The 125,211-nt window shown below is 42.1% G+C and overlaps 9 protein-coding genes and 1 pseudogene across 16 annotated transcripts in view; 6 read left to right on the top strand and 4 right to left on the bottom strand.

Annotated features, from left to right (window-relative positions):
• Nucleotides 1-7,801, bottom strand: part of LOC111964115 (prosaposin) — a 16,477-nt gene extending 8,676 nt beyond the window's left edge. Inside the window, exons 1-6 of one of the 2 annotated variants that reach the window (XM_023987841.2) lie at nt 7,701-7,801; nt 7,408-7,463; nt 1,520-1,594; nt 771-896; nt 555-674; nt 325-405 (exon numbers count right to left, since the gene is read on the bottom strand). In XM_023987841.2, the coding sequence (XP_023843609.1) occupies nt 325-405; nt 555-674; nt 771-896; nt 1,520-1,594; nt 7,408-7,463; nt 7,701-7,755 (513 nt within the window). In that variant the 5' untranslated portion in view covers nt 7,756-7,801. The remainder of the gene's footprint in view (nt 1-324; nt 406-554; nt 675-770; nt 897-1,519; nt 1,595-7,407; nt 7,464-7,700) is intronic. The other variant, XM_023987842.2, reaches the window with a different exon arrangement.
• Nucleotides 7,802-34,343: 26,542 nt separating this feature from the next.
• On the top strand, nt 34,344-39,305 carry LOC111964113 (eosinophil peroxidase). The gene is made up of 13 exons (XM_023987839.2): nt 34,344-34,405; nt 34,666-34,825; nt 35,042-35,226; nt 35,373-35,505; nt 35,721-35,850; nt 35,977-36,183; nt 36,563-36,926; nt 37,127-37,287; nt 37,492-37,750; nt 37,894-38,064; nt 38,269-38,506; nt 38,600-38,888; nt 39,016-39,305. The coding sequence occupies exons 2-13, from the start codon at nt 34,668-34,670 to the stop codon at nt 39,022-39,024; spliced, it is 2,304 nt and encodes a 767-aa protein (XP_023843607.1). The 5' UTR covers nt 34,344-34,405; nt 34,666-34,667; the 3' UTR covers nt 39,025-39,305.
• A 12,418-nt stretch (nt 39,306-51,723) lies between these two features.
• LOC111964111 (protein-lysine 6-oxidase) lies at nt 51,724-58,165 on the top strand. Its single transcript, XM_023987837.2, has 7 exons — nt 51,724-52,553; nt 52,776-52,884; nt 53,298-53,429; nt 56,356-56,509; nt 57,021-57,116; nt 57,270-57,385; nt 57,656-58,165. Exons 1-7 carry the CDS (start codon nt 51,917-51,919, stop codon nt 57,660-57,662), a joined length of 1,251 nt encoding a protein of 416 aa, XP_023843605.1. The 5' UTR covers nt 51,724-51,916; the 3' UTR covers nt 57,663-58,165.
• Nucleotides 58,166-58,951: 786 nt separating this feature from the next.
• On the top strand, nt 58,952-61,633 carry LOC111964112 (sorting nexin-24). Its single transcript, XM_023987838.2, has 7 exons — nt 58,952-59,157; nt 59,602-59,685; nt 59,961-60,065; nt 60,208-60,302; nt 60,435-60,464; nt 60,641-60,705; nt 61,009-61,633. The coding sequence occupies exons 1-7, from the start codon at nt 59,089-59,091 to the stop codon at nt 61,077-61,079; spliced, it is 519 nt and encodes a 172-aa protein (XP_023843606.1). The 5' UTR covers nt 58,952-59,088; the 3' UTR covers nt 61,080-61,633.
• A 2,419-nt stretch (nt 61,634-64,052) lies between these two features.
• Nucleotides 64,053-77,848, bottom strand: ggcx (gamma-glutamyl carboxylase). Its single transcript, XM_023987836.2, has 15 exons — nt 77,590-77,848; nt 76,104-76,331; nt 75,747-75,905; nt 75,227-75,392; nt 75,001-75,079; nt 74,759-74,865; nt 71,773-71,936; nt 67,821-68,122; nt 66,759-66,890; nt 66,068-66,219; nt 65,798-65,967; nt 65,548-65,678; nt 65,218-65,365; nt 64,917-65,118; nt 64,053-64,739 (listed from the first exon to the last, which is right to left on the bottom strand). The coding sequence occupies exons 1-15, from the start codon at nt 77,621-77,623 to the stop codon at nt 64,586-64,588; spliced, it is 2,328 nt and encodes a 775-aa protein (XP_023843604.1). The 5' UTR covers nt 77,624-77,848; the 3' UTR covers nt 64,053-64,585.
• A 909-nt stretch (nt 77,849-78,757) lies between these two features.
• Nucleotides 78,758-86,971, top strand: LOC111964109 (germ cell-less protein-like 1). The gene is given in 16 exon segments (XM_023987835.2): nt 78,758-78,932; nt 79,365-79,554; nt 81,397-81,520; nt 81,666-81,762; nt 81,901-81,999; nt 82,157-82,192; nt 82,195-82,261; nt 82,368-82,433; nt 82,556-82,640; nt 82,762-82,852; nt 82,982-83,122; nt 83,221-83,290; nt 83,402-83,477; nt 83,581-83,726; nt 83,933-84,020; nt 86,437-86,971. Coding segments are annotated over 15 exon segments (1,503 nt in total). The 5' UTR covers nt 78,758-78,932; nt 79,365-79,378; the 3' UTR covers nt 86,578-86,971.
• A 3,403-nt stretch (nt 86,972-90,374) lies between these two features.
• On the bottom strand, nt 90,375-93,518 carry LOC111964108 (protein FAM136A). Of its 2 annotated transcripts, XM_070443632.1 has the most exons (4): nt 93,209-93,518; nt 92,867-93,007; nt 92,546-92,771; nt 90,375-90,907 (listed from the first exon to the last, which is right to left on the bottom strand). In XM_070443632.1, the coding sequence occupies exons 1-3, from the start codon at nt 93,293-93,295 to the stop codon at nt 92,583-92,585; spliced, it is 417 nt and encodes a 138-aa protein (XP_070299733.1). In that variant the 5' UTR covers nt 93,296-93,518; the 3' UTR covers nt 90,375-90,907; nt 92,546-92,582. The 2 variants fall into 2 exon arrangements, with proteins under 2 accessions (XP_070299733.1, XP_023843602.1); XM_023987834.2 differs by lacking the exon at nt 90,375-90,907 and having other exon boundaries at nt 91,394-92,771.
• Nucleotides 93,519-93,720: 202 nt separating this feature from the next.
• On the top strand, nt 93,721-97,463 carry LOC111963694 (prenylcysteine oxidase 1-like; annotated as a pseudogene).
• A 3,701-nt stretch (nt 97,464-101,164) lies between these two features.
• Nucleotides 101,165-106,336, top strand: LOC139027761 (tripartite motif-containing protein 44-like). 6 transcript variants are annotated; one of them, XM_070443628.1, is made up of 12 exons: nt 101,166-101,292; nt 101,699-101,743; nt 102,025-102,060; nt 102,244-102,276; nt 102,402-102,440; nt 102,577-102,600; nt 102,701-102,733; nt 102,854-102,889; nt 103,083-103,109; nt 103,213-103,230; nt 103,416-103,463; nt 106,193-106,336. In XM_070443628.1, exons 1-12 carry the CDS (start codon nt 101,238-101,240, stop codon nt 106,204-106,206), a joined length of 408 nt encoding a protein of 135 aa, XP_070299729.1. In that variant the 5' UTR covers nt 101,166-101,237; the 3' UTR covers nt 106,207-106,336. The 6 variants fall into 6 exon arrangements, with proteins under 6 accessions (XP_070299732.1, XP_070299731.1, XP_070299729.1 ...); XM_070443627.1 differs by having other exon boundaries at nt 101,699-101,752; nt 102,857-102,889; XM_070443626.1 differs by having other exon boundaries at nt 101,699-101,752.
• Nucleotides 106,337-107,976: 1,640 nt separating this feature from the next.
• LOC111964107 (sodium-dependent phosphate transporter 1-B) lies at nt 107,977-123,187 on the bottom strand. The gene is made up of 11 exons (XM_023987833.2): nt 122,909-123,187; nt 120,855-121,569; nt 120,587-120,727; nt 119,456-119,541; nt 119,072-119,168; nt 113,208-113,327; nt 110,161-110,430; nt 109,482-110,007; nt 109,146-109,331; nt 108,899-108,983; nt 107,977-108,620 (listed from the first exon to the last, which is right to left on the bottom strand). The coding sequence occupies exons 2-11, from the start codon at nt 121,213-121,215 to the stop codon at nt 108,465-108,467; spliced, it is 2,028 nt and encodes a 675-aa protein (XP_023843601.1). The 5' UTR covers nt 121,216-121,569; nt 122,909-123,187; the 3' UTR covers nt 107,977-108,464.
• Nucleotides 123,188-125,211: the final 2,024 nt, after the last annotated feature.

Raw genomic sequence — 125,211 nt, 5'->3', positions numbered from 1 at the left:
TGAATGACTCAGGGGTGAACCCTAACCCTAACCCTAACCTCTATGAATACACAGTCAAATGTTCTGAACATAAGATAGGGGCATTACAAGTGTTATCAGTTTAGAGTTTTGTTCTAAGAGTTTTGAAAATATACAACTTACATCTGAAAAATGTGCCAAAGTGATTGAAAAAAGAAAGAACACTAACACAGGCAACACCTCGATTGAATAACAGTATTATAAAGATATGAACAACAGCTGGGGTGTGTGTGTTCCTGTGTGCATGCCTTGGCTGAATCTAGTTGATGATCCCTGCACTAATTATATTTCTATGGCATGCCTTACCTCAGTCCTTATTTTCGGCAGCATACTCTCCAGTGACTTGATAAGATAAATGCAGAAGGTACATTCTGGCGAGAACTGCACCTGGTAGACAAAACAGAAAGAAAACAGAGGGAGAAAGAGAACAAGATAAAGACAGACAAACAGTCAGGTACAGACAAACAAAAACAGTCAGCGGGACACAGAGTAGAGGTCAGAGAGAGAGTGCATTAGTCCTGTTCTTTTTGTCTCACCTTTGTCATTRTCATGGCTGACTTCAGACCCTCTTGAATGTGATCGGTCAGCAGGCTCTGCTGCTGGCTGTCTGACTGGGAGCCACAAAGTCCCAACACGGTACACACCTCAGTGGGTTTCTGTGGGAGAGGAGAGAGGCTCAATTCAGGCTCATTCAGTCAGAATGATATAAAAAATTACAAACCAGGATCTCTCAACCTCCCACCAGCACTTACGAAGAAGCTGGTCAAGAAGGTGATGACCAGGGGGAGGTTCTTATCCACTTGCTCCCGGCACAGTTTGGGGGACGCAGGGCCTGGCATGAGGTCACATAGTTTCTCCAATTCGCCCCTGATCTCAGTCTGGGGATGGAGGAGTGGGAGGCATCAGTTGAAATCATTTTGAGGCACATTAAGTAAATGATGTGTTTTACAATCATTAAGACATTAGAATATGTATTAAAAGCTACAGTAAAGTACATTTATTTTTGCATACCACTGGTTTGTTGGGCCACTGATTGTGTTTAAGAAGAATTAACTATTCCGGGGTGAGATTACACAGACCGAAGTGCCTGACCAGCCTCAGAGGAAAGGGGAACTTAGAAGTCAGAAATACACTGTGAACTGCTTTTATAGTTACTTTTACATAGAAAAGAGGAAGTGGCTTTCTAACTCTCCAAAACAGCATCGCAGAACAGAAACACAAACTGTACCACTTGTGTTGAGTGAGGGTTTGTGGGAAAAAACAGGTGAAAACCATTTCAGGAACTGAAAGTGTCTGTTGTTTTTCATTGTTTGCGGAAAAGAAACCTGAATGCTCTATCTGCAGCCATAAATAGGAAGAAAAACTGACCCAGGTGAATGAGCATCATTTGCACATACAAGTAGTACTGATGTGATGGTTATATGTTTCTGGGTGTTATTATGAATGATTCAAATGTATGGTATGTATGGTTCAGGGGTGCATGTTCTGTCGATGCATTCACCTGTATGTCCGGGTTGGAGATAAGGTCTTTAAGGAGTTCAATTATTTGGGTACAGTCCTGGCAGCTGTCCCCTTTCTGAGAGGAGGAGAGGAAAAGAGAAGAATGCCAACTCAAAGCTGTGGCGGGATACTGAGGCAAAAACATCCATTTATTCTACTTAGTATATAAGTGGAAGTTGACATTATTCCTGAAGGTACTCCCTGAAAAGCAGTGCTAGATTTCTATGAAATGTTATTTTGTGTTGCAAAACATGTCTCCTCTCTTTTATACCTGCTTCTATAGTCTATAGACTGAAAATCTGTTTTAAAGAAAAAATTGGCTCGGTTCTTATTAAGACACTAAATATTATGACCCCATCACTGAAAGATAACATTCTCAAGAACATGTACAGTGGGGCAAAAAAGTATTTAGTCAGCCACCAATTGTGCAAGTTCTCCCACTTAAAAAGATGAGAGGCCTGTATTTTTCATCATGGGTGCACTTCAACTATGACAGACAAAATGAGAAGAAAAAAATCCAGAAAATCACATTGTAGGATTTTAAATGAATTTATTTGCAAATTATGGTGGAAAATAAGTATTTGGTCAATAACAAAAGTTTCTCAATACTTTGTTATATACCCTTTGTTGGCCATGACAGAGGTCAAACGTTTTCTGTAAGTCTTCACAAGGTTTTCACACACTGTTGCTGGTATTTTGGCCCATTCCTCCATGCAGATCTCCTCTAGAGCAGTGATGTTTTGGGGCTGTTGCTGGGCAACACGGACTTTCAACTCCCTCCAAAGATTTATGGGGTTGAGATCTGGAGCCTGGCTAGGCCACTCCAGACCCAGCCACGTTTCATCTTCAATACCCTTGCTGATGGAAGGAGGTTTTCATTCAAAATCCCACGATACATGGCCCCATTCATTCTTTCCTTTACACGGATCAGTCGTCCTGGTCCCTTTGCAGAAAAACAGCCCCCAAAGCATGATGTTTCCACCCCCATGCTTCACAGTAGGTATGGTGTTCTTTGGATGCAACTCAGCATTCTTTGTCCTCCAAACACGACGAGTTGAGTTTTTACCAAAAAGTTMTATTTTGGTTTCATCTGACCATATGACATTCTCCCAATCTTCTTCTGGATCATCCAAATGCTCTCTAGCGAACTTCAGATGGGCCTGGACATGTACTGGCTTAAGCAGGGGGACACGTCTGGCACTGCAGGATTTGAGTCCCTGGCGGCGTAGTGTGTTACTGATGGTAGGCTTTGTTACTTTGGTCCCAGCTCTCTGCAGGTCATTCACTAGGTCCCCCCTGTGGGCTTCTGGATTTTTGCTCACCGTTCTTGTGATCATTTTGACACTACGGGGTGAGATCTTGCGTGGAGCCCCAGATCGAGGGAGATTATCAGTAGTCTTGTATGTCTTCCATTTCCTAATAATTGCTCCCACAGTTGATTTCTTCAAACCAAGCTGCTTACCTATTGCAGATTCAGTCTTCCCAGCCTGGTGCAGGTCTACAATTTTGTTCTGGTGTCCTTTGACAGCTCTTTGGTCTTGGCCATAGTGGAGTTTGGAGTGTGACTGTTTGAGGTTGTGGACAGGTGTCTTTTATACTGATAACAAGTTCAAACAGGTGCCATTAATACAGGTAACGAGTGGAGGACAGAGGAGCCTCTTAAAGAAGAAGTTACAGGTCTGTGAGAGCCAGAAATCTTGCTTGTTTGTAGGTGACCAAATACTTATTTTCCACCATAATTTGCAAATAAATTCATAAAAAATCCTACAATGTGATTTTCTGGATTTTTTTTCTCATTTTGTCTGTCATAGTTGAAGTGTACCTGTCAAGTTGACCTCTTTCTCGTGCAATTCCCCACTTGAAAAGGACAGTCCCTCCACATGAAGATTTTAACTGGATTTCACTCAATAAACACGCCATGGAATCAGTTGTTTGTCTTTTATTTACCATTCTTTGGTTGGCAGTAAACAGGTGAAAAACCTCAAAAAAGAGATGACAAATACTATTTGAGTTGACAGCCCAATGAAATACAAACTTATCCACATTCACCCCAGAAAACACATTTCTGCTACCATAAAACACAAGGTTTCCACTTTTAAGCAAATGTTTCCCAAAATAGAAACCCACCATTTTTAATCAAATGAGCAGAATCTGTATATTTATCTAAATTTGCATTTTAGCCAAATACATTCAAAATATTTTTAGTAGTAAAAAATTACATTTATTTTCTAATCAGTAGTTTTAAACAGACAAATCTTTCATTTTTTAGGCAAAGATTTTAGACTATACATTTGTTACTGAATTAAGAACTTGGTTTACTAAGATTTCTACAAAGTTTAAATTACTTTTAACCATTTCAAACAAGTTCTTTGTCAACAATGAATTTGGCTCTTCTTACTTTTCCTTTATACCCCACAAACAACATTTGAAGTTATAAATACCACTGCAAAAGTCCTATCAAAGTTAAGAGTTAAGAGTCTGTGTTTTCCAGAGTATCATAGCAGTGCACTGCTTAAGTCAGTATAGTCAAGCATGGCCAATATGGGGCTTACCGGCTGTCTTTCACAGTTTTGTGGAGGGCTTGGACTTGCACAGTCACCTTGATCACAAAAGATGAAGTTTCCTTGGTCTTTGTGGGTTTATAAAATGCTCCTTTCACTGCGGTCTAAAGACAACAGCAGAGCCAGGTGCTGGCACACCCTGATTGCCTGGAAGATTTGTTCCACCTGGTTCACCACTGATTGAAGGAGGAGGAGTTTCACCACTGAGGAGCTCCCAGGCAGTTTGTCAGCACAGTACCTATGATGAAAATTACAGGCCTCTCTCATCTTTTTAAGTGTGAGAACTTGCACAATTGGTGGCTGACTAAATACTTTTTTGCCCCACTGTATGTGTCTTCTGTTTCCCTATACAATGCCCACAAGCTTCATTAGAACAGAGTCAGCGGAGGTTCCTCATAGGAGGAAGGGGAGGACCATCCTCCTCAGTGAATTTCATACAAATACAAATAATGAAGCATTTAAAAAGTTATCCTTTTTAGATAAAACGATTCTAAATATATTCACGTCAGCAAATAATTGATTAAAACACAATGTTTTGTAATGAAGGTCTACAGTAGCCACAGCAGCACTCTATAGGGTAGCACCATGGTGTAGCCAGAGGACAGCTGGCTTCTGTCCTCCTCTGGGTTCATTGACTTTAATAAAAAACCTAGGAGGCTCTTGGTTCTCACCCCCTTCCACAGACGTACACAGTAATTATGACAACTTCCGGAGGACGTCCTGGAGTGGTGTAAAGCTCACCGCCATTGGACTCTGGAGCAGTGGAAACTCGTTCTCTGGAGTGATGAATCACACTTCACCATCTGGCAGTCCAACGGACAAATCTGGGTTTGGTGAATGCCAAGAGAACGCTACCTGCCCCAATGCATAGTGCCAACTGTAAAGTTAGGTGGAGGAGGAGTAATTGTCTGGGGCTGTTTTTTAAGGTTTGGTCTAAGCCCCTTAGTTCCAGGGAAGGGAAATCTTAACGCTACAGCAAACAATGACATTCTAGACGATTCTGTGCTACCAACTTTGTGGCAACAGTTTGGGGAAGGCCCTTTCCTGTTTCAGCATGACATTGTCCACAAGCACAAAGCGAGGTCCATACAGAAATGGTTTGTAGAGATCGGTGTGGAAGAACTTGACTGCACAGATTCCAACCTCATTGCCCGACCTCACTAATGTTCTGTGGCTGAATGGAAGCAAGTCCCTGCAGCAATTTTCCAACATCTCATGGAAAGCCTTCGCAGAAGTGTGGAGGCTGTTATAGCAGCAAAGGGGGACCAACTTCATATTAATGCCCATGATTTTGGAAAGAGATGCTTGACGAGCAGGTGTCCACATACCTTTGGTCATGTTGTGTATGTTGACTATGAGGTGACAATGATGGTTAACAGTCATGATATGAAGGTTTGACTTGGGAAGGTTTTTTTTCCTGGTCACAGATAGCTGATGTGTTGTGCACTGAAGTCTACAAGCGAAGGAAAAAAGTGAGAGGAGGAGAGCGCGTAGAGAGTTGCGAGAAGGAATTATATATACAAGGAGCAAAGTGATCATGCTGTTTTAATATGGTTGCTATGAAAGTCAACTGTGAATGCGTGTGATCAGGTGTGTATTCATTCCACCAATTCTGTTGAAAACGTTTCTTAAATGGAAGCAAACGAAACGGGGATAAACGGGGATAAATTTACCTGAATTATTCCAATAGAAACTCTCATTTGCAACTGTTGGACTAATGATTACATCCTAGATCAGCTAGATGCAAGCAAGAGTGTGCAAAACGGTATTGAATGTTTCTGTCACCTTAATTCTGTCACCTTGATTACTCAGTAATCTCGACCTGTGCAACTACATTATAAACTTGCATTCATAGGCTAGGTTGTAGCAACCTCATGATGGGAACAGGGACATTTTGAGTATCATGTAGTAGCATAAACCTACCGATGTTACACTGAGCTGGGTGAGTGGAATATGAATGACAGTCATCCAATATGCTGTGATAGAAATAAGGCCATGCTCATAAAACATACAATTATCCTCCCTCATTTTAAACGGCACCTACCCCCACTGAACAGAGAAGACAAGACCAGGCACTAAATCAGACTGGGAGAAAAGTTTCCATCTACTGTTTTTATGCAAGTAAAGTCATACTGTATGAGAAAAAAATCAAGATAGCTGTGATGGAAATAGGACGTTTCGGTACAATTTTATAAATGCCAACAGATCATTTGTTAGTTGACATGGTGGGATTTTTTCTGTCGGTAAAATGAATTATTCAAGAAAAGGCGTTGGAAACGAGTTTATGTGCAAATATTGATATAATAACCATCATATCGAAGTAAACTTGGAATCACGCGATGACATGTTGTGTGGTCCTCCCACTACTAGGCCTACTCGGAAAACCATGCAGTCTTTAAACTACATAGTGTAACGACCCTGGGTTTATAAACGCGGAAATCGACTCTGGCGCACGAGCATGCTTTTGCGGTACAGTCGATAGCGCGCCGGACCTCGGGCTAGAAGGTCGAGGGTTTGAGACCTGAGATTAGGGTGGTGAAAGTGCACGGCGGTGAGTTTAATGCTCCTTTCCAATAAATATTTAGGGTCTTAATTTGGTGACATAATGATCGATGCTTGACTGCCGTTTGACAAATACAAATATTCTGGCTGTTATCCATAATAATCTCATAATGTGACTAGCCTACCCGCACAGTCTACCCGCTCTGTATTTGCGTGTTGTTGGCTAGAGCGCACGTGCCAAGCACAGAGTAGGCACATTTGCTATTCTACGCAATAATCTTTGTGACAAAAATCAGTAGAGTTGAACATGCGATTGAAACACACTGAAATCTAGATTTGTATTCGATACATGAAAACTTGAGCGAAAAAACATACTTCATTCAACTTGAAATACTGTCAAAAGTATTGTCAGACTGATTTGTAGTAGACTGCCATAGCCACAATTAAAATATTAAATAAACATTGGCCGTTGATTACATCACCTTTGGTGAGAACACAAAAAATGTATTCATTAATCAAAATGGGATCATGGGCCAAAAAAGTTTGGGAACCCCTGGGAACTAATCTGATTGATAATACTATTGATAATTATACTTTATTTGATTCATATACTGTAGTAATGATATTGATTATGGAGCACATTATCTGGTCATTTTCTCTTAGTAAAACACAATAATATTTCTATATTTTTTCTCTATATTTTTTTGCTTTTTGAATCCTGCCAGGGGGTTGTTAGTATGCAGCACAATGTTGCATACACTGGTAGTCCTATATTTTGTGGGTTAAAGGGGGGAATCATTGTTTTCAAAATAAAAATAGTTCTTACTTTCAGCTTGTCCCAGGCGTGTTGTGTTCCCTCCCCACCGACAACCCTTGCCAAAGCTGTGGAAAGATACAAATATGAAGAAAAATAAAATCTGTTATATAAATGTGTCTCCATAAACACTTTTTTCCATTTGTGGTTCTAAATGTCTCATGAACAAGATTATATATTTTAATTACATGTTTAATTAAAACATGAATGTATATGTCAATAATGTACATTGAATTAAATATACTATAACATCATATTAATATGTTATAGTATTAACCGAAACTGTGTGCAATTGTATAGCATACCTGTGGTCTGGTAAGAAATTAAGACAACGAGTGCAAGCTTGAAAGAGGCCATCATAAGTCAGTCTCTTTCAAAGACTACTTGGAAAATGAATAACCGCTCAATGTAGGACTGGGGTATAGACAGGGGCCAGCTGCCACAGAAAGCCCTGCCAATCAGAGCTTGACAGAAAACCACAGGTTGAAGTGTGATAAGCTATTTGTATTCTCTTTGGTATTGCGGAACTGAGTTGTACAAAAGTAATGAGGGTCCCAATTCAATATAAGCTGTAACTTTTGTTTCAGTATCTGGATGCTATAACAAAACCCACGTTTTATTTATGTATTTAATTTCACCATTATTTAACCAGGTAGGCTAGTTGAGAACAAGTTCTCATTTACAACTGCGACCTGGCCAAGATAAAGCAAAGCAGTGCGACACAAACAACAACACAGAGTTACACATGGAATAAACAAACATACAGTCAATAATACAATAGAGAAAGTCTATTTACAGTGTGGGCAAATGAGGTAGGATAAGGGGGGTGGGGCAATAAATAGGCCATAGTGGCGAAATTAATACAGTCTGGCAAATTAAAAGTTTGGGGTGATTGATGTGCAGAAGATGAGTGCAAGTAGCGGTACTGTGGTGCAAAGGAGCAAAATAAATAAAATAAATAACAATATGGTGAGGTAGTTGGATGGGCTATTTACAGATTGGCTATGTACAGGTGCAGTGATCTGTGAGCTGCTCTGACTGCTGGTGCTTAAAGCTAGTGAGGGAGATATGAGTCTCCAGCTTCAGTGATTTTTGCAGTTCGTTCCAGCCATTGGCAGCAGAGAACTGGAAGGAAAGGCGGCCAAACAGGGAATTGGCTTTGGGGGTGACCAGTGAAATATACCTGCTGGAGCGCGTGCTACGGGTGGGTGCTGCTATGGTGACCAGTGAGCTGAGATAAGGCGGGGCTTTACCTAGCAAAGACTTATAGATGACCTGGAGCCAGTGGGTTTGGTGATGAATATGAAGCGAGGGCCAGCCAACGAGAGCATACAAGTCGCAGTGGTGGTGCCACGACTTCCACCGAAGGTGGCTCCTCTCCCTGTTCGGGCGGTGCTCGGCGGTCGTCGTCTCCGGCCTACTAGATGCCACCGATCCATTTTTCCTTTTYGTTTGTGTCTGTCTGTCTTGTGTCCTATTAGTTGATTTTGGTGGGTTTATTAACAGGTGGGTAGTATATGGGGCTTTGGTGACAAAACAGATGGCACTGTGATAGACTGCATCCAATTTGCTGAGTAGAGTGTTGGAGGCTATTTTGTAATAGCCTCCATAAACTGCATGCTTTCCCGACGATTAGTAGTGGGAGGACCACACATCACGTGACTCCAAATTTACTTGATATGTGTAACGGCTGATTTCCTCCTCTTCCTCTGAAGAGGAGGTGTAGCAGGGATCGGACCAAAATGCAGAGTGGTAAGTGTCCATGTTTTATTATAGAAAACTGAACACTACACAAAACAACAAAGAGAATTTAACCGAAAAACAGTCCCGTGCGGCACAAACACTGACACGGAAGACAAACACCCACAACAAACCAACAGTGAAAACAGGCAACCTAAATATGGTTCCCAATCAGAGACAATGCAAAACACCTGCCTCTGATTGAGAACCATATCAGGCCAATTGACAACCCTAAACATAGAAACACATAACATAGACTGCCCACCCCAACTCACGCCCTGACCATACTAGCTAAAGACAAAACAAAGGAAAATAAAGGTCAGAACGTGACAATATGATGGTAATATTTGCACATAAAAGGGTTTCCACTGACATTTCGCACATAATTCATTTACCAACACAAAAAGATCTCACCTTGTCTAGGTATTTTGTTTTGTGGACATTTGGAAAGTTGACATTTCTCATCCAACATGTACTTTATTGCATAAAAAGGTTGGCTGGAAACATGGTTTGAATCATGGAAAGAGCAGGTGTGCCTAATGTTTTGTACACTCAGTGTATATACTGTGTTATAAACCGGGTGGTTCAAGCGCTGAATAATTGGATGAAAGCCGTGGTATAGCCTGTACTGTATACTTTGTGTATGACAAAACATTTATTTTTACTGTTCTTGTGTTTGCAAGAAAGGCATTTCCCTGCACTTGTGCATGTGACATTAAAATGTGAAACTTCTAATTACGTTGGTAACCAGTTTATAATAGCAATAAGGAACCTCAGGGGTTTGTGGTATATGGCCAATATACCACGGCTAAGGGATGTATCCAGACACTCCTCATTACGTCAAGCGTAAGAATAGCCCTTAGCCCTGGTATATTGGCCATATACTACACCTTATCGGGTCTTATTGCTTAATTCTAGTCAAGGTTGATCCTATAAACTACTGCTGTATACACCTTTTCTGTTCAATAAAATAAAATAAAATTGTATATGTCACATACGCCGAATACAACTGGTGTAGACATTACAGTGAAATGCTTGCTTACGAGCCCTTCCCAACAAAGCATATTTTAAAAATACAAATAAAATACAAATATATTGAACAAAAATAGAAACATAACATGCAAAAAAATTTAAGATTTTACTGAGTTACAGTTCATATAAGGAAATTGAAATAAATTCATTAGGCCCTAATCTGAGAATTTCACGACTGGGAAGAGAGATATGCATCTGTTGGTCACAGATACCCACTTCTCTTCAATGGCTGTGTGAAGTTGCTGGATATTGGCGGGAACTGGAAGACACTGTCGTACACATCGACCCAGAACAGTGCAAACATGCTCAATGGGTGACATGTCTGGTGAGTACGCAGGCCATAGAAAACTGGGACATTTAAAACTTCCAAGGGCCGTGCTTTATCATGCTGAAACATAGGGTGATAGTGGTGAACTAATGGTACGACAATGAACCTCAGGATCTCGTCACGGTATTTCTGTGCATTCAAATTGCCATCGATAAAATGCAATTGTGTTCGTTGTACGTAGCTTATGCCTGCCCATACCAAAAATCCACTGCCACCATGGGGCAGTCTGTTCACAACGTTGACATCAGCAAACCGCTAACCCACATGACGCCATACACGTGGTCTGCGGTTGTGAGGCCGGTTGGACATACTGCCAAATTCTCTAGAATGACGTTGGATGTGGAGATGGTGGTAGAGAAATGAACATTCAATTCCCTTGCAACAGCTCTCGTGGACATTCCTGCAGTCAGCATGCCAATTGCATATGCCCTCACAACTTAAGACATCTGTGGCACATTTTCGAGGGGCTTTTTATTGTCCCCAGCACAAGGTGCACCTGTGTAATGATAATGCTGTTTAATGAGCTTCTTGATATGCCACACCTGTCAGGTGGATGGATTAACATGGCAAAGTGGAAATGCTCACAAAATTTGAGCGAGAAAGAAGCTTTTTGTGCGTATGGAACATATCTGGGATCTTTTATTTTAGCTCATGAAACATGGGACCAACATGTTACATGTTGTGTTTATTCAGTGTAAAATAGTAACAAAAGAGGAATAAAATAAAATACACAAGAATGGAGCTATATACAGTGAGTACCAGTACCAGATCAATGTGCAGAGATACAAGATATTTGAGGTAGATAAGTACATGACGGCAGGGTAAAGTGACTAGGCATCAGGATGGATAATATTATGAGTAAAATAAAGAAGAAAGTAGCAGCAGCAAATGGTGAAAGTGTAAGTGTGTGTGTGTGTGTGTGTGTGTGTAATGTGTATGTATGTGTGTTTATGTTGTGCCGGTATGCGTGTGTATGTAGTGTATGTGAATGGGTGTGGGTTTTGTGTGGGAGAGTCAATGTAGTGTGTTTGAGTGAGTGAGTGAGTGAGTGAGTGAGTGAGTGAGTGAGTGAGTGTGTATAAGGTGTGTATACAATGCCTTCTGAAAGTATTCAGACCCCTTGACCTTTCTGACATTTTGTTACGTTACAGCCTTATTCTAAAATGGATTAAATAAAATCCTCAGCAATCTACACACAATACCCTATAATGACAAAGCGAAAAGAGGTTATTAGAATTTCTTGTATGTATAAAATGTAAAACAGAAATACCTTATTTACGTAAGTATTCAGACCCTTTGCTATGAGAATCGAAATTGAACACAGGTGCATCCTGTTTCCATTGATCATCCTTGAGATGTTTCTACAACTTGATTGGAGTCCACCTATCGTAAATTCAATTGATTGTACAAGATTTGGAAAGACACACACCTGTCTCTATAAAAGGTCCCACAGTTGACAGAGCATGTCAGAGCAAAAACCAAGCTATGAGGTCAAAGGTATTGTCCGTAGAGCTCCGAGACAGGATTGTGTCAATGCACAGATCTCGGGTAGGGTACCAAAAACATTCTGCAGCATTGAAGGTTCCCKAGAACACAGACAAGGGCCTTGGTCAGAGAGGTGACCAAGAATCAAATCAAAGTTTATTTGTCACGTGCGCCGAATACAACAGGTGTAGACCTTACAGTGAAATGCTTACTTACAGGCTCTAACCAATAGTGCAAAAAAGGTGTTAGGTGAACAATAGGTAAGTAAAGAAATAAAACAACAGTAAAAAGACAGGCTATATACAGTAGCAAGGCTATAAGAGTAGCGAGGCTACATACAGACACCGGGTAGTCAGGCTGATTGAGGTAGTATGTACACGTAGATATGGTTAAAGTGACTATGCATATATGATGAACAGAGAGTAGTAGTAGCGTAAAAGAGGGGTTGGCGGGTGGCGGGACACAATGCAGATAGCCCGGTTAGCCAATGTGCGGGAGCACTGGTTGGTCGGCCCAATTGAGTTAGAATGTACATGAATGTATAGTTAAAGTGACTATGCATATATGATAAACAGAGAGTAGCAGTAGCGTAACCAGAAGGTCAACCATTTCTGCAGCACTCCACCAATTAGGTCTTCATGGTAGAGTGGCCAGACCGAAGCCACTCCTCTATAAAAGGCACATGACAGCCCGCTTGGAGTTTGCCAAAAGGCAACTAAAGACTCTTAGACCATGAGAAAAAAGATTCTCTGGTCTGATGAAACCAATATTGAACTCTTTGGCCTGAATGCCAAGCGTCACATCTGGAGGAAACCTGGCACCATCCCTACGGTGAAGCATGGTGGTGGCAGAATCAAACTGTGGGGATGTTTTTTTAGAGATGAAAAAGAGATGAATGGAGCAAAGTACAGATGAATGGAGCAAAGTACAGAGAGATCCTTGATGAAAACCTGCTCCAGAGCTCTCAGGACCTCAGACTGAGGTGAAGGTTCACCTTCCAACAGGACAACGACCCTAAGCACACAGCCAAGACAATGCAGGAGTAGCTTCGGGACAAGTCTCAATGTCCTTGAGTGACCCAGCCATAGCACGGACTTAAACCTGATCGAACATCTCTGGTGAGACATAAAAATAGTTCTGCAGCAACGCTCCCCATCCAACCTGACTTGAGAGGATCTGCAGATAAGAATGGGAGAAACTCCCCAAATACAGGTGTGCCAAGCTTGTAGCGTCATACCCAAGAAGATTCTAGGCTGTAATCGCTGCCAAAGGTACTTCAAGAAAATACTGAGTAAAGGGTCTGAATACTTCTGTAAATATGACATTTCAGTTTTTTCATTATGGGGTATTGTGTGTAGAATGATGAGGAAAGAAACAGGAAAATACATTTTAGAATAATGCTGTAACCTAACAAAATGTGGGAAAAGTCAAGGGGTCTGAATACTTTCCGAAGGCACTGTATATAGTCTGGTGAGTGTGCATAGCGTCAGTTCAAGATAGAGTCAGTGCAGATAGTACGGGTACCAGTAATTGACTACTTAGCAATCTGTCTGTTTACCAGTCTTATGGCTTGGGGGGTAGAAGCTGTCTTGGAGCCTGTTGGTCCAAAAGCCTGTAATCCATGGCTTCTGGTTGGGGTATGTACGTACAGTCACTGTGGGGACGACGTCCTCAATGCACTTATTGATAAAGCCAGTGACTGATGTGGTGTACTCCTCAATGCCATCGGAAGAATCCCGGAACATATTCCAGTCTGTGCTACGTAAACTGTCCTGTAGTTTAGCATCTGCTTCATCTGACCACTTTTTTATAGACCAAGTCACTGGTGCTTCCTGCTTTAATTTTTGCTGGTAAGCAGGAATCAGGAGGATAGAATTATGGTCAGATTTGCCAAATGCAGGGCGAGGGAGAGCTTTGTATGCGTCTCTGTGTGTAACGCTCGTCRTGGGTGGAAGAAGAGGAGGACCAATGCGCAGCGTGGTAAGTGTCCATTTTGTTTTAATAGGAATACTGAACACTGAACAAAAACAATAAAACGAACAGTTCTGTACGGTGAAGCAAAAACACAGAACAGAAAATAATCACCCACAAAACACAATAGAAAACAGGCTACCTAAATATGGCTCCCAATCAGAGACAACGACTGACACCTGCCTCTGATTGAGAACCATACTAGGCCAAACACATAGAAATAGAACAATAGAACAAAAACATAGAAAAACAACATAGAATGCCCACCCCAACTCACGCCCTGACCAAACTAAAATAAAGACATAACAAAGGAACTAAGGTCAGAACGTGACACTGTGTGTGGAGTAAAGGTGGTCTAGAATTGTTTTCCCTCTGGTTGCACATTTAACATGCTGATAGAAATGAGGTAAAACTGATTTAAGTTTCCCTGCATTAAAGTCCCCGGCCACTAGGAGCGCCGCCTCTGGATGAGCGTTTTCCTGTTTGCTTATGGGGGTATACAGCTCATTGAGTGCGGTTTTAGTGCCAGCATCGTTCTGTGGTGGTATGTAGACAACTACAAAAAAATACAGATGAAAACTCTCTAGGTAGATGGTGGGGTCTACAGTTTATCATGAGATACTCTACCTCAGGCGAGCAAAACCTTGAGACTTCCTTAGATATCGTGCACCAGCTGTTGTTTACCTAGATGCATAGGCCCCCGCCCTGTGTCTTACCAGAGGCTTCTGTTCTATCCTGCCGATAGAGTGTATAACCCGCCAGCTGTGTGTTCTTAAATTAATGTTGTTGTTCAGCCACGACTCGGTGAAACATAAGATATTACAGTTTTTAATGTCCCGTTGGTAGGAAATACGTGCTTTCAGTTMGTCCCATTTATTTTCCAGTGATTGAACGTTAGCTAGCAGGACRGAAGGCAAAGGCAGATTAGCCATTTGTCACCTGATCCTCACAAGGCATCCTGATCTTCTTCTACGAAATCTCAGTTTCCTTCTCCAGCGAATGACGGGGATCTGGGCCTGGTCGGGTGTCTGTAGTATTTCCCTCCCATCCGACTCATTGAAGAAAAACTCTTTGTCTAATCTAAGGTGAGTAATGACAGTTCTGATGTCCAGAAGCTCTTTTCGATCATAAGAGACGATAGCAGCAACATTATGTACAAAACAAGTTACGAAAAATGTGAAAAAAACAAACAAAATAGCGTGGTTGGTTAAAAGCCGATAAGACGGCAGACATCCCCTCCAGCACCATTCTGACAACAGCCTTAAAGTGTCCGACATCTTCATCAATGAGGAACTAATACCAGCTATGAAGGCTGCAAGAGAACGAGGTGACATAGCATACCTGAGGTATGACAAACTGATTGTTCACCCTCCCTCCCAAGGAGTTAGGAAGAGCAACCGACACGTTAATTCCAGTATCTCTCTCTCAGATTCTGCTGATTCATGGTTGGACATATAAATACTTGTGGTAAACCGTGGGGTGTTGGGTTGAGCGTGCAGAGATTAACACAGAGACAGGAAGGTTCTAGTCAGAAAACACGACTTTTACTGGGCAACAAAATAAACATAACAACAAAATAACTTAGGTTTGGCYYAGTCCTTCTCAGATTCTGCTCCGTGTCTGTCTCTACATCTGTCCTTGCGGTGTGCTACGGTGCTCCCTTTATAGGCTGCTGAGTGGCGCAGTATTCTAAGGCACTGCATCTCAGTGCTAGAGGCGTCACTACAGACCCTGGTTAGATTCCAGGCTGTATCACAACCGGCCGTGATTGGGAGTCCCATAGGGTGGCGCACAATTGGCCCAGCGTCGCCTGGGTTAGGGTTTGGCCGGTGTAAGCCGTCATTTTAAATAAGAATTTGTTCTTAACTGACTGGCCATGTTAAATAAAGGTTAAATAAAAATAAAAATAAAAAGTGGCCTGCATGGCTGGTTGGCACTCTCCCCTAATTACCTCTACTTGGGGCCATCAGCGTCGGGGTGCCCAGCCCGTGTACTTCCAGCAGAAGGAGCCAACGTCGCGGCACGTACCTTCCCTCTATCACCAACCCCAGGGGTAGACCTCCCGGGATATCACCTTGCACTTGTGGGGATTCGCGGTCAGCCCCGCATCCCTTAGCGCATCCACCACCGCCTGTAACCTACAGAGATGGGACTCCCAACTGTCACTGTGCACAATTATGTCATCCAAATAAGCAGCAGCGTACTCACAGTGCGTCCACCCGGGGCATGGGGTGGGCGTAGAATTTACTGACCTCGTTCAGGCCCCGGAAATAGTTGCAGAAGCGGACGGTTCCATCCGGTTTTGGTACCAGCACTATAGGGCTAGACCACTAACTGTGGAACTCCTCCAGTACCTCCATGTCTAGCATTGTCGTCACTTCCCGCTGGACCGCCACCCTCCGGGCTTCTGGTATCCGGTATAGCCGTTTGCACACTTTTTCTCCCGGACGTGTGTGGATATGATGTTCCACGAGATCCGTGCGCCCCGGCACCTCGAAGAACATGGCCGTATTCCGATGGACCAACTCTCGGGGCGCTTGTTGTTGGGTCGGGCTGAGGTCTTCTCCCATGGCAACTTCGACAGAGGGCGGATTCTGCTGTGACCGGGTCCACGTTGYGCACAGCACCTCTCATGCATGCCACTTCTTCAGTAGATTCACATGGTAAAGCTGGAGGGGTTTTCTCCGCCCAGGTTGGCGGACCTTATAATTGACGTTGCCTACTCGCTCAACGATGTCGTAGGGCCCATGCCACTTAGCCAAGAATTTGCTCTCTGTTGCGGGGATCAGCACCAAGACCTTTCTTACCCGGGTAAAACTCTCAGGGTTTGGTCCCCCGGTTGTATCCGCACTCCTGGGCGCGTTGCCCCTGGGTCATGTGCTCCCTCACCACTGGCAATCTCCTCCACGTGTTCCACCACGCTGCGATGGGGGGTTGGTTGCTCCTCCCAGACCTCCTTGGCTAGGTCCAGCAGTCCGTTGGGCCGACGGCCATACAAGAGCTCAAAGGGGGAGAACCCAGTTGACGCTTGGGGTGCCTCGTGCACCGAGAACATCAGGTGGGGCAGCAGCTGGTCCCCCGTCTCTCCCGATGACCTTCAGCATCTGCTTTAGGGTCTTATTGAAGTGTTCGACTAGCTGGTCCATTTGTGGATGGTACACATTAGTCCTCACCTGTTTGATTCGTAATAGATTGCAGACATATTTCATTACACGAGACATGAATGCAGTGCCCTGGTCCGTCAGGATTTCCCACAGAATACTCACCCGGCTGAATAAATGGAAGAGCTCCCGTGCGATACCTTTCGCTGCCGCCGTGCATAACGGGATCGCCTCCGGATACCAGGTGGCGTAATCCACGATTACCAGGATGTATTGGTGTCCCCTCGCGGTCTTCACCAACGGACCCACCAGATTCATCGCCACCCACTCAAACAGCACCCCTAAAATGGCAAGGGACCAAAGACTTTCTATAATGTGCCCTCAGAGATGTGATCTGGCACTCCGGGCAGGTATGGCAGTAGTCCTCTACGGCGCGCTTGACTCCAGGCCGTGGAACTGATTCCCGATCTGCTCCTTGGCTTTCTCCATCCCCAGGTGTGCCCCAAGCAATTGGGTGTGGGCGAGCTGCAAGACAGTCCTAACATACTGGGTGGGTATGAGTACAAAGTATTTTGCTTTACTACCTGATACAATAATAGCATAATACAATAAATTATGCTTGATGGCGAAGTGGGGATAATGCAGAACGCATTATCCTCAAAGCGGGCAAAGAAGGTGTTTAGTTTGTCTGGAAGCAAGATGTCTGTGACGTGGCTGGTTTTCCTTTTGTAGTCCGTAATTGCCTGTAGACCCTGTATATTGACCAAAGAAAGGTCTGTTAACCTCTCTAGGGGGTGTGGGACGGTAGCGTCCCACCTGGCCAACATCCAGGGAAATTGCAGAGCGTCAAATTCAAAAACAGTGTTATACATCAGTTTAAATATTAACTTCTTGTTAATCCAACCATGGTGTCAGATTTGAAAAAGGCTTTACAGCGAAAGCATACCATGCGATTATCTGAGAACAGCGCCCAGCAGACAAATCATTACAAACAGTTACCAGCCAAGTAGAGGAGTTACACAAGTCAGAAATAGTGAAAAATTAATCACTTACCTTTGATGATCTTCATATGGTTGCACTCACAAGACTCCCATTTACTCAATAAATGTTTGTTTTGTTCGATAAAGTCCCTCTTTATATCCAAAAACCTCAGTTTTGTTCGCGCGTTTTGTTCAGTAATCCACAGGCTCAAAGGCAGTCACAACAGGCAGACGAAAAATCCGAAAAGTATCAGTAAAGTTTGTAGAAACATGTCAAACGATGTTTAAAATCAATCCTCAGGTTGTTTTTAGTCATAATAATCAATAATATTTCAACCGGACAAAAGCTTCGTCAATATAAAAGGAAAACAAGAAAGGTGCGCTCTCGGTCGTGCACATGAAAAACTCTGGGACACTGCAGTTTCCACTCATTCAGAGTGGTCTTACTCCCTCATTTTTCAGAATACAAGCCTGAAACAATTTCTAAAGACTGTTGACATCTAGTGGAAGCCATAGGAAGTGCAATTTGAGTCCTAAATCAATGGAATCTGTATAGGCAGTCAATGGAAAACTACAAACATAAAAAAATAAACTTGTGCAGTCAAACAATATTCATGTATTGCCAATATCAGAGACTCACTTTTACTCTCTTTTGAGGATGCTGAGATCTCTATACATGGATATAATTTGTTCAGGAGGGACAGAAATAGATATGGGGGTGGAGTGGCAGTTTACATGCAGAGTCATATTCCAGCAAAACAACGTCAGGACTTAATGTTGAATGGATTAGAGGCACTATGGGTACAGGTGCATTTACCACATTTGAAACCTATACTAGTTGGTTGCTGCTATAGGCCACCTCGTGCTGATGTGAAATATCTTGATGTAATTTGTGAAATGTTGGATAAGGTATCTGATGAAAATAGGGAAATATATTTTTGGGGAGATATGAATATAGATTTTTTTAACACCAACTGTCCAATGAGAAATACACTTATTTCTGTTGCCAATGTATGTAACCTGACCCAAGTTATGACATCACCAACCAGAACGTTCACTAATAGGTCCGGTATTACATCATCAACTTGTATCGATCACATTTCTACTAACATGGCTGAACATTTTTCTAAAGCTGTATCAGTGGCACTAGGTTGTAGTGATCATAACTTGGTTGCACTCACTAGGAAAACTAAAATATCGAAGGCTGGCCCTAAGGTAATCTACCGAAGGTCCTACAGAGGGTTCAATCAGGGCTCATTTGTGGATGAGATTAAGAATGTGCAATGGTTATAAGTGTGTAGTAAGGATGATCCTGAAATGTCACTAAGTTTGTTTATTAAATTATTTGAGTATAGCTGATAAGCATGACCCTTTAAGAAAATGCACTGTGAGGCCAAACAGTCCCCCATGGATTGATGATGAGCTGAGAAATGTAATAATTCAACATTATGATGCCAAAAAAGCAGCAGATAAATCTGGCACTGTTTCAGAAGCAAAGTTATTGTAAATTAAAAAATTGTGTAACCATGCTAAACAAAGGAAATAAGAAGGGTTTCTATCAGCACAAAATTGATGAAGTAAAGGGTGTTTGGGAAAAAACTGTGGAGAACGTTGAACGCTATTATGGGTAGGAATTCAAACATGTCCGCCTCTTGTTGAAACAGAGGGTATATTTATTACAAAACCACATGACATTGAAACTACTTTAATGAATATTTTACAGGCAATGTAGACAAGTTGAGGAATGCTTTGATTCCAACTGATGGCTCCATGTCATATACCCTTATAAAAGATGGTATCATGTGTAATCGGCCTGTGTGTAGCTGGTGTAGAGAGTCAGGCGCAGGACAGCAGATATGAGTAATCAACTTATTTACTTGAGTATTCACAAATACAATACAATATMCYGAGCTCACAATAACGGACCGTAGACAAGACAAACAATTACAACCAAACATGGGGGAACAGAGGGTTAAATAATGAACAAGTAATTGGGGGATTGAAACCAGGTGTGTAAGACAAAGACAAAACAAATGGAAAATGAAAAGTGGATCRGCGATGGCTAGGAGGCCGGTGACATCGACCGCTGAATGCCGCCCGAACAAGGAGAGGGACCGACTTCGGCGGAAGTCGTGACATCATGAAGGAGAAGCAATGCATGTTCGAATTTCACCAAGTAGAAAGGTAAAAGGTAGAAAGGATGCTGTTGTCTCTTTCGGATGACAAGTCACCTGGTMCAGCTAATCTTGACGCCAAATTGCTTAGAGTTACAGCTAACCAAATATCTACCCCAATCTCTCATATTTTTAAGAAGTGCTTGATGTATGGGGTGTTCCCAGAAGTCTGGAAAGAGTCAAAGGTTATTCCATTACCTAAGGATAAAAAATCTGCATTCACTGGTCCTAATAGTCATCCTATAAGCTTGCTGCCTGTGTTAAGTAAATTATTGGAAAAATTGTATCTGTACAAATCAAGGATTATTTCTCATGTAATGGTCTGCATACAAAGAAGGGCATTCTACGAGTACGGCCTTAGCACAAATGACAGATGATTGGTTAAAGAGTATGGATGACAGGAAGTTAGTTGGTGCAGTGTTACTTTTGATGTAATTGTTACTATGTACAGTTGAAGTCAGAAGTTTACATACACTTTAGCCAAATACATTTAATCTCACTTTTTCACAATCCCTGACATTTAATCCAAGTAAAAATTCCCTGTTTAGGGCAGTTAGGATCACCACTTTATTTTAAGAATGTGAAATGTCAGAATAATAGTAGAGAGAATGATTTATTTCAGCTTTTATTTCTTTCATCACATTCCCAGTGGGTCAGAAATGTACATACACTCAATTGGTATTTGGTAGCATTGCCTTTAAATTGTTTAACTTGGGTCAAACGTTTCGGGKAGCCTTCCACAAGCTTCCCACAATAAGTTGGATTCTTTTTGGCCCATTCCTCCTGACAGAGCTGGTGTAACTCCTTACTCGCACATGCTTTTTCAGTTCTGCCCACAAATTTTCTATGGGATTGAGGTCAAGGCTTTGTGATGGCTACTCCAATACCTTGACTTTGTTGTCCTTTAGCCATTTTGCCACAACTTTGGAAGTATGCTTGGGGTCATTGTCCATTTGGAAGACCCATTTGCGACCAAGCTTTAACTTTCTGACTGATGTCTTGAGATATTGCTTCAATATATCCACACAAAATGCCATCTATTTTTTGAAGTGCACCAGTCCCTCCTGCAGCAAAGCACCCCCACAACATGATGCTGCCACCGCCATGCTTCACGGTTGGGATGGTGTTCTTCGGCTTGCAAGCCTCCCCCTTTTTCCTCCAAACATAACGATGATCATTATGACCAAACAGTTCTATTTTTGTTTCCTCATACCAGAGGACATTTTTCCAACAAGTTCGATCTTTGTCCCAATGTGCAGTTGCAAACCGTAGTCTGGCTTTTTTATGGCGGTTTTGGAGCAGTGGCTTCTTCCTTGCTGAGCGGCCTTTCAGGTTATGTCGACTATAGACTCGTTTTACTGTGGGTATAGATACTTTTTGTACCCGTTTCCTCCAGCATCTTCACAAAGGTCCTTTGCTGTTGTTCTGGGATTGATTTGCACTTTTCGCACCAAAGTACGTTCATCTCTAGGAGACAGAACGCGTCTCTTTCCTGAGCGGTATGATGCCTGCGTGGTCCCATGGTGTTTATACTTGTGTACTATTGTTTGTACAGATGAACGTGGTACCTTCAGGCATTTGGAAATTGCTCCCAAGGATGAGTCCTTTTGTTTTCCCATGATGTCAAGCAAAGAGGCACTGACTTTGAAGGTAGGCCTTGAAATACATCCACAGGGACACCTCCAATTGACTCAAATTATGTAAATTTGCCAATCATAAGCTTCCAAAGCCATGACATCATTTCTGGAATTTTCCAAGCTGTTTAAATGCACAGTCAACTTAGTTATGTAAATTTCTGACCCACTGAATTGTGATACAGTAATTTATAAATTTATTAAAATTATAAGTGAAATAATTTGCCTGTAAACAATTGTTGGAAAAATGACTTGTGTCATGCACAAAGTAGATGTCCTAACCGACTTGCCAAAACTATAGTTTGTTAAACAAGAATTTGTAGAGTGGTTGAAAAACGAGTTTTAATGACTCCAACCTAAGTGTATGTAAACTTCCGACTTCAACTGTAAACTGAAATGTTGTTTTAAGTCTGCAGCTCTATCCAGGATGGAAAGCTATCTATCCAGGAGAAGGCAAAAAGTGTCCTTTAATAGCTTTTCAAACAGTGAAATATACACTGTGGTGTTCCTCAAGGAAGTTATCTAGGCCCTCTTCTCTACTCCATTTTTACTAATGATTTACCTTCAGTAATGAACAAAGCAAGAGTGGTCATGTATGCTGAGACTCGTACAATGTATAGCGCAGCATCAGAATGTAATGAGCTAACAGATGTACTGAGTAGTGAACTAAGAATGGTGTCTGAGTGGGTTGATATGAACAAATTGGTGTTGAACATTTCTAAAACTAAATGTTTTGTATTTGGTTGAAGATATATGCTTGCAGATGATCCCCAATTGAATGTGTCGAAGAATAGAATGCATGTAGAGCAAGTGAGAAAAAAACCTACTAGCCGTTATTTTGGACGCAGCTATATCATGGTCAGAACACATAGATAATATTGTTATTAAGAAGGGAATTTCTGTTACAAGAAAATGTTCAGAGTATGTAACATCTAGCACTCTGAATCAGTTGATTCAATCCCTGGTCCTATCACACTTAGAGTACTGTCCGTTTTTATAGTCATCTGCAGCAAAGAAAGATAGAAAAAAAGCTCCAAATGGCTCAAAACAGGGCTACCAGATTAGCTCTTCATTGCTCTTCACGTTGAAAACAAATTACCATCCAATCTTCTGATTTTCTTTAGGAATGTTTTTTTCAGGCCAGTTAGTCATACTAGCAACACGCATAACCACCAAACCAGACAGGTAAATTCAGGGCATCTAAAACAACACAAGCCAAGGACAAATCACCTTAAATCTATAGTTTTATATAGAGTGATTGGACAGGAAATTGAAAGCATCAACTGAATGTTAAATGTGTTTCCTGTCAGGTATTAGTATTGTCTACTTGTTAAATGTTTGTAAAGTCTTAATTTAGAATTGTTTGTAATGTCTTATTATTTGGTGTTGGACCCCAAGAAGATTAGCTAACTGTGGTAAACTGCTGGGTGTTGTGCTGGGTGTGCAGAGATCAACACAGAGACAGGGAGGTTCTAGTCAGCAAACACGACTTTACTAGGCAATAAAATAAATAAAACAAAATCGCGTAGGGTTGGCTGTGTCCTTCTTCTCATCTTCTGCTCTGTGTCGGTCTCTCTGTTCTCTCACAGGTCTGCCACAGTGCTCCTTTTACGTGGCCTCCACGGCTGGTTGGCAATTTCCCCTAATTGCCTCTACTTGTAGTCATGCGCGTCGTGGTGCCCAGCCCGTGTACTCTCAGCAGAGGGAGCCAACATGGCAGCATGTACCTCCCCTCTATCACCCAGGATATCACATGACTTTACGACGTTAGCTAATGGGGATTCTTATAAAAATTCACAAATTCGCATAGACTGACCAGGTGAATCCAGGTGAAAGCTATGATCCCTTTTTGACATCACTTGTTAAATCCACTTCAATCTCTGCAGATGAAGGGGAGGAGACAGGTTAAAGAAGGATTTTTAAGCCTTTTTTTAAGACAATTGAGATATGGATTGTGTATGTGTGTCATTCAGAAGGTGAATGGGCAAAACAAAATATTTAACTGCCTTATTTGAAGTCTGTGGATCAAGTAGTTTGAAAGCTATTGAGGTTTGAAAGCGGGAATATCCGTTGAATATCCAACCTGAAACTGTCTTTACCTCGGTCCGATATCACGCCTGTGGATATGCAATTTTTGCAATCTACCCAATTTAGAACAGTGATGGACAAGTTCACAAGCTTTGGCACTGTAGAGACAAGAAAACTTGATCAGCTATTGAAAACTAATTGGGACATGAAAATTGATCAGCTTAAACAAAAATAGATTTTTGGAAAACTCTGCCTATCTCCTTGGTTGGGCGTATAAAATTAATTRTTATTAAAATGGTTGTCCTAGACAGGCTTCTTTACCTCTTCCAATGTCTACCCAATTTCATACCACAAAGCTATTTTAAGAAACTGGATTCAATAGTAATTCCATTCTTATGGGTTAACAAGGCAGCCAGAATTTCAAAGAAGCATTTATGTAGGTATAAGAAAGATGGGGTGGCAGGTAGCCTAGTGGTTAGAGTGTTGAGCCAGTAACCGAAAGGGTAAGTTTARCAGGGTAAGTTTAACATGCCAACAACAMATTTTTTCGAATAACTCCAAATCAGGAATTTCTTAAGGACACTTATCCTACAGTGTGGCATTAAACCAAATAATCCTACATTAGATAGCCTCATCCTTGTCAAACCCCATTCAAAAGGATCGATCTCGAGACTGTATAGCTTGGGAGCAGGAACTTGGTTCAGAAATCTCAGATGAGGACTGGGTAGAAGCTCTCAGGAATATAAACCACAGTTCAGTGAATGCCAGACACAACCTTGTTCAGTTTAAGGTGATACACAAGTTACAGTACTCAAAAGTGAAACTGCATAAGATATTCCCAGACACCTCACCACCGTGTGAGAGGTACAGGATGAGGGGACGTGGACCCACTTATTTTGGACATGTACTAAGTTACATGCTTACTGGGTGTCACGCCCTGACCTTAGAGAGCTTTTTATGTCTCTATTTTGGGTTTGGTCTGGGTGTGATTTGGGTGGGCATTCTATGTTCTATTTTCTATGTTTTGAATTTCTTTGTTTGGCCGGGTATGGTTCTCAATCAGGGACAGCTGTGTATCGTTGTCTCTGATTGGGGACCATACTTAGGTAGCCCTTTTCCCTCCTTTCTGGGTGGGAAGTTAACTTTGTTTGTGGCACATAGCCCTTAAGCTTCACGGTTGTTTTGTATTGTTTATTGTTTTTGTCGGCGTCATTTCTAATAAAAAGGAATATGTACTCACCACGCTGCACCTCGTTCCGCTTCTTACGACGGCCGTGACAGAACTTCCCACCACCAAAGGACCAAGCAGCGTGGTGAAAGGGACTCCTGGACATGGGAGGAGATCCTGGACGGTAAGGGACCCTGGAGGCAGGCTGGGGAGTATCGTCGTTCAAGTGGAGGAACTGGAGTCAGCGAAAGCAGAGCGGCGGCGATATGAGGAGGCAAGTCAGCGAAGCAGGCACGAGAGGCAAAAATTGGGGGGGGGTACACGGGGAGATTGGCGGAGTCGGAGTTTAGACCTGAGCCAACTCCCCGTGCTTACCATGGGGAGCATGTGACTGGTCAGGCACCGTGTTATGGGGTGATGCGCATCGTGTCTCGAGTGAGCATTCACAGGCCGGTGTGCTCTGTGCTAGCATCCCGCATTTGCCGGTTGGAAGTGGGCATCCAGCCAGAACGGGTTTTGCCAGCTCTGCGCTCAAGACCTCCAGTGCGCCTCCACGGCCCAGTGTATCCGGTGCCAGCGCCAAGAACCAAGCCTCCAGTATGTCTCCCCAGCCTGGTGAGTCCTGTGCCTGCTGCCAGAACCAGGCCTCCTGTATGTCTCCCCAGCCTGGTGAGCCCTGTGGCAGCGCCACGTACCAGACTGCTCATACGTCTCCTCACTCCAGTGATGATCCATGGCACGAAGCCTCCAGTGATGATCCATGGCAAGAAGCCTCCAGTGATGATCCATGGCACGAAGCCTCCAGTGATGGTCCATGGCAACGAAGCCTCAGTGATGATACATGGCACAGAAGCTCAGGTGATGATCATGGCAATGAAAGCCTCAGTTGATGATCCATGGCACGAAGCCTCCAGTGATGATCCATGGCAAGACGCCTCAAGTCGTGATGATCCATGGCACGAAGCCTCCAGTGATGATGGAAGAACTCCATGATGATCATTGCAAAGTCCTCTGACATGGCAGAAGGTCCTCCAGATCCGGGAGCCTCCAGCGACGGTCCCAGTCCGGAGCCTCCAGCGACGGTCGCCAGTCCGGAGCCTCCAGCGACGGTCTCCTGTCGGAGCTTCGGGAGCGTTCTCCGGTCGGAGCCTCCACGGTCTCTGTCCGGGCTTCCACGACGGCCGTCCGAGCCTCCAGCGACGGTCCCAGTCCGGAGCCTCCAGCGACGGTCCCCAGTCCGGAGCCTCCAGCGACGGTCTCCAGTCCGGAGCTCCAGCGACGGGTCTCCAGCCCGGAGCTCCAGCGAGGTCTCTAGTCCGGAGCTTCAGCGACGGTCTCGCCGGAGCTCCAGCGACGGTCTCTAGTCCGGAGCTTCCAGCGTCGGCTCCAGTCCGGGGCTGGCGAGGTCTCCAGTCCGGGGCCGCAACGAGGGTGCCAGTCCGGGGCCCGCAACGGGGTGCACAGTCTGCGGGCCCGCAACGAGGTGCCAAATCCGGGGCCGCAACGAGGGTACCAGTCGGGGCCCGCAACAAGGGTGCCCAGTCCGGGGCCGCTACGAGGGTCCAGTCCGGGGTCGGCGACGGGGGTCCCCGTACCAGAGGCGCCACCGAAGTGGGTGAGACAGAGGTGGAACGGGGTCTACGTCCCCGACCAGAGCCGCCACGCGGATAGATGCCAACCCAGAGGTTCAGGTTCAGAACCTCCCCTATAGGTTCAGGTTTTGCGGCCGGAGTCCGCACCTTTGGGGGGGGGGGGGGGTACTGTGCACGCCTGACTTAGATAGCTTTTCATGTCTCTATTTTGGGTTTGGTCAGGGTGTGATTTGTGGTGGGCATTCTATGTTCTATTTTCTATGTTCGGTATTTCTTTGTTTGGCCGGGTATGGTTCTCAATCAGGGACAGCTGTCTATCGTTGTCTCTGATTGGGAACCATACTTACGTAGCCCTTTTCCCTCCTTTCTGGGTGGGAAGTTAACTTTGTTTGTGGCACATAGCCCTTAAGCTTCACGGTTGTTTTGTGTTGTTTATTGTTTTTGTCTGCGTCGTTTCTAATAAATGAATATATACGCTTACCACATATTGGTCCGCTTCTTACGACGTCCGTGACACTGGGCTCTCATTTTTGATTACTTACAGTATCTAAAGCCTTTGGATAGAGTTATAGCCCCAGATCCATTGATCACTCTGTTTGGTACTGTTGATGGGAATAACCAGGAATGGAAGGCTGTCTCTCTTTTTACTCTATTAGCCAAAAGGCTCATATTGCAATTTTGGAAATGGGAGACTGTACCTACCTTTGAAATATGGTTACGTGATTCAGGGAATGTAATACATATGGAAAAGATACGATACAATACCTCCAATAGAAGTCCAATGTTTTACAAAATATGGCAGCCGATACTGGATAAATGTTCTAGTGCCGCTTCATAACTGGGTTGACGATCTGCTGCTACTCTGTGCTGTACTCCACTCAATATTGATTTTTGGCTTAACTACACTGCTTGTAATGACTATATGCTGTCTTCTTATATATGTACCACTTAATAGAATTAGTTTTATTTTTTGTATGTGTGAGTTAAGTTTTGTTTTGTCCTCTAAATTTGCCATCCCATTCAACAGTACAATGAATGTCAATGTTTGTATCTCTGTCTTTTTTGTTTATTTTTTATTGGATAATTCTAAACATAAATAAAAATATATATTTCCTTTCACTGGAACTGAGGGGCCTAGCTCAAACCATGAAAAACAGCCCCACCAAACTTGACAGTTGTCACCATGCATTTGGGCAGGAAGCATTCTCCTGKCTTCCGCCAAACTCAGATTTGTCAGTCGGATTGCCAGATGGTGAAGAGTGATTCATCACTCCAGAGAACGCGTTTCCACTGCTCCAGAGTCCAATGGAGGCTAGCTTTACACTATTCCAGCCGACGCTTGCCATTGCGCATGGTGATCTTAGGCTTGTGTACGGCTGCTCGGCCATGGAAAACTTTTTCATGAAGCTCCCGACGAACACTTCTTGTCCTGAGGTTGCTTCCAGAGGCAGTTTGGAAAGCAGTAGTGAGTGTTACAAGCACTACGTGCTTCAGCACTCGGCAGTCCCGTTCTGTGAACTGGTGTGGCCTACCACTTCGCGGCTGAATGTACTGGGAGTGTGGACAGGAGTGGGTGTGTCGAAAGCGCTCTGGTATCATATTTCACTGTTAGTTTTACACAAATAATTGCACATTTTCAGTTATAAAACTGACGATTGTTTATTTTTATTAAAAGTATTGATGTTGGGTGTACTGTTGCTTCATGCATTGTATTCTTATACTTACTGTGACTGTCACCCTGATGTTGGCTACTAGGTAGCTACTTCCCACACCGTTGCTGGACAGTAGTACTTAGGTAGAGCGAAGGTCACTGTGTCCCAGTGTTGTTGCTGTTCATGCCCTCCCCATTGAGTAGTAGACTGTACATACAGTACCAGTCAAAAGTTTGGACACACCTCCTCATTCCAGGGTTTTTGTTTATTTTTACTATTTTCTACATTGTAGAATAATAGTGAAGACATCAAAACTATGAAATAACACATATGGAATCATGTAGTAACCAAAAAAGTGGTTTATATTTGAGATTATTCAAAGTAGCCACCCTTTGCCTTGATGACAGCTTTGCACACTCTTGGCATTCTCTCAACCAGCGTCAGGAGATAGACACCTGAAATCCATTTCAATTAACAGGTGTGCCATGTCATTCTTAATGTATTTGAGCCAATCAGTTGTGTTGTGACAAGGTAGGGGTGGTATACAGAAGATAGCACTATTTGGTAAAAAACCAAGTCCATATTATGGCAAGAACAGCTAAAATAAGCAAAGAGAAACTACAGTCCATCATTACTTTAAGACATGAAGGTCAGTCATTTCGAAACATTTCAAGAACTTTGAAAGTTTCTTCAAGTGCAGTCATAAAAACCATCACGCGCTATGATGAAACTGTCTCTCATGAGGACCGCCACAGAAAAGGAAGACCCAGAGTTACCTCTGCTGCAGAGGATAAGTTCATTAGAGTTAACTGCACCTCAGATTGCAGCCCAAATAAATGCTTCACAGAGTTCAAGTAACAGACACATCTGAACATCAGCTGTTCAGAGGWGACTTTGTGAATCAGGCCTTCATGGTGGAATTGCTACAAAGAAACCGCTACTAAAGGACACCAATACGAAGAAGAGACTTGCTTGGCCAAGAAACAATGGACATTAGACCGGTGGAAATCTGTCCTTCGGTCTGATGAGTCCAAATTTGAGATCTTTGCTTCCAACCACTGTGTCTTTGTGTGATGCAGAGTAGTTGAACAGATGATCTCCCCAAATGTATGGTTCCTACCGTGAAGCATGGAGGAGGAGGTGTGATGGTGTGGGGATGCTTTGCTGGTGTCTGTAACGCTCATCGTTAGGTGGAAGAGAGGAGGACCAAATTGCAGCGTGGTACGTTTCCATAATTTATTGGAACACTTAACAACACGAACAAAACAATAAACAGAAAATGAAACTAACGACGCTACAGACCTGAACATGTGAACATAGAGACAACGAAGAACGCAATGAACAGGAACAAACGAACGAAAGAAACAGTACCGCGTGGCGAACAAACACAGACACGGCAACAATCACCCACAAACAAACAGTGAAAACAGTCAACCTTAATATGGTTCCCAATCAGAGACAATGACCTGCCCCTGATTAAGAACCATATTAGGCCAAACAATAAACCCAACATAGAAACACATAACATAGAATGCCCACCCAGCTCACGTCCTGACCAACTAAACAAGACTGAACAAAGGAAATAAGGTCAGGAACGTGACAGTGTCACTGTCAGTGATTTATTTAGAATTCAAGACACACTTAACCAGCATAGCTACCACAGCATTCTACAGCGATACCCCATCCCATCTGGTTAGTGCTTTGCAGGACTATCATTTGTTTTTCAACAGGTCAATGACCCCCAACACACCCCCAGGCTGTGTAAGGGCTATTTGACCAAGAAGGAGAGTGATGGAGTGCTGCATCAGATGACCTGGCCTCCACAATCACCTGACCTCAACCCAATTGAGATGGTTTGGGATGAGTTGGACAGCAGAGTGAAGGAAAAGCATTCAATAAGTGCTCAGCATATGTGGGAATTCCTTAAAGACTGTTGGAAAAGTATTACCCATGAAGCTGGTTGAGTGAATGCCAAGAGTGTGCAAAGCTGTCATCAAGGCAAAGGGTGGCTACTGTGGACACTGTGTTAACAACCCTCCAGACGAGCTTCAATGCCATACAACTCTCCTTCCGTGGCCTCCAATTGCTCTTAAATACAAGTAAAACTAAATGCATGCTCTTCAACCGATCGCTGCCTGCACCTGCCCACCCGTCCAACATCACTACTCTGGACGGTTCTGACTTAGAATATGTGGACAACTACAAATACCTAGGTGTCTGGTTAGACTGTAAACTCTCCTTCCAGACTCACATCAAACATCTCCAATCCAAAGTAAAATCTAGAATTGGCTTCCTATTTCGCAACAAAGCATCCTTCACTCATGCTGCCAAACATACCCTCGTAAAGCTGACCATCCTACCGATCCTCGACTTCGGCGATGTCATTTACAAAATAGCCTCCAATACCACAGTGCCATCCATTTTGTCACCAAAGCCCCATATACTACCCACCACTGCGACCTGTACACAGATTACTGCACCTGTACATAGCCCATCTATAATTTAGCCCAAACAACTACCTCTCCCCATACTGTATTTATTTATTTTGCTCCTTTGCACCCCATTATTTCTATCTCTACTTTGCACATTCTTCCACTGCAAATCTACCATTCCAGTGTTTTTACTTGCTATATTGTATTTACTTCGCCACCATGGCCTTTTTTTGCCTTTACCTCCCTTATCTCACCTCATTTGCTCACATTGTATATAGACTTATTTTTCTACTGTATTATTGACTGTATGTTTGTTTTACTCCATGTGTAACTCTGTGTTGTTGTACGTGTCGAACTGCTTTGCTTTATCTTGGCCAGGTCGCAATTGTAAATGAGAACTTGTTCTCAACTTGCCTACCTGGTTAAATAAAGGTGAAATAAATAAATAAAAAATAAACTTTGAAGAATCTCAAATATAAAATATATTGAACACTTTTTTGGTTACTACATGATTCCATATGTGTTATTTCATAGTTTTGATGTCTTCACTATTATTCTACAATGTCGAAAATAGTAAAAATAAAGAAAAACCCTGGAATGAGTAGGTGTGTCCAAACCTTTGACTGGTACTGTATGTATCAAGGTGACATCTAGATGGTTGTCAATATTAGTTATTTCTTGTGTTGGCCGCAATCCAACTTGAAATTAAAATCATGTGAGAAAAGAAATGGCGGCAACACAACTTATATCCAGTAAGAAGCACTTCAAGTCAGCAGGCACGTTAACACGACACCGCCGGCTTATCAACTCGTCTTGCAGCCCAATCAGCCATGCAAAATGGTCTGGCAACAAATCTGCCCAGTTAGCTGATTCGCTTTCCATACACCCACTCCTTTCGACACACCCAATCGCCCATACTCCGGTCGACATTTTCGGCTTCAACTACCCATATTTGGTATTTCTAGATGAAACACTCAAGTTTGGTGAAAAAGTTACTGTATGATTTTGTGCGTTGTACTTAGTCAATTAAAAATGGTCTTAGAGTTTTGAAACGACTGCCTGATGATCTGTTTAGATTTTGTACTAAGCGTTGTGAAAATGTACCACAGCAATTGAAAAGAAAACTGTAAAATAAGACCACTTCTTGGTCCATACCTTAACTATAGATCATGGTAATTACATTGATTCTTGATACCACAATGTGTTGTCTTGCATAGGTGTAAGAAACTTATTATGTTTTGTCCCCCATATGGCAGGATTCTGAGAGGACTGGATAGGCCATGGAAGCAATATGGCCTGGCAGGATTCTAAGAGGACTGGATAGGCCATGGAAGCAATATGGCCTGGCAGGATTCTAAGAGGACTGGATAGGCCATGGAAGCAATATGGCCTAAGGTATAGGGGCTAGGGGGCAACTAACTGCTTGACAGTTTGCAAGCCTCCCACCACTGTTGCAATCAAGTGGCTTCTAATTCGTTTTTGCTGTGTCATAGTATTAGCCAACGAGAAACCATGTCTTGGTAAACGTTGCTAAAACCTCAATATAGGGAACTGTCCGGACTGGAGACTTTCCTGTGTGGGCCATGTACCACAGAAGGACTCATAGTTTTCCCAGTGATATTTATGTTAGTGGATCTGTAAAACACGAGTTCTGAGAATCTACAACAGATCAATGCAACATAGAGGCTGGCAGACACGACAGAGCGGCATGCCCCAAGGAACAATGCGCGTTGCAACCCTAGTCTCACATGTCTGTCATTGGGCAGGTCCAAGCAATTAGTAATCAGACAGGCAAAGTAAACCTCTGTTTTGGTCTAAGTGTTCGGAAACAGGTAATACTGCAGTATCACTGTTAGACGGGAGTCTAAATGCTCATCCAGACACAAACCCTAAACTCGATTAATCATGGAACACACATCATCATCACAGACAGAATATTACCTCAGGCTTTCCTTTTGTCTTTCCTCATTCCACATTCCATAAAGAACAACACAAAATAACAATATGGTACCACGAATTTCCCTGTGCAAATGCACTGCATCCGCACATTGTTACTGTACAACACCATTCCTATGATAATATCAATAAAGTGTCACTCCCTGAAACAAGGAAGTATGATGGTGAATATCTAAACAAGATCCAAAGTATTTATGTGTCTATTTAATTTCAAATGAACTTAGTCATGTTAGGAGTTAAATACCTTGCTTAGTTTACTGAAACTTCCCTACTGAGGTCTCTTTCTCAAGTAACAGTTTCCGTGTGGTAACAACACAATGCAAGTTTTGAAAGAGCATGATGACAACATACATGCAACAACAAAAAGCAAAACAGCGATCTTTCTGTGTGAAAAACAGACTATAGCTAACTCTGAGGTCTGACCACAATAGACCATTTTTAATTTTAGAAAAGTTGAATTGTGACTTGAGATAAATGCTTTACGATACAATCCTAAAGCACATATTTCAATCACAATGCACAAGTCTGTTGCATGATGTCAATTCCCCTGAATAATTTTTATATTGTATAACTGCACTCTTACGAAAATTGGTTCCAAAAGGGTTCTGCAGCTGTCCTAGTAGTAGAACCCTTTGAAGAACCCTTTCAGATTCCAGGTATAACCCTCTGTGGAAAGGGTTCTACATGGAACCCAAAAGGGTTCTACCTGGAACCTAAAAGGGTTCTTCAAAGGATTCTCCCACGGGGTCAGGCGAAGAACCCTTTTAGGTTCAAGATTTTTTTTTAATCTATTGATGTATTCATTAAGACGATACACAGAAGAAATGCAGCGCAAACAAGAGTGCTGAACTATTTATAAATTCTGCTGGTTGGCTGGGAGCCCCTTGCAAAAAATACTAAAACAGTCAAAGGTCACAAATTTGTTTTATTGTGCTGGTTGTAAGTGTGCCTCTATCGAGAAGCTCTGAGTATACAGCCCAGAATAAAGTTATTCATTAATTATTCTTTGTCCAGACCATATACCATGAAGATATAGCTAATCATCACAATCACATAACTCATGTTACTGCAAAAGGGCTCTAGCAGGAAACAGCTGGCCAGATTATAGACTAAGCAAAGACAGTTGAGAGTAAGTCTTATTTTTCATGCTCAATCAAATACCATTTGCCTTGATTGAATCAATATTACCACAGTTGCCCTGTCCTGCAGTCAAACTAACTAGTGGCCTCATGGGTGGAATGTYATTAATATTTGTCACGATTTCATAATTAATAAACATTTCAGCAAACAGTGTTTCTATGTCAAACAGTTTTGTTATATTTCAGTCCTCTGTGATGTATATAAAGTGTAATATTGGAATTTGAAATCTGACATGGTACAGGTGTCGTCTTTTTTAAAGCCCATAACCATGTGTGTGAGGTGTATACTTTTGTTTCAAAGTAGATTTGTTTAAGACTACCAAGAAACACCCAGTGTGACCCTTATTTTGCCCACTACAGTAAAAGGTTAAATAATATTATCAGTCAATGGTTGATTAGGTTAAGGCAAGGGCAGACTTTTTGGAAGAAGTAAGAAGGAACTACATACTGTCAGTCACCCCATCTGAGAAATGATAGATAACAGGGCGGGGCTTTGCAACATGGACTATAAATAGAACAGTTAGAGAGAGCACCATACATCTTCAGACAAGAGTTGACCTCTTAACAAGACTTCACAACAAGAGTTGTTCAAACAAAGGTAACAATTTTATACACTGTTTCTCTTGTCTCGTCTGATAATCAGGTTTTATTCAAATTCCTTCTGTTGTCCATGGTAATTCTGATCCATGCATGATTGTGTTATTAATATTGTGTGCAAAAACTGTATTTTTTTAATATTTTAGAGATGTCTCTGTAGTTAACAAGACAAGTTATTAGCAAAAAGATGCACACATTACATTTAAGAAGCAGCATGTTTATTTAAAGGATGACATCTGATTATCCCCCCATTTTTTTCAGAGATGAAGCCATTTCCTTCCCTCCTGGCATTGGGATTGTGCCTGATGTTCAGCCAGCCAGCCCTGTCTACAGAGGAAAGTTTGGGTGGCCCTTTCATTCACAGTTCAGTGGAGGAGGCAAAGAGACTTGTAGATGAAGCATACAAGTACTCCCGAGAAAAGTGAGTGAACCTGACAGTTGACCTCTTCAGATGTAGTCGACAATCTCTGTCTTTGTAAATTGTGTCAAATGAAATGACTAGCGCTAGCACACTTTTCTCAGTCAGTCGAAGAGACATGTAATGTAATTTCTAATGATTAGTACACTAAATCTACCTGTATACTGATAGGAGCATGTTTCTATTCATAATTCTGTCATCTGCTTATCCATATTCCAGGAGTCTGGAGAGAGTGCGTGGGCAGTCCACCAGGCCCTCGGATGTCCTGCGTCTCCTGAAGCAGCCTGCCAGGGACACGCGCTCTGCTGTACGGTCTGCAGACTACCTGGAGAACACCCTGAGACTGATCCATGAGAAAGTCCACAGCACGCACAGGCTGCACAAACGCTCGCTCAACGCAACAGGTCAGTCGCACACACCGTCACAGATACTCACACATTCACTTTGTGAAAAAWTCCCCATACGTATTCACTCAGACGTAGACACACACAGTCATAATAAGTACACATTCTTTATTACAAGTSTTCCTTATCGCTCTCTCGTTTCTCAGACCTGCTCACACCAGAGCAGCTAGACACCATTGTCCGGGTAACTGGCTGTGCAGCTCGTGTCAGCAAACCCTCCTGCCACACCACACCCAACATGAACAAGTACCGCACAGCCACTAGTGTCTGCAACAACCTGTAAGAGCACCAGGGCATTGCGGGTTTAATACTTTCACTCAACAATTTGATAGCCTTGTGTAATGTGCACAGTCGTTGTATAGGTTGGAATAAAAGGGGAAGAGCAATCAGTGTATGTCTACGGCTACGGAGGCCGCAGGAGATGAGGCCATATCCCTTGAATTTCTCAAGTGAGGTTTCTCAATTCTGATGTGTATTTTCTTTATGCTTATTAGGAAGTTCCCTCGTCTTGGAGCCTCAAACACCCCCTTCACTCGTTTCCTGCCTGCTCAGTATGACGATGGGGTCTCTCGACCCATTGGCTGGGACCGAAACACGAGCTTCAACAACTTTGTGCTCCCTCTGGTATGATAACAATAAATATAGTTGGAATAACTGCTACTATGTTGCCACAAGTTAGATATAAAGTAACATAATTGTATTCATCCTTCTCCCTCTACCCTCCGTCCTTCCTTCCCTCCCTTTGTGCAGGTAAGGGAGGTCTCTAACCGTATCCTGGCAACCAATGACTCTGGTATAGTGAACGATAGCGAGTTCACACACTTTGTCACCCTCTTTGGCCAGTGGAACGACCATGACCTGACATTCACGCCCTTCTCTCCCAGCATCCGCTCCTTCAGCAACGGCCTGGACTGTAACGAGAAATGTGAGCGCTCCGAGCCCTGTTTCCCCATCCAGGTCAGTCACAGCTCTCACATCACGCCACTTACAGCAGGCACTATGACTACACTCTTAGACAAAAATGTGCTGTCTAGAACCTTAAAGAGTTCTTCGGCTGTCCACATAGGAGAACCCTTTGAAAAACCCTTTTTGGTTGCATGTAGAACCCTTTCGGTTCCAGATAGAACCCCTTTCAGTTCCATGTAGAATCCTTTCTACAGATGGTTCTACATGGAACCCAAAAGGGATATCCTATGGGGACAGCCAAAGAACCCTTTTGGAACCCTTTTTTTCTGAGAGTGTATACAGTCATCCCTGTATATCTTGGTATTTTCTAACCATGGTCCATGAATTATTAGGTCTTCACCCTCTACCATGTCTTTTCCTCCATGCCCAGATTCCTCCCAGAGACCCACGCTTGCCCACTGGCCCAGACAGCTGCATCCCAGTCTTCCGATCAGCGCCCGCATGCGGCACAGGAGAGTCTGCTTTCAATTTCGGTGGCGTGGCCACGAAGAGGGAGCAGATCAATTCACTGACGGCCTTCCTTGACTTGGGGCAAGTGTACGGCTCTGAGGAGGGGTTGGCACGTGACCTCCGTGACCTCACCAACAATGGGGGCCTGCTGCGTGTCAACAAAAACTTCACAGACAAAGGACGCGAGTTTCTACCCTTCACTAAGTTGAAGGGGAACATGTGTGCCACCCGCAACAGAGTCACCAATGACACCAATGCCAGAGAGGTGCCCTGCTTCATTGCAGGTTAGCCTTTTTAGTATATTTGTCTGAGGAGTAGACCAATGTATATTTAGGTTAAAGTTGAAGGAACAGAATGTCAACTATGAAAACTAGAGTCATTCTTTGACTTTCATGTACAATAGTTATCTGGATACAGACACACAATGTGTATGATGTTCATCTCAATCACTATTTGGCCTCACCAGTAAGTCTCTGTTTGTCAGGTGATGCCCGTGTGGATGAGAACATAGCATTAACATCCATTCACACAATGTTCATGCGTGAGCACAACCGTCTAGCCCGTGCCCTGAGTCTTCTCAATCCACAATGGGATGCTGAGACACTCTATCAGGAGGCTCGCAAGATCATGGGCGCCTACACCCAGGTACCACAAACTGACATATATCACTAATACCCATGGTGTCAGTTCATCATCTCCACGAGACGTCCAGGGCATACTTTCTAACACACGCTCTCCTTCCCTCTGCTTCTCATTCTCACACAAATAACTATTCTTGAATATTCTCACATTGACACAGCTTCCCTATCAAATACACACCTAAAAATAAATCTACTCTCACCCTCCTAGTTGTTTGTGTTCCGGGACTACCTGCCGCACATCGTGGGCCCAGACACCATGGCCCGGCAGCTGGGCCGTTACCCTGGATACAACGAGAAGATTGATCCCAGCATTGCCAACGTGTTTGCTACAGCAGCCTACCGCTTTGCCCACCTGGCCATCCAGCCCATTCTGTCCCGCCTGGACAGCAACTACATGGAGAATGCCATGTTCCCCAATGTGCCCCTGTTCAAGGCCTTCTTCACCCCCTGGAGGCTAGTTTTTGAGGGTGAGTGGTGGGACACATAGGGATGGATGCTTTGCAGACCTCTTGCCAGTTGTAAGCTAATTCACTCTCTGGATTAATAACAGTATATAATGGGGAAAAGGTTACAAATGTAAACATCCTATTCTCTCTATGTCCTTCTTTAGGTGGTATCGACCCTCTGATCCGTGGTCTGGTGGGTCGCCCAGCAAAGCTGAACACCCAAGATCACATGTTGGTGGACGCTGTGAGGGAGAGACTCTTCCAGTTCGTAGAACACCTGGCTCTGGACTTGGGCTCCCTCAACATGCAGCGTGGACGCGACCATGGCCTGCCTGGTACACACCTGCCTTATCCTCCATACCACTGTACTGACACAACAGATAAACACATCTATACCGTTCTACTTACATATTACAGCTAATGCTTTAGGCATGTTAACACCAACTCCAAAATGTCAATCATCTCTCTCTCTCTTCCTCAATATATCTCTACCAATCTGTTCCATGCAGTCATTATTTTCTTTCTCTTCCCTGAACTAGGCTACAATGCTTGGCGTAAATTCTGTGGGCTCTCAACGCCTAGGAACGAGGCTGAGCTGGGTGCAGTTCTGAACAACAGAGACCTGGCCCGCAGACTGCTGCAGCTCTACGGCACCCCAGCTAACATTGACGTGTGGATGGGGGGCGTGGCTGAACCATTTGTACGCAGGGCCCGCGTAGGGCCTCTCTTTGCCTGCCTCATCGCCACCCAGTTCCAGAGGATCCGCCAGGGAGACAGGTGTGTGTTTTTGTATGTGGTGTAGTGAGTTGTTCAAGTGTGTTTTATCTGTCAGAGCATGCATGTATCCTCATCTTGCCTGTTGATCCCCAGGCTGTGGTATGAAAACCCAGGCGTCTTCACTTCGGCACAGAGGGCTAGCCTGAGTCGTGCCTCTCTGGGTCGGATCATCTGTGACAACACTGGCATTTTGACCGTGCCCCGTGACCCCTTCAGAATCCCTGATAATGGGAACAACAGACTCATCACCTGCAACACTGTCCCGCAATTAAACCTCCAAGCCTGGAGGGAGAGACCTACAAAGGCCAAACAGCAGAACCAGGACCATAACCAGCAGGAGGATCAGAACCAGGAGCAACAACAACAGGACCAGGACAATGAGGTAATTGGCTGAACTTCAGTATAAGTTAATAACTTGATAGTTCTGCACCGAGTTGGCATTTCACCCATCCATAACCCATTCATCACTCTCTTCTAACGTCACCCTCTTCTTCTCTATTCCTTTCTAGATCCCCTGATTTGAGGCCCGCTTGACCCTCAGGACCCAGCAGCAACACAACCCTGCAGTTCTCCACTTTCCATTATATGTATTGAACTACATTTATAAGGAAACATTTTATGGTAATGTTTAAAATATAAACAACAAAGCATAAATACAAAACCAACACACTTATTAAGCTTGATACATATTACTGTATACCCATATTTCTTTATGAGCATACAAAAGTACATAGTAGCTTTTTATTATATCAAACTGGGGTTCTCAATTGTCTCATACAGAAATATCACATTCTTTAAAGGGGCAATCAAATAATAGCAGTTCAAACAATAACAAATCGGTCATCCCACAACTGTTTTGGTAAATAGCTGGGGGATGGGGCTGGAGCTCTCAAATCTCCAACAGATATATGACATTTCTACATTCATATAATACATTTTAGCCGGAGTGTAGTAAGTCTTATGAATTATCTTGAATTGCAATAATGTATGTCTAAGGTTGTAGGAACAGGTATGAACATTTTCACATATCTGTGATCAATAGTTCTCCTCAATTTCTTCCTTCAGATCTGTTTAAATTTTCCTTATAGGTTCTGAACTATCAGGTAGAGTTTCAATCAACCCTTGATATAACTTGGCAATCAACTTCTTTGGCAGAGCAGCTTCTTTCAGTATTTTCTCTATGCTATATGCCTTAGGTTAAGTGAATGAATTATGATTTCTTAGTTGTAAGAACTTAAAGAAATTGACCTTGAATAACCCACATTTTTCTTGTTATCGATTGAATGACAGTAGAGAGCCATCATAACACACATGTTCAAAATTCACATGCCACTTTGGAACCAGGACTTAAGGGTGTTGTAATTAACCGCTGGAGGTAATGTGGTGTTGTTCCAAATAGGGGTGCCTGGCGATATCGTTTTCTTTGCATTAAAAAATATATATATTTGCATTCTTCTATCTGATATTTTGTTATGCCATTGTTACTGTCACTTTGTATGTGTTGTTTACTCATTCCATGTCAACAAATCAAGGAATACTGTAGGAATTTTTTTATGCATTTATTTGTGCAAAAGGAATGAAAAGGACGACTTTATATATATATTTTTGAATCTAAACGTTTACAAATGATAAAGTAAATGTATAAATAAACAAAAAGGAGAACTAGTGCTGAATTCCTCTATACACATCTACTATGAATCAGCTAACAGTTCTAGTAACCCTTTTTATTTATAATTGTGTAACTCGTTTATTATAAACAATCTTAACATTGTTCGGTGAGATGTTCAAGTCAGTTATCAATTGTTTTATATATATAATGAAAAAACAAATACTATACAACAAAACTATAGAAATGAAGATTCTGCACACTTCCTGAATTTGCTGCTTATTTAAATGTGTACTGCACCTGTATCCTTTTTCTCTACCGCTTTTTATGGTTTATTTCACAAATATTTTATTTGATTGAAACACTGTATTCATGTTTTTTATTGCATAAATATTAACTGCATCAGAAAATAAACATTCTTAACTAAGACGGCAAAATAATTTAATGGTGTGTACTGTTGACCTAATTTATTGGTGTTGAGATGGGAATGGCCTTATGGGGCATTCTGCCGCGTTCATGTTGTAAACTTGTAAATATGACCTTCCTGTTGGGAAAATTGCAGATGAACGCCCCTCCAACTCGTAATTATAACCAGCAAACTCAGGTATCATCCCTGGACCCTGAACTCTGATGTCACGCACAACTGAAAATGTCAACAAACATGGCTGTGATTTCAGCTGTCAATGGTGAGAATGGTTCTTGCATTACCCCCAGCACTTGAACACTCCAAGTCGTTCCTCCAAAGCAGACAAGTCATTCCTCAGATCACTCATGACATGAACGTAGCATGCATGTGCTCTTGGAAAGTGGGAAACTGGAAAGTTTCTGGAAAGTTTCTGGAAAGTGGAAAGTGGAAGGTCGTAAAGCCGACATGATTGTGTTCAAGTGCTTTTGAAGTCGGACCAATTCTTCAACCAATTACATTTGAGCTAGCTTGATAAGCTAGCTAATAATAAAGTTAGCTAGCTTGCTTGACATTGACAATATGGTCAAAATTGGTTATCTACATTTTCCACTTTGATAAGTTTGTAATTAAAAAAAATATATATTGTTATCTTTTGGTTGAAAATGTAAAAGGTAAGTGGTGAAACGTCACAACTCGGCAAATCGTGCCGCATTCAAAACAACTGGAAACTCGGAACTGGGAACTCGGTGTGTGATTACTGGGGTGGCGTTAAGTGTTGAGGTGGAACAACTGAAATGGAAGATTCCCTGTATCTGTGACGCCTGCCGTTTGGTGCGACACAGACGCGGTGGCGAGCGTGGCGGAACAGAGAAGACATTGTCTGTCCTTTTGTGTTTTGAAGCAGAGTCTTTACCTGACAAAGTCATGTTAGGATATGTCAGTTATCTTGTGAAAGCTTTTGTGCCGAATCCACAAAGGTGCAGTGTGTAGGAGGGAGATTCCAAGATGTGAGAAATGTGTAGGAGGGCATGGGACAAAGGAATGTGTAGTATTGGTGGAAAAAACAGTGTGTGTCAATTGTGGGGAGGCCCATGTTGCTGGGGATCAGAAGTGCCCAGTGCTAGAGATACAGGTTGAGGTTGCCGAGGTCAGAGTAGAATAGAAGGTGTCGTATGCTGAGGCAGTGAAGAGAGTAGAGGATGATGGGTCAAGGGTAAGTAGTAGGCCTAGGCCAGTGTAACGGATGTGAAATGGCTAGCTAGTTAGCGGGTACGCGCTAATATCGTTTCAATCAGTTACGTCACTTGCTTTGAAACCTAGAAGTACTGTTTCCCCTTGCTCTGGGGCTTTTGTGGAGCGATGGGTAACGATGCTTCGTGGGTGACTGTTGTTGATGTGTGCAGAAGGTCCCTGGTTCGCGCCCGTATCGGGGCGAGGGGACGGTCTAAAGTTATACTGTTACACCAATACAGACTGATGCGAATTGGTGCTTCAGTAAGGTTTTCTTCTTAACATTCATTGACATGTTTATCAGTTGTACCTCAGAAATGGAAGATAAATCCGAGCCACCGTGCTTCTACATCTGCATTGCTTGCTGTTTGGGGTTTTAGGCTGGGTTTCTGTATAAGCACTTTGTGACATCTACTGATGTAAAAAGGGCTTTATAAATCAATTTAATTTGAAATCACAGAAAATAGATGTTGTGGTGGCAGCTGCAGAAAAGTACTTGGGTGTACAAGGTTTTCCTGCAGAAGAGTTAGGTGTGTAGAACGAAAGAGGTGTAAGATCAGTTAGGGTCAAAGTAGTGGAATGTGGTATTTTTGTTTGTTATTTGTGTATGAAATAGTGGTATCTAAGTGTAGGGTGAGTTGGTGGAGTCTTTTTTCCCCTTTCCTTTTTATTTTTGTATCACAAAAGATAACGTGATCGACCACACACTATCGCACGGTAGGTGGAGTGATGCACAAACAAATGTGCGAACGCCATGATACCAAAGAAGAAGAAGAAGAAAAGGAAGACGAAGAAGGAGGAAGTTGCCTKTCACGTGCAACGAACGCATGCGCATATTATTTATGTAGAGTGCATGTGGAGTGCAGGCCTGGACTGCGTCTCTACTCATAGTATGGTTTTTTCACACATTCTGATTCTTGGGCTAAAAAGTATGAAAGGGAAGAGCAAAGCAAAAGAAAATAATCTCTCTGTCCGTACTGGACTTGTATTCCCAATCGGAAGAATTCACAGACTTTTGCGGGCTGGGAAGTACGCCGAACAGGTCGGGTGTAGAGCTTCCGTGTTTTTGGCTGGCGTGCTGGAGTACTTAGTCAATGAAATCCTCAAATTGGCTGGAGACTCTGCTAGGGAGGCACACTCATCGCACATCAGCCCTCGTCACATTCCTGGACTACACAAACGACAAACTTTCACCAGAGTCTCTAAACCTCCAGACTGTTGATACTGATGGAGTTTAGGTTCTCCAGGCAGAGAATTCCGTATTCTGATGTGAAAACAGGTTTTCTCTCTGACCTGACATTGAAAGCGGCATTTACGAATCTTGCAGAAGTTATAATATGAATGAATAAGTACTGTCACAGGCTGCAGACAAATTAAGTGGATGCTTGTTTACACCTTCTTTCTGCAGACCTCTTCAATTACGTCATGTGCTTCAACCTATGAAAACAAGGTGCACCCAACTACTAAAGAAACACGCATAATAATCTAAAATACCTTGGAGTATGTTGTCGTTTTACCTCCATCGTTGGCCATCTCAATTTCAGTGTTTTCCTCTTTGGCCATCGATTTTTTTTATTTTTATATAAAGGATAGCCTGTCTATGACATCTATGCCCTGGACTTGCAGCACATAGATGCATTCATTGTTGATTCAATCCCAGACATACCATTGAAAGGGAGGGAAATGTGCTATCTCCTACCTGGACAGTTTCTGATAAACAGGCTCCTCTGGTCGTTTTGGTTGAAGGGAAAGGCTGTGTTCAAATAGTAGCTGTACAGTGCTGTATGTGCAAATTCACTGGATTTGTTTTAGGGTGAGTGAGAAGGCACTGTGTTTGCAAGACAACCTATGACGATTAAAGCTACATGTCTTTTAACATTGTGTCATGGAGTGTCATCTCAAAATTGATAAGTTGATGGAGTTGCTTGGATGGGCCTCTTGACTGCAAGCCAAGGGTAAGAGGAGAACACTACTTTGGACACATCACATGAATGTAATCTGCACATACAGATTCTAACCACCCACCATACAAGGTAGACTACATTCATAGTGAGTTGGAGTCACACAAATAATGTTTTGTAGGTCTCTTAAAATACAAATGCTTTGTGAAATGTCCACCAAGAGTGGAGACTCTGTTTGGCACCTGCAACTTCTGAGTAAATATGGTACTGTCTATTCTTCCACAAGTGCGAGTGTGAATTACACCATGACATTCTGGGGGCTCTAGAAATGGTTGTATGGGCCTATTAATAAAGATGTCATTTAAACGGTAAACATTTATTACCTTTTAATGTGTCATGAACACAACCTGTCATAATATTTTCATCTGATTGTCAAACAAATCACTTCAAAAAGTAGGCTACCTGTCTGTTCGTCCATTCCAAAATAATTCCTGGATCCAAACTACATGTCTACTCGTGCCATTTGATGAATGGAAGTAGACATCTGTTACAGAACACCAACAAGTGTTCCTAATGACATTCAGCTATGGTCATTGATTAGGCCTACATTAATTGATGCTTCTTGCTGACAAATTTACATTTTCTGGTCAATTTGTTCACCCTAACACACACGGTCAACTTACTACACTAGGCTACAATGTGTATTAGCATGCCTTCAAATAGGCCTACCGGTAGCCAGTGATGTAGTGGTAAAAAAATTGGTGGGTAAACTGCTTGTCGCGGTAAAACAAGAAAAACTCCCTTTACAGTGAATTTTTCTGAAAAGGTTTGGATAACTGCGTTTACTTGCGTTTACCCTCCACCAGGCCAACACCACTGCCGGTAGCCTACCCTCTGCCGAGGCAATTTTACACATGAATACATGCAGAACGGGTAGACTACATTCAATATAATACATGAGTCGAATCAAAACATGTTTTACACCCTAGTTCATGAGTTGTCCATAATTCATGAGTTAATGCCTGGAGTCTTCACAGATCGTGACAAAACAATACCTTTCTTTCCATACGTTATTGACATTTATGACAGTGTTATTTGTCATTATTAACCATATTAACAATTGACTTAGAACGTTGAACTTAAACCCTGTACAAATCATGGATCTTGGAGATCTCGGAAAATGCACTGTAAGTGTAACTATGCCTTCATAACATTTCATTATGTTTCACCATGGAAACATTTCACACGGGCACACAAATCCAAAATAATCTGACCGAAATAATCACTTTATAGGTCTACTGTCATTATCGTGTAGCCAGCCTACATGTTGGATGGATTGGATGTGCATTGGTGTCTAGCTGTAAGCTAGTTGTCTAGTGATATTGTTGCCCATCATCGGCTGATCCAGGGAAGAAAACAACTATTGTTAAAAAATTATAAAGCTAAATAAATGGTCTACTATACTGAACAAAAATATAAACACATGTAAAAGTGTTGGTCCCATGTTTCATGAGCTGAAATAAAAGATCCCAGACATTTTCCATACGCACTGAAAGATTATTTCTCAAATTTGTTTACCTCCCTGTTAGTGAGCATTTCTCTTTGCCAATATAATCCATCAACCTTGACAGGTGTGGTAAATCAAGAAGCTGATTAAACAGCATGATCATTACACTAGTGCACCTGTACCAGACAAATGGCAGACAGTGTGTACTGTATGGCGTCGTGTGGGCGAGCGGTTTGCTGATGTCAACGTTGTGAACAGAGTGCCCCATGATGGAGGTGGGGTTATGGTATGGGCAGGCATAAGCTACGAACAACGAACACAATTACATTTTATCAATGGCAATTTGAATGCACATAGATACTGTGCATACTCACCAGGCGTCACCCATTGAGTACGTTTGGGATGCTCTGAATCTATGTATACGACAGCATGTTCCAGTTCCCAACAATATCAAGATACTTCACACAGCGTTTGAAGAGGAGTGGGACAACATTCCACAGGCCACAATCAACAGCCTGATCAACTCTATGTGAAGGAGATGTGTCGTGCTGCGTTAGGCAAATGGTGGTCACACCAGATACTGACTGGTTTTCTGATCTACGCCCCTACCTTTTTTTTAAGGTGTCTGTGACCAACAGATGCATATCTGTATTCCCAGGCATGTGAAATCCATAGATTAGGGCCTAAGGAATGTATTTCAATTGACTGATTTCCTTTTATGAACTGTAACTCAGTAAAATCTTAGAATTTCTTGCATGTTGTGTTTATATTTTTGTTCACTGTACTTCTGGGCACGGAGAACACCAGTACCTGCGTGTACCTGAAAAACAATGCAATGAGCGCTCTAAACAGCTGGCTGACAAAAGCAAACAATGATAAATCAATGGATAAATCTAGTGTTGGAATAAAGGCTATTTTTATCAAGGAGCCATAGCAAACAAATGGCAAAATTAGAACATACAAAGGAAAATCTATGCGGACAAGGGCTCAGCTGAGGCTGAAATCCAGCACTACTGAGTGGACAGTGCCTCCACATCGAAATAAATGGTTTAAACCATGACAGATAGATGGAGGTGTTTGTTTTTATTTACCACTGTAAAACATATTTAACACTACATTTTTAACAAATAGAGAATGGTTAAATTAGCATTATTTAGATGAGCATTTATGGGAGCTAACTTCTCATTCAGTGAAGCTGAGCTCCCCCTGGTTTCCCTGTAATTCGCACCTTGCCCACTAACTTCAAAACTGAAAGGCCACCACAGCACCGTTTTGCTGGTTTACTGCAATAGATTATACGCCCAATAGATGGTGCCAATGTGTTTTTCATATGCATTGGTGAAGTGAGTTGTTGTGACTTCATTATGATCACCTCAAAGACATTTGCTTTGAATTAGGCCAATATTTTTAGTCCAAGCTGTTATCAAATCAAATTTTACTGGTCACATACACATATTTAGCAGATGTTATTGCGGGTATAGGAGAAAATGCTTGTGTTATCATTCCGACCTGGCTTTCTCTTTTATATGACTCTCCCCCCTCACATCTCTGTCATTCCTACTTTTACTACATCCTGTACATTTCTTTCCATATCTGCTTTCATGTTTCCCAGACAATGCACACTGATGATTTTCCGGGGAAAGAAGATAAATGAATTAGACATCATTACATTATGCGGTTGGTATGTGCGAAGTTCAAACATTCAGAAGTCCAGGGTTCATGCACTTGGAGTCACAGACTACCTCCTCCCATGCATTTCAGATGCCAGACTTTATGAGGTTGAAAAGTACTGATCATTATGGGGTGGGAGTGAAACCAGAAGCTCCAGTGTAGTTGTGGGCCAGGGCAGTACAGTGTGAGAGGCTCCTCCTCCTGGATGCTGTGTATGGGCCTACAAGTATTTGGCAGCCTACGTGCAGAATGCCACGTAGCCTGTGGTGTGTGTATATGTGTGTGCTGCCCAGATTCAGTTCTAGACTCTTAAGTTGAGTAATGGAAACCTGCTGCCTATGAAAGAAAATAACATTGAAATTGTCTGTCTGGATGTTTATTTGTCTGCAGTGTAGAAGTGGCAACCTGGTTTCAAATGCTTGGTGATGGTGGATGTGAAAGTGAAGAATTGGTAATTTGACTGAGATTGTAAAGGGGATATAAATTAGTAAATTGTGCCTGGATAGAAGACTTGAGGGGTTAAACAAATAAGCTGTATTGGGGTGAATGTGAGGAAGAGGAGGAGGCCATAATAGGATCACCACTATGCCTGCTGCCTCATTTTCTACTGTTGACAAAGGTTTCTTATCAAAACTTTTTATTTATTCTTTAGTTGATTTTGCTGTCCATAAGTGGCAGTCTTTGAATAATTCTTAGTGTGTCCACTAGGCTGTCTGGGCCCAAAGTCAGAAAACGAGAATTCCAGCAACGTGGACAAGCGAACTGGGTTAATGGCTTGCAGATGTGGTTCCACTGTCTAGGGAACACTGTGCTGCCCTTAACGGAGAGAGTGGAGTCTGCATGGGAAGTGATTCAATGAGTTACGAGGAAAAACAACCATGACCCATACAGATGGTTCTGTTTCGGTGGACCAAGAAGAACCAACCCAAAAACACCTGCACATAATTTTTACTTTTTGGGGAACTTATGGTATGTTACTTTAGTATGCTGAATCATAAGAGTCTAGTCTCTGCAATCAAATCATGTCCAAAACATAATCAAAATGAATCATCCAAATGTCTTCCCTCTTCTTTCTCTGGAAAGATAGGCCATCTGTTGGATTTTACTGGAAATAGAACTCTACTTATAAGAAATCTATGTAGCATATACGACCTAATGGAAAACTTTACATTTGAGTCATTTAGCAGACGCTCGTGATCTTAAGATAGCTATTTGGCACCACCACATACAGTGCATTGCAAAATTATCCAGACCCCTTGGATTTCTTCACATTTTATTGTATCACAAAGTGTGATTAAAATGTATTTAATTGTACTTTTTTGTCAACAATCTACACAAAATACTCTGTAATGTCAAAGAGGAAGAAAAAGTCTAACATTTTTTAAAGATGAATAAAAGTTAAATAACTAAACAATAGTTGTTGCATAAGTATTCAGCTTCCTTAGTCAATGCATGTTAGAAACACCTTTGGCATCAATTATAGCTGTGAGTCTTCTTGGGTAAGTCTATAAGAGCTTTTCACACCTGAATTGTGCAATATTGGTCCATTATTCTTTAAAAGATTCTTCAAGCTCTGTCAAGATCATGGCTAGACCGCAATTTTCAAGTCTTGCCATAGATTTTCAAGCAGATTTAAGTCAAAACTGTATATTGGCCACTCAGCAACATCCACTGTCTTGTAGGTAAGCAACTTCAGTGTAGATTTGGCCTTGTGTTGTAGGTTATTGTCCTGCTGAAAGGTGAATTCCTCTCCCAGTCTCTGGTGTAAAGCAGACTGAAGCAAATTTTCCTCTAGGATTTTGCCTGTGCTTAGCTCCATCCCGTTTCTTTTTATTCTGGAAAAACTCCTCAGTATTTGCAGATGTCTAGGATAGCCATACCCATGATGCAGCGACCACCATGCTTGAAAATAAGGAGGCAGTTAATCAGTATTGTGTTGTGTTGAATTTGCCACAAACATAAGGCATTGAATTCAGGCCAAAAAGTTTATTCATTGTCTGTGTTTTTTTGCAGTTTTACTTTAGTGCCTTGTTGCATACAAGATGTTTTTTTGAATATTTTTATTCTGTATATTTGTATAATTTCTTCACTGTCATTTAGGTCATTATTGTGGAGTCACTACAATGTTGTTGATCCATCCTCAGTTTTCTCCCATCACAGCCATTGAACTCTGTAGCTGTTTTAAAATCACCAATGGCCTCATGATAACATCCCTGGGCAGTTTCATTCCTGTCCTACAGGTCAGTTCAGAAGGATGAATGTATCTTTGATGTGTCTGGGTGGTTTAATACATCATCCACAGCATAATTATTAACTTGACCATGCTTATAGAGATATTCAATATCTGATTTGTTATTTTTACCCATCTACCAATCATTGTCCTTTATGAGGCTTTCTAAAACATACCTGGTCTTTGTAGTTGAATCTGTGCTTGAAATTCAATACTTGACTGAGGGACCTTGCAGATGTTGTATGTATGGGGGTTGGAAGTATTATTCATTCAAAAACCATGTCAACCCTTATTATGTGATTTGTTAAGCCAAATTTGATAGCTGAACTAATTTAGGCTTTCCTAAACAAAGGGGCTGAATACTTATGCAACAACTATATTTTAGTTATAATATATATATATATATTTTTAAATATACATTTTCCTCCACTGACACAATGTTTTACTCATCCCATATGTATATACTGTATTCTACAGTATTCTAGTCAATGCCACTTCGACATTGCTCGTTCTAATATGTATATATTTCTTAATTCCATTATTTTACTTTTGAATTMATCTTTATTGTTGTGAATTGTTAATACTGCACTGTTGATAATACTGCACTGTTGAAGCTAGGAACACAAGCATTTCGCTACACCCGCAGTAACATCTGCTAAATATGTTTACCGACCAATAACATTTGATTTGATATACTTGCCACTTTCTACTTTTACTTTTGAGGGCCCTGTAAACGTAAATAGATAATTGTATCCCCATGGTTGTCATTGTTGCTGGATTAAATGTCTGCTATACATCTCTGCGTTTTAGACAATTCCAAGACGTTCCGAGGGAGGACACATTTTGGGGGAGATCAAATCATGCCTCTTGGCTCTGATTCGCCTTTAGAGAGCTTACACAAGGAATGATGTCAAGTCATGTGACTCTGGTCTGAAACGTGCAGAGAGACTATTTTATAATTCAGTACTGGCCAGCCAATTCTATAAATTTGGATTTTTCCACAGTGTGTGGTCTATGTCAATGACCAATTCTAAGAAGATTTAGGGACAAAAAAAATGATATGGTCATTTATTATAATTATCGGAGGTCATAAACAAGTGCTTCTTTCCAGATTGTCTCTTTGTGTGGTCGATGAAAAGGCCTTCGTGGACACATTGATTAGCCCAAAAAAACTGCAACGTACCATACTGTTTAATTAATAATTACTAATAGAAAGTGCCCAGTCCCCAATGGAAAACATCCCTGTTACAAAACTATGGGACAGTAAGAAACCAGATGCATTACTTTAGTTTGCTACAATCTGCCCCCTAGTGTAAAATGTGGGTATGGAAATAATATAGCTGCCCTTTAGTTTCAGGATATGTAAGATAAGATCTTAGTGTGTATTTTTTGTATATATTTTTTCACAGAGTATGCATTTTGATAGTGTCCAGCAGTGTTGACTGTGGATTGAGAGATTATTGCGTTCTGGTGATTTTTTATCTGGTACTGCAGTACAGTCAGGGCTACTGTGGTCAGTCATTTAAAAAATACATTTCCGAGACGACTAGACAGAGAAAAATGAAAACCATTGATTAAGGTAACCCAACTATATATTATGTCCCTAGTGTTAACAACAGGGAAGTGTTTTCTTTGGCAGACTGCAAGGGAAGAGTAAAAGTTCCCGATATGTTCAGGACTTTAGGAATCAACGTGGTCATACTGCAATCTGAGGCAACAATGAAACAGTCCCAAATGAAAGAACAGAGACCGCAATGTGTTTATTGCATATAATAACTGCTGCATAAATTCATATAGCAACGCTTAAAAATAAGAGTAACACATTGCCAAAAAAGGACCAAAGGGAAAGAAGCTGGATTTTTTTGTTCAGTTTTGGTTTATGTGAGTGAACATCACAATGACATGTTTACATTTTAGAGCTCCTGTGAGAAAGTTGTGCAAAGACCATTTTGGCACGATGAGGTTGCACTTTTGTCAGAGGTCATCCAACAAAGTAAGTGCTATTTATCCTAACATTTGCGTTCCTGCTGATCTGGCCAAGGAGCTTGTTATTTTCTTGTCACATACTATAAGAAATAGGCCTACTGTTGCAAAATCAGAATTGTTTTAAGTAGTCTGACTTTATAAAATTGTGCGTGCGTGTGTGTTTTCTCTCCCAGATTTATTTCCTGGGTGGGGTAATTGCAGAAAGGCATTGTGACTGTGATTATGTGCTTATACTGTGATGTGCTTTTGCAAGCCCTAAGCAGTCATTAGCAAAGTCCACACATCAGTGATTCCACCTGGATGACCAAGGTGACATAGGGATTATTTTACTAACTGAGGGACCTGTTGAAAATGCTTCATATATAAATATTTGTAATTTAACTGTTTAGTTAGTTAACATGTTTAGTTTGTAGGCTACACATCTGCAACTCATGTTAATTACACCGCACATGTCTGACAGTTATAATAACGTCAGACAGTGCAAGAAAAACATAACACATGGTTTTATATTATCAAACTCTGGAGTAGACCCATTAAGAGGGTCGGCGTCAAGTAGCCTATCCATCCAGTTTGTTACATGAGCACCATGCCATTCTGGGCTTGTCTAACAACGGAATTAGAAACTTCATATGTTCAACTCCTCCTCCTCCCCACTCTTAGCGCATCTGCTAGGCTCTGGACAGAACGATGTGAGGTTGCGTGGAGAACATAGCAATACTGGTGCAGGTTTTTCAGCATTTAATGTAGTGTAAATTAGACTTACTTTGAAAAGTAATTGAATGTACTTTATTTTCAACGGGAAAATGATATACCACGTAAAGTAAAATATTAGTAATTATCAGTCATAACCTATTTAGTTGAATTAGTTGTATTATGGGAGTGCGTTCATTTGTCACGCTTTATGCGTGTGCACACGTATGTTTATTTGTTTGCATACCGCAAACTGTCCAATCTCAGCGGAATCCACCAGAGACAAGGCCAGGAAATAACCAAGCCGCAGGTACATTACGGCAGACAATACAATGGGCGCACAACGGTAAAGTTTTTAGCCTTCTGAGTCACGGCTCGGAATATCGACCACCAAAGCAAAGAGGCGCCGATAAAGAGCAAGCCCAGGAGAGACCTGTCACCATCATTAGCGATGGGGAAGCCAACAAACCCTCTGATTCATCGAGACCGCTTCCCTCATCTATTCACACAGTGTCCGGCGCAGGAGCGCGCCCGCGCTGGATACCACCTCGAGTTCCAAGGCCCCCTAGGGGACAGAGGCACCAGCATCAGGATGCCCATCCAATTGGCCATGCAGAAACGAAGGCAAATGGCACGACGAATGGGACACAGGACAAACCGTCCCCATCGCCGAGAAGAGAAGACATGATGGCAGGGGATGATCCTTACAACCCATACAAGACCTCAGATTCAGATAATCCTTACTACAATTACTATGACGTGTACGAGAGTCCCAGACGCAGAGAGAGACCTGGATATGGCACAAGGTACCATCAGAACGGTAAGAATGGTTGAATTGGTTGGAATTTGAGATGCATTTTCTGCAGAATTATTTTCCCAGTACATGTAACTTTAAAAAGATAAGTTCTGTGTCTTACATTTACATTTACATTTAAGTCATTTAGCAGACGCTCTTATCCAGAGCGACTTACAAATTGACTTCTGTGTCTTAATGTCTTCATATAACATTAACTTGTGATTAAGACAAATACATACCCTCTAGGTCTGCCTGATCTTGTGCCAGATGCATACTACGTTCAAGCCTCTGCATATGTCCAGAGAGTTCCTATGTACAACCTCCGATGTGCAAATGAAGAGAACTGCTTGTCAAGGTACTATTGGAACAAACATTACGGATTTAAAGAGAAGGTTATTGTCCAACAACTTCATTGTGTGAGCCAGATTGTGTGAGTTGTAACTCTTGAGCGTTTGTGGTTTAAGGTTGCCCTAAATAGAATCCTGCTGCCAGTTGTAAGGGTCGACCGGTAGAATTCAACAAACCGTTTTAACACTCCTCAGTTTACATGGAGAAATCATCACTAGTCAAACTGGTAAACTCATTATCAAAACAAACGCAAACAACCATATCCTTCTCGAAAGGAATCACTACTCGCTGTACCAAACCTTTCCCAGAAATGTAAGACCAAACGCTTTATTTAAAAGAAGGTATTTGGATTATAAATGCACTCTATTCAATTCTGTGTCCAAAGTGTATTCAGTTTGTGATGTTGTGTTGGTGTGGCAGTTCAGCCTACAGAGCAAGAGACTATGACACCCGCATGCTTCTGAGGTTCCCACAACGTGTGAAGAACCAGGGGACGGCTGACTTCCTGCCAAGCAGACCGCGCTACTCCTGGGAATGGCACAGTTGTCATCAGTGAGTCTCTCCCAGTCTATCTATATGACTTTCCACCTATGTCCAGATCTGTATGTTTCTCTGTCAGTTACACAAACACTGTATAATTTGTGCTGTTCTTTCTTTTTCCTTCTCCGTCTTACAGAGTAGATTCATGTCCTTCTATTGATCATTAACATACTGGTCTCATCAGACTCATTGGTCTGTCAAATATAGCAATGCAACAATGTATGGCAATGTATTTGACTCCAATTTCCACAWCAAAATATTTGACTCCAAAACATAACTTGTATTGCACATGAGAAATGTGATTCCTGATGTGTAGCCAGAACCTTCAGAGAGAGAAGTCTATAATCTATATACATTCAAAATATGCCAGTTCTCTTGATTCCATAGAAGTCTGCATTTCACATTACCTCAGCCCATAGCTATGCTCTGAATGTAACGGAATTTTCCCCCTCATCTGACGAGGAGTAAGAAAGGTCGGACCAATGCGCAGCGTGGTAAGTGTCCATTAATATTTAATAATACTGAACACGACAACAATACAAAAATAAAAAGTGAATAGATAAGAAAACCAAACAACGTTCCGTGTGGAACACACAAAACACGGAAGACAACCACCCACAAAACACAACAGAAAATAGGCTACCTAAATATGGTTCCAATCAGAGACAATGACTAACACCTGCCTCTGATTTGAGAACCATATCAGGCACAAACGAAAAAACCCAACATAGAAACACAAAACATAGATAACCCACCCAACTCACGCCCTACCATACTAAAACAAAGAAAATACAAAAGAACTAAGGTCAGAACTGACAGTACCCCCCCCCCCCCCCCCCCCCAAGGTGCGGACTCGGCCGCAAACCTGAACCTATAGGGAGGGTCTGGGTGGGCATCTTCCGTGTGGTGCTCTGCGCTGGACGTGGACCCCACTCCACCATAGTCTTAGTCCGCTTTCAGTAGCGTCTTTAGAGCGGCGACCCTCGCCGCCAACCTAGGACTGCCCCTACTAAAAGGCCCCACTGGACTGCAGGAGCAGCTCCGGACTGAGGGCAGCTCCGGGGAGCTCCTGAGGGCAGCTCCGGACTGAGGGGCAGCGCTCCGGACTGAGGGCAGCTCGACTGAGGCATCCGACTGGCAGCCCGACGAGGGGGGCAGCTCAGGACTGAAAGGCCAGCTCCTGACTGGCGGCGGCTCTGGCGCTCCTGCACTGCGGGCGGCTCTGGCGGCTCCTGACTGGCGGGCAGCTTCTGGCGGCCCTACTGGCGCGGCTCTGGCGGCTCCTGACTATGCGGCGGTCGTGCGACTCCTGACTGGCGTGGTGCCACTGGTGCTTGTGCCGGAACTGTGGGTACCGGGCTGGGGACACGCACCTCTGGGCGAGTGCGGGGAGCAGAACAGGCATACTGGACCCGGAGGCGCACAGTAGGGCCTGGTGCGTGGTGCCGGAACTGTGTACCGGGCTGGAACACCGCACGCTCAGGCGAGTGCGGGGTGCACGAACTGGAGGCCTGGTACGTGGTTCCAGCACCGGAGGCTGGGGCGTGGGCTGCCACAGGAAGCTGGTGCGTGGGGCTGCCACAGAGAGCTGGTGCGTGGAGAAGGGCACCGATAGACCGGACCGTGGAGGCGCACTACAGGTCTCAAGCACCGAGGCCTGCCCAACCCTACCTGGCTGAATGCTCACCTAGCCATGCCAGTGCGACGAGGTGGAAAAGGCAGCACTGGGCTATGCACACGTACAGGAGACACCATGCGTAGGGCTGGTGCCATGTACCCCGGCCCGAGAGACGCACTGGAGACCAGATGCGTAGAGCCGGCTTCATGGCACCTGGCTCCGATGCCCACTCTAGCCCGGCCGATACGTGGGCCTGCTATGTACCGTACCGGGCTATGCACACGTACTGGAGACACCGTGAGCTCTTCCAAAACACGGTGTCTGCCCGGACACTCGCTCTCCACGTAAGCACGGGGAGTTGGCTCAGGCTCCTACCTGCTTAGCCACACTCCCCGTGTGGCCCCCCCCAATAAACTTTTGGGGCTGCCTCTCTGGCTTCCAGCCGCGCTTTCGTGCAGCCTCCTCATACCGCCGCTTCTCCGCTTTCGCTGCCTCCAGCTCAGCCTTTGGGCGGCGTATTACCAACCTGTGCCCAGGGTCCCTTACCGTCCAGAATCTCCTCCCAAGTCCATTTTCCAGATATCGCTGCCGCTGCTGCTGCCCGTTACCACGCTGCTTGGTCCGGTGTGTGGGTGGTTCTGTAACGGAATTCGTGCCTCCTCATCTGACGAGGAGTAAGAAAGGTCGGACCAATGCGCAGCGTGGTAAGTGTCCATTATATTTAATAATACTGAACACGACAACAATACAAAAATAACAAAGTGAATAGATAAGAAAACCGAAASAGTTCCRTGTGGAACACACAAACACGGAAGACAACCACCCACAAAACACAACAGAAAACAGGCTACCTAAATATGGTTCCCAGTCAGAGACAATGACTAACACCTGCCTCTGATTGAGAATCATATCAGGCCAAACAAAAAACCCAACATAGAAACACAAAACATAGATAACCCACCCAACTCACGCCCTGACCATACTAAAACAAAGAAAATACAAAAGAACTAAGGTCAGAACGTGACACTGAAGTAAGTCACATAATGTACTAACATCAAGTATGGGGTACATTTGGCAGAGTTCCAATTAACATATTGATTTACATCCTATAGTTGGTTTTTGTACAACTGATTTGTAAGTCTCTGTCTCATTGACTGGATCTTGACCTGAAACCTTAAAATATGTATTCCTCAGCATTGGAACAACATGTTTTAATTTTTCTACAGTGCATGTTTGATTGAATGCCAGCCAAAGTGATAACCAAGTTATTGAATCAGTTATTTTACACTGATCAACCTCCATTGTCCTGATTCTCTCCAGACATTACCATAGCATGGATGAATTCAGCCACTATGACCTGCTGGATTCTGGTGGGAGGAGTGTGGCTGAGGGACACAAGGCCAGCTTCTGCCTGGAGGACAGCTCCTGTGACTACGGCTACTACAGACGCTTTGCTTGCACCTCACACACCCAGGTTACCAACACAACCCTTGTTGCTTTATGTCATGTTGACAATCCGACCCCAGGAAGACTAGCTGTCACCATTGCCGTCGGCTAATGGGGATCCTAATAAAAAAATACATGATAAATGTCCAACCATGGATGATTTTCCTGCTTTATCTCGTATCTCAACGAATAACTGGACAGTGCCAATTTTGCTCTTCTTGTATGTCTAGATTGTATAACTAGTTGTTTAGTACCAGGGTATGATGTCCAGCAAAACACATACATGCAGTTAAATACTCTGCAGGGTTGGGGTCAATTCCATTTAAATTCCAGTCAATTCAGAAAGTAAACYAAATTCCAATTCCACATGTTCCTCATTTAAAAGAATTGAACATAAATGGAATTGGAATTTCAATGTTCTTCTTGAAAATGACTGGAATTGAAATGGAATTGACCCCAACCCTGATACTCTGTAATGGCATGTAGGTGCTTCATACTGTTGTCTAATCAGAGGTTTCATGTTGCTCCTTTGGTTATAGGGCCTGAGTCCAGGATGTTATGATACCTATAATGCAGACATCGACTGCCAGTGGATTGATATTACAGATGTGAAACCTGGGAACTATGTCCTGAAGGTTTGTCACAAAAACAGATGACATTATTGGCACTTTGTAGCTGAACACTGTGTCACATATTCCCATACCATCTCTAGGAAGAATTTCCATTGTTTTTATGAAACGCTATGAAACATTTGTACTTCTACCCTTTTTGCTCTTTTTGTGTTTTAGATCAGTGTGAACCCCAGCTATCAGGTTCCAGAGTCTGACTACAGCAATAACATTGTGCGCTGTGAGGTCCGCTATACTGGCAACTACGCCTATGTGTCAGGATGTCATGTCTCACAGTGAGTCTTGAAACCCCTCATCTCATTTTGCATAACATTGTGCATGCTTTTTATAGTAGGAGTCGGGAGTAGGACTAGGTCTAGGAAACCAGCCCAAGTTTAAACACATGATTACTCAGCATCTTATTCACTGTAGTGTGCCAGACAGTAATCCTTTATAAACTTATTGTGACCATCTAATAATCAGAACTCACATTACAGGAAATATTATGCTGTGTGTTTTGTTGTATGTGCTGTATGTGATGAAATTCTTTATTATTTTCTTCTCAGCTATTAAGAGGGGGATGTCACTCTCCAAACCACTGAGAAGCAATTCTGTGAAAACTCCATAGCAGCAAATGACAGCCAATTCCTTGTACAAATTTGTGGATAAAGCACACATGGATAACTGCAATTATGTAAAAATGGCCATACTCTTACCAAATTGACAGTTGACCAATTTTTCCGATTAATGTAAAATTAAAACTCTAAGGTTCATTTTATTCCTAAATTAAGCATGTTTTTGTAAAGCCATTCTGTATGTTCAATGAGGAGGTAATAAAATCTGGATCTAATTACTTGATAGGTTTAGAATTAAAAGTATAGCCTCTATATTACATAGCCTATAGTTGGTTTTTAAAGGTCTAAACCAAATACATTGAATTTCAGATGTTAAAACCCCACCAAAATTTGAAATGGCTTGTTTTTTACATATCGATACAATTTTTTTTAACCATGGCTTATTTCCCTCATCGTTGTATGTGTTTTACATCAGACATATCATCCCTTTAATCCATTCTTTCTATAATTATTCACATTTGCTTGCTATAGCTTGTATGTTTACAACTAAGTTCAATGTCACTTTAGATTTTTTTTATGACCTTAAGGGGTTGGAAATTGGTATATATTAGCAGTACACAGATGAATTTTTTGTAGGCCCAGGAATCAACTTCCAAAAATGAAATTTTGCATGAAATTAGTCATAAATATTCTCTCAGTCCCATTGCAAAATGTGAAGAATTGCAGCAAACTTTGCTTTAAAACTGCAACATTTTCTCTACGCCCCATGGCAAAATGTGTAGAATTGCAGGAACTTAACTCTAAAATGTGTCCTCTGTCAAGAGGTGGGCCACTAAAATGTTTTGCTCACAAGTTGCCCATCCCTGAGTAAAAGTATTGCCCATATAGTACTGGATACTGTACATACTGTGCCTGTGCTCTGAACCAAATATTCCAGCAGAATTAGGATTCATTTGTTTTGTGAAATGCTTTTACTTATGGTTAGTCTGCTAGCTATCTCTTTTGTCCTGTTTTGTTTGATATTTATGCAAAGAAAAAGCTCATATAACTGCACCGTTTTGATGTATTCCAGGAAATCTACTTGAATAAATCATTGTGCCATTCATTGTGATTTTGTTTTCTTATTTAACCCCTCGAAATATATTGTAGCTGGTTTTCACACAGTTGATTAATTTGAGATRCAAATTATGTTGGTTAATTGATTAATGAGGCTCGCGGTCGTAATACCTCTCCACCCAAGTAGAGAGCAGCAGTGTGACTTTATTGCACTTCCATACGCTACAGTCAAAACAAGAAGAAGAACCCGTTTCAACAAAATGTATCTAGCTAGCTAGCTAGCTGGCTCCCAAAACCCCCCTATGTGTTTGCAAGTTCATATATATCTGGGGGTTTCATGCATTTAGTGTTGGAGTTGTTTTTCGAAAATGCATAACGTCAGGATTTTCATTCCATCGTTCCGTTCAGAGGACAATCCGATTGAGAAAGGGTACACGGTAAGAGATCTTGAATGTCCTCTGCACCAGTAACGTTAAGCCTGTGCCACAATCATAGCATTGCAGGTTTGCAACACATGGTTGAAAACAAACCAAGAGTATCTTAGCTACTTCAATTTGGGCAATGTTAGCTACTATCAAGGCAAACTTGACGTGACTAGAGTGGGAGTAGAGAAGACCCCGGTTGGGAGCAATCCATTCTAGGAATTTTGACCAGCGACCTTAAAAACAGATTTTGACTGGTAGCCCTGACAGGGTGTGAAACTCCCTACTGTTTCATTTTGATAACAAAGTCACGAAAGAGCAGTTTTGTCCAACTAGTGTATTGTTTTAAATGGCTATGACTGTCAAATGTGAATTTGTTCAAATCATTGTCATATCTTTCGTACGTTCACATTAATTTAACATTTCCTAACCATGACTGTGGTTCTTTTTCATCTTCAGGTCTTTAAAATCGACGTRCTAATGAATGGCAGACAGCATACAGTGAAGAAGCGCTACAGTGAATTTCATAATCTCCATAAAATAGTGAGTTTTTGTGTACCATTGATTATTTTCTGCCATGGCCATGCAAAAGACTGACTTCTATTCTTGGTGCAAGAACAGAGCCCACTTTACTTTCTAAACATATATTGTACTCTGCAACATCCTGAGCCATCATTGTCAATGATATTGTAAGGCTGGTCTAGGTTTGTGGGGTGATAATTAGTGGAATCGGCTTGAGCTAGGCTTTGAAAGATTCCTCTACCCTCATCCACAGATTGCCCTGTGACCATGCTCAATTTGATATTTGCTTCTTTCAGCTGAAGAAGAGTATGACGCCTCCTGAGATTCCCTCTAAGCATGTACGGAACTGGATTCCCAAAGTTCTGGAGCAGAGAAGACATGGTCTGGAACTCTATCTACAGGTAATGAGAATACAACCACATGGCTACACTGACTAGATATTCTGAATCCACACACTCTCAATCTTTTGTATCAATAGGACCACTTTGACCTTTTTCCCCTGACTTCCATTTGCTTTTGTTTTTCTTGTGTCCGTTATTCCAGACTATAATTATGGAGAATGAAGTTCTCCCAAAGATATTCCTGGATTTCCTCAACATCCRCCACTTTCCCTCACTGACAAAAACAGAAAGTTGTGGGTGAGKTTTTATACAATGTGCCCTATAAAAGCGAGGCTACTTTTAGAACATCTCATCTGGGAAAGAAAATGGTTCCTCTAAATAATATCCCCAAACTGATTTTCAATCTTGCATTTTTTTCTTTCTTTAAAGGTCATTTGAAACTGAATCTGAAGAGGCAAGGTTTGTTAAGTGATTTTATGTTGATTAGATTTATAGTAGTGAATGTGTTGTAGGCTAACTCCAAAGTATAATGTCAAAATGCAATTTCAGATTGCTAACTATTCTGAATAATTTTGTCAGAACATTGGCTTTATTAGACTTGTGAAACTTCTCATTCTCCTCTCTGGTCTCTCTAGTAAACTGACCCACCAACCAGCAATGCTCTACCGTAGAGACCCCTACATGCTCCCGTCCACCCACGGTAACATATCTTTACACATCTTCAGGCTGCCCATGAATATACAAGCAATATGTTTGCAATATTAAAGATCTATTTTGTCCTATTAAATCAAGTCAAGTTTATTTGTCATATGCACAGGATACACAATGCTCCCCCCCAATAATGCGACAAATAAGAATATATAAAAAAAAAAAWKTAATACAATATGTAAATAGAAGCAAATTAGAATACAAATGTATCATGTAAATACAATAATCATTTGAAGCGGGAATGTAATATTGTATAGAACACATCAGTTTTACTTTGCTTTTTTTCTCCCCATAGATACATTTTCAAATGTTGTCATAGAAGGAGTGATACATGGAATATTCTACCCAGACCTTCAACCAAGGTAGAGTTACTGTATGCCAGCTTGGAGGACTTACTACTAACTCATGAAGAGAAAGAGAAGATTAAGAAATTAACAGCTTGTAAGAGTCTCAATTTTGTAAACATTCTAATAGTTGTGTGTTTATGATATATTTTGTGGTTTGTTTCTGTGTTAATGGATATCTTGATAATATTTTAAATGAAACGCCTCAAAGAAATGCATTTTCTGAATGATTGTTATTCAAAGATGAACACTATCATGATGTTATGACAACATTTAAGATGATGCATATATTCAGCCTCATGGACTCACAGGCTGTATCCATCTACTAATGGTTTTTCACTCAAATTAAGGTGAGACCTTGAAGTTTTACACAGTGAAATAACATTACTTGGTCAAACACTTAACTCTAATATACTAGCTATGAATTAATGAAGGGCAACCGATCAAACACGTCAAACAGGTGATTAAAAAGCTGAAATATATAAAAAGGGAAACTGAACTTGTACTGTCAGTGTAATAAGATGTCTTATGTTGGTCTGCCTTATCTCAACTTTGAGTGTGTCCCTTTTATTTTAAAGAGCATTGCTGCTCTTTTTGAACGTGGGACTGCTGCTGTAAACCTACTGGGATTGCTGCTGTAAACTTACAAGGCCATTTACACGCCAGTCAGTTTTGATCCAATTTAAAGTGACTGAAGCAGTACAGATCTAAACTCTTCGTGATGCTGTAGTGTTCCGCATATGGTAATGCTGTGTGTGTAATTGATAAGCCTCATACACAGTTGATGCATTTTCGTAGTAAGTCAAGCTTAGTTGGTCTAACATTACTTTGCGCTTGTCATTCATTAGACAATTATGGATGGCTAATAATATAGATACTCTGAAAGACATGAGGATGGTCTGGACATTCTATTGACTAGAATGCTCTGCCATCCTTGATATTTCTATCCGATGTGGTCTCTGAATTGAGACCGGGTGAACATTAACGCACTTAAAGATAGAATCCTTTATTAAAACAACAGGGGTAATCCTGCATCTGTTTCAGTAAAAAGCTGAGGGATGGGGCAGGAGAAATGTTGCCACTCTCAAAATTCATAGACAGAGCTATGGATGCAAGGACTGACCATCTTTGATATCAACATTTGTTTTAACTATGTTTTGAGGATAGTTTGTTTACATTTACAAACATTGGATTAAAACAAGCTTATATTTTTGGTTCTGATGGGGTACGGCTGTTAGACATTTTTAAGTTGTATTTTTCAAGAATCAATGGGTATGTAAGGGATAAACGCCAACTTTCAGTACATTACCTTGGAAATAATGGATGATGCAGTCCCTTTCGAGGTTCATTTTTCCAGGGTAATGTACAGAACAGAGGTGTTTACTCTGCTTATCACAGTTGCCAAAGAAAACAATACTAAAGCACACATTTTATAGGTAAAAATAGCATGTTTGAGTATATTTTCATTTTGATGTGTGATTTCACCTGGTAATAACTAAGGATTCTAGCTTTAAAGTAGAGGATTTTCCATTTGTTAAATGAAAAGTAAACTTGGGTTAGTTGAGCAGTCATGTATAGAACCGTCCACTTCAACTGAGATAAAATCATGCCTGTGTTGACAAATCCTGCAAAAAAATGTTTTGTATCTACTTTGTATATGTATGTCCTGTACAGTATGTATCTTGTGCCATGACTCCCTACCAGTAATGATACTGTAGCACTTTAGGCAGAGCACAGTAATCTGTAAAGTATCATGATTAAGACTGATGGCAATAAAGCATGACATTTCCATAATGGTTTCTTTTTTTCTCAAATAATTTCCCCTATGTTTTAAGGTTTACAAAATCTAAAACATGCATGGTCATGAGCTTTTAAGTTCAAACACTGAGAATGCCATTTATTTCATGTTCAGGCTCTTTATTTGAAAAGTACCAACTGCATTTTGGAATGCAAATGGTGACAATGTTTAACAATGTTCATAATTTGGCCTCAGAGTAAAGCTACAGGTAAGAGCCAAAATAATGGAAACTCTTGAGTAAATGAGGKATACAAAGTATATTGAAAGCAGGTGCTTTCACACAGGTGTGGTTCCTGAGTTAATTAAGCAAATATCATCCCATGTATAAAAATGCTGGGCATGCCATTATTTTGGTTACCATGGCTATGCCCCGAATGCCCCCATCCATAGGACATGAGTGGTCACCAACTGGTTTGATGAGCATGACATTTATGTTAACCATATTCCATGGCCATCTGTCACCAAATCTCAACCCAATTGAACACTTGTTGAAGATTCTGGAGCAGCGCCAGAGACCACCACCACCATCAACTTCTCGAAGAATGGAGTCGCCTCCAACATGAGTTCCAGACGCTTGTAGAATCTATGCCATGGTGCATTGAATCGGTTCTGGCTCTTGGTGGCCCAACACCCTATTAACCTATGAGTCAAAGGATCATTTTGCTATTTGATTTGGCCTTACTGCTATTAGCCCATACAAACGCAATGAATAACAGATTCACTACATGGAACAACTTTCCTAAATAAAACTCTAAAAAGAAGTTTGTTCTGAAGTGTCTATCCTATATCTGAGAGATATAAAAATCAGGGGGGGGGGGGGTAAATTGGGACATACTTAACCGCTTATTTGTCACTGAACAGTCCATATATACTGCACATCCATATTTTTTCTACTGGTACCAGGGGACCTTCAGATGAGTCTTGTGAGCGACATATACGTGTTCGTGAGAGTCTCAACTTCACACAGAGGGGTCATATTAGTGTGTGTAGCCCAAACTAGTCGGACACTACAGACAGAAGTCCCAAGACTCTTGTGTGAGAAGGTTTTGGGATGTCTCATGGTCTGACAAACACCGCTCTAGCTCTGTCACCTTTCACCGCAGATGCAGAAGTGTTACATAGGCGGATGCGGTGGCTTGAGACACATCCAATGCAACAACAAAAAATCTCTAGCTTAAACTGACACATTTTTATGGAGATGTTTTAATATGCTAATTAGATTTCAGCAGGGGCACGGACATCAACCTTAGGGGGGTTTAAAATTGTGTTTCCTTTATTTTGGCAGTTACCTGTAGCATATAAAGTTGATCACCACTTTTCACAACTGGAGTCGGTCTAAAATAAATKACCTCATTAAAGTTAGGGATAGCAAAAACATACATTTTGTGAAGGTGCATGTTGGATTTTGAATTATAATACTTATGGCAATATCGAAATAAGACCAAACAGAACAATGTGATCTTGCACAACCTAGGAATGTATTTTTTCAGTTAAACTGCAAGATCAGTCATCAGAAACATGCCCCTGCATAATTTCAAACATATTTTCAAATACAATGCAGCCTTTACCCCACCTCCCCCCAAACAAGTCATTTCTCTTTCAGATTTCCAAATGTTCAAAACCATTCAAATGAAAATCCTTTGATTACTGGGTTGGTGTACCCAGTGTAGTAACAGTCTAGCGCCTTCTGTCATTCAAGCACATTCACGTAAAAATTATTTTACACACTCCTAGAGCTCATCGTGGCCGACTTCATCCTTGAGGTCCTGGCTGGCCTCAGTCTCTGGTTCCTTCATGTTCGCGAAGGCCACTTCCCTGGTCAGCTGCTCCAGAGGAGGGAGGCCCACCGCCAGATTACGCATTGCAATGGCTGTCATCAGGAACCTACAACACAGAGAGCATGATACACTCAAACACATGTGCCTTATATTTAGTCTGACATTTAGTCCTACAAAGCAAATGTCTACATTAAACCAAGCCACTGCAGGATACACGTGGAAACTGGAGGAATCACATGGTTGTCATGAGTTTTGGTAGTTGCACTGAAAACACAAAACTCACGCTCGACGCAACATGTAGTACTTTTTCACAGTAAACCGGTTCAGCCTTTCGCATACATTGGCTTCTCTGCGCTTCTTTACTTCTTTCATCCTCCGCTGTCGCCGTAGGAATAGCTGAACAACGGGATCCATCACATTGGCTTCTGACCCCTCATTTTCTCCAGTGATGAGCGACTGGAGCTCTGGAGGGAGGGGTTCCGTTTCTGTGGGGCGAAACGCTGTGTTAGCTCATCACTTCCATCATGTGTGTTAGTTCCTGTTGTATGTGTTAATTCCTGCCGTGTGTATATTTAAGACCTGACCTGTTCCGTTGCGGACCCGCTCCTGCAGTTCAAACAGCTTAGTGAAGTTCCTCTGTAGCGCTGCCTCTGTGGTGTTGACGTAGATGTACATGTAGCAGGACGGCCCCTCAGACACTGTGTACACCTTATGGTAGGCCCCAGCAGGAAGCTGCTCTCTCACACACACACACACACAATGAGTACTCCTAGCCACACCATGGCAACTGGAATGTGAACCTTATGTTTAACAGTAAGTTTCAGCCTATGATAATGACTACAGTACAGCTATCATCCAGGTGAAGGGTGTCATTACAGGCTGGCTGAAGCAGGTAGGTTGAAGAGGGATCATACCTGCTTCTGCTCTCCAGGTTGGAGCGTGTAGTTCTTCTTCTCATCCACTATCTCAACATTCAGCTGGCCCTGCAGTACCTGAACACTGGTGTTGCCCAGGTCCTCACTGACATAGTTCTCTAGAAGAAGACCTAAAGGAAAAATTAACCAACACATACACAAGCTAGATTGAAATTGACTTTGAATGATGAATCAGTGATCACCATATGAAATATTCTCAATTGAAGACAATGAGGGAGAGACCCCAAACCTGGGAAGTCTGCGATGAAGACTATCTCTGTCTGGTTGTCCAACGAGCCCTCGATCTCCTGGAACTTGGTCCTCCAGGGAGAGAGGTCCACCAGCAGAGGCATGAGCCAGGGATTTGGACGGAATGGTGACCAGTCTGCCTTCACAATGTTCACACGGGGGTCAAAGATACTAATGGATGGAAAGAGAGAATTCAAGACCAAACTGTACAGCGAATAACATCTCTATCTATGTGGAGGATGTAAAAGATCACCAAAAGGCTATGTAGTACCGTTGTTGGAAGCGTTCATTGATGGACACCCAGATGTCAAAGTAGATCTCTGGATCAGAGATGTTGTAGTGAGGCAGGTGGCGGCTCAGGCAGGTGGCGTACTGCTTCAGCATGTCCCCATGGTCCTTCCACCGCCGACTCTGAGTGAACACCTACAGGTGCGCCACAGAACAATTTCAGAACATTTACACTTTGCTTCACCTTTATGGAACAAGTCATAACACCTTTAAAAGTTTTGCAGTATGAGGTACTCAGATCCTCCTTCTCCCAGATATTGTCACAGATAAGTTAATAATTCAATTATAAGATGTAAATATGCAATACACTTTTTCTATTAAAGGTTTGATACATTTTAAGTAAATGAACATTACGAGCCACCTCCATTCCCAACATGTCCGGTTTTCTGAACAACCTCTATTACCGACGTGTTCATATCGCTAATGTCCTACACTAGTGTCCTACATAGTGTAGGCTTATGATGAAGTTCTGTATGCTGTAGTTAATTTAAAGTGAGACCAAACCTGCTTTTATTGTTTAGTTGGAATGTTGAATGGTTAATTAAATCGACTTGAGCTTATTATCCCTAATGTCACATTCCCCATGTCTCCCCGAGTTCCTCCCTTTTTCCACGTGCTTTCTAACCCTTCCTATGAGTCTGATTCTATATTTGTAATATGGTTCAATGGCTCACCCCAGGGTTGAGGTATCCGACATCTCCTGTTTTTCCATCTTTGTAGGTGATCTTGACATGCTGGTGGGATCGGGAGTGAACCATCATATCCCAGGAGTACCCATAAAGGCCATTGGTCCAGTTGTTATAGCCCTAGGTCAAAAAGAAAAAAGCTAGACATATATTTGTAAAMAGAATGTTTTTTTAAAGGAATATCAAATGTTACAGCATACCACCCTGCATACCACTGCTGGCTTGCTTCTGAAGCTAAGCAGGGTTGGTCCTGGTCAGTCCCTGGATGGGAGACCAGGTGCTGCTGGAAGTGGTGTTGGAGGGCCAGTAGGAGGCACTCTTTCCTCTGGTCTAAACAAAGATCCCAATGCCCCAGGGCAGTGATTGGGGACACTGCTCTGTGTAGGGTGCCGTCTTTCGGATGGGACGATAAACGGGTGTCCTGACTCTCTGAGGTCATTAAAGATCCCATGGCACTTATCGTAAGAGTAGGGGTGTTAACCCCGGTGTCCTGGCTAAATTCCCAATCTGGCCCTCTACCATCACGGTCACCTAATAATCCCCAGTTTACAATTGGCTCATTCATCCCCCTCCTCTCCCCTGTAACTATTCCCCAGGTCGTTGCTGCAAATGAGAACGTGTTCTCAGTCAACTTACCTGGTAAAATAACGATAAAATAAAATAAATATCACTTTTTTTTGCCAATCAATCACAAAACTGCCTTCCAGATCAGGACAGCAGGATGTATGGACAAGTTGGACCAGTATTTACTAATGCAAAGCCTCCTTCCACACCCCTCTGCAACCCCCACCGTTCTGCTGACTCAAGCTAGTTTACACTACTGTTTACTGCAGACTGATAGCAGTGTTGACACTGATTGAGCAATTATTCTGGTAACCCGTAGTGTTGGGAAATAACTTTAGCTGACAGCCGTACACCCAGTGACTCACAACTGACATTTAAATCAAGGCATTCAAATCAAATGCTGCTGATTTCTTGATTCAATACATGGAAAGGACTAGAAGAAGTTGGTCACTGTAAACTCATCTTCCATTTCTACAGGAGTAGTACCTGTGTGATGAAGTGAGAGTAAGGCAGGAACAACTGTTCAGCCAGGTACAGAATGGTGAACAGGGTTGCCAGCTTGTGTTTAAACTGTGTTTTGGAGGCCTTGGGGGCAGGGGACAAGTCCTGTAGTCCCGTAGATGTGTGCTGGGTCACTGGGTAAACACAGGAGGTGCTGGGCTGTGGGGGAGGAGACGTGAGCGGCAGCACGGGCCTGAGGATCTCCGGGAAGCGGGCAAAGAAGTGCCTGGGCCAGTCGGGGTAGCAGAAGAGAGGACTCGTGGCCAGCATAGTGTAGGCAAACATACCTGGAGATAAAATATAGGACAATAGTAGCATTTGTGATCAATAGGGGGTTATAGATTAACTTAAATAGTGGATCATTAAAGAAAAGATTGCTTTGAAAATGCTCTCTGGGCCACAGGAGTCTGCATGCATTATGTTGCCCTCATTACAAGTGAAAATKTATCTTATTTCCTTATCAATGGAATCCTCTAATGATAATGGGAAAGGAAAGGGGGATACCTAGTGTGGTGGTTGATTTCTTTACTATCAAATGAGGAGAAACAAACTTATCACACAAGTCAGAGTTATACTTAAACTAAATCTTTAATCACTTATTAATAAGGGAGCAGGTCAATACAACGCACACATTTATTCACTGCTTTAGCACACTCTGCCAACCCGGATGTCCTAGCCATGTCTGAATCCTCATCACTGTCAAACGCTCCCTAAAACACTTCAGCGAGCAGGCCTTTCTAATCGACCTGGCCCGGGTATCCTGGAAGGATATTGACCTCATCCCGTCAGTAGAAGATGCCTGGTTATTCTTTAAAAAGTGCTTTCCTCAAAATCTTAAATAAGCATGCCCCATTCCAAAAAAAAGTAAAACCAGGAACAGACATAGCCCGTGGTTCACTTCAGACCCGACTGCCCTTGACCAGCACAAAAACATCCTGTGGCGTACGGCATTAGCATCGAATAGCCCCCGCGATATGCAACTTTTCAGGGAAGGAACCAATACACACAGGCAGTTAGGAGAGCAAATGCTAGCTTTTTCAAACAGAAATTTGCATCCTGCATCACAAACTCCAAAACGTTCTGGGACACTAAAGTCCATGGAGAATAAGAGCACCTCCTCCCAGCTGCCCACTGCACTGAGGCTAGGAAACACTGTCACCACCGATAAATCCACAATAATTGAGAATTTCAATAAGACTTTTTCTACGGCTGGCCATGCTTTCCACCTGGCCACCCCTACCCTGGTCAACAGCCCTGCACCCCCCCACAGCAACTTGCCCAAGCCTCCCCCATTTCTCCTTCACCCAAATCCAGATAGCTGATGTTCTGAAAGAGCTGCAAAATCTGGACCCCTACAAATCAGCTGGGCTAGACAATCTGGACCCTCTTTCTCTAAAAGTATCAGTCGAAATTGTTGCAACCCCTATTACTAGCCTGTTCAACCTCTTTCGTATCGTCTGAGATCCCCAAAGATTGGAAAGCCTCCGCGGTCATCCAACTCTTCAAAGGGGGAAACACTCTAGACCCAAACTGCTACAGACCTATATCTATCCTGCATTACTAAGGTCTTCGAAAGCCAAGTTAACAAAAAGATTACCGACCATTTCGAATCCCACCGTACCTTCTCGCTATGCAATCTGGTTTCCGAGCTGGTCACGGGTGCACCTCAGCCACGCTCAAGGTCCTAAACGATATCATAACCGCCATCGATAAGAGACAACACTGTGCAGCTGTATTCATCGACCTGGCCAAGGAATTCGACTGTCAATCACCACATTCTTATCGGCAGCCTCAACAGCCTTGGTTTCTCAAATGACTGCCTCGCCTGGTTCACCAACTACTTCTCAGACAGAGTTCAGTGTGTCAAATCAGAGGGCCTGTTGTCYGGACCTCTGGCAGTCTCTGGGGGTGCCACAGGGTTCAATTCTYGGGCCGACTCTCTTCTCTGTATACATCAATGATGTCGCTCTTGCTGCTGGTGATTCTCTGATCCACCTCTACGCAGACGACACCATTCTGTATATTTCTGGCCCTTCTTTGGACACTGTGTTAACTAACCTCCAGACGAGCTTCAATGCCAACTCTCCTTGCGTGGCCTCCAACTGCTCTTAAATGCAAGTAAAACTAAATGCATGCTCTTCAACCGATCGCTGCCCGCACATGCCCGCCCATGCAGCATCACTACTCTGGACGGTTCTGACTTAGAATATGTGTACAACTACAAATACCTAGGTGTCTGGTTAGACTGTAAACTCTCATTTACAACTTACATTTACAAAATAGCCTCCAACACTCCCCTCAGCAAATTGGATGCAGTCTATCACAGTGCCATCTGTTTTGTCACCAAAGCCCCATATACTACCCACCACTGCGACCTGTATGATCTCGTTGGCTGGCCCTCGCTTCATATTCGTCACCAATCCCACTGGCTCCAGGTCATCTATAAGTCTCTGCTAGGTAAAGCCCCGCCTTATCTCAGCTCACTGGTCACCATAGCAGTACCCACCAGTAGCACGCGCTTCAGCAGGTATATTTCACTGGTCACCCCCAAAGCCAATTCCTCCTTTGGCYGCCTTTCCTTCCAGTTCTCTGCTGCCAATGACTGGAACGAATTTGCAAAAATCACTGAAGCTGGAGACGCACATCTCCCTCACTAACTTTAAGCACCAGCTGTCAGAGCAGCTCACAGAACACTGCACATAGCCCATCCAACTACCTCATCCTCATACTGTTATTTTTTTTTTTTAATCCTTTGCACCCCAGTAACTCTACTTGCACATTCATCTTCTGCACATCTATCACTCCAGTGTTTAATTGCTAAAGTGTAATTATTTCGCCACTATGGCCTATTTATTGCCTTACCTCCCTTATCTTACCTCATTTGCACGCACTGTATATAGACTTTTTCCCCCCTATTGTGTTATTGACTGTATGTTTGTTTATTCCATGTGTAACTCAGTTTTTTTTGTGTCGCACTGCTTTGCTTTATCTTGGCCAGGTCGCAGTTGTAAATGAGAACTTTTTCTCAACTAGCCTACTTGGTTAAATAAAGGTCAATTAAAAAAAAAAAACATTTAACAAAAACCCCCAAAGTGAATCGATTGAGTACCCTACGATAATGATGGCTGGTCGACGATTCACGGTCAGATGATTCGTTGAGAGCCCCGAGACAAAAGTACAAAAGGTATTTTATAGCCAAGATACACCCCTTTCAACCTACATGACGAACAACAGATATATAGAATGGGTCACAAGGGTAAGATTTGTATGAAAGATACTGTCTGCTATGTATTATAGGTATCTGCTGTGTCAACAGTTTTCATTGTATAGACCAGTGTCTGGCCCTCTGACTCCAAACCATCTCTCCCTGGTATGGTATAGAACAGAAACATTAACTCATGCTCTGGAATGCTCTTTAGGTTTTATCACCCAAAAGACACCCAAAAGAGGCCCATACTTAGTAGACACCAAATAGTTAACAAAATACTCTATTCTGTTGCATAAAACAACCATTTGATGCAATAAAAGTATTATAACATAATCTTGCTCTCACACTAGTCAGTTGTACAACTGAATGCATTCAACTGAAATGTGTCTTCTACATTTAACCCAACCCCTCTGAATCAGAGAGGTGTGGGGGCTGCCATAATCGACATCCACGTCTTCGGGCACCCGGGAAACAGTGGGTTTCCTGCTTTGCTCAGGGGCAGAACAACAGATTTTTACCTTGTCAGCTCGGGGATTCGATCCAGTAACCTTTCGGTTACTGGCCCAATGTTCGAACCACTAGGCTACCCACACCACAATTACAAGCAACTATTCAAAATGGGACATCATCCCAGAGTACAATGGACTATATATACATAGTGTTGAATTTTGTTGCTTCTGTTATTCAATAACATTTGATATTCTCATTATGATGACTGAAAAGACTCACCGATGCTGAAGAGTTGAGAGTTCATGCAGTGGAAGTAGCTGACAAAGAAAATGCCAAAAGGGCGTGTGGCATCGAAAAACAGCAGATAGCCGGCAGACAGGTCCAGACAAAGACCACCTCCATGAACCACCAGCAGACTCACCATTTCATTAGGCAGAATCATCCTGTGGGACAGACGCAAAGGGTAAGAAATCCATACAATCCCACATGGGGCAGTTTTATATAAGCTGTTCCAAAATATGAGGGCGCATGGCCTCCAATACATTTGTATTGAAGTCTGTCAAATACCATCTGTATGGTCCAGTGTGGCTCAGTTAGTAGAGCATGGCGGGCCAGGCGTTTTAGTCATTTTTTGTGAGGGTTTTCTTTGACCACTATTTCCCCAGTATTATCCACAGGCAGAAAATCCTTGGAAATTCTCTTTAATTGACATAAGCTATCTCCAATCAATCATTCAGTGTCTGGTTGTGCGTCCTAAACCAGGGGAAGAGTGGCATACAAATCTTAATTGCACAAAGCCTACTATTTGGCAGGGACTACTATTTGTAGATCAGTGATTCTACACCTCACTTTGCTCAAGCTGATCCTCTCTGTTACGTTCCCCAGTTTCTGTGTTGTTAATATTGGAATTTATATGTTTAAATTAATGATTAGAATATTCCACCCTGAAACCATTTAATTGTATGAAATTGATTATAGTCAGTAAAATTATAATTAAATGATGTGTGTAGTTTTAGTCAGAATTAGGGTAAAACAATATATCTTTATAGTATCTTAAACACAGACTGCCTGAGCAAAATTCAGTGCCGACCTGGCTATGAGAGATTTGGGAGAGGGCAGGGAGTACTTCTCACGGTCTCCCTAATCTTGGGGGGGGGACAGGGAGTGCTTCTTACTGTCTCCCTAATCTTTGTCGGCTGGGTAGTGATACAGTATATGCGTAGGATACCTGCTGTTTGTGTGTGAAGGTATGTGCGTAAGGAGCCAGTATAAAATGGATGGTTTTGTACAACGGACTAGAACATCCTCGTGAATAAACATGTTGGCTATTGTAGCTGGGACTCTGTCTGTTTCATTCAACTAGAATCTTACAAATTCTGGGTTGCAGACTGAGCAGTTTAATTGAAGTTCAGTTTATGAACATTGATAATGTAATTCACGTAACAGTTGTGGGTTTGTGTATATGTATATTTCAGGAAATGGCTTCCTGGATTCCCCCAAGCAGCTGATTGGTCGGCACCATTGCAGATTGGAGCTCTGACCCCGCCCTCTTGTCAGGAGATACAGCTGTCTGCAATTACCGACTCCTTCTGCAGCTTGAAAAGCCAGTGTTCCGTTTAGGAGAAAGAGAGCTTCTTAGCTGTCCTGTGTTGGTTGTTGTTAAGAGACAGTTTTGTTGAAAGTATTTTGTAGCCGCTACTTCTGAGGTATGTGTGCCTACAAAACCTGCACTGTTGTTGATTATTGAAATTGTTCACTTTAAGTTTGTATTATTCTGTTTCATTTATTCCCAGGGGGGAAGGGGAAGGCACCTTGGGAGTGCTTAGGCAAGAGGCCTGCGGGCATACATATACCCATAGTATGTACTCCGTCTGTGCACACTAGGTAAGACCTGGGCGGACCACCCCCTTGTATTTTGGTTAGCGCCAAGTGGCGTTAAGAATAGATAAGTAGTGGGTAGCAGAGGGGGCTCTTACTTTTACTTTCTTTGCTTTGGGTTCCATCCAGACCGTTTTCCCCACATTACCATGTTAACAGAAATAAATTCCCTGTAAATGGTCATATTCTCTGTCATCCTTACCCGCACCTACAATCCCATACCTCTTTCACTCCACAGGGAGTTGAGTTGTAGCGGGGTGTTGCGTTCCCTCCAAGAGGCGTGCGTAACACTCCAACAGACTCAATCCCTGATTGGAGGTTATAAAAGTGGGGCAATTAGTACAGCTAACAGGGGACTATGAATCCAACCAGAAAATATAAATTCCATCAGAATATCACTTTWAAAAAAAATATAAGTGTGCCAATACCCCGCTGGGGCACTCTTTGCAGGCAATATATTCTACAAAACCTGCAATTTAGCATTTGATTATAAGAATGCTTCTACCATCGAAGGTTGTGGAGGATATAGCGACAGTCTCATCCTTACGTAGTAACAAACCAACATCAATCAACACATATTTCACAATGTATTCGTTGTCAGTTCTTAACATATGGGTTTGATAAGGGAAAATGTTACTATTTTCAGAACATAAATGTCTAGCCTATTTTCATTAGTTATAGAAATAACCCAACAACTTATCCAACTCTTAAGAATGCAGTGTTTGGAGAGGCGCTTTGTAGAGTATGAGAAGTGTATGTGAAAGCGCAGTTACTCAGAATAATATTGACACTTGAATAGTTCACTGCCTGTAAATATACTATATTAGCTAGAATAACGAACATCTTCACCCAGTTCTCCTTGAAAATATGAACATTGTCTTGTGTCAGTGGATTCTTCCGTTATTATGGAGATGCTTTGTTTTTTTTACCATTCTGCGCCTCCGTTCTTTACATGTGTAATGAATGCACACATTTTGGGATTGTCTACTTGTCGAGTGTTGGCGCTTGGAAAAGCCATATCCTCAGCATTTTGTTTTTATGTATTTCTATAGCGAATAATAAAGGCACTTTTTTTTTATAGTCTACATTTTCTCAAATTAATAATTATGTTAGCTAGTCAATGAATGCACACGTGACAATTTACAGGTGGTGTGACAAGTTGCCTTATTGGCCTGTTGAGGTCAAATGATGTTAATGCAGGGTAGAAAGGGAAAAAAACGAGGGGTGAAAAAACACCTGGACCTAAGCATGGCACCTGCAACACCAGGGTTGTGGGTTCAATTCCCACGAGACACCAGTACGAAAAAATATGCACTCACTGCTGTAAGTCGCTCTAGATAAAATCGTCTGATAAATTACTAAAATGTAATTACAAATTTTAACTAACCTGAAAGGGTCAAAAAGCCAATGGTGTGCCAAGTACGACATGGAATATCCCTCTACCCAGTCTGCATCCAGTTTCTTGATTCCAGCAATGAAGTATACTATGAAAATCTACCAAGGAAAAATATGAAGATATTCATATTATAGTAGTGTCCTCAAAGTTTATCATACACATGTTATAAGGCAGATACCCTTGATATAGTAGTAAAGTTTCTATGAACTCAATAGAAAGAATTTGGCACAGACCTGAAACCTCAGAAGAGTGTAGTTCCAAAGTGGCACTTGGGAATTCTTTTTTKGGGGATTACGTAATCCATCTATTGACCTGAAAATAATAATATACTCCATTYACATAAATGCATGCATACACTCAGGCAAACACACACACAGATACAAACAACTTCAATCAACCAAATATATTATACATTTAAGAAATGTATAGTAATGGTTTCATAAGAGTTCTGCAACTCACCAGTATCTGTTGGCGTCCATGAATGTGAGCTGGAAGCCAATGAGTCCGTAGAGGTAAGAGTGGTTGTTCCATGCTGTTTTGTCCAAGAAGAAGATGTACCAGTAGGTGGATATGAACATGAGACAGGAGAGGCGGTAGAAACAGCCCAACATGATTCCCACAGCACCTATAAAAAGAGACAATAATTTATTTATTTAACTAGGCAAGTCAGTTAAAAACAAATTCTTATTTACAATGACGGCCTACCCCGGCCAAACCCTAACGACGCTGGGCCAGTTGTGCGCCGCCCTATGGGACTCCCAATCACGGCCGGTTGTGATACAGCCTGGAATCGTACCAGGGTCTGTAGTGACACCTCTAGCACTGAGGTGCAGTGCCTTAGACCACTGTGCCACTCGGTGTAAGGCACCTTTCAGCACACATTAAAAAGATGAAAGCATATCAACACTATCACATAAACCTGCACAAAGGGGACAACATACAGCAGCTGTTCCAATCACTGACTCAGAACTTGACCTACCAAAGAGCATCACCACATAGACCAGGTACATATAATCAAGAGGCAGCGGCTGCAGGAAGCTGAAGAGAGGGAAGCGGCACACGGGAGCCCCATCCAGGTACTTGTAGTCCAGGTGGCTAAGGCCTCGCTCCTGTGTAATGTCTATAGCCATTATCATGCCTGGGGGACAGAAACAGGGGAAGACACACAGAAGATGAAAACAACAAGAGAGATTGCACAAGACTACACTCACCAGACCGCCAGCGGATGATTTGACTTGCATATGAAACTCAACTTCTCAATGCGATTAATTCAATTCTCAGGCTGCAACCATTTTGACCAAGGGTAACTAATCTTAGTGGAAATGACAAAGCTCACCAAACAGGAAGCGGAAAATGCCCAGAGAAGCAGGGTCAGTGGGGCGGTTTAGGAGACACACCAAGCGATGCCAGGAGGACAGGTCCTCCTTCTCAAACCCAAACAGCCGTTTCATCATGCTCTCAGTCTCCACTGCCGRTACTGTCTCCTTGTCCATGGTGCCTTCCCCCTCATCACTGCTCCCAGACAAGTCTCCCTGTTCTGAGGACTGCTCAATGAAAGGAGCACCTAAGAGAGAATGGGAAAATATGCATACCAATTCACACTTCAGAGAAACACCTTAACCCTACGGTTCACAAGAATGCCATGGGTATGTGTGCAGTATTTATGCCAGTGTACTATAATTCATAAGGAACTAGTTGTTCCTGATTATATGCTGATGTGTATATTGCAATTCAATCACAGTGATGCAATGCATCTCACGATAGATACATTGATTATCAGTCTCACGTTTTTATAAACCTAGTCAGCAGATCCAACCCGCTTACTTACAGCTGCACTAGGGTCGGAAAGCATATGCCTGTGTATATTAAGACACCGTGGAGCGAGATATGGTTCGGAAAACGTACCTCAATCCAGAGACTAAAATGTGTTATACCGCAAATTGTCCCATTATCCTAACTGTTAAACTGAAAAGATTGAACGACTGGGCATTTTAGTCCTCATACTAGGCAGCAGAAGCCACAGCAGCCATTTTGAATGGCAGTGTCAGCCAATCAAATGATATCCTGGATTATTCGTATTTTATTTGATCATTGGGGGGGGGGGGGGCTTCACCTGGTGTTCTATTATTTTTTGTATTCACAGGAATATCCCTGTATTGATGTGTAATATTGTTATTATCGTTGCAATAACAAAAATTGACAGAAATATATATATGTTGAGCACAATTTGATATATGTTGAGCACAATTTGCCATTCTGGCTGCTGTTGCCACTGCTAGTTAGCATGAGGGGGAAAATGGCAGTTTATTTAAAACGAATAGTTGTTCAATCTTATTGGTGTAACAGTTGGGATAATGGGACAACTCGGAATACAACGCATTTCACATCCCTGGATTGAGGTACGTTTTCCCTTTTCCAAACAGGCTCCGTGGTGTCTTTTTTATTTATTTGATTTAACCTTTATTTAACCAGGTACGGTAGTTGAGAACAAGTTCTCATTTACAACTGCGACCTGGTCAGGATAAAGCAAAGCAGTGCGACACAAACAACAACACAGAGTTACACATGGAATAAACAAGCGTACAGTCAATAACACAATAGAAAAAAAAGAAAGTCTATATACAGTGTGTGCAAATGGCGTGAGGAGGTAGGGCAATAAATAGTCTTCATATACACAAGAATGCTGTCCGACCCTAGCGCAGCTTGAAAGCAAGCGGTTCGGATATGCTGACTACTATAAACCCTGTAACAATTTACTGAAAGCAGAGCTGATCAATGGTTACAAAACAACAACAATGCTGTCCCTTGTTACATAACGTTACCTGCATTAGCATTGTCGCACGCCCCTGCCTCCATGCTTCCAACTCGGTTATGCAAAAAAACAAATATATATATATATATATATATATACTATTTGGACAGGGATGTCACCCTAATAGTACAATTCCCCTCCTTGTCCCTACCCCAATGAGTTATTCAACACACGTAAACACTTGGGTACGTGTCACAGTCCGTGTACTAGCCTAAGGAAGGTTGTCTGGAAAATCGACAGGGAACCTGAAACAGTGCTCAGAGTCTATTGGTTGTTTTTTCCACGAGACAAACTACTCCTAGTGGGAATCCGGAAATTGTATGCTCCCAGCGGTTGGGATGAGAATAACCTAATGTAGAAGGCATGAAGTTGGTGTACAAAACCGAAAGTATATATAAATTTATATATATATATAGATTTACAGTACCAGTCAAAAGTTTGCTAAACCTACTCATTCAAGGGTTTTTCTTAATTTTTTACTATTTTCTACATTGTAGAATAATAGTTTTGATGTCTTCACTATTAAATAACACATATGGAATCATGTAGTAATCAAAAAAGTGTTTTATATTTGAGATTCTTCAAAGTAGCCACCCTTTGCCTTGATGACAGCTTTGCACACTCCTGGCAATGCTGAAGTGCAACATATTCCGATTTGTATTTTATTTTATTTAACTTTTATTTAACAAGGCAAGTCAGTTAAGAAAAATTCTTTCAAAATGTCCAGCGATGCGGTGGATTGACACAACCAATGCAAAAAAACAGATCTCTATTTTAAATTTATATTTTACGTTATTTCAATTTCCGCGGGGGCGCGGACATCGACCTTAGGTTGGTTTAAGGTTTAGGGTAGGGACGTCCCAAGGATCTTTAGTTAGGAAAAACATATTTACCTCCTGAATTAAGGAGGAAGTTATTTTAACCTGAGCCGAGGTGCACCGGTTTCCACTATATAGCACAGCCACAATGTCAAAATGGGCTATATCGTAAAAATTGTATGAAAACAAAATGTGCTTTTAGTCTTAATTTAAGATACATTAGCAGTGTGGTTAGGTTTAAAATAAGATTTTAACAACATAAATTGTAGAAATAGGCGGGGTTAATATGACTTTGTGGCTGTGTTAACTAGTGACGACTCCGTGCCCCGGTTTTTGTCCGCAACGATGGACAGTTTTTCATTGGAAAGGCAGATATAGCGTTTTTATATAAAGCAATCACTTTTGCATGTGAAAACACATAATCCTATTCATTACTCCATTACTCTAGCCTAGCCCTAAACTATGTCACTCGTTTTTTTTGTGTGCTGATTTCGCCGTGAGTTTTGAACGGGCACCTGCGTTGTAGATACATCAGGTACGTTTCTGTAATATAATACATTAGCAAGCTATTGCAATCATTATCTACCCGGTCACAGACTATGGGTTGCTACTAGTTGTTGTGTGGGTGGCTGGCTGGCTAGTTTAGGTAGCTTTCTAGCTATCTACCACAGCAACTGTTGCAACCTCAACAATGTAATGATAGGTTAGCTGAGCACAGTGCCTGAGGTTGTTAGGTTATTGTTGTCAGACCTGAGCACAGGACGTGTGTTCAGAATTCATGCTTTTGACATGTAGGAACAACTGTTACGCGAGAGTGTTCCAGGTCTGAACCTAAATAATAACTTGCAGAAATGGTTACTCAACAACAAAAGTGACCTGCTATTGTATACCCCTGCATAATGAAGTTAATATAAATTACAATAGATCCATTCATTTCATGTTGCAGATGATTTTGTTTTGTGTGTAGTGTGCAGGGGAGAGATGGGCACCCAGGGCAGCCGGTTACAGGCCTCGTCCCAGGATCCTGAGGAAGCAGTTGAGACTACATGTGCCAGTGCCAAGCATGGATGTGATTGCAGAAAGAGGAAACGGACTGCACACTGCGACTGCGACAGTGAGCCCGATGAGGAAGATGCCTTATTGGACACACCACGGAGGTGAGAAGAGTCACACACATCACACTGGAAATACACACAATTTCATAAACCAACAGACAGACACAGCAGGCCGGAGTAAGAGACAAACACACTTACAGAACAGGTGAGGTATTCACATTAGAGGTCGACCGATTAATCGGAATGGCCGATTAATTAGGGCCGTTTTCATAACAATCGRAAATCGGTAATTTTTACACCTTTATTTAACTAGGCAAGTCAGTTAAGAACACATTCTTATTTTCAATGACGGCCTAGGAACGGTGGGTTAACTGCCTTGTTCAGGGGCAGAACGACAGATTTTTACCTTGTCGGCTCAGGGATTTAATCTTGCAACCTTACGGTTAACTAGTCCAACGCTCTAACCACCTGCCTCACGAGGAGCCCGTCTGTTACGCGAACGCAGTAAGAAGCCAAGGTAAGTTGCTAGCTAGCATTAAACTTATCTTATAAAAAACAATCAATCAATCAATCAATCATAATCACTAGTTATAACTACACATGGTTGATGATATTACTAGTTTATCTAGCGTGTCCTGCGTTGCATATAACCGATGCTACACGTTGCTCCAATGTGTACTTAACCATAAACATCAATGCCTTTCTTAAAATCAATACACAGAAGTATATATTTTTAAACCTGCATATTTAGCTAAAAGAAATCCAGGTTAGCAGGCAATATTAACCAGGTGAAATTGTGTCACTTCTCTTGTGTTCATTGCACGCAGAGTCAGTGTATATGCAACAGTTTGGGCCGCCTGGCTCATTGCGAACTAATTTGCCAGAATTTTACGTAATTATGACATAACATTGAAGGTTGTGCAATGTAACAGGAATATTTACACTTATGGATGCCACCCGTTAGATAAAATACGGAACGGTTCCGTATTTCACTGAAAGAATAAACGTTTTGTTTTCGAGATGATAGTTTCCGGATTCTACCATATTAATGACCTAAGGCTCGTATTTCTGTGTGTTATTATGTTATAATTAAGTCTATGATTTGATAAAGCAGTCTGACTGAGCGATGGTAGGCACCAGCAGGCTCGTAAGCATTCATTCAAACAGCACTTTCGTGCGTTTTGCCAGCAGCTCTTCGCAATGCTTCAAGCATTGCGCTGTTTATGACTTCAAGCCTATCAACTCCAGAGATTAGGCTGGTGTAACCGATGTGAAATGGCTAGCTAGTTAGCGGGGTGCGCGCTAATAGCGTTTCAAACGTCACTCGCTCTGAGACTTGGAGTAGTTGTTCCCCTTGCTCTGCATGGGTAACGCTGCTTCGAGGGTGGCTGTTGTCGATGTGTTCCTGGTTCGAGCCCAGGTAGGGGCGAGGAGAGGGACGGAAGCTATACTGTTACACTGGCAATACTAAAGTGCCTATAAGAACATCCAATAGTCAAAGGTATATGAAATACAAATCGTATAGAGAGAAATAGTCCTATAATTCCTATAATAACTACAACCTAAAACTTCTTACCTGGGAATATTGAAGACTCATGTTAAAAGGAACCGTTAGCTTTTTTACATGGCACATATTGCACTTTTACTTTCTTCTCCAACACTTTGTTTTTGCATTATTTAAACCAAATTGAACATGTTTCATTATTTATTTGAGTTCAAATAAGTGTTCATTCAGTATTGTTGTAATTGTCATTATTACAAATAAATTTTAAAAATCGTCCGATTAATCGGTATCGGCTTTTTTGGTCCTCCAATAATCAGTATCGGCGTTGAAAAATCATAATCGGTCGACCTCTAATTCACATATCTTTCATGTCTTTCATATGGCCAGCCTGTTTCTAACCTTGGCCTGCGTTGTTCTGGTTTGTTTTGGAACTGTAACAGGAAGAAGCTGAAAAGCACATCTAAGTACATCTATCAGACCTTGTTCCTGAACGGGGAGAACAGTGACATCCGCATCTGTGCCCTGGGGCAGGAGTGGAACCTGCACAAAGTGTACCTGTGCCAGGTTAGTGCTACACACTTTATTAGGCCGTCATTGTAAATAAGAATCTGTTATTAACTGACTTGCCTAGTTAAATAAAGGTTAAATAAAAATGATCTACAATGCCTGTGACTCATCCCCTTCCCCCATGATGTTCTTATTTATGTAGTCAGGGTATTTCTCCAGTATGTTCAGTGGCTCCTGGAAGGAGTCCAACATGATGGTCATTCCGTTTGAGATCCCAGACCAGAACATTGACACAGAGGGTGAGGACTTCAGTCACTGCCAGGAATAAAACACTACAAATTGCTTTGTTTATGTCACTGAACTCCTTTTTTGCAGTTACTATACACATTTATCTTGATTTTCTCTCTGTGTGTGTGTGTGTGTGTGTGTGTGTGTAGCTCTGCAGGTAGTGTTTGGATCTCTGTACCGGGATGATGTTCTGATCAAGCCCAGCAGGGTCGTCAGTATCCTAGCAGCAGCTTGTATGCTCCAACTGGTCAATAGATTATCATCATATCACACTACAGGATCTTTACATGGAATGTTGAGATGATGGTGATATGTGTGAGTTGGAAGTTGAACTTGCTGGAATGTAATTTACTGAACGAGAATAGATGATCAAAGGCCATAATATGCCATGCCCTGTGTGTCTTTGCAGGATGGTCCAGCAGTGTGGTGAGACCATGAAGGAGGTGTCAAGACTGTGTGTGTCTACTACTCATTTGCCAGCATCTATGGCCTTGACTCTGTCATGAAGAAGTAAGCCCCATCATTACATTCCTATTGAGTAATATTAGTTAATCGAATAATACAGTTGATCTTGTTCTTAACACTCTACATGCATATGCTTGTGTGTCTCCTGCAGGTGTCTGGAATGGCTCCTCAATAACCTCATGACCCATCAGAATGTTGACCTCATGAAGGAGCTGGGGTGTGTATCTTCAATGTTTTCCTATTTTTCCATAGGACTTATACATACTCATAATAGTCTACGTGTTGTGTGGTCAGTGTTGGTGTCAGTGATAAGTGTGTGTTTCTGTGCTGTATTTGCAGAGTGGATGTGATCGAACTGCTGATCCAGTCGTCTGACCTATTCGTCATGCAGGTGGAGATGGACGTCTACACCGCTCTAAAAAAGGTACTACTGTAGCATTTGGGACTGTTTCTAAAGGCTGTTTTTGTAGACCGTTGATTTATCTCCCCTTTCCCCATCCCTTCTCTCTCATTCATACCCTCTCTTTGTAACTCTCTCTCCTCAGTGGATGTTCCTGCAGCTCAATCCATCCTGGGACGGTCCCATCAAGCAGCTGCTGGCTGATGCCGACGCCTGGCTTTGCAAACGCAGGACTGGTACATTCTGTTCCACAGGGAATGTCCACAGCTAGCTACACACCTATCTGAACACAGGGCTGTAGAATATACACACAGATACTGACTGACCAGTCTTTTCTAATGGCTCTTATGTGCATGCTGTTGCAGAGATGGGAGAGGAGGAGCCCTTCTTAAAAGCAGAGGACGGCGCCCCCTTTACTCCTGTCTTCAGACATGTGCGCCTTCAGTACATYATCAATGACTTGGCTTCCGCACACATCCTGGAGAGAGACAATATTCTCCCACCCGGTAAGGGTGAAGATTTGGATAGTGATTTATGTTTCACATTCACTTGTGACAGTTTTAGTAGCCATTTTTTATTTCCTCTGTAAAACTCCTCATACCAGATTGGCTGACCTCCGTGTACAAGAGCCAGTGGTTTGCCATGCTACGGACGGAGCACGACAATGACAATGGGTGAGAACTGGAGCTCCAAACCAGCAACATCACTCCATGACAACATTCATTCTGTGATTTTCAGTGACTGAAAATATATTTCCGCGTGTATAGTAAGGCGTGTGTCTGTAGCCCACAGGATGCCAACAAGGAGGAGTTTGAGTCAAGTAGTATGCGATGTGGCAGGAAACTGACCAAAGATGGTGATGTGAGTCAGACTATTAGTCTCTGTGTAATAAGGACATCAATCACACTATAAGAACTTCGAACAAAACATCACAAAAGAGAATGTTTTAACTTTATATTCTCAGTACTGTTGGCGTTGGACAGGCTTCAACTTTGGCTTTGACCTGCTGGTGACCTTCACCAACCGCTTCATAGTGTTCAAGAGGAATACACTGAGCCAGCCATGTGGGGGAGCTGTGAGTATGCAGCCTCGGAGGCATCTAGCATACCGGTTAGTGTTCCAATCTGCTGACACGACCTAGGCTGTGGTCAGCACAACACACATAGCTACAGATTTCAAATGTTGGCATTGCATTGTGTGTGGAGTAGTAATGATATAATTATGTTCTGTATAACTGCCATTTCATTTACCTGTGTTCTACCAGGCCTGACTAGCCCCTCACATCTCACTCAATGTTTCTCCCTCTCTCTGTTCAGGTTACGCCTGGCCTCCTTTGATAACAGTGGTAAGCTGGTGTGTAGTCGATCCACTGGTTACCAGCTACTCACCCTGGAGAAAGACCAGGTCAGTCCAGGCCCACAGTATCCGGTCTGGAGCGTGAAGTCACAAGCTCTGCCGGTCAGCTACTGCGTAGCAACTCAGCGGTGCCAAAAGCCCTGGTCTGCTTTAGAAAGCTTTTGTAAATTACGATCACCAGAACTGTCATTTTGGGCTCTAAAATTGGTTTATTATGATCAAGTTCAATCCCCACTGTGAATTCTTTTAAAGTTTGCTGCAAATCGAGATATTTAATTAAATGGTAATCCATTGACTACTACATTTGTCGTGCTGACAAATGTAGTGGGCTCCATAGACATTAAGGTTGACTCTCAGGCATGATGAAAACTATCACATCGACCATGATCCTTTGCTAGTTACGGTCATTTTCACCATGATCCTTAGCAATTGTATTTTTTGGGGGGGTGCCATTCAGCCCCATTCAGCAATATGGCGCGTTTCGAATACTTCCGGCTTCATTACGCCATCAGGAGTTTTCCATAGGAAACCGTGGAATGACGTCAGCGCTATCACTATCTACTGGTTTTAATGTCTATTGGTCAGTCAGACCACACGTAATCCACATGTTCTGAAACTTTCCTCCCCTCTTGAAATGAACACATCACTATATACAGTGGGGAGAACAAGTATTTGATACACTGCCGATTTTGCAGATTTTCCTACTTACAAAGCATGTAGAGGTCTGTMATTTTTATCATAGGTACACTTCAACTGTGAGAGACGGAATCTAAAACAAAAATCAAGAAAATCACATTGTATGATTTTTAAGTAATTAATTTGCATTTTATTGCATGACATAAGTATTTGATCACCTACCAACCAGTAAGAATTCCGGCTCTCACAGACCTGTTAGTTTTTCTTTAAGAAGTCCTCCTGTTCTCCACTCATTACCTGTATTAACTGCACCTGTTTGAACTCGTTACCTGTATAAAAGACACCTGTCCACACACTCAATCAAACAGACTCCAACCTCTCCACAATGGCCAAGACCAGAGAGCTGTGTAAGGACATCAGGGAWAAATTGTAGACCTGTACAAGGCTGGGATGGGCTACAGGACAATAGGCAAGCAGCTTGGTGAGAAGGCAACAACTGTTGGCACAATTATTAGAAAATGGAAGAAGTTCAAGATGAYGGTCAATCACCCTCGGTCTGGGGCTCCATGCAAGATCTCACCTCGGACAATAGGCAAGCAGCTTGGTGAGAAGGCAACAACTGTTGGCACAATTATTAGAAAATGGAAGAAGTTCAAGATGACGGTCAATCACCCTCGGTCTGGGGCTCCATGCAAGATCTCACCTCGTGGGGCATCAATGATCATGAGGAATGTGAGGGATCAGCCCAGAACTACACGGCAGGACCTGGTCAATGACCTGAAGAGAGCTGGGACCACAGTCTCAAAGAAAACCATTAGTAACACACTACGCCGTCATGAATTAAAATCCTGCAGCGCACGCAAGGTCCCCCTGCTCAAGCCAGCGCATGTCCAGGCCCGTCTGAAGTTTGCCAATGACCATCTGGATGATCCAGAGGAGGAATGGGAGAAGGTCATGTGGTCTGATGAGACAAAAATAGAGCTTTTTGCTCTAAACTCCACTCGCCGTGTTTGGAGGAATAGAAGGATGAGTACAACCCCAAGAACACCATCCCAACCGTGAAGCATGGAGGTGGAAACATCATTCTTTGGGGATGCTTTTCTCCAAAGGGGACAGGACGACTGCACCGTATTGAGGGGAGGATGGATGGGGCCATGTATCGCGAGATCTTGACCAACAACCTCCTTCCCTCAGTAAGAGCATTGAAGATGGGTCGTGGCTGGGTCTTCCAGCATGACAACGACCCGAAACACACAGCCAGGGCAACTAAGGAGTGGCTCCGTAAGAAGCATCTCAAGGTCCTGGAGTGGCCTAGCCAGTCTCCAGACCTGAACCCAATAGAAAATCTTTGGAGGGAGCCGAAAGTCCGTATTGCCCAACGACAGCCCCGAAACCTGAAGGATCTGGAGAAGGTCTGTATGGAGGAGTGGGCCAAAATCCCTGCTGCAGTGTGTGCAAACCTGGTCAAGAACTACAGGAAACGTATGATCTCTGTAATTGCAAACTAAGGTTTCTGTACCAAATATTAAGTTCTGCTTTGCTGATGTATCAAATACTTATGTCATGCAATAAAATGCAAATTAATTACTTAAAAATCATACAATGTGATTTTCTGGATTTTTGTTTTAGATTCCTTCTCTCACAGTTGAAGTGTACCTATGATAAAAATTACAGACCTCTACATGCTTTGTAAGTAGGAAACACTGACGATTTTGCAGGTTATCAAATACTTGTTCTCCCCACTGTAAGTATTGCCTGAATTGGACCATATAACTATTGCTGTACTCCCCCTATTTCTTATTCTCTCTTTTTATTTTCTTCCTACCAGGAGTATGTGGGGATGAACCTGGACAGTCGGCTGTTGTCCTTCCCCCTCTACGTGTGCTGTAACTTCCAGTACACATCTCCTCATATGGACCGCTGTCCTGATTCCCCTGAACCAGAGAGCAGCGCCCGCAGTGTATCCTGATGCCAGCTCCACACCCTCAGCCCAGTTCCCTTACCACTCCCCTTTATAATATAGGCTAATAATCCTATCCTTGCCCCACACCCGCATCTTCCATGGACCCTCTCTGACATCCTAGCCTCAAGCTGTGGCCCACAGCTTCTACCCCCCCAAACACAACCCTGGCATCTGTATGCTCTATAGCTCAGTCTAGTGTGTTTTGGGATACGTTGTTAGTTTAAAAAATATATTTTTAATTCTTCATCTTTTTATAACATATTCATTATTTTTTTATAACATTCATTATTTTTTTTWAATTCCTTTAACATGTCTTTTTTTGTATTATTTATTTAACTTTTTTTAAAGAAAAAGTGAAGGAGAAAAAAACGTAACCTGCCAATAAATATTCCACACCAGTGGGCTGTGGTGTTATCAGCAGTGTGTGACCTTCTCATGTCTCTCACAGGAAATTATCTGTTACTATTTCTGTACACCCATTACTATCCTATAATTACAGTATTGCTAATTAATTAAGAGTAAGTCGGCCACTATAGTAGTGTCCAAATTAGGTTTGAATTTAAAATACCCACGGCTGAAAATGGTGCTGTTTTTGCTAGTGGAAATACATTTTAAAACTTGGTACGGATAGCCCTCCTACGTATTTCCCACTTAACAAACTTGCAAAGGGGGGAAAGATGTAGGACTATCCGTACCAAACTTTAAGTTGTATTTACAGGCACTAGCATTTAGTCCCATCCTAAATTGGTTTAGACATGAGTCTTCTGCCCCCGGGCTGAGTATAAAGATAAAAAATTGTGTCTCCTATTGTCCTGGAAAAGGTGGTCTTTACTGATACAGCCCTTAAACAATGTAAACTACGCTTTGGTCTTATTATTGCTCACACAATTTCTATTTGGTGCACAATTTGAGGAAAACATTTTGGAATCAAAATGACATGCCCATACTCTCAAATTTCACAATAATGCCTTGCGATCTGGAGGGCAGCCATTTGCATCCCCCATTGGTCCAAATGTGGAATCTATAGCCTTGCTGATATTATGGACAGTAATGGTTTGAGAACATTCCACGATTTGAAAGATAACATTACCAGGCAACTTATTTTCCTATATTTAAAACTTTGGTCAGCTATGTTGGCCTATAGAGGCCCTTGGGGAAACTCAGCTACCAAACCATCCAATGATGGGATTTACAAATTATCTGGGCTCCCAAAAGGACTGATCTCTATAATATAAACTCAGCAACAAAAAAAATAACGTCCTCTCACTGTCAACTGTATTTATTTTCAGCAAACTTAACGTGTAAATATTTGTATGAACATAAGATTCAACTGAGACATAAACTGAACAAGTTCCACAGACGTGTAACTAACAGAAATTGAATAATGTGTCCCTGAACAAAGGGGGGGGGGGTCAAAATCAAAAGTAACAGTCAATGCAGCTGGTGGCCACACCAGATACTAAGTACTGCAGTGCATCTCCCATGGACTGCACCAGATTTGCCAGTTCTTGCTGTGAGATGTTACCCCACTCTTCCACAAAGGCACCTACAAGTTCCCGGACATTTCTGGTGGGAATGGCCCTAGCCCTCTACCTCCGATCCAACAGGTCCCAGACGTGCTCAATGGGATTGAGATCTGAGCTCTTCACTGGCCATGGCAGAACACTGACATTCCTGTCTTGCAGGAAATCACACACAGAATGAGCAGTATGGCTGGTGGCATTCCATGCTAGAGGGTCATGTCAGGATGAACCTGCAGGAAGGGTACCACATGAGGGAGGAGGATGTCGTACCTGTAACGCACAGCGTTGAGATTGCCTGCAATGACAACAAGCTCAGTCCTGCTCAGTCCTGTCCAGATCCTGCTCCAGAGTACAGGCCTCGGTGTAACGCTCATTCCTTCGACGATTAACGCGAATCCGACCATCACCCATGGTGAGACAAAACCGTGACTCGTCAGTGAAGAGCACTTTTTACCAGTCCTGTCTGGTCCAGCGACAGTGGGTTTGTGCCCATAGGCGACGTTGTTGCCGGTGACGACCTGCGTTACAGCAGGCCTACAAGCCCTCAGTCCAGCCTCTCAGCCTATTGCGGACAGTCTGAGCACTGTTGGAGGGATTGTGCGTTCCTGGTATAACTCTGGCAGTTGTTGTTGCCATCCTGTACCTGTCCCGCAGGTGTGTTGTTCGGATGTATCGATCCTGTGCAGGTGTGGTTACACGTGGTCTGCCACTGCGAGGACGATCAGCTGTCCGTCCTGTCTCCCTGTAGCGCTGTATTAGGCATCTCACAGTACGGACATTGCAATTTATTGCCCTGGCCACATCTGCAGTCCTCATGCCTCCTTGCAGCATGCCTAAGGCATGTTCACGCAGATGAGCAGGGACCCTGGGCATCTTTCTTTTGGTGTTTTTCAGAGTCAGTAGAAAGGCCTCTTTACTGTCCTAAGTTTTCATAACTGTGACCTTAATTGCCTACCGTCTGTAAGCTGTTAGTGTCACAGGTGCATGTTCATTAATTGTTTATGGGTCATTGAACAAGCATGGGAAACAGTGTTAAACCCCTTTACAATAAAGATATGTGAAGTTATTTGGATTTTTACGAATTATCTTTGAAAGACAGGGTCCTGAAGAAGGGACGTTTCTTTTTTGCTTAGTTTATAACTTTAGGAAGCTCATATTCTGAGCGAATCTGAACAACCCTTTAACTGGAACAGAATTTGGAAAATATGACCTTGGCATCCCGTAATCCGAACTATCAATTTATACATTTTAAGATTGTTCGCAGACTATATTTTACACCAAATAAATGTTTTACGACGAAATTGGCCCAAACCGCCAACTGTTCACTGTGTCCCCTAAATCAGGTAGGCACATTCCTTCATATGATGTTGGAGTGCCCTGCAGTTAAATGCTTCTTAGATAAAGTTACAAAATGTATTTCGAAGTGCATGAATGTAAATATTCAATGCTTTGCATCTACTATATTACTTAACGATGAATGCCCCTTGAAWMTCTCAATCAGAGATGATTACTAGTAGCAGGCAGCACTGCCGCAAAAAAAATGTGGCTCTTAGATGGCTGTCACCTCAATCTCTCCCAATTCTCCAGTGGATACAGTTACTATTAGAAGTTATAACATGCCCTTTCCATGACATAGACTGACAAGGTGAATCTAGGTTAAAGCTATGATCCCTTATTGATGCCACTTGTTAAATACACTTCAATCAGTGTAGATGAAGGGTGGGAGACAGGTAAAGAAGGATTTTCAAGCCTTGAGACAATTGAGATATGGATTGTGTATGTGTGCCATTCAGAGGGTGAATGGGAAAGACAACATATATAAGTGCCTTTGAATGAGGTATGGTAGTAGGTGCCAGGTGCATTGGGTTGTGTCAAGAACTGAAACCTAGTGGGTTTTTCACTCTAAACAGTTTCCCGTGTGTATCAAGAATGGTCCACCACCTTTGGGTGGTGCATTGGAGTCAACATGGGCCAGAATGCCTGTGGAACTGAACATTCAATTCTCTGGCAACAGCTCTGGTGGACATTCCTGCAGTCAGCATGTCAATTGCATGCTCCCTCAAAACTTGAGACATCTGTTGCATAGTGTTGTGTAACAAAAACGCACATTTTAAAGTGTCCTTTTATTGTCCCCAGCACAAGGTACACCTGTGTAATAATCATGCCGTTTAATCAGCTTCTGTCAGGTGGATGGATTATCTTGGCAAAGTAGAAATGCTCACTAACAGGGACATAAAAAAATGTGTGCACAACATTTGAGAGAAATAAGCTTTCAGTGCATATGGAACATTTCTGGAATATTTTATTTCAGCTCATGAAACATGGAACCAACACTTTACATGTTGTGTTTGTATGTTTGTTCAGTGTACAGTACCAGTCAAAACTTTGGAGACAGACTCATTCAAGTGTTTTTCTTTATTTGTACTATTTTATACATTGTAGAATAACAGTGAAAATTCTGAAATAACACATATGGAATAATGTAGTAACCCCAAAAAAGTTAAATCAAAATATATTTTATATTTGAGATTCTTCAAAGTAGCCACCCTTTGCATTGATGACAGCTTTGCCCACTATTGACATTCTCTCAACCATGAGGAAGGAATTTCCAACAGTCTTGAAGGAGTTCCCACATATGCTGAGCAATTGTTGGCTGCTTTTCCTTCACTCTGCGGTCCAACTCTTCCCAAACCATCTCAATTGGGTTGAGGTAGGGTGATTGTGGAGGCCAGGTTATCTGATGCAGCACTCCATCACTCTCCTTCTTGGTCAAATAGCCCTTACACCTCCTGGAGGTGCGTTGGGTCATTGTCCTGTTGAAAAACAAATTATAGTCCCACTAAGTGCAAACCAGATGGGATGGCGTATCACTGCAGAATGCTGTGGTAGCCATGCTGGTGAAGTACGCCTTGAATTCTAAATAATCATCAGACCAAAGGACAGATTTCCACCGGTCTAATGTCCATTGCTTGTGTTTCTTGGCCCAAGCAAGTCTCTTCTTCTCATTGGTGTCATTTAGTAGTGGTTTCTTGCAGCAATTCGAACAGTTGATGTTGAGATGTGTCTTTTGACTGGTACTGTATATATATATWTTTTTTTATATATTGTATTTTACATTGTTTGCTTTCAGTCCCACAGGAAGGGGATGGTTGGGGAGGGTGAATGTAAACGCATCCTCAGTTGATAAGCAAACTTGGATGTTTAGTGGGGTAGAAGGGGCATTTTTTCTTTTTCAAACCCTAGGTTTAATCTCAATTTGGGATAAAATTGTAATAAACATGCCATAATATATTGTAAAGTGTGTTTGACAAATATATTTATTTTGGCATAGCAGTATTGTAATGATCTACAGTGAATGCTTACCTTTACACTTGTCTTCTTTTTAACCAGGCAAGTCAGTTAAGAACAAATTCTTATTTACAATGACGGCCTAGGAACAGTGGGTTAACTACCTTGTTCAGGGGCAGAACAACAGATTTTTACCTTGTCAGCTCGGGGATTCAATGCTCCAACCTTTCAGTTACTGGCCCAATGCTCTAACCACTAGGCTACTTGTCTTTGCAGTCATTCATGATATGCTGTAATAGCCTCACAGATATACTATCATTTTTTTTGTTTACCATTGGTGTCTGTGCATACATTTGTACATTATACAGAGATTATTCCACCATGATTATCGTTATTAAAACCTGCATTTTCAAAAGCTGGATGTTAATAAGGTGTGTGTGGTGCATTACTATCAAGTTCAACTCTAGTGAAAAAGTTCTGATGAATTGCCAGAAGACACAGCTAGATAAAGGAAAATTCAGGCTAAAAGGCAATACAAATGCAATTCCATCCTTTTTTACCATCTGCTTTCATTTTTATATAAAAACTGATATAGTGATGAGGGAAAGAATCACAGAACATGCATGGTTCCCACAAAACAAACAGCACAGAGATCATGCTAGAGGAGAGAGGAACAGGTTACAAATATTTAGAGCACTGAGGCAGAATAAAGACTCCAATCATACAACAGCTAGGCTATCAGGACATGTAATAAATACCCTTACACACAGTTCACAGACACCGGTATTTTTTATGTTAGACAGTTCTGTAATGGCACAGGTCTGCTGAGTAAGTTCAGCTGGCCTGTCTGGTCTGTAGGTTCAACCAATAAACAGTAAGTGCTACAAAGAAACAGTCCATTTGCAGGGGATGTGTAGTTTCTTCTGACTCTGAGCTGAGGTATATCCCCCACCCTCCCCGACAGCATGGACCGGATTAACCTTTTACCAGGACCCAAATCTCATTCCTGCAAGCTGTCCCTTTCCCTCACTGAGGTATTGGATCTGCCATTTATAACTCCCTCTTTTACACTGTGATAATAACAAGCCATCTTTGAGTCTGCTGTTTATACTTCCTCTGTGTTATTTGAGTCAGATGACAGTCACTGTAGTATAGAGGCCAACCTGTCTCATGCATCTGAAGTAAGCTATTCCCTCCTCCTCACTGTGGAATAGAGTCCAGATTCTCTTTGAGTCTGTGCGTCATGCTGGGGATCAGGTTGATGTGGTCGTCCACACAGCTGCCCACGCAGTTCTCCATCATGGCCCGCACGGCTGGCTCCTTGGCACCAGAGTCAAACAGGTCCCTGGCCTTGTCATTGCAATGCATGGTGCACCTGGTCAGCCGGTCCTGGGCATGAGGGAGACAGAATGTTAATCACAATCAATCAATACAAATTCTATGTATCTATTTTCTCATCATAATCAACACCACATGAAACTCACCTGAAATTTCTCTAGTTCATTGGTCACTAGTCCTTGAGCCTGCGCCAGAGGAGCGTGGCAGCGTTCAATACAAGTGTGCACCTGCGACATGGAGTCTGTGGAGCGCTCACAGCACTCTGCACTGCACTTGAACATGAGTCCCTGGATACATTCACAAGAAAGATTTGAACTGTGCATCTGATATAAGTCTAAGTGTTGAAAATAAAAGTTGGCAAATGACAAATGCCTGGAGAAAGAGGGTGATTTGTAAAACCGAAGTTTGTAGATAATGCACTGCACAATATACTGGATTTCATTGTATGTATTGGACATAGCTGAAATTGCATTTCCATAACCACTTACTTGCATCTTGCGGATGTGGTCCCGTTCTAAACTTTGAACCATATCCTCTATGGTTTTCTGTACACGAGCTTGATGCTCCTCTGCCATTTCAAACGTTGCTTTCAGTAGCGTGGGTATTTAAACGGAATTCTAACTGTTAGAAGATACGGTTTGGCTACGTTGCAACGCTAAATAACAGCCACACCAATGACATACAGTATGCTATTGCACGATTCCCAAGCCTTGTTACATTACTGTTTCAAACTGTAGGTCACCTCCGTGAAACCATGCCACTTCGTTCTGGTGGCAAATACATCACATCCGCTCTAGCTTCCGGCATTATCTTGGTCATTTCCGGTTCCAAATAAGGTCGCGATGTGACCGAAGCAGAGTTAGTTATAGATGTCTTTGACCGAAGACCCCACTTAGTTTGAAGTCCTAACTTTAAACTTTTACAACACTGTGCTTATTCTATATATTTTTCTCAACGACTTTGACTAAATTACTAGTTAGATGAGTAATTAAATAGCATGATGCGTTTTAAAGATCCTCTGTAAACTCGTAGTAAAACTTAATCGTGAACTCCTTGAGAAGTCTTTTCCTCTACTGACTTTTGAAATGGTGAGCAGTGCACACGTATCAGTCATTTCTAATTTTTTGATTTTAGCCAACTAAGTGGGGTGATATCATAGATGTTTTTAAAATATCACACATTTTCATTTTTTTTGCCAATAACCATGAAAGACTGCTCCTCAAAATATAAACTGTGTGCTGCCCTTTGACCCCAGACAGAGAGATTGAAATACTTGATAGACCTACTACCCATGTCACCACCAGCAGCAGGCTATGCTATCTGTCCTAAATTGACTCAGCAATTCACACAATCGTATTAAAGTGACAAGTTTCTGACTACTGATCAGTTGTGAATGTAGCCTATGTTATTTTTGTCATTGAATGAAGATTTCTTTACTCTCTACTCAGATGTCATTGCTTGGAAATAATTGAAAGGACATGATGATTTCGAAAACCCTGTAATCAGGGCACTCCTGTTCTTGAGACTAGCGTCAGCTTCAGAACTCAGAAATCCACCCAAGACGATAGGTAAACCAATCCTAGTCCAGACTCCACATTCCATTTTCTTTTTCAATGGCATCCAGTGAGGGGGGGTTCAAAAACAACCATGAATTTAGTTCCATTGGTCCAGAGAGTATTTCTATTTCAGAGAACACATATTTATGACAAATTTTTTCACTTGTGAATTGTTCATTTCACTCCCCTTGGACTTTGAATGACATTGTAGAGCTGTGGTTGGAGCGGGCATCGGTGGCACTGCAACAGCTTACTTCGTAAGACAGGAGTTTGGGGCAGTGGTAGTGGTGAAGTTCGACGTGTTTGAGCCAGGCACTGTGGGGGGGCACCCAGAACATCGGGGGCTATGAGTACGAGACGGGGGCGCAGTTCTCCACCCCCTAAACCTGCACATGAAGTACTTCCTTGAAAAACTAGGTGAGACATGTTAGCCTATCAGAAATACACTTGTTTGTTCCTGAAAGAGTGCTGTACACATGCACAGATGGACTAATATGACACCCATTGATATTTCTCCCCTGTTTATCTCAGGTCTTTCCCAGAGATGGGACGTCCCACGGAAAGGAGCTTACCTTTGAAGAGAGTGACTGGTTTATTGTGAACTTCCTGCTTCAGCGGTACAGGTTCAACTTCCTGCGGATGCAGATGTGGATGGAAAGTGTTCTGGACAAGTTCATGAGGTGAGACTTTAGTTTCTGCTACCTGTTTATTTATAGCACGGCAGTCATAACCTTTATTATGAAATAAACATGTTATTAATGAGAGAATGCTAATTGTAGGTATGTGATGTTTTGATTCTTGTTTTTACAGAATCTACCAGCAGTTCAGCTACTCCTTCACCAGTGTGGAGAAGCTTCCTGCATGCAATGGGTGGTGACGGTTTCCTCACACTAGCCAATCAGATGCTGGAGGAGGCCATGTTGGGGGAGGACTTTTCTCAGAGCTTCCTCAACGACGTCGTGGCACCTGTGAAATATGGCCAAAGTGTCCGCATCAGTGTTTTTTTGGGTGCGTTCTTAACAAAAGACTTAAGTGCGATAAGTGGTTTCGAGTGCTCTTATGTGGCCATCCAATGAAAACTAGTGACAGGAAGTTCGGCCCTTTTTACTGACTCGAGTTCTTTCAAATTGTTGAGTCAAAAGAACGACTCATTTAGTTAATTTGATTCAGTATTGCCCAGAACACGCAGGACCTTCCTGAGACAATCATGATTCTACAAGCCTTGTTCACCATAGCATGGGTTTATTGGAGCTGCCATTTTGGCCTGAGACTTATGAAAGTGTGCTTCTAACAATGTAGGCCTACATTTGTGATTGCTAGCCATACACATACAATATTTATTGATACCTTTGAAATGAAGTCTATAGATGTGTCAGCAACCGGACTAGATTGTGAAGGACTCTTGGCGGAATGCAATTGCTTGACTGCCGCGAGGGATTAGTACAATATCGTTCGCTGCAGCCCCCCCAAACAATGATTTGTTCTCGAGTTCAAGCTTGTTGAGCAGAGAGGCAGGCTCTATGTTTGGTTCTACAAAGTTGTGTCCATCATAACATTCAATAATAAATTAATTGCAGTCATTCTTGCACCATGCAATCAATTATCAGTGTCTTTTTTCTTCTCTATGCTGCCTGCTGCATGATACATTTTCCTGTGCGCAATGATAGACAGTTGGTGGTCGGAGCACGTCTCTGGAGCCGCTGAGTCGTGGGAGCACTTATTAATCCTGCTGTATTCATTGCAGCCAGCAGGTCAAACAAACAACTAAAATGAACGATGAGTCAGTAAAAATAGTATTTCAGAAATAACTAATTGTTCACAAACTCACATCTCTATTGAAAACATAAGGGAACTGAACTAATCTTGCGAAATGTGTGGTGTGATGTCTCCAGAGGTGGTGTCTCTAGCAGGGGCAGACCCATGCCTGTGGGCAGTGGATGGAGGTAATAAGGTGTGCTCAGGACTCCTGTACCACAGCAAGGAAGCACTCATCCCAGCACGAGTCACTGCTTTCTCTGTCAAGCTGCAAACATTTAAAGCAGGTACACACTGTATATGCATATATAAATGCCTCAAATAACTAACAGCACAGTTCATTGTAAAATAAATATGCAAATTGTCTCAAATCTGTTCTGTAGATGCTAAGGCTCTACTCGCTCTCCCTTTTACCACAGCCAGTCTTTAGGAGGTGAACTATGTTTGGGAATCTGGCTTCACCCATTCCCTGATTGTGATTGTGGCCACACCTCTCCACCAGGGAAAGCGTGCAGGCTTCACCTCTCCACCTTTGCAGGCTTCTTCCCTCCTATCCCCTCCCAGTACCCTGGGCACCTCCACCAGACTGTCACCACCCTGGTCCCCGGCCTCCTTAACGTGCCCTACCTGGGGACCTCTGAGAAGCCCTCTACCTTCAGTGTGTCAGACATTCTCACCACAGACTCCATCATCAACAGTCTGAGCTCCATTGACCCAGTGCACATCCCACCAGGCGACTCATGCCCGCCAGTCAATGAGAGCAAGGTGTGGAAGGTGTTTTCTCCTCCGCCTCTGTCCCAGGAGCAGCTCCAGGACATGTTCCTATCATCGGAGACGAAGTATCCCGCTCACAGTCCACCCCACGGCGGGACCTCTCCGTTCATCCTTCATGAACGCCTGTACTACCTGAACACTGTGGAGTGGGAAGCCAGCACCATGGAGATGAGCACCATCTCAGCCAGGAACTTGGCACTGTTGGCACACCACCACGGGCAGGTTCGACCAGGAGGACCTGCACACGTCTGAGGGGAGAGCTATGAAGAGAGAGAGAGGGATAGCAGAGGCGGAGAAGAGTGAATCATGAGAGATGGCAATAATATAATTCTGATATATTCCACAGTAAAACACTCCTGTCAGGTGAATACTAGTCTGGGGTGTTCTGCTTCATTATGAATCTAACACTGAAGAAATGGTGATGTATTTTTTAATTGAAAAAGTTAACTTAAATAATATCAACTGCAACATTAGCGCACAATTTTCAGCAGATGATATTCTTGTACTGTACTGAATAGAATGATCACTGTGACAACAGCATAGGGAACTATGCTATACTACAGGGTAAAAGTAAAATGATTGAAAAGACAAGGTACTTGGGTTTTCAAATATATAGCTGCTTTAGATACTGCTAACTTTTAGAAATGAGTGTCAAATACATCTACAGTGGGGAGAACAAGTATTTGATACACTGCCGATTTTGCAGATTTTCCTACTTAAAAAGCATGTAGAGGTCTGTAATTTTTATCATAGGTACACTTCAACTGTGAGAGACGGAATCTAAAACAAAAATCCCGAAAATCACATTGTATGATTTTTAAGTAATTAATTAGCATTTTATTGCATGACATAAGTATTTGATATCATTAGAAAGAGAATTTATTGGTAAGATCCTTTGTTTGCAATTACAGAGATACATGTGTCCTGTAGTTCTTGACCAGGTTTGCACACACTGCAGCAGGATTTTGGCCCACTCCTCCATACAGACCTTCTCCAGATCCTTCAGGTTTCGGGGCTGTCGCTGGGCAATACGGACTTTCAGCTCCCTCCAAAGATTTTCTATTGGGTTCAGGTCTGGAGACTGGCTAGGCCACTCCAGGACCTTGAGATACTTTTACGGAGCACTCCTTAGTTGCCCTGGCTGTGTGTTTCGGGTCGTTGTCATGCTGGAAGACCCAGCCACGACCCATCATCAATGCTCTTACTGAGGGAAGGAGGTTGTTGGCTAATCTCGCAATACATGGCCCATCCATCCTCCCTCAATACGGTGCGTCGTCCGTCCCTTTGCAAAAAGCATCCCCAAAGAATGATGTTTCCACCTCCATGCTTCACGGTTGGGATGGTGTTCTTGGGTTGTACTCATCCTTCTTCTTCCTCCAACACGGCGAGTGGAGTTTAGACCAAAAAGCTCTATTTTTGCATCAGACCACATGACTTCTCATTTCCTCTGGATCATCCAGATGGTCATTGGCAAACTTCAGACGGGCCTGGACATGCGCCTGTTGAGCAGGGGACCTTGTGTGCGCTGCAGGATTTAATCCATGACGGATGGTGTGTTACTAATGGTTTTCTTGAGACTGTGGTCCCAGCTCTCTCAGGTCATTGACCAGGTCCTGCCGTGTAGTTCTGGGTGATCCCACCTTCCTCATGATCATTGATCCACGAGGTGAGATCTTGCATGGAGCCCAGACCGAGGTGATTGACCATCATCTTGAACTTCTTCTATTTTCTTCTATTTTCTAATAATTGCGCCAACAGTTGTTGCCTTCTCACCAAGCTGCTTGCCTATTGTCCTGTAGCCCATCCCAGCCTTGTGCAGGTCTACAATTTTATCCCTGATGTCCTTACACAGCTCTCTGGTCTTGGCCATTGTGGAGAGGTTGGAGTCTGTTTGATTGAGTGTGTGGACAGGTGTCTTTTATACAGGTAACGAGTTCAAACAGGTGCGTTAATACAGGTAATGAGTGGAACAGGAGGGCTTCTTAAAGAAAAACTAACAGGTCTGTGAGAGCCGGAATTCTTACTGGTTGTAGGTGATCAAATACTTATGTCATGCAATAAAATGCAAATGAATTACTTAAAAATCATACAATGTGATTTTCTGGATTTTTTTTTAGATTCCGTCTCTCACAGTTAAGGTACCTATGATAAAAATTACAGACCTCTACATGCTTTGTAAGTAGGAAAACCTGCAAAATTGGCAGTGTATCAAATATTGTTTCTCATGTAATATGTACCCTGTGACGAGTAAACCATCTAAACTAGTTTCTGTATGTCTTCCTGCTGTGTCTCAAGCGCTCTACCTCTGGTATAGTGTTGAAAAGGTTGTAAAGCAAATTGGTTGGTGAAATTAGTGATTTTGCAATTTAATTGGCCAACAGATAATTGGAAAAGTGTTGGTGTTATACAATGATGAAAACACCCATGAAGAACAAACCCCTGTACTTTTTCTAGTTTAAAATGTTTTCATTTTAGAAATGTAATTAAAGCAATTAACTGCATATTCGCATTGATCATTTGATGTCGTTTGAACATGTACTGTAGTGTATTTAGATATTTCAAAATTGTGCCTTTGAAATTACTAAGCAATGCTTTTTACATCTGGGAATCAGCCTTTCTACTTGCTTTCAGAAAATATTTAGTCTCTGTTTTTGGAATGTTTTTGTCATGTATGCGATGAGCAAATTGTGCCATAAAACGAGTCTTCCATGTGGACCAAAGTGAAGTATAAGAACACAAAGTACATTTATTTTACTGTGAGTGACAAGTATCCTTCAGAAAATAATTGTCTTCTGTTCTGGGAGGTAAATTACACATTTCTCTGTCATTTGTCTAGAATTAGTTTGAGAATAACCATAGTTGGTTCAGCCTTTCTAATGCACCTTTAGAAGTTTTTAGGGTTTCTTTGTGATAATGTGTGATACTGTACAACCATAGTAGATAGTGCACTTTGTTAGAATACTTTTACAGCAAAGTCCCTAATGTTTAGACGTGTAAAAACAATATTTGATGGAAGAGGGAGAGTATTTTGAGACCAGTTGATTTGAATCCCCAAAGTTGGCACAGATCAAATGCAAGCATTTGTAAACAATTTTGAAATTAGAATTTGTAATTGTGATATGTTTTATGCTCTATTTGACATGGTTTTCTATGGCTTCTCAGCTAAAATAAAATTACTTCAATTTTGTTTTGTTCATTTTAAATAATGGGAGACTTGAAATCACTGTTTCCAATCATAATAAAGAGCCAACACACTGAAGAGATGAATGTCATCTGTAATTATTCAATACATGCCCTGCCAGGCCCGAAGATGCAAATCGCCTCTTGTTTTTCAACAAACTGGACATTGAGAGCCCAAACCACATTTTTCTATTTGCAGATGAGGCCATTTGCTCTGTCACATTTGCAGTGCTAGGGAGTAGTTCCACTACATGTAATTCAACCAGTAATTTAACTAAATTCAAAGCTTCGTAGTGTTTTTATTAGTTAACAAAGCTGTGTAGCTTGCTACTACAACTACCCACTAAATCTCTGGCTGTCACACAGGTCGCACTAAACTGTTAACATCTGACTGCAGAGTTATGTGTTCATGCAGTCATGTTTCTTAACTTTGTATTATATTACATTTCAGATTAGACATGATAATTTGTCATGAGGTAGTTTTGATGTAGTGAGCTACTTTTTCAAAGTAACTTTAGTTTAACAAACTAGTATATTTTTATAAAGGGTAGCTTTGCTGTAGCTCAACTTCTTCAGTGTGAAGTAATTGGTAGCTTGGTAAACTATATTTTCAAAGTAGCTTTCCCAATACTGGACATTGGTCACTAAAAGCTGGGTCATATTGCTTGATAACACAGATGTGTCACTGTGAAAAAAAGTAGCAATGATACTGCAAGAGATGACAGAGGGATTCAAATGTCATACAGATATCCTTCACTTTTCCCAAACAAATTAGAATAAAAACGGAATGCTCTGTACCAAAATTGACATCATCAGGTCTGTGTGCACAATGGATGAATTGTCTCACTGAGGTGGTCTGTATCCCACATCAGAACACAGCCTCACTGATACACAATAAAATACAAAAATGTTATTCCAGAAAGGAAATTAGATTTTCTTTTGACAACATGGAAAGACCGTCCTACAAACACCCCCCTTTCCAAACAAGCACCAGCACCCCAAATAAAGGGGCACCTGACAGAAGAGCCGACAATGGGTGGCATTCACACCCTGAATAAAGACACGTCTGTGTTGTGGCCGGGATGTGCCACCCAGCTGTCCCTAGGTAGGGAGGGACAATGGTACCATAGCCGCCTGTCCATGCAAAGCATGTGATGAAAGTGAAAGTATAAATGGGCCAATACCGACAAAAACACAATACCCAGTTTGGACTGACACTATAGCACCTTCTATAACCAACCACGGAACCAAGATGAGAGTCGGAGTGCCCATATTCCTCTTTTTGGCTGCAGCAGGATTCCATACTGGTATGAGAATTGTGTGGTCTATTTTCTCAATGTCATAATGTTTTAAACTTCTCCAATATATTTTTGTTTAAATATCAGTCAGCTGTGGCATTCGATGAAGCCCTGTACTGCTGAAACTAGTTGCAATGCTGTTTCATGATGTATTGTGCGATGGTAATGTAAATAAGGCCCTCAGCCTTTTTTATGCGATTGGCGTTCAATTGAATCCTTACATTTAATTGATAACATGGCCAGAGGGAAATGTGAGTTGGCTGGATATAATAGTAAAGAACAATAAGGCCCGCACACTCTTTAAGCTCCCAATTCAGCGCTTTCTTTGGTGGGGGGGTTGGATATAATCACATCTATGTTGTGTTGGCTAATATAATAATCAAATTTGACATTAAATTGCTTCTGACATCCCCAGCTCTGACCGCATCCTTGGAATCGGCAGAAAAAGAAGACACATTTGGTGAGGAAGGTGAGAAAGACCATGATGGATGAAGATGATGATGTTGATGTTTTTGAGCGCAATGCCTCCCTGACAACTCATGAGATAAAATAAGATAAGATAGTACTTTATTAATCCCCCAGAGGGGACATTTTATTGCGCCAGCCAATACATACAGTACATGACCAGTAAATACACCATAAAAACACAACACACAGACATTAAACGCAGCACATTATCAATAGACATAAAAAAGTGTTTGTGTTAACAGAAAACTCATGTAACTTTTTCACTTTTTCCAGTGGGGCTGGAGCAGCTAAGCAACCTGCAAAAGAGAGGTACAACGATCAATGTCTCAGAGACGCTCATAGAAGAGCTTTTGCTCCACGCACAACTGCAATGAATTTGACTGAAATCTAGTCCAACTGGAGTTTCTTTTTATCTACTCTGGGGCACTGATGGCTCATAGTGCTAAAGCTTGCATTAATCAAAATCATTTATCTGCCTTTCTCTGTCCTCAGATCAGGAGGAGTTTGAAGCAGCTCAAATGAGTGGTAAGACACACAGTGACACAGGCAACGATTCTGGTTAATGACCTGTCTAGAACTGTCCCAGCAAATAATTTGTAATCATTTAAAATAACACAATGAAAGAAAATCATTTCCATATTGCCATCCAGCCACAGATGATGCACACAGTGAGGATGTACAGTACTTGGGTAAGGGAATCCTAGCCTTCTAAAAAACGAATTAGGGGCCATTGTATTTTTTTTACATTTAGCCCATTGATAGTGAAATAATACAATTTCACCTCTTGTTTTCCTTTAACAAATGTAATTTTTCTGTCTATGGTAGAGGCTGTTCAAGATGAAAATACTGGTAAGCACTGAAGTCTGCTGTTGACAAGCATAGTATTAATCAATCATACGTTTTTGTAAATGTAGGCCTATTCATCATTTATTGAATGTATTTTTTACAGAGGAGGAGAATGACACTCTGGAAGAGGGCATGAGTAAGAACAGATGGCACATGATATGACAACACTCACAGGAAAAGATTGGTTACTGACAGGCACGCGTTTTTTTCATCGTTTGTTTAAATTACTTATAACTTTACTCGTGTCGTTTTCCAGCAGACAGAGACGGAAACGTTGAGGCAGACCAACATGGTAAGGAAAGGTTGAACGGACAGTGTTTAAAGACACCTGTAGATGGCAATAAAGTGTTAGAAGACCGACATGAGTGTGTCTTAGCAAGACATTTACTTGATGTTTGGTTCTTTAGTTATAATTATTTAAAAAAGTATATATTTTAGATTCATGCAGGTACATGTATAAGCCTAAATTTCCTGTTCTCCAACAGAGTCTGAGTCTGATGAGGATGTAGATTGTGAGTAATTACCTCTGTCTTTTTCGAAATGTCTCATGTAATAACACATGCAGGACTTTTCCTAATACACCCTCACAACCTTGGGTTCTCTGTTTCCTTACAGGTATGAGGCAAAAGCGAGGTACGCATAGAACCTTCAGAGTCTCATGTTATCTCAAGTTACATTTGATAGAATCATCTTCTCTGAGTAACACAAAATATCCAAAGAACATTTGAAACTCACATGAAACACAATACCAGCCATTCACTCACTGGTATACAATTTTGTGTTAAAATAAGATGTTAACATCTTCTGTCCCTTCCTAGAACACCTCGAAGCCAACGTTGAAGAAGCAGATGAGACTACGAATTTAGGTAGGATATGAATATCTACTTGTTAGTAAATATTTTGAACAACTGACAATGGTCTTGTTGACTGCCTGTCTTCTTGACTCTGGTAGTAGATACAGTGGGCTCCAAAATTACTGGCACCCCTGACTGGCAATGCACAAACAAAGCTTAAACAAATATAAACAATATAATTATAGAGATAAACTCAAAATACCAACATGTGAGAAATACTGTACTTTATTAATGTTTCAATGGAACCAACCAAAATAATTTATTGATTTAATTAAAAATCAATGTCCTCCAAATCAAGGTTTCACAATTAATGGCACCCTTAAAAATTATTGTAATTAACATCTACCAAAATTAAACCACAAATTAAATTCCACTTATTTAAGTTTATCTAAGTCTTAAGCAACTATATTGAGCCATTACATCACTTCCTGTTTCACTAGGGTATAAAAATTAGGTAACACACATGCAATATCCCGCTGTCATCCAACACCATGAAGAAAACAAAAGAACTAGCAGTTCAAAAGAGACAGATGGTCATAGACCTTCATAAATCTGGTAATGGCTACAAGAAGATCCACAAACGATTGAATATACTACTGAGCACTGTCAGGGCAATTATTAGAAAATTCTAAAGATATGGAACAGTTGAAAACCTCACAGGTAGAGGACGCAAATGCATTTTGCCCCCCAGGATAGGGAGGATGGTGAGAGAAGCAACAAAATCCCCAAGAATCACTGTGAAAAAATTGCAGGCCTTGGTGGCATCTTGGGGTCACCAGGTTTCAAAAAGCACCATCAGACGCCACCTCCATATCCACAGGCTCTTTGGAAGGGTTGCCAGAAGAAAGCCCTTTCTTACCCCAAGACAGACACAAGCGCTTGGAGTTTACCAAACGTCATTTAAATTATGACTGGAAGAAGGTGCTCTGGTCAGATGAGACCAAAATTTAAAGTTTTGGTCAGATACAGCATCGGCATGTTTGGCGTCGAAACCGAGATGCATACAAGGAGAGGCATCTCATACCCACGGTGAAATATGGAGGGGGGGGGGTCAGTGATGTTTGGGGCTGTTTTAATTCCAGAGGTTCAGGGGCACTGGTTAAGATTGATGGCATAATGAATTCTACCAAATATCAGGCTATTTTGGCTGACAATCTGGTTGCCTCTGCCAGAAGGCTGGGACTTGGTCGTACTTTCCAACAAGACAATGACCCGAAACATACCTCAAGATCCACACTGAAATGGTTCTGTGACAACAAAATCAATGTTCTGCCATGGCCATCTCAGTCGCCCGACCTCAATCCAATCGAAAACCTGTGGGCTGAGTGGAAGAGGGCAGTTGATAAGTGAAAACCCAAGAATGTGAAGGATCTGCATAGAGGATCGGTCCAAAATCCTTCCAAATGTATTCCTTAACCTCGTCAAACATTACAGGAAAAGACTCCATGCTTTTATCCTTGCCAGAGGTGGTTGCACTAAGTTCTAAATGAGTGCCAATAATTATGAAACCTTGATATATATGCCCCTTTTTTCTCTTCACAATGAGCGAGGACATAGCTAGAAACAGTGATCATTTCTTAATTTTACCCACCTAGTATCCATTTTCCATAAAAATGTGTTTGCTCTAGCTGTTGTTGAAATTGTTGAACATTTTCCATTGCTCATAAAATGTAAAGGTTCAGACTGTGTCTCAAGTAGGATGAAGTAAAATGTAAAGGAAAGGGCTTCATCAGGGCTTTCCCCTCCTGTTACCCTCAACATTTCCGTCTGGTAAAACAGGAATCTTACAATACACAATAAACACATAACTTCCTTTACCACAGCTGTATAACAGCAGCCAGGCACATCCTGGCAGTAAAAACATGTTTTTATTACACTCAAGCGAACAAGTAATGACATCTTTGTTGTACCAAAAACTATGCTTTGTAGTGAGCATATCAACATAACATGTTGTTTAATCATTTTATAGTTAACAAGCTAATTTTATGGACAGACAGCAAAAACACATTTTATGAACTATGCCAGTCAGAGTCTGTGTAAAAATATGAATGTAATACATGTTCATGGTCAATAGTTATTTTTGAGTTGATGAGGACAATCACATCATAGAGCTAGACTTTATTGACTTGACCTCATAACCAAAGCACTCCATGGAGAGACTTTGACCCAGACCATGGAGTCACTGATGTCAAACTAGTTGAACAGGACACCGGCAAAGGCAACGCGATTGATTGTTTGAATGCTGGCACCCTTGCTTTTAGTGTATCTAGGACAGAAATCCAGGGCACTCCAAGACACCTGTCCCCAAATGCTTATCTGTGCTTGATTTAATCTGTATCATCTGCTGTGTCCTGGGTTATTTCTGGACCCGAGATGCGCCGTTCCTTTCCTAGCCAGTATGAGCCAAGGCATGCACATTTTTGACAAACTGTATGACCAAGGTCAATAGTCAAGGTCCTTATCTGCATGTTCAGCACTTCATCTTCTTAAGGCTCTGGAACCCTGAACACAAATTAATATTATGTCGTGTAATAATTTACAACTAGTTTCTAGATCACCGGGTTAACCTGAAAATGCACTTCACTGGGCATAAAAGGTGCCCTCGTGTTATTGAATCAATGGTTTTCACAGCCAAAGCAACTCTGTGCTAGAACTGTTTTGAGACTCCTGCGGGGAGTAGGATACTTGTGTGTAATGCTCATAAAACAAAGGAATCAATTCTCACTTTTTCTGCATCACAGCTGAGGTAGAGTGAGCCTGCAGGAAGCATCATGTGAGGAGGCAGTGCTTGCAGACCTACCCCCATCTTCTATTACAGAACCTGAAGAACATTGTGCAGCAGAACAGTTAACTGTCAATAAAGAGAAACATCTCTCCCCATTCTATTTCACTGCTGTGTGACTCCATCCTTATGCAATAGGCCATTGAGGTTGATTTAAAATGTAAAGGTTTATGAAAAGTGAGTCTTTCGAAACATCTTGAATACATAAGAAAATACAAAAACGTGATAGCTTTGTATTTTTATTTTCTTCCCTCCAAATGTACTCCGTCTGTGCATAACAAACCAGTATTTTCTTTGGTGCCTAAAAAAAGAAAAAAAAGCTATTTTAAGGCAACTATAACTCTAAATGAGTTTAGTAGTGCAGCAGCTCAGTACCGCAACTCTTGGTGGCATCACAGCAGCAATTGATGCCCGCCTCTCTCCAACAGAGCATCTGGGCAAGGTCCACACACACACACCACCCAGGCCAAAATCATCCACCAGGTTCTGGGTAGTAACCTGATGTCTCTCACACTAATCTCATCAACCAGACATAAAACATATAGCTGTGAGAGGGTGGCAAGAGCAACCTGATGTGTTGGCAAGTACACATTCCACAGACCAACAGTACAGGCAAATTACAATTCTGCAGCTAAATTTCAAAACAGACTACAGAAGGCTTGAGCAGAACTAACGCATTACACCATCTAGTTTAAAACAGGAAATCTAAGGACCTCATTTAAGTGTCTCTCCCCACATTTACCAACATTCCATCAGTACATTTATTCAGATTTACCTTGTTTTCAGGTAAAAGGTCTACTATCACCATCAATATCACCAAAGCAGACCCAGAATAGATACTTATGGTACTAGATAGTATCATATTTTTCTTGCAGCAAAACAATTGGGAAAAGGTTGAGAAATTCAACTTTTTACAATGATACCATAATTTTTTTWAATTTATTTATCAACCTGCCAGATAAAAAAAAATAGACTGTACTGTTTCAGACAACTTATTAACATGTCTTGAAGACATTTTAGCCACTTTCCCAATTAAATAATGATGTCCCAAAAGCCAGGGTGGTGGGAGCTCAACTTTGTAAGGTGAGAGGTCAGGTCACCTAGTAACACCATCTATTCTCAAAACAAAAGCATTATGGTAACTGGATAGACAAAGGGGTCTAATCCATAGCCAGGTGTTGTGTTGTTGACCTACAATGAGGAAGGGATAGATTTGCCTGTCAAATGCAGCCTCTACTCAGTCTGGTTTCCTGTTGAGCAGATTTCAGTTAAATGAGGTTGTCTGACACTGCATAAAATTAGTAATTTCTTTAGAATAACTTTCACAAGAGCCAAATAGTGAAAGTACAGAACCTGAGGGATCATTGTAACAAGTTGAGAAAGCGGATGGGAAGCTGAGAGAACTAGCTCTGAGGGGCGTGCACATCATTTCCTGTACTGATCTACAGACCAAGGGCTCTGTAGAATGGCTGAGTAACAGTCACACTCAGTTCGATCAGCAAATGGCAAGGGGAAAACTGAAACTCCCCTGCACAAAAGGAAAAACAAGGCAACCAGTTCCAAGTACACACAATTCTTAAAATTGTTTAGTGACAAGACAAACACATTCTCTTGACAATGGCATTTAAAGGTAGAGAAAGAACACCAATAACCTCACTTTCAACCTAAAAATATACGGTTTATTCTAAGTTATTCTGAGCGTGTGTTATGTATGACAGGCGAAATAGATGCTTCACTAAAGGCTAATACTGCGTTGTAATTGTTGTTTTGTCATCCAAACTTGTAAAATAAGATTAAAAAAACAGGAACATGGTATATGTACATAATTACACTGTAAAAAAAATAAGTARTGGAGTATAAGAAAAAAATTAAATTGTTGATTTGATTAGCTATTTTTACAAGATCATGAGCATTGAAAAAGAAATTCTGCCAAGTCAGAAAAAAAACAATTACAAAGAAAACGATGTTCCCATTGGAAGTGATCTGGCGCATAAACGAACACAATCATCACTTAAGGTTGGAAATGATGCAGCCAAGAACCACAGGCCCATATCACAACGTCCTTTCCCCCCCCTTTAAAACATTTTTTATGCATTTCCTTCCTTCGTGTGTTGGCATGGGGTTAGCAGGCTATAACCACCTTCCAACCCCTTCTCTTTCCGCCCCCCCCCCCGTCACGAGTGGGCACTTGTTCTCTCCTCCCCTCTTATGGGGTGCAGGCAGCCCTGGGCTCAAAGGATGACGTAGGTGAAGAGGGCCATGATGGCAGCGCTGATCAGGCCTGAAATGGGCACAGTAACAAACCAGGCCAGAAAGATGTTCCGGAAAAGACGCCAGTCCACACCCTTCCTGGAGCGCAGCCAGCCAACCGCTACCACAGAGCCCACCTGGCAACACACAGACCTTTGTTAACCAATTAGAATCCATGACCCATTAATAAGAAATGGTCAACACTCCCCCTGACAGTAGCAGACTGGATTCAGTTTTTAATCTTTGTGAGTGTAAAAAAAAAAAAAAAAGAGGGAAAAAAACGTGGAAATTAGATCCAGTTTGAACCACCAAATTCAGACATCCTGTTTACTGCTCCCTGCCTTCCACATTACTAAGGCATACTCCCCTTCATGTCTCAGCATCAGACCATAGTGTCTGAGTCAGAACAGCTTACCTTACAGTGGGTGGTGGAGACAGGCAAGCCAATGTTGGAGGCAACCACAACGGTCAGGGCTGAGGCAAGTTCAATGCTGAAACCACTATAGGGAACGAAAACCAGGCTTGAGTCACCAGATGGTTCTGCCTGTGTATGTGTCTAATTTCACAGATAGTGTGAAGTCACATGTCTGTGGGGAACGTTACGCTGTAAGGGTGCCATTTGAATGTTTGATTTAGTAGGTTATGTGATGTCTGGCACATACCTGGAGGGAGTGATGGGGGTGAGGTCCTTGCCCATGGTCTGGATAACCCTGCGACCCCACACCCAGAGCCCGAGGCAGATGCCAACTCCTCCGTACAACAGCAGCCAGATGGGTGTCGGTGCGCTGGAGTTGACCGAACCACTATTGTAAACCAGCCACAGAGCTACCAAGGGACCAATGGCATTGCTGAAGGAGAAAAGGGACTGGGTTACTAAAATACTAAATCAGGTACAAAAAGCCCCTCTACATGAACATAGAGGCAGCAACCCTATTGCTAGTTGAGAAATATATTTTTAAAAATAATTACTATTCATCCAAGATGGAACATCTCCCTACCTGACGTCATTTCCTCCATGGGCAAAGGAGCCGAAGCAGGCAGTGAGGATCTGGAGAAACCTGAAGAGCTCAGAGACCTCAGGGCGGTCCCGGTCCTGCCTATCCTCCTCCAGAGAGCTGCGGCTGCTGCCAGCGTCCTCCTCTCCCATCTCCAGAGTCACCTCTGCCTCCCCCAGGCCCTCAGGAGCCCCGTGCTCAGCCACAGCGTTGCAGTAGCTGGTGTAGCTGTCCATGCGTACACGCTTCTTCTTCTCCTCTGTACCCTTGTCCTCGCTGGCGTGGAACTCACCCTCTTTGGGCCGGAAGTCCCCGTGCATGCCGATGATGGCCATGGTGTAAGAGGTGTAGCTGTTGTTGCGGCGGATGGGTCTGTCGCCCGCCTCGCCCATGCAGTCGCCTACCTTGGCAAGGTGGAGCTTGTGCAGCAGGTCCTTGTAGAGGCCAGAGTCCTTGTGCACAGTGTGGTACTGGCTGTAACCGTTGCTGGGGACGTGAGCTGGGCCGTTACTAAACTGCACTTTTTGGACTGAATAAAAATATGTGTAAAAGTCAGGAACAGTGCAAGCAAGCTCTGTAGTCAGTGAGTCATGGAAAATTAATTACTTAATATTTACATTTAAAAAATCTAATTTTCTCACTTTACCAAGGCAGCCATAACCTCCCCATGACTCACACTTACCATTGACGTTGCCATTCTCAGACTCCTTGCATTCCTTGTTGTCGCCATCATCAGAATCTCCAATGTCAAAGGTTACCCTGCGCTCCTCTTGGGGAAGCTGGGAGGGGGAGTCTGGGTCAGCAGGGAAGGGGGAGTCTGGGTCAACGGGGGAGGGGGGTGAAGGGGGCTCCTCAGGGACAGGCTTCAGGATGGTACAGGGTACAGGCTCCTCATTCAGTTCCCTCTTATCCATCAGTGGGCTCTCAGAGGGGCTGGAAGACTTGATTTTTCCTGGAGGGGAGGAAGGTAGAATTAGACTGCCTGGACCAAGTCCAAACACGGTACAGTAAGGGAACATGAGATGGCACTAGGGATGTGCATCCTCCCCTTTCAAGACGATTTGATACATGGGCTCCGATACAGGAACAGTACATTTTAAACAATAATTTTGGACTGATTGTCAAGAGCGAAACCTCTCGCAACGCCCACTCAGACCAAATCAAAGTTCGTCACATGCACCGAATACAACAACCTTACAGTGAAATGCTTACTTACAGGCCCTAACCAACAGTGCGATTTTAAGTTAAAAAAAAAAAAAAAAAAGGTATTAGGTGAACAATTGATAAGTAAAGAAATAAAAACAAAAGACAGTGAAAAATAAAAGTAGCGAGGCTATGTACAGGCATTGGTTAGTCAGGCTAATTGAGGTAGTATGTAAATGTAGGTATGGTTGAAGTGACTATGCATATAAACAGTGTCCGAGCTTGGAAAAACAGGCGCAGTGATTATGGTCATTGTAAATGTGGTAATTAACTACGCGCTGAACTAGGTTGAATATTTGTTTAATGAAAACTACAACTCTACAGCCCAGCGTCCGAGATAGTTCTGGACTTCTCTCGTGAATTATTTGATTTCTCTGGAAAAACAGCACTTTGGGCTCACAAAAACAAACTAAATGGAATTCAAGTGAGTGAACAAACATTATTTACAAAAAATGAAAATGTTTCCCTCAGCACCATGAAATGACCAATTTCCCAATGTATATTGAAAAGAAAAAACAACTTATGCACAGATTGTGTAAATCCAAACTACCAAAATTGCTGCTGGTGAACCTGAACAATCTAAATAAAAATCTATTGTAAGCAGGTATAGCCAGATGAGTAGTCTCCGGTAGCTTACTTCTATTCCAATAAAACAATTCAACAGCGCATAGATAACAACAAATTACCACTCAACTAATAAAGCCCAATATCACACAGGCCATCTTAGTGTTTGAATGCTGAAGGTGCCATGCAGATGTGGAAGACCAGGAACAGGCTGCCTACCTTGCATTAGTAAGCGCGCGAAGCTGGGCGCAGTGCGCAGTCTGACTAGGCTATTGATGGTCCCTAGGGATGTTCGGCACGCAAAATGACTTGTCGATCAATGACTGTCAACACAGTTACATGCTTAGCTTGTCACCAAAGGAGAGGATGCATCAGTTGTCACAAAAGATTAGGTATTTTCAGAAGGTAGGGGGGGGGAGTAATATGAGCAACAAACGTGAATCGTAACTTGTGTATACATTTTCTGACCGATGCATGCTACATTTGGAACAGTTCGGGGTCCACGGACTGATGCAGTTGTATCTTTAAAAAAGGTTTGCACCGGGGACCAATGTGCACCGTTACATCCCTAGACAGCACATATGGTTCTTATACGCCTCAGCATTTAAGGTTCACATAGGAATTGCATAACCAGGGCTAATTTCACTACACCCGCAATAACATCTGCTAAATAGGTGTATATGACCAATAAAATTTGATGACGTATTTATATTTACATTGTGCTAGCGACTAAAACCTTTACATGTAGGCCTATGTAGAAAAGGTCTGAAATGTAATATATCCTGCATGACTTTATGGTTTCAGACCAAATCAGATACTCAATGCAAACATATGGCCACCGCGTGGTCATCTGATCATTTGTCTGCTACCTAGCCAGTTGACCTGATTGCATAAGCAAAACTTTCCCAGAGACGCTAGCCGTTTATTTGAGCCACATCTGTTGAGTCACCCGCAGTCGTAACCCTGTGATGCAGTTTTAACGTCACGTCAATACCTTAAGTCAAACCATGGCTATTCAAGGAGGTAAAGGCCCATTAGTGGATCGCTATGATCCAATTAGGCTGCCTCAGTCTGCTGGACTAGAACCATCCCAGACAGTTCATTCATGGTCATCCAGATTGACCTCAGCATCACATGCATTTCACCTTTCACAAGATGCACCATTGGCCCTTTATAGTGAAGTTAAGATAAAGGGAGGCTATTTAAGAAAGGGTTTTTAACTTTTAAAATCCTGGATTTCAGATCATCATCATCATGTGAAGCAATTGACTTTCACTATTAAGAGAAGGGTCTACTTTTGACCAGCACAACTATCCGCCTGCATTTTAAGCTCATTGTCAATTTAAAGCCGATTAGTATAAAACAGTCTGACTTTAGAAGTTGTCATTTTTTGGGTTCCAAGATAAGTCACCACAAAGAATTAACGTGTAAAAGATAAAAACATCTGCAGCCCTGAATGCATTTGCTGGATTAAACAATTGGCATGAATGATAGAGGCCAGACACGTGCAGTATTAAAAGGAGCATTGCAGTTTGTCTACTTAATCTCCAGCACCACCCCAACATGTGTAAATGGAACATGTTTTGTATAAAAAAGGACAGAGGAAGGTAAGCATTTCCAATGACATCAAGCAATTAGACAGTTAGTAGGCAATGCCTACCCATAATTTGTTAAAAAGCAAACTTGTATTCCACCATCTTTTTTTTACTAAAAAAACAGGCGGATTTCACATACAGTATATGTTAATGTTGGGGTGACGCTGGAGATGAATATGAAGTTGAAAAATTGTGAAATTTCCCTTGAATCCTTAAAACTTGTTCACTTGTTAATGCAATGCATCAATCTAACCACACTCAAAACTTATTTTCCAGGTAAGACCATGGAATGAAATTCTCTAAAATAAAACACATCAACTTTATAACAACGGTGCCAAAACAAAACAAAAACAAAATTGAGACTTACGTTCAATCTTCTTCTTGAGGCGTGGGCAGACAATGAACCAGACCAACAGGGCGGTAAGCACACCACAGGCCAAAGAGATGAGCAGTGTGCCCCACCATGGGACCTTGTCAAATCCAAGCACTGGAGTAACCAAGGAGTGACAGAAGGGTAAACGGAGAGAGGAAAGATAGTTTTGAAAAACAAGGCAGCAGGCACTACCTTTCTAAAGATTAAGAAAACAGTTGGCATTGTGACTAAATAGTCTGAATCCTCACCTATAAGTGGTAGAACTACAAAACGCCTGGTCTTATATTTACATTACAAAATATTTCTAAATTATACAATAGGATTTTTGGGGGGGGGGACATTGAGTACAGAGAAAAACAATTTAAATGTAGACGGTAAAATGCTAGAACGATCAATTGGAAGCAAAGTCTTTCATGAATTGCACATGATCATATTTCCAGAGAAAAATTAAGTACTACCTCAAACACATACACCACCACTAGCTACAAGGATGAGCCACAGCAAGTGGCAAATATCCCAGTCAAATATGGTGTGCCCATAGAACAGTTACGCAATGCAGCATGGAAGAGAGCATGTGAATGACAAGGGATGTCGCAGTGACCCAAATGGACCCCTGCCTCCAACTGCACACGCAGTGAGTGATTGCCTTAGAAGGCTAGATGAGAGGACTTGGGTAGAAAAGAAAAACACAAGGGGGCCTTCAAATTCACTTTAACCGCTGGAGCATAAAGGGCATCTGGTGCCAAGCCTGCAGTAGTGTGTGTGGGGTTGTCAACGTTGTCTTGTGCATGCTGTTGGCAGGGAGAAGGACCATTACAGATCCCCCTTGGGGAACAGCAGCAAGCGACATGTTGGAGAGTTCACAACATGGTCAGAGTAAAAAAAACAAGTGCTGCGTGAAAATTCAAGTTGACCTTGACCACGCGTAATATAAATAAGTAACTCTAGACTGGGATTTGAACAACAAACAAAAGGAAATGAAGGCCAAGGCCCAGAGACAACAGTGAGTCTGTGTTGGTTAAAGGGCAGAGTGCGCAACACACTCTCCTGGGTAGTCTACTGACTCACCCTCACATTCTGCGACAGAAGACCACAGGCCGTGGCACATCAGCAATGTGAATTTAGTTAAGCAGCAAACTCGCCCCCCTCAGGAGGGACGAGGGAATGGGGTGGTATAATTTCTTTCACGAACGGCTGAGGCTTCTTTCATTAGACTAGTCTCGAATGACTGGCTGTTTTGGGACAGCCCAAAACAGGTGCGGCTGGTAGACATTTGTTGGAGGGGGGGCTGGTGCCAAATTAAGAGTGGGCAAAAAATAAGTGACCCCAGAGAGGAGAGAATAGGGTCTATTATTCAGTATGTGCAGAAGAACATTTCCATGTTGATGGCCTTTTGTGAATCACATCTCTACAGAGAATTAAATAAATAAATAGCAACGACCCAGTCATTTTAAAACAGAGCCACACAAAGGGGCGTCTACACCACAGATTACGCAGTGGGATGAATGAGGGCTCAGGAAGTGGAATTTAACCACGTCTGCGTTCCAAACCCCTCCCTCGTAACCTCTGCATCCCGTGACCTACTTTACACAATAACATGGTTTGTTGTCATTTTCCAGCAGCGGTTCAGCCCCATCCCTCATGGCAGCGACAGTTAAATAACCATTTATGACTCATTGTATATTTGGGCTGGTGGCTTTGACCAATTATCCTCTTCATTGTCCCCATCTATGTGTCACTCCTACAAACTAGTTGAATAAACCGAATGTTGACAGAGACTAAAAAAAGTAACAATGAAAATACTTCTGTTCAAGGTTAAGCGCTCAGCTTTTCCTAACTGTGCGAAAATAAAAAGTTGCCTACTCAAACTATTTCAGCGGCACTAACTTACCGTTGCTTGCCTATTAGGGTCTAATTAAGCTACAAGGCCTGAGAGGGTGTGGTATACTGGCCATATACCACAAATCCCCAAGGTGCCTTATTGCTATTACAAACTGGTTAAAAACATAATTAGAAGAGTAAAAAATAAAAATGTCATACCCCTGATATACGGTCTGATACAGCACAACTTTCAGCATTCAGGGCTCGAACCACCCAGTTTATAATGAGTAATTTGAAGTACCATATACACCACGTGTATTCTGAATCACAGCTCAGTTTAATAAACCCCTTTCTCCACAAGCAACCAAGCCACCAGCCGTTTGTTTTTCAAAGGGGAACCGAAGCAGAAAATTTACATTCCAGCTAACGCATACTGAAATGCAGGGACATGGGGGGTGTCCACTGGATCACTCTTTTGTTGTTGTTGTTGAATGGATGTTGTTTGAAAGTACACAGTTGGTAGTGAAGGACAGGCAGGTTATGTAAGTGAAGAAAGAGATTAGATTTTCTGTAACAAAACAGGACCAGTATTTGCTTGGTTTCAAAAAATCAAATGTAGTCAAAATGTTGACATGGTCATATACACGAGTGACATCACCCTTTCCTCTGTTGGCGAAGCTTTTCAATCTATGGCCCTTCTACAGGGATCATCAACTAGATTCAGCCGCGCTCTAATTAGCAGACTACAAACCTTGCTTAGATTTGTATACGATCACACGTCGCTATTATGCATGGCTATACTTTGTAACTGATTTCCAAAATTCAAGTCACTTGTAGCTGATGTGGTGTTTTTTTAAAGTCTTATGTATAACAATACACACGTATGTAAAATACACAATTTTTGCACAGAAAACATGGGGCACAAATAAGTTATCCACGGGACGAATCGCAAGTTGGGAAACCTTGCGTTACAGCACAGCTACTGAATGACTAGAGCTTTGCTAAAATGAGGAGTCAGGGTATAAACAAGGTCTCTCCTCAAAATGATCCTCTTGACCTATGGCCAGTTATTCATTTTTCACTAGTTCCAACTGGGGTCTCTGGCACTAGGATTGGCTATATTGTGTATAGGAAAGTCATGTTATATTGTTTGTGCCTTTAAACCCCCATGTTAAAGTAAAACCAGAGGAACATGGAGTTCTAAAACAGGAGACCAAATGTACAGTTGTCTTGACACCACCCCCCTCTTCACCCATTGAATTTCATACTGTATTAGACTAGCAGATCAGTCACCACTAACTACACTGTTTTACAACTTGGGGTAGAAATGCAGCAAAAATATATATATTTTTTTGTTGGTGTTAACCATTACTTATCCTGTGATTACAGTGGTTCCTCCAAGGACAAAATACTTCATGAGAGCACACAGCTGAAATGTGTTCTGAAATAGTATAACCCACGTAGATACATTGGACCGGAATGATCTGTGCCAGAAAATAAAATAAAAAAATGGGGGAAGAGACTAACCATGGACTCCTGTCTCATTTTGAATTCTTAAATTCAGCCACTTGCATTCGTAAAGTACTCAGACCCCTTGACTTTTCCCACAATTTGTTACATTACAGCCTTCTTCTAAAAATGGAGTAAATTGTTCTGTTTCGCTTCTCATCAATCTACACACAACACCCAATAATGACAAAGCAAAAACAGGTTTAGAAATTGTTGCACAAAAGAATAATCTGAAATAAGTATTCAGACCCTTTACTCAGTACATTGTTGAAGCACCTTTGACAACGATTACATACTTGAGTCTTCTTGGGTATGAAGCTACAAGCTTGGCACCCCTGTATTTGGGGAGTTTCTCCCATTCTTCTCTGAAGATCCTCTCAACCTCCGTCAGGTTGGAAGGGGAGCGTCGCTGCACAGCTATTTTCAGGTGTCACCAGAGATGCTCGATGGGGTTCGAGTCCGGGCTCTGGCCCGGACTCGAGACTTGAGACCAGAGACTTGTCCCGAAGCCACTCCTGCGTTGTCTTGGCCGTGTGCTTAGGGTCGTTGTCCTGTTGGAAGGTGAACCTTCGCCCCAGTCTGAGGTCCTGACCACTCTGGAGCAGGTTTTCATCAAGGATCTCTCTATACTTTGCTCCGCTCACCTTTCCCTTGACCCGGACTAGTCTCCCACTCCCTGCTGCTGAAAAACATCCCCACAGCATGATGCTGCCACCAGGCTTCACCGTAGGGATGGTGCCAGGCTTCCTCCAGCTGTGACGCTTGGCATTCAGGCCAAAGAATTCAATCTTGGTTTCAACAGACCAGAGAATCTTGTTTCACATGGTCAGTCCTTTAGGCGCCTTTTGACAAACTCCAAGCGGGATGTCATGTGCCTTTTACTGAGGAGTGGCTTCAGTCTGGCCACTCTACCATAAAGGCCTAATTGGTGGAGTGCTGCAGAGATGGGGACAACCATCTCCACAGAGGAACTCTGTCAGAGTGACCACAGTGTTTTCGGTCACCTCCCTAACCAAGGCCCCCCCCTCCAATTGCTCAGTTTGGCCGGGCGGCCAGCTCTAGGAAGTCTCGGTGGTTCCAAACTTATTCCATTTAAGAATGATGGCAGCGATTCTGTTCTAGGGGACCTTCAATGCTGCAGAAATGTTTTGGTACCCTTCCCCAGATCTGTGCCTCGACACAATCCTGTCTCAGAGCTCTACGGACAATACCTTCGACGTCATGGCTTGGTTTTTGCACTGACATGCTCTGTCAACGGTGGGATGTTATATAGACACGTGTGTGCCTTTCCAAATCATATCCAAACAATTTAATTTATAACAGGTGGACTCCAATCAAGTTGCAGAAACACATCAAGGATGATCAATGGAAACAGGATGCACCTGAGCTCAATTTCAAGTCACACAGCAAAGGGTCTGAATACTTACGTAAATAAGGTATCTTTTAAATGTTTTAATAAATTAGCAAACATTTCTTTAAAAAAAAAACTTGTTTTCACTTTGTCATTGAGGGATTGAGGGAAAAACTATTTAATCCATTTTAGAATAAGGCTGTAACGTAACAAAATGTGGAAAATTTAAGGGCTCTGAATACTTTCTGAATGCATTGTATAACATGAGGAAGTGACTGACCAAGTGTGGCTAAAGATCAGGATTAGCCTCGTAATAAGCTGGCTCCAGTTACAGGCAGTGACCAGAGTCTAAAAGTGTGCCAGTACGTGTAAGGATGCACGTCCTCCTCAGTGTGTGTGAATACCGTAGGCCAAAATGTTAGTATGTAATATCTGGTTCTACAATTAAATCACTCCCTGATCTCTTCTCAGTTGTGTGGGAATTCATTGAACAGCAGGATTCCTGGAATGCAATTGCTGTATGAAACTTCATGTGAGGTACCCCAGACTAAAATGTCCCCACGTACAGGACACTCACACGTAGGTGTGACTGACATAACAGTACAGTATGTGACTGATTGCATGTGGTTTCCTCTGAGTGTGCATTTATACACAGCGCATACTCTGGCCTATAGCCTTCATTTAATGGCCCAGGCCAGTTGACTTCTTGAACCGTTCGGTCCTGTAGGTAGAAGAAAACAAAAAGGAGCAAAAGTTGCTCATTTAATAAGAGTTACAAAAACTAAAAAGTGAACAATACAGCAGACCTAAACATTTGCAGTGCTCTCAATGACACTACTGAGACTCAAAAGACTGCCAATGGACGATTTAACGCCCTCTTAACTTCCATTTTCCTCCTCCGTGTGGGAAAGGGACAGACATTGAAGTAAGAGAAAACCTATTTCCAGCTCTGTTGTGCAGTGCTCCTCTCTGCAATTTCATTCTGTTATGACCCACACCACACTCAAGAAAAGTGCCAAAACACAACAGGTTAAAATAAACAGGCCTTCTCTGAGAACAGTAAACAGTTTGGGAAAAGTGTGGGGATCCGGTTGGCTGGCTGAGGGAGGAGTTTATTTTAGGCCGTGGCTGCAGGCAGGCATGCAAGGTGAAGGCAGAGTGTGCCAACGATACTCACTTGGAGCTCCAGTGAAAATGATGGAGAACAGGTTGATCATCATGGTGACAGCATAGAAGACAGGCAGGGCCTTCAGACCGTTGGGCACTGGGTCTTTCTGCAAGGGGACAAACAGAACAGTCAGAAACACTATGCTCTCTATTGTACTGTCAGGTTACATTTGATGGCAGAAAAGGGGTGTCTGTAAATTTTATATGAATTGATGGCCCGTGAGATTACATGGAGTGACTTCTTTCCAAAGAACAAGGAATGGCTTTATTCTAATGACCTTGCTTGGGACATCAGTTAAGGTCTGGCACATAGCCAACAACAATTTCCAAAAGGAAGCTTCATACAATTTGTAAGGACAACTAGATTTAGATAAGTGGATTTTACTCAGCTTACCTTGTGCAAGATGAACATACGTACAAAGTAGAAAAGGACGCCTGACATGATGCCAGACAGAAGGGGGGAGAGGAACCAAGAGGCAACTGCGGAGATTAGAACAATTAGCATTGCACCGTGCTCTCAGGAAGAACACCAGACACTAGCACCGAGCGATTAGTGTTTTAAACATTAAATGCATTATGAAACTAAAAAGAGATTATTAAAGGGAATTCCAAAGCCAAGAGTGAACATTCAATTGCTATAACTTTGAAAATATTCCATTATCTCTGTCAGGTCCACATTGGGTAGACATCAATAGAAATATTACTATGAAATAACAATATTTCTTGTAATTATTTCATTTTTAACTGGTACTCTCTTTATATAGCTCCATTCTGTGTACTTTATTTTATTCCTCATGTTTGTTACTATTACATTTTTTTAACTGCATTGTTGGGAAGGTTCATAAGCAAGCATTTCACTGTAAAATGGCACACATACATTTGTTCATTCCTTAAAGTCATCATCTCACCTCCGCTTAGGCTGGAGCAACCAGCAAGACAACGTCATCTCTGCTCCACATACGTTACGTACTTTAGTCATCCTATTTAGCTAGGCTAGCCTGCCTAAGTATGCTGCAGAGCAGTCTGACAAATTCATTTGACTAGTTCTTCAAAATGTATAAGGCATACTTTGCAAACTGTCTATCCACCTCTCATCAGTGTAAATTCCTCTCTCATGCGGTCTGTGTGTATCCAACCTAACGTAGCAGGTGCCTCTGAGCCAGAAGGAACAGGTGCGCAATGGTCATTGTAGTGAATTATCACGTTTCTGTGCTGAAATTTGTGAAATATTTGCTTAGTGAAAACTACAACTCCCTTCAGCCCAGCGTCCCACATAGTTATTGACTTCTATCGTGAAGGATTTGATTTCTTTGAGAAACGGCACGTTGGGCTCACAAAAAAAACGAAATAAAATGGACTTTATTTAACTGAAATTTAACTGAAACAAAACTACATTTTGGTTAATCGCTCAGCACTACCAGACACTGGCATTACTTGTACAAACATGTCTGACTGGAAAGCATGCGACATAACGCAGCGGTTTATTTTACTTAGACAATAACGTCAAAGTAAGCTGCGGACTCACCAATCCGGAGGAGTTCCAGCCACCTGACCCCATGTTGACCTTTGGCCACCAGAGAGAAGCCAATGGTAGCACCCACAATGCAGTGGGTACCTGAGATCGGCAGCTTGAGAAAAGAGGCCACCAACTGCCATACTGCAGAACCTGAGAATCAGCGACAAAGCATTGTTTCAACATTACATCCAAGTAAAATCATACAAGAAATCCAGATGTAATACATTTGTATGTAAGAACATGGGTTTTATTCCAAGACCCCTTTTGTAACACTCACCAAACATGGCACTGACAGAGCCAGCCATCAGCACGTGTTCAGAGCCGTTGTACATGCCAACATCAATGATGCCCTTGCGGATGGTCTCGCTGACCTTGGCTCCCAGAAGCACAGAGCCAACGGTCTCAAAGATAGTGGCCAGGATGCAGGCCTGCCGCAAGGTGACCACTCCAGAGCCCACTGCCGTGCCAAATGAGTTCGCCACGTCATTGGCCCCCACAGAAAAGGCTAGGATGAAGGCGATGATAAAGCCAACTATGAGGAGCCACATGTAGTCTGTCAGTTGTCCACCAGTGACCTGGGCCATTATTCCTAGTGTGGTGCCCGTCAGGGTGAGGGTGGCGAGAGTTGTCGAAACCATTGTGCGTGATTGATTTCTCTAAAGACTGATTTGCTTCACAATATAAGGGAATGTATATGAAAATAGAGGTGATGTTTACAAACAGCAAAATTAAAAGAGGTATGATGTGTGTATACAGTAACTTCTCTTCAAGACCCGAACCCGTAGGGATATGAGGGTTAACTAAACTCACTGGGAGTAGCTTATGAGTTGTCCCTGACTGAACAGAAATAAATTATGGTGAGGTAAAGTGTGGGCGTATTGCTATCCTGTAATTTTACTATCTTTGTTAGGGTTTCTTTGGCTCTGGGCTATCATGCAGACTAAACGGTCACCCATTGTTCAACAGTCAATGTAGGTGAATGGCAGAACATCCTGAAAGACAACAGTTGGAGAAAGTCTTAGTTATGTAAACACTTCCAATCTAAAACAAACAAAATTAGTTCTTCCAACTTTAGCACATCAGTGTGCCTCAGAACACATCCATTCATGGCTATACAATAGGAGTCAGAGCTGCTGCTGGTCAATGTATGATAGTCAAATCCCACAACGGCAACTAYGGTTCAACTCTCGTGAAAAAAAGCATAACTTAACTACACCACTCCACGCTTGGTTAACATTTTAGCAAAACTACTCAAAATAGCAGTCTGACCATGTCCTCCCTTTTATAGAAGTTAAAAGGGTGGCCAGGCCATTTAATGATGGGCAATCAATAAGAATTTCAGTATGAAAACAAAATCATTTTTAACGTCAACCCTTGCCCTGTAATGCATAAATACAACACTTGCTGTTGTCAAGCATAAATACAACTACCTAGTTAGCAAGCTATGAGCTGCCGGTGTTTCACATTTTGTATTAGCTACGTTACGACACTGAGCCAACTTCCTTCCCATAATCATGTCTCGCTGTGCAATGACAATGGTTACCGTACTTGCCTGACTTGCCTGACAAGATAAGCCAATAAAGGAAGCCATTTTGGGGATGCACTCGTAGGAAGAGAATCACCAAAGCTAACTTTAGCGAGATCACATAACAGAAATTGCCAACGTAACGTAGCAGAACATTGATATACGACGATGCAATACACACACATGTTCGCTAGATATACACTTCACATGGTTAACAGTCATCCAAAGTTTGCCAGCTACCGAGAAATCTAACGTTAAACGACGTATACCACGTGTCATTCATTCAATCTTGACTTGCATTAGCAACATGACCAATGTCTAACGTTAGCTAGCTATCCACATTGATGTGTCTATGCGCTAGTTCACACATGTAGTAGTCAATACGCGCCATACAAGTCATGCTAGCTAGCCATATTAACAAGCCATGTTTCGTAATTGCTATATATTGTTTACGTCGCTGCGTTAATTCTAATGAATGATATTAGCTTTGCTAGCCAAGCTAGTAACGTTACAGCTAACGTTAGCTAGTCAGCGCTTGCTATCTGATTTAATCATCACGATGTAACGTTAGCCAACCTACTGTCAATGTGATGGAAATATTCCCATAGTAACTTAGACATTTTGTTAACGTTAGTTATAGGGATGTTTATCATGAACTAACTAACATCAGTAAGTTACCTAGTAATAAGTCAGTCAAAGTACTTAATACGAGCAAACGTTAGTTACAAATTGAAACCGCACTGTTTTTACAAACGTAACATACATAATAATTTGTGAATTTGAAAATAATGACAAGTTTAACTTACCACACGTCGCAAAAGTTGTCAATGATGAAAAGGAAGACTAACAAATATCTAACCCGCGCACAATTTCCTCAGTAGCGCGCGCGGGATCATGAAATATACAGTCACTGGAAACGATTAGTTTGAACTTTAACAAATTTAGCTAGCTATGTAAAGCTAAATAACTATATGAACGTAGCTACTCTTTCCGTTTAGTTATATTCCTATAAATTCAGAGTAAAAACCAGGCGCATCAGCTCTTGATAGTTCCGGTAAAAGCTAGTTTTGATTGAGTCACGAGCCGGTGCTTGTCTTTATGGAGAATCAGAGGGTGGTGCTTTGGTTACACCCTTTATGCCCATACTGGATATACCTGTCAATCATCGAGCTACAACGTATCCTTATTATTCATTGATGACAATTTTCACTATGGCACATTCCCACACAAAATGTAATGTCATAGATTGTAAAAACTAACAAACAGGCAAGCAGCACATTTTCCAGTAGCACGTGGTAGGCCTAGTTGAACTAATTTCATCTTACAGTGAGTGGAGTATCTTTTTCAAAGCTACATCGCAAGAATTTTCGTTAAGATTTTTTGTATTCTGAGTAAACAATGCATTATTTCCCGTGACTGCGGATTGATAGGCTGATTTTGTTATGAATTCTCAATAAATTGTGTTGTGTTTAAAAAAAATGAAATAAACAATTTTCCTCCGGGTTGATCTCTATTGGAGTCACATACCTTCTTTATCGTCTTATATTTAAGCTCCGACTAATATTTATTCAAATCTTACAGTATTTGTCATTAAGTGTACAGTATAGTGGGGTGGCTAAACAGAAATTTCCACAATGACCAGTCATTTGATGATAAAAGCACCAAATGTTGCATCAAGGTTAATATGCCCCTTCCATTATGTATTTTTTTTAAATTCACCCTTTATTATGTGGGCCCAAAACAAGTGAGGGGATGTTCTGATCAGTGATATAGTGGATAAACAAATGTAAACACTGTTTATACAACTTTTTTCGTTTTGCGCAAGCGTTTACTCAGCAATCGTGGGAAATTAATTGAAAATATAGGAAGCGTTACTTCATTCATAGTTAACGCCAGACATTGGCACTGCACTAGCTAAAGCATGTGGGCATAAATGCAGTTCACCAGAACTTGCTGCAAATATTGTGGATTGACAAATTTTCCCCTACAGTGGTGTAAAGTACTTCAGTGAAAATACTTTAAAGTACTACTTAAGTCATTTTTGGGGTATCTGTACGTTACTATTTATATTTGACTACTTTTACTATTTTTTGTGATTGAAACTTTATTTAACTAGGCAAGTCAATTAAGAACAAATTCTTATTTACAATGACGGCCTACACAGGCCAAACCCGAACGACGCTGAGCCAATTTTGCGCCGCTCTATGGGACTCCCAATCACGGCCGGTTGTGATACAGCCTGGATACATTCCTGAAGAAAATAATGTACTTTTTACTCCATACATTTTCCCTGACACCCAAAAGTACTAGTTACATTTTGAATGCTTAACAGGACAGGAAAATGGTCCAATTCACACACTTATCAAGAGAACATCTCTGGTCATCCCTACTGCCTTTGTAAATTATGTCTCAGTGTTGCAACTCAAATAGTTGGTGCCATCTGGTTTGCTTAATATAAGGAATTTGAAATGATTCATACTTGTACTTTTGATACTTAAGTATATTTGAGCAATTACATTTACTTTTGACACTTAAATATATTTAAAACCAAATACTTTTAGACTTCTACTCAAGTAGAATTTTCCTGGATGACTTTCACTTTTATTTAAGTAATTTTCTATGAAGGTATCTATGACAAATGGGTGCTTTTTCCACGACTGTTCCCCTCTGCATTCCCAGAGGGATGTCCAGAAACACCCCTACTGCTTTCCAGTGTAAACATGGTTCTCCTGCCTTCCCAGTCTGACTCTAGTGACATTTTATCAGAACAGTCTGACATTTAGAAAATCTAAACAACTGTTGTGGGAGTTTGCATAATTCTTTATAATTATTAATAAAGGGATAGTTCACCCAAATTACATTGGTTTCCTTACCCTGTAAGCAGTCTATGGACAAGGTATGACAGCAATCCATGCTTGGATTGTCATACTGTAAAGGAGTGTGCGTTCACTGTATGTTGCTAGTCGTACAAAACGTATGATGTTTAATGGTAAATTATGTTGAACACCGTAAGTGTGTGGTTTCTGAAAGTACAGAATAAAGAGGAATGATTAGTAATTACAACAAAATATCTGGATATAACAATAAAACAATATTACAATAATGCAAA

Source organism: Salvelinus sp. IW2-2015, linkage group LG5, assembly GCF_002910315.2.
Source record: "Salvelinus sp. IW2-2015 linkage group LG5, ASM291031v2, whole genome shotgun sequence".
In the NCBI taxonomy this organism is placed as follows: Eukaryota; Metazoa; Chordata; class Actinopteri; order Salmoniformes; family Salmonidae; genus Salvelinus; species Salvelinus sp. IW2-2015.
This window is presented reverse-complemented; position numbering and strand designations above follow the sequence as displayed.

Bases quoted from the DNA above. Each gene is read 5' to 3' on its own strand.
- LOC111964113 (XM_023987839.2), top strand. From the start codon at position 34,668: ATGAAGCCATTTCCTTCCCTCCTGGCATTGGGATTGTGCCTGATGTTC. The intron at 35,227-35,372 runs GTCAGTCGCACA...CTCGTTTCTCAG, and splicing joins ACGCTCGCTCAACGCAACAG to ACCTGCTCACACCAGAGCAG. The intron at 38,507-38,599 runs GTGTGTGTTTTT...GTTGATCCCCAG, and splicing joins AGGATCCGCCAGGGAGACAG to GCTGTGGTATGAAAACCCAG.
- LOC111964111 (XM_023987837.2), top strand. From the start codon at position 51,917: ATGGGAGTGCGTTCATTTGTCACGCTTTATGCGTGTGCACACGTATGT. The intron at 52,554-52,775 runs GTAAGAATGGTT...CATACCCTCTAG, and splicing joins CACAAGGTACCATCAGAACG to GTCTGCCTGATCTTGTGCCA. The intron at 52,885-53,297 runs GTACTATTGGAA...TTGGTGTGGCAG, and splicing joins GAAGAGAACTGCTTGTCAAG to TTCAGCCTACAGAGCAAGAG.
- LOC111964108 (XM_070443632.1), bottom strand. From the start codon at position 93,295: ATGGCAGAGGAGCATCAAGCTCGTGTACAGAAAACCATAGAGGATATG. The intron at 93,008-93,208 runs GTAAGTGGTTAT...GAATGTATCCAG, and splicing joins ACCACATCCGCAAGATGCAA to GGACTCATGTTCAAGTGCAG. The intron at 92,772-92,866 runs GTGAGTTTCATG...CCTCATGCCCAG, and splicing joins ATGAACTAGAGAAATTTCAG to GACCGGCTGACCAGGTGCAC.
- LOC139027761 (XM_070443626.1), top strand. From the start codon at position 101,238: ATGAGAGTCGGAGTGCCCATATTCCTCTTTTTGGCTGCAGCAGGATTC. The intron at 102,441-102,576 runs GTAAGGGAATCC...TGTCTATGGTAG, and splicing joins TGAGGATGTACAGTACTTGG to AGGCTGTTCAAGATGAAAAT. The intron at 102,601-102,700 runs GTAAGCACTGAA...TATTTTTTACAG, and splicing joins TGTTCAAGATGAAAATACTG to AGGAGGAGAATGACACTCTG.
- LOC111964107 (XM_023987833.2), bottom strand. From the start codon at position 121,215: ATGGTTTCGACAACTCTCGCCACCCTCACCCTGACGGGCACCACACTA. The intron at 120,728-120,854 runs GTGAGTGTTACA...GCTGATTCTCAG, and splicing joins CTCTGTCAGTGCCATGTTTG to GTTCTGCAGTATGGCAGTTG. The intron at 119,542-120,586 runs GTGAGTCCGCAG...TAATCTCCGCAG, and splicing joins GCTGGAACTCCTCCGGATTG to TTGCCTCTTGGTTCCTCTCC.